General features: G+C 37.3%; 10 protein-coding genes and 1 long non-coding RNA gene across 18 annotated transcripts; 7 read left to right on the plus strand and 4 right to left on the minus strand.

Moving 5' to 3' along the window:
- Positions 1 to 19,330: 19,330 nt before the first annotated feature.
- LOC110997863 (palmitoyltransferase ZDHHC9) lies at positions 19,331 to 21,708 on the minus strand. The gene is made up of 4 exons (XM_022266218.2): positions 21,381 to 21,708; positions 19,930 to 20,862; positions 19,680 to 19,858; positions 19,331 to 19,614 (listed from the first exon to the last, which is right to left on the minus strand). Exons 2-4 carry the CDS (start codon positions 20,799 to 20,801, stop codon positions 19,385 to 19,387), a joined length of 1,281 nt encoding a protein of 426 aa, XP_022121910.2. The 5' UTR covers positions 20,802 to 20,862; positions 21,381 to 21,708; the 3' UTR covers positions 19,331 to 19,384.
- Positions 21,709 to 21,899: 191 nt separating this feature from the next.
- LOC110997864 (solute carrier family 35 member E1 homolog) lies at positions 21,900 to 23,619 on the plus strand. The gene is made up of 2 exons (XM_022266219.2): positions 21,900 to 22,514; positions 22,894 to 23,619. The coding sequence occupies exons 1-2, from the start codon at positions 22,208 to 22,210 to the stop codon at positions 23,511 to 23,513; spliced, it is 927 nt and encodes a 308-aa protein (XP_022121911.1). The 5' UTR covers positions 21,900 to 22,207; the 3' UTR covers positions 23,514 to 23,619.
- Positions 23,620 to 24,482: 863 nt separating this feature from the next.
- Positions 24,483 to 29,438, minus strand: LOC110997862 (endoplasmin homolog). The gene is made up of 4 exons (XM_022266217.2): positions 29,245 to 29,438; positions 29,031 to 29,129; positions 26,621 to 27,036; positions 24,483 to 26,351 (listed from the first exon to the last, which is right to left on the minus strand). The coding sequence occupies exons 1-4, from the start codon at positions 29,300 to 29,302 to the stop codon at positions 24,561 to 24,563; spliced, it is 2,364 nt and encodes a 787-aa protein (XP_022121909.1). The 5' UTR covers positions 29,303 to 29,438; the 3' UTR covers positions 24,483 to 24,560.
- Positions 29,439 to 34,532: 5,094 nt separating this feature from the next.
- On the plus strand, positions 34,533 to 36,065 carry LOC123689998. Its single transcript, XR_006750838.1, has 2 exons — positions 34,533 to 35,474; positions 35,837 to 36,065. It is a non-coding gene; the product is annotated as an uncharacterized LOC123689998 (long non-coding RNA).
- A 244-nt stretch (positions 36,066 to 36,309) lies between these two features.
- On the minus strand, positions 36,310 to 38,277 carry LOC110997887 (SET domain-containing protein 4). The gene has a single exon (XM_022266251.2). The coding sequence runs from the start codon at positions 37,762 to 37,764 to the stop codon at positions 36,388 to 36,390; it is 1,377 nt and encodes a 458-aa protein (XP_022121943.2). The 5' UTR covers positions 37,765 to 38,277; the 3' UTR covers positions 36,310 to 36,387.
- Positions 38,278 to 38,563: 286 nt separating this feature from the next.
- Positions 38,564 to 42,252, plus strand: LOC110997867 (iron-sulfur clusters transporter ABCB7, mitochondrial). 4 transcript variants are annotated; one of them, XM_022266221.2, is made up of 5 exons: positions 38,564 to 38,750; positions 38,826 to 38,931; positions 39,456 to 39,586; positions 40,322 to 41,141; positions 41,233 to 42,252. In XM_022266221.2, exons 1-5 carry the CDS (start codon positions 38,586 to 38,588, stop codon positions 42,171 to 42,173), a joined length of 2,163 nt encoding a protein of 720 aa, XP_022121913.2. In that variant the 5' UTR covers positions 38,564 to 38,585; the 3' UTR covers positions 42,174 to 42,252. The 4 variants fall into 4 exon arrangements, with proteins under 4 accessions (XP_022121913.2, XP_022121914.2, XP_022121915.2 ...); XM_022266222.2 differs by having other exon boundaries at positions 39,486 to 39,586; XM_022266223.2 differs by having other exon boundaries at positions 39,510 to 39,586.
- Positions 42,253 to 44,408: 2,156 nt separating this feature from the next.
- Positions 44,409 to 47,171, plus strand: LOC110997886. The gene is made up of 7 exons (XM_022266250.2): positions 44,409 to 44,790; positions 44,952 to 45,132; positions 45,215 to 45,279; positions 45,348 to 45,539; positions 45,614 to 45,833; positions 45,911 to 46,039; positions 46,174 to 47,171. The coding sequence occupies exons 1-7, from the start codon at positions 44,744 to 44,746 to the stop codon at positions 46,921 to 46,923; spliced, it is 1,584 nt and encodes a 527-aa protein (XP_022121942.2). The 5' UTR covers positions 44,409 to 44,743; the 3' UTR covers positions 46,924 to 47,171.
- Positions 47,172 to 48,508: 1,337 nt separating this feature from the next.
- On the plus strand, positions 48,509 to 69,979 carry LOC110997881 (neuropeptide FF receptor 1). 5 transcript variants are annotated; one of them, XM_022266235.2, is made up of 9 exons: positions 48,509 to 48,591; positions 49,334 to 49,744; positions 61,587 to 61,729; positions 62,517 to 62,743; positions 66,273 to 66,378; positions 67,367 to 67,464; positions 68,821 to 68,989; positions 69,291 to 69,412; positions 69,516 to 69,979. In XM_022266235.2, the coding sequence occupies exons 2-9, from the start codon at positions 49,491 to 49,493 to the stop codon at positions 69,708 to 69,710; spliced, it is 1,314 nt and encodes a 437-aa protein (XP_022121927.2). In that variant the 5' UTR covers positions 48,509 to 48,591; positions 49,334 to 49,490; the 3' UTR covers positions 69,711 to 69,979. The 5 variants fall into 5 exon arrangements, with proteins under 5 accessions (XP_022121927.2, XP_022121929.2, XP_022121928.2 ...); XM_022266237.2 differs by having other exon boundaries at positions 48,516 to 48,591; positions 49,403 to 49,744; XM_022266236.2 differs by having other exon boundaries at positions 48,516 to 48,584.
- A 2,088-nt stretch (positions 69,980 to 72,067) lies between these two features.
- On the plus strand, positions 72,068 to 92,188 carry LOC110997879 (neuropeptide FF receptor 1). Its single transcript, XM_022266234.2, has 9 exons — positions 72,068 to 72,533; positions 79,862 to 80,004; positions 80,177 to 80,403; positions 80,521 to 80,623; positions 81,012 to 81,109; positions 83,475 to 83,643; positions 84,184 to 84,299; positions 91,376 to 91,456; positions 91,836 to 92,188. Exons 1-9 carry the CDS (start codon positions 72,328 to 72,330, stop codon positions 92,034 to 92,036), a joined length of 1,344 nt encoding a protein of 447 aa, XP_022121926.1. The 5' UTR covers positions 72,068 to 72,327; the 3' UTR covers positions 92,037 to 92,188.
- A 21-nt stretch (positions 92,189 to 92,209) lies between these two features.
- Positions 92,210 to 98,302, minus strand: LOC110997894 (pickpocket protein 11-like). Its single transcript, XM_045632467.1, has 9 exons — positions 98,271 to 98,302; positions 95,219 to 95,300; positions 94,952 to 95,139; positions 94,709 to 94,794; positions 94,507 to 94,563; positions 93,847 to 93,967; positions 93,640 to 93,746; positions 92,845 to 92,930; positions 92,210 to 92,221 (listed from the first exon to the last, which is right to left on the minus strand). Exons 1-9 carry the CDS (start codon positions 98,300 to 98,302, stop codon positions 92,210 to 92,212), a joined length of 771 nt encoding a protein of 256 aa, XP_045488423.1.
- Positions 98,303 to 101,519: 3,217 nt separating this feature from the next.
- LOC123690024 lies at positions 101,520 to 106,558 on the plus strand. The gene is made up of 6 exons (XM_045632468.1): positions 101,520 to 101,581; positions 101,657 to 101,777; positions 102,114 to 102,252; positions 104,855 to 104,960; positions 105,567 to 105,682; positions 106,365 to 106,558. The coding sequence occupies exons 1-6, from the start codon at positions 101,520 to 101,522 to the stop codon at positions 106,556 to 106,558; spliced, it is 738 nt and encodes a 245-aa protein (XP_045488424.1).
- Positions 106,559 to 144,179: the final 37,621 nt, after the last annotated feature.

Genomic DNA, 144,179 nt, shown 5'->3' on the forward strand with positions numbered 1-144,179 from the left:
CCACAAAAAACCAAGGCAATGGTCCTGACGCGAAGATTGAAGTTCGATACCCCAATAATAAGGATGAACGGACAAGACATAGCCATAGAGAAAGAAATAAAACTGCTGGGACTGACAATAGACGGAGGGCTCACGTTCAACAAGCATGTGCATAATGTCACCAGAAAAGCGGCAGAAATATATAAAAAAGTATCTAGAATGGCGAAGCTGGAATGGGGAATGACGGGAGACATGGTACTCCAGGTGTACCAAGCCGTCATTGAGCCGACGGTAACATACGCGTCGGCAGCCTGGGCACCGACAGTAAAGAAAATGTGCACAAAGAAAAAACTGGAGACGGTGCAACGGGCCTTCGGACAGAAGATCGCAAAAACATACAGGACGGCATCGCTAAATTCCGCGACGCTACTGGCGGGGATACTGCCCCTCGACCTCAGGGTGGAAGAAGCCGCCGCGATGTTTGAGGCCAGAAGGGGGTCATCCCCGTTTATACGCGAAGGAGACCGGATTGAGCGTGCCGTACCTGCGATAGAACAACCCCATCCTGCGGAAAGACCAGATATAAGCTTCGCCATCACAACTGACCCTGGCCAAATACAAAACGAAAACATAGCGGCCATATACACAGACGGGAGCAAGACAGAGAAGGGAGTCGGAGCGGCTTGGACGAAATGGGAGGGAGGTAGAGAACGAAAATGGAAGAAGATAAAGATGGCCCCTTACTGCACCGTGTATCAAGCAGAGCTAGCGGCTCTCGTCGGTGCAGTTAGGGAGGCGACGGCAGCGGGTACTGACGTGAATATCTGCAGCGACTCGAGGTCCTCGCTCGAGGCCATCGCGGGCGGACGCTCTCGGAACCCCCGAGTAGTCGAGATCCGCAGCCACCTGGTGGAGAGCCGAAAAAAGGGCCAAAACATAAGACTCCACTGGGTGAAAGCGCACGTCGGCACGGAGGGGAACGAGAGGGCGGACGAACTCGCGAGGGCCGCTGCGGAGACCTCTAAGGTCAAAGCAGTCCACGTAGAGTACCCGCTATCGTTCATAAGGAAAGAAGTAAGACGGAAAACGATAGAAGAATGGGACAAACGATATAGAGAAGGGACTACGGGCGGAATAACAAAGATTTTTCTGAAAAATGTTGCGAGCGCTCATAAACAACTGAAAGAAGCGAGATTTGGCCCTGAAATGGCACAGATACTCACAGGCCACGGGCCTTTTGCCGAGTACCTGTGCCGTTTCAAATTAAAAGAGACAGCTGAATGCGAGTGTGACAGCGGGGTGCAACAAACCATCCCGCATCTACTTATAGAGTGCCCCATTTTTGCCTCCTCCAGATGCGACCTGGAACAGATGACAGGCATGGTGGTCAGTCTTGAAGGACTGCCCGACATGCTAGCCTGTTACAGATCGCACCTGGAGGAATTTTGCATAAAAATAATAAAGAGAACCGCCAGATTTAATGGAAGTAAGGGAGGGGCGGGGACCGCGAGGCGGCCGGCGCCCACTTGCTAATGGGTATCATAAGGATACTCACGGATAAGTGAAAGCTGCCCGCCTCGCGGGCCACGTCTCAGGATAGATATGGAAAGAAAATTAGATAAGTTGGAATATTGTAAAGTAATATTTTAAGAAAGTTGAAATTGAAATTATTTGTACAAAACCTAATAAAAATTAAAGCTGTGTTTTCAATTATTTAGAGGATGAATGTGAGAAAGGACGGATGGGTAGCTTAGACAACGCCCCCGGCGATAAAGTAGCCGGGGAAGGTAGGCCTATTAGGTGATTAATAAAAAAAAAAAAAAAAAAAACCTAACCTAACCTAACCTAACCTAACCTAACCTAACCTAACCTAACCTAACCTAACCTAACCTAACCTAACCTAACCTAACCTAACCTAACCTAACCTAACCTAACCTAACCTAACCTAACCTAACCTAACCTAACCTAACCTAACCTAACCTAACCTAACCTAACCTAACCTAACCTAACCTAACCTAACCCAGTCGCAGTCGAACCGCCGCCCTGATCGGTCAGAAAGCGTGCCGCTCCGCCTTTGAAAAATCGTAAAAATAGGTTTTTCGAAGTGAATTAAACAGTGAAATACGTCATCTTACGCGTCTCGCGACGGTGAATTCAGTGATATATAACACTTGTTTTAAAAATTTCAAAACAGTGCCAAAAAGTGTAAAAAACATTAAAAACAATAAAATTTCTACACAAAAGTGCGTGCGGCAAGAAATTTTAAGCGACGACCTACCGTTATTTTTATACGGTCAGAAAGAGGATGTCAAGCCGCTTCTTTTGACATATCACTCAGATTTTTGCGTTTTAAAAATCTAGAGAAATCTTGAAAAGAAGAAAATACCACGTGGCACGTGGTCACAGAAAGAAGCAAAAATTGAAGAAACAAAAACCACCATCGGAAGCGCCGCAAAAATCTGCATAAGGCGGAGGCTTTGGTCTTCCACTTTCTCAAGGGGAAAATTTTTTATTGACGTTTAACCACACTTTGCAAAGGTTATACACCTTTGAGGAAGAATATCTCAAGATCAAGATCGAGGACCCCAGCCGTTCTGCACATCATCAGAAGCGCCGCGCGGAGCTCTATTTAAAGGTACCAATCTCAGATTTTTCCCTCAAAAACTGAGGCCCCTGGAAAATTTTTTCTCTGGACCACGTGGCACGTGGTCGGAGATCCCGCCAATATTTTGCACCGCGGATAAGCTCATCGGATAGATCTCGACGAGCCTGTCATTTTGATATATTCGTATAAAAAATTTGATCAATATTGGCGGCTCCAGAGGCCCGGGAATAAAAAGGGGGAAAAGTGCGGGATAACTCGGGAACGGTGCATTTTAGCGCGTTTTTAAGGTCAGATCCAGTATACATAGTATACTGGGTTTTGACCGCCGGTTCGAACTCTACCGGAAACTATATTCACAAAATTTTTAAAATAATTTTCAAAATTTAATTAATAAAATATTTAATAAATTACAGTAGTATCAAATTTAGATAAAACGGTGCACGCTAGGTTAAAAATAATATCATTCTCGGCCTAATTAGGGTAAAAAAGGGTTATAGGGACGTATCGCGTGCACTGTACCTTGGACCCCCCCCCCTCGCCCTACTACCTCACCCCCTGGGGTTGAAAAATTGCAACCTCACGGAACATACACGTGTGACGGCTCTTTCGACTCCCCGCAAAAAGCAAAGTCGACTGAGTACGTTTACAGCGCACTCAATCACACGTACACACAGTTATCACACACAAACACACTAAGACACAATTCACACATAAACACACAAGTGTGACGGCTCGTTCAACTCCTCGTGACTCGGGGAGAAGATTGCCGCTGTCCATTTCTACATTCGAGTAAACACACACACACACCGGCATACACACATACAATTACACGTTCAGGAACTCAAGTGTAGCACCTTATTCGACTCCGCTGATTGCAGCGGATCCACCGAACAGGTGCACACGTGCTACGGCTCCCAAACACACACACACACACATACACACACATACAAACAAGGCAAGGTCAGGCGGTCCTTTCGCGCGTTTTTATTAGAACAAGTGATACACCGCTCCCGAAGGTACCAGGACTGTGATATTAGGTTAAGTGACAGGGGTTCTCCCTTTGGAAACCCCTCCTAGATATAAGTGTTTTGACACGGCTACCACCCTTTTGGGGGTAGACCTTAGATTAAGTTTAGGATATAAAAATTGACGGCTGCCACCCTTTTGGGACAGCCACTAGAATAAGTTTTAAAAAATTATAATAATTAATTTGACAATAATCTATAAAAAATTAATAATTAAGAATATTCCATTGTTTGTAAATTATTTATTGACCTGTCTACTACCCTATTGGGAGTAGGCCTTAGGTTAAGTACAGATATAAGACAATTATTGTAAATAAAAATATTATTATAATTGACACGGCTACTACCCTATTGGGAGTAGCCTTAGATTAAGTATAGTTTAAGATAATTATTGTTTAAAAGAATATTACTAAAATTGACACGTCTACTACCCTATTGGGAGTAGACCTTAGGCTAAATTATTTAATTTCACGTGACAATCCTAATAGGCGAAATGTTGGGCATTCGCACTCCACCCAAATGCAAACAAACGGCACCTGCTATCAGGCGCAGTATAGATAAGTGGGAGGCGGCCTCCAGCCGGGCCCCTGAGGCAGCAAAAGAAGATCCTCTGGCTGGGGCGGGAGGAGCAGGTAAGTCTCCTGCTCCCGCTCAAGCCAGGGAAAGAGAAGCAAAAAATTGCTACCTCAAGGCAATGGCCCACTTGGCGGAGTCCCGCAATATCAAAACAGAAATAAAGATAGGGGTACAGTCAGCTGTGAAGCGGCTGTACCAACTCATAAAGGAAGCCGAAGTGGAGCTGGCGGGAGGCCCAACAAAAACTTCAACAAAAACTTCAACAAAAATGACAGAAGGAAAAGACAAAGAAACTGAAATATACAACAGATTAGAAACGCAAATTGAAAGACTGGAGGCAGAAAATAGTAAGTTGGAGAAATTTAGGAAAGACATAGAGGATTTGGCAAAAAAGAAAGATGAAGGTATCCTGACTGAGATTAGAAAAGAGTTCGAGGAGAAAGAAATGAAAGAAAAAGAAAGGCAAAACATATGGGAAATGCAAATGAAGTCATACGCAGAAGCGACAAAAGAAAATCTCAGTCAGGGAAAAAACAGCACAGAGGGCCCGGGTCACAAACCTCCACTGCACTCTGTCGTGGTGGCGCCGAAAAACGCGACCGACACGGCAGAGGAAACGGTGCAGAACATCCGGCACTTGCTCAACGCGAAGGAGGAAGGTTGGCAAGTGCAAAAAATAAGAAAAGCGAGAGATGGAAAGGTAGTGGTGGGTTGCAGGACAGAGGAAGAGAGAAGAAAACTTAAAGAAAAACTGAGTAGAGAGATGGAGGTAAAAGACACATCAAACAAAAACCCTCTCGTGAAAATAACAAATTTACTGACCTGCAACACCACCGAGGATATTGCCCGGGCCCTAAAGAACCAGAACAAACACGTGACTGCGCACCTGGAGGAACGAGAACTAAACATAGTGGAAAAGTACAGAAGGAAGGCAAAAAACCCTCTGGAGAGCCACGTGGTCCTGCAGGTCACGCCTAAACTCTGGCAAGCTCTGACATCGGCTGGCAGAATACACGTGGACCTGCAGAGGGTTTGGGTAGAGGACCAATCCCCTCTGGTCCAATGTACTATGTGCCTGGGGTATGGGCATACCCGCAGACTCTGTAAAAAAGAGACAGAGGTGTGCAGTCACTGTGGAGGAGCCCACATGAGGGCCGATTGCCAAATCCTCGGGGAAGGGAAGCCTCCCAGCTGCGTTAACTGCAAAGATATCAAGGGAAGAGACGCAGAGCACGGAGCCTTCAGCCAGAGCTGCCCAACCCGACAGGGGTGGGACAAAGCGGCGAGGCTGAGCTACGCGTATTGTTAAAAAGCCGAGGGCGCAAACAATATCAGAGACGACAAAGCGACCCGCAAAACAAAAAACGCAGACTGGGAGGAATCCACGCGTACAGAAAAGGGCAGTGCATGGAACTTCAAAGAACCGGTGCAGCTGCTGACACAGAAATTCCTCCCGCCTAAAAATCTTGAGTTCGATGATGACATCAACCAAATATTAAGGAGAGCGGAAGAGGAAAAGACTTGCAGCTCACGGGGTAAAAGCCCTGATGAAGTGCCAATAACAAGGGCGGAGCTCATCAGTGCCGCTGGAAGATCCAAACCGAGGAAGGTCCCGGGTGCCGAAGGACTCGCTGTGAATACCTGCTGCGTAGCTATTACGGCGAACCCGGAGGTTGCCCTGGCCATCTATACACACCTAATTAGAGAATGCCTCATCTTTGACTCCTCCAGGTGCGACCTGGAGCGGATTACAGGCGTGGCAATCAATCTTGGGGGACTGCCCGACACGCTGACTTGCAACGGATCGCAGCTGGAGGACTGTAGTTCAAAAATTACAGAAAGGAAATTAATGAAAGAAAGGCCGGGGCGGGGACCGCGAGGCGGCCGGCGCCCACTTGCTAATGGGTATTATGATGATACTTACGGAGAAGTAAAGGCCGCCCGCCTCGCGGGCCACGTCTCAGGATAGAAATGAGAAGAAAATTAGATAAGTTGAAATATTGTAAAGAAATAAAGTTGTAATTGAATCTTGATCTGTGCAAAACCTAATAAAAATTACTACTGTGTTGTAAATTATTAAGAGGACGGATGCGAGAAAGGAAGGAAGTTTAGCTTAGCCAACGGCCCCGGCGATAAATTAGCCGGGGGAGGTAGGCCTATTAGGTGCTTTAAAAAAAAAAAAAAAAAAAAAAAAAAAAAAAAAAAAAAAAAAAAAAAAAAAAACCTTTTTTTTTTTTTTTTTATAATGGAGGTTGAAATGCACAGATGCAGGCCCGCGCGCGTATGCAGTCGCTAACGCGGGGACTGTGGGGATGGTTAACTCTTATCCCTCTGCTAGTCAGAGGGGAGAAACCCGACCCACTAAAAACTCCTCCAGAACCCTCCATATCGCCTGCAGTGCCAGCCTCATCCATTCTGAATGAATGACGTCTGGCACCACATTAAATTCCCCGGGGGTCGCACTAGGCATTCAACCCAGGGAATTTAGGCAAATATGTCTGCATACGGGCTCAGCGACGACGCAGCGGGACGCTGTTGGGCAGACGGCTTCCGCGTCTAGCCCCCGCGCCCCCGCCCCGCCGCCGCCGAGCACAACCCCTCCGGCCATCGCCACGCACCTCCCGCTGACGCTCGGCAGCCTCCTTCTGCAGCAGAACGCGCTCGCAGAAGAAAGCCACCGCACGCCATGCCTCTTGGCTACCTAGCATCGCTGCAACAACGCTCGGTAGCGAGAGGTCCGTCCCGATGACCGACACCAGGTCGTGGCGTTGCCTCGACCAGGTGGCGCATTCAGCCAGGGTGTGCTCCGCCGTGTCCTCTGGGGCGCCACAGTGGTGGCAGATAGGATAGATTTCCCGCCCTGCCACCCTGTGCAGAAACCGTCCAAAGCATCCATGCCCGGACAGAATCTGCGCCATCCGAAAGGACACAGCTCCACTGGGGCGATTCACCCATTCCCGTAAGCATGGGCGAATCGCCTCCACCGTGCGTACTCCCGCCCTCGGCGTGGCCAGATCATGGGCCCACCTATCAAAGATGACCTCCCTGGCCTGCCTCCTCGCCGGTCCGACCAGTTCGGCCCATCGGCCATCCGCCCTCGTCTCGCACTTGAGGCGATACAGGGACCCTAGGGCCACCGCCTCTAACTCCCAGGGAGGAGTCGCCGCCAACAGGCATGCCGCCTCGAACGAGACAGTCCGGTAGCAACGAGCCACCCGAACCGCCATCACTCGCTGCGGCCTCCTGAGAAGGGTGCGGTTCCTCGACCCCAACCGATCATCCCATATTGGGGCCCCATACAAGGCCATACTGCGTATAATTCCGCAGTAGAGCCTGCGCACACTCTGCTTTGGGCCCCCAATGTTCGGCAGGAGTTTTGCAAGCGCCCCCGCTGCCCCTACCAGCTTCCCCCCAAGAGCCTCAAAGTGGGCCTCAAAGTTCCAGCGCCCATCCAAGATGAGACCGAGATACTTCATCTTGGCCGCCACCGGTACCCTCACTCCTTCCACCATCAGGACCGCCCCAGGAGGTGGACCATTCCTAGGGCCATGGAACAATAGGGCGTCCGTCTTATCGAGAGACACCCTAAGGCCCAGGGCCCTTATCCGTCTCACAACAAGGGAGGTGCCGACCGTTGCGAGTCGAGCCACCTCTCCAAAACTGGCCCCACTGGCCACCACGAGGGTGTCGTCTGCATAGCAGAAGACGCGCAATCCCGGAAGAAGCGCGCCCCGCAACACCCAATCGTAGGCCATGTCCCACAAAAGCGGCCCAAGTACTGAGCCCTGAGGAACTCCACACCGCACAGGGTGGTAGGAGACCGTGCCCTCCATATTGGAGTACACGATCCGTCTTTCCATAAAATAGTCCCCCACTATTTGGCGCAGATACAGAGGGACCTCGAGAAAAGCAAGGGCCTCTCTGACCACACCAAAGGGGAGACTATTGAAAGCATTTGCAATATCTAACGATACTGCCAATGCTCTCCCTCCCCCGTCTACCACTCCAGCGGTGTGAGACCTCAGGTCCCGAAGTGCGTCGAGCGTCGACCTTCCCGCTCGGAAGCCGTACTGTGCCTCGTTTAGATCCGGCCCCTCAACAGAGAGGTGCCGGCACAAGCGAGAGGCCACTACCCACTCCAGCGCCTTGCCCGCTTCATCTAGGAGGACAATAGGGCGGTAAGCCGCCGAACTGTCCACCGGGCGCCCCTCCTTGCGCACGAGACACAGTCGTCCCGTCTTCCATGCCACCGGAAACCGTCCACCACGCAGACACGCAGTGTACAGCTCCCGGACGGAGACCTCCATATGAGGGAGGACCACTGCCAGTACACGTGCATGTACACCATCCGGGCCAGGAGCTTTCTTGCGGGCTTTGAGACGGGCTAGAATGGTCTCCATCTCTATATCAGAGACTTCCGGAGCCATCTCACCCTCCCCGTCAGCCACTTCTACCATAGACGCCGTCATACTTGGAGGGACAGTGTCGGGAGGCAAAGGAAACAGGTCCGCCACCACCCGCTCCAGGAAAGTCGGCTCCAGACTCTCCACGAGAGGCATACCCGCACCCTTCAGTCTCTTACGAGCCGATCGATAGGGACGCCCCCATGGATCATCATCAAGCCCCCGAAGCACCTCCTGATGGGCCCTTTCCTTCGCCTCACAAATAGCCTGTCGGAGAGCCCTCTTGCGATCATTATAGATCAAGCGAAGACCCTCCGTAACATCGGGACTATCTCCCCTCCTCCGGCGACTCCTGTAGCAGGCCCTTCTCGCCTCGCTACATTCGCCCCGAAGATTTCCAATATGCGACGTCCACCAGTAGACAGCTCTTCTCCCCTTCGGCGGTCTCCATTTGGGCATCGCCGCATTCGACACCCTTCGGAGACTTTGACTCAGTCTACCGACCCCTTCGTCTACATCCCCAGTACCAGCAGGCGCACACCACCCCTCCACAATGGCCACCTCCTCCGCAACCTGACGGTCAAGTCGCCGAATCGCCCAACGGGGGAAGCTGTTCTGGGAAGTCTGCCCCCGCACTGCCCACCTCATCGAGGTAGAGACCCACATCCGGATATATCGATGATCCGATAGGGTCTCCACTTCGTCCAGCACGCTCCACGCCGTCGTCGCACGGGCCGCTGCCGCAGAAGCTAGGGTCACGTCCACCCTTGAACTGCCCTGCGGACGGACACAGGTGGGCTCGGTTCCCTCATTTAGGAAAACGAGGCCCAGCTCCGCCGCCCACTCCTCCAAAACCGGACCCCTCCGACACGACACCCTATCACCCCAAGTGGAAGACCGCGCATTAAGGTCTCCCATGAGGATAAGGGGGCGCGGAAGAGCCCTCTGCACGGCCAGCCCCATGGCGTCCAGGAAGTCCTCGAAGTGGCTCAGACGCTCATTGGGCGAAAAATACGCTCCAACAAGCGTCCAGTCCCCCCAATCAGCCAGGACAAAACCGGAACCCCTCTCTCTTAGAGAGAGAGGAGGTCCATGAGGCCTTTTTAAAAAGAATGTTGAATTACTTGACCACTTGTAATTACCACTCTCGGCCTAGAACGTATTGCTACGTTCTAAACCTACACAGTCTCCTTTCCACTTTGTGCAGATCTGGTCCGATGGTTTCTAGATGTCTATTTATTCTTTTAGCCATGATCCGCTCTAAGATTTTGCCACCCTCATCCAACAATACGATTGGGCGGTAAGCAGAAGGGGATGTTTCGATTTTTCCGGGCTTCTTTAGCAGCACTAATTTCCCAGTCTTCCAGGCGGAGGGAAACTCTCCCTTCTGCATGATTTGCGTCAACAAACTGCAGAACCTCCACGCCAATTCTTCGTCCTTAAGGGCGAGAGCCCACACCTTGCCATGAATGCCATCAGGGCCTGGAGCTGTGTTTTTAGCGGCGACCTTTGCCAATGCTGCTTCTAATTCTTCAGGCGTCACGCGTATTGACTCTTCGCTTGGAATCGAGTACGGATGCGCTGGGGTAGGTGTACGCCCATTCCCACGTGGAAACAGGGTGGATACCACCGAGTCAAGAAGCGAAGGTTGCATGGTGGACGTCAGTGGCGGCGCCCGGGGTCGCAATTTGCTCATTACAAGTCGAAAGGGGCGACCCCAGGGATCTTGTTGCAACGTGTTAAGAAACTCATTCCAAGCATTTTCTTTGGACCTTGCTATTGCTACCCTTAGATCCGTTTTTGCAGCTTGATAGTCTACGTATAGCCGTTCCTCTTCATCTTGACTGCGACGTGCTAGCGGTCGGCGCCTGTACCGCGTAAACATCCTCCGCGATCTCACACAGATTGATCGAAGACCAGCTAGTTCGTCAGACCACCAGTAAACTTTATCCCTCGGCCTCAAAATTCGTACGCGTCTCATTGACGCCTCTGATAGGTCTGCTAACGCTTTTGCATGCCACCGAACTTCACTTTCTATATCAGCATTAGTGCGGCTGGAACACCAGGACTTAACTATTGTCGCCTCTTCGAACACGACTCTATCCAACGACCTCAGCGACCATTTAGGGCCGATTTCAGACGGAATGAGACTCTGCTCAGCCGATCTAGCAGACGACAATGGAGGGATACGGAATTGGATGTATCTATGGTCCGACAGTGTTTCTACCTTTGTCATAACCTCCCAATCTTCAACGCGACGAGCAAGACAGGAACTCGCAAAAGTGATATCAACGATAGAGCCTCCCGCTCTGCGTACGCACGTGTGCTCGGAGCCTTTATTTAATACTGTCAAATTGTACATTGCGGCCCATCGTAACAAGGCCTGTCCTCGTCCACGGTCATCCAGCGTCCCCCACGCAGTCGACTTTGCGTTGAAGTCACCGGCGACAATTACCTCGTGGGGTCGGGCCCAATCTACCAGTGAGCCTATCTCGACTAAAAACCGCTCGAACTCGGCGAGTGTCTTGTTGGGTGAAAAGTAGGCGCTTATTACTACCAGATTCTCCGAGACTCGGACGGCGACACACCCGCGACCCTTTAGGTGCGGTCCCGCAAGTGCCATCTGGTCCCCGTCGAGTATAACGGCTGCGAGGCCTTCCGTATCCACAATCCAATTTGAAGCGGTCCTCAGCTCTGAGATATATGGTTCTGACACCATTGCAACATTAATGGACCACTGTGCCATGCTTTGTGTCAGAAGATCCTGGGCATTGGCACAGTGGTTGAGGTTACATTGGAGGAACCGTACCGTGCTAGGCATTTACGATTTTATCTGTAAGCATTGCTGCCCCGTCCGGTGGGGCGGACCCGGTCGGAACCATGTTGTGCCGCGGCGTCTCTCTTCTAGCAACTTTGGCGCTAGGGGCCGGACATTTAGCGCTCCCTAGCCGATGGTCTGCCTTTCGGCCCGCTTCCGTGCAAAGGACGCACACGGGTTTGCCCTCGCAAGTCGCGGCCCGGTGGCCTGGTTGTGCGCAGCGGTAGCAGAGATTGCTACGATCAGCGCCAAACGTGCACCGGCTGGCTACGTGCCCACTTTGAAGGCACCGGTAGCACCTAATTTCCTTGCGTTCCAGTAAGGTTACCCTTGCTGCGACCCAGCCTATGAGTAGTCGTCCCTCGGTGATTTTCTTGGCCGCAAGAATTGGACACCGAACCCAGGCTCCAAACAATCCAGTTCTGTCTGGCCGAACCTCACTCACTATTACTTGTTCGCGGTTGCAGCCCCCAATCTCCGCTATCGCCTTTTTGATATCGTCCGACGTTACAGAGTCATCGAGGCCGGCCACTCGTACCTCGGCACACTTCTCCGGCCTCGACACGCTCACCCCGCTAGCATAGATTTCTTTCAGTTTACTAGCAAGGGCATCGGCCTTGTCTCCACTGCGTGATCCGGGTAGCTCTAGTATCACCGCTCCCGTCGCCGCCCGCTTAAATTTGACGGCTTCTATGCCCAAATCACTTAGTTTAATTTTTTCCTTTGCCTCCCGTAATACAGAGGCGTAGGTCTGTTCTTTTTCGGTGATTGTAAGCACAACGGCCGTGGATCTCGGGGCTCTCAGCTTTGCTCGTGGCCGTTGAGTAGTCGTAGCCACGGGCTTTACGATGGCAGCGGTTGGGGTATTCTTGGCCTGTTTACGCTTACTTTGCACTGTTATCCACTCTTGCTCGCAGTTTGCCTCTGGGTTGCTCTGGGTTGGTGGGATCTGCGCACTTACTGCATCGGGTGCATTGTTAGCATCAGGTGCCCGCAGCTTCTTTCCTTTCCTAGATTTTCTCTTCTCCCCTATCGAGTGTTCTTCTATGCTCTTTGTCGTAGAGTCCTCAATTGGAATCGGATCCGCGGCTAATGGTGGCCGAATTTTCGGTTCCGCATTTAATCGAGGCTCCAGGTTTGCGAGTCTCGCGCTAAGACATTCGCCCATTTGCCTCATTAAACGACCTTCCAGCTCGGCTAAGAGTTGTGGTAGCTGCGAAGATGGTGAAGAAGTCCGTAATGGCTCTTTATGCACCGGTTTCCTGGAGCACTCTTGTATCAGGGTTCTCAACTCAGCCATTTCTTTTTGAAGTGCTTCCACCTGTCCACGAAGTCTCTCATTTTCGTTCCGGAGCGCCCTCGTTTCCTCGCTGACTGTACGGTCAGCTAGCTCTTCGGCGTCTCTACGGATCGAGGTTACCGCCTGTTTTAGCGCTGAGACAAAAGTGCCCTTCAGGTTACTCGAGTGTCGGGCGACTTTTTCCACTGCAGCGAGACTGGCCTCAATCCTCACCTTTGGATCAGCGTGACGTTCGGTTTGCGCTGTGCTTCCAGTTTTTGTTGGGGGACTGGGGGTCGCCTCTAGTAGTTCTGCTTCAACCCTCTTCTCCCGTTCTACTCGTTGGAGTTTACTTAATGCAGCCCGCGACTTTCTCGTCGAGTGAGGGGTTCCAGCGTCGCTAGAGCTGCATTCTTCCTTCCTTCTTTTCCGACGAAAAAATCACGCCGGTCGCCCTTGTACATGTGGTGAGTTGATGGAGGTAAACGATACGTCAGCGCTGAGCATCTCACAGCTCGTCTCCAGGCTGGCCTCCATCACTTGTCGTCCGACATTTTTTCCTATGGCAGTAATGGCCTCAACTTCACGGTCTCCTGTGCTGTTATTTGGACTCAATATGGGTAGTGGAGTTCGCACCAGCATAACTCTACAATCTTTGAGTGGGACGGGCGTACTCCGGTTAGACATCTCGCCTCCGTCCCTTGTATTCTCCTTCACATCACCACATCCTACCACTCTTCTCTCCTCATCCTTCTCTTCCTCATGAGTTTTGCCCCCCCCCAGAGTACGGTGGGGCTGAGCCATGGCATCGCCATGGGTGGGATTTAACCCACCTGGGGTAGTTAAACGTGTATTCGAACTCATGCTTGCTTTTATTTGACCAGGGGCCGCTCCCCTGTGGCCCTCTTTAAGACCCATGTACCGCAGCCGAGTGCCCGAGCTGTAGCGAGTCCTCGCCGTCACTCCGGAGGGAACCGGGGACGCGTTTTTTTTTTTTTTTTTGTTTTTTGGCGCTAGGCATTGACCTGCCCGTCAACGACCTCAATTCCTCATAGAGGGGATTAGGTGTCCGACGCCACGCTCATCAGCGCCGAACGTTAGGGGATTTTTGTATCAAGGTTTCCTTCCTCTTGTTGCCCAATAAGGCCTCTCCTTCAATTGAACACAGAACAATCACAAGCTGAAGAGTATTCGAGCGTTCGCCGCTATACGCTGACTATATCGCCAAAAGGTATATCCAATAATTGCCGGTTCCGCTGGCTATCCATCGTTCCACTGCACTTTGGCCCAAGAAGACAACAACAACACCAGATTTAATATTGGTTCTCCCGAGATTATTGTTTGCACCCCGCAAGTTCGCGTGGCATGTAGCTACACCGCATCTAGCACGTTTCTTAGAAAAGAAAGAGTCGAGAGCAGATGAGGCCCAGAGTCAAGTACGCAGTAGCGCTATGAAGCAGACCCCCTCCCTGGCCGCCTCCGGCACACTCCAAAGAACACCAATCGGGAACGTCGAATAAGTAAAAGTCCCTCAGTTTCACCTTTGAGATCAAATGATCTCTCCAGCTTGCTAAGGGCTCACGGAAATCTTTTCCGCTGGGCGCTGATGCCCTCTCCAGAGACTAGCCTTCGAAGTGAAGGCCAGCCTATACCTCCTTATTTGCTTCCCCTTTACGACGGCATTGCTGCAATCGTTCCAGGTACTAAGCCCCCCCGGCACGACAAGCCTAGGAGCCGCGGGTAAATTCGTCCGCGGAGGGGGGGAACCTAACCTAACCTAACCTAACCTAACCTAACCGTCGAAGACGTAATAGACAATCATCGACGTCTTACGTCGTTGTTGCAATGTAACAATATCGCGTTTGTACAAAATTTATTTTTTTATCTGGCGCCATCTATTATCATGACCCCAAAACATTTTCAATATATCAAATGTAACAATATCGCGTTTGTACAACATTTATTTTTCATCTGGCGCCATCTATTATCATGACACTAAAACATTTAAAATATAACAAATTTTGTTATATTATACCATATAAAAAAAAAAAAAAAATATATATATATATATATATCGACTACCCCACTTGTTTTTTGTACCGCTGGTATCGGCTAACAAGGTCAGTCAAAGATTTTTACCCCGAAAATTAAGGGAGAAAATAAAGAATAATTAAAAAGGGGCGTGATCACTGCTGCTGCTCAGAGCTTTCCCCCACACGTGCTATACCATACAACATCAACGCATCATGGGAAGAAGTTCTGCATAAAGATATTACCCGACCGAAGAAATTACTTGTGATAGCTTCATACCCAATGTGTTTGATCCGTCTGCCAAAGATACTTACAGAAATCAACCTAGCACATTTTCTTTGCAAGTGCCTTCTAGTTTCGAGAATTGTCACTGCCAACTTCTATGCCATCTCCTACTTATATTCATTCGATTTGCGAAAGCTCATTCTGCCCTAATCATGCAGACTTATTATCTGTGATTTCTTCTTCGTCTTTTAGCACCACGAATTCACCTTCTGCTTCGCGCGTAAGCGATCCCACCGTGAATCCTAAAACGACTAGAAAACGTAAGGGGTGCCCAAAAGAATGGACAGACCTTAAACGCAAATGCCTTAAGAACTTAGGTAAGAAATATGTCACGATAAAAGGAAAAGCCGTAGACAAAAAAACGATGTGGCCGTCAGGTATACCGTTACAAATGTCCTAATAAAATATCTCAACAACAGCGGTTGGAATGTTTCACAAAAATTTGGCAACTGGGATATCAAGCAGTGGAATTTCATCATCAAATATTCCGATAAAATGAAGAAGAAAAGATGCCTGAGTCAAGACACTCCTAATAATAGAAAGCATACTTTTAAATGCTGATCACAGGTTCTAGCGAATCTTACTGCGAGAAATCGAAGTATGCCAAACATTGCTTATTAATACTCTTGCCGAGATATGAATTGAAAACTCGTATCTTAAAAAATGCATAGAAGAAGTACGATGGAAGTGCTATTTTAGAAGAGGAAAGACGGAGTCGCCACGATAATCATAAGATTATTATAGATGACGCAATGAAACAAAGTGTTTGTGACCATGGTCGCATTTGCATTGTAGGCATTTGCCCGAATATGGTCACATGCAATCGATTCAGCAACTTTTTTAACTGAGCAACTGGGACAAATGTCCCAGTTGAATCGCATCGTATCGAATACGCAAGAATAGCCAAAAGCTCTACCTACAAGGAGACAAGTATCGCCAAAATGTTCAAATTGTATCTTGAATGGTTCGACCCCGAGAAATACATCTCTAAGGCTACAAAGAAACGCCAATATCGTGACATTGTCAACTTAAACTTCAATCTAGCTTTTCATATTCCCAAAAGGGATTAGTGCGACGAATGTTACAATTTTCGATTGAAAATTAATCCAACAGACCAAGAAAAAGAAACTTTTCAACAGCACCAGACTAATAAGAAGATCGAAAGGAACTTAAAAGGCTAAGATAAGAAAGACATGGTTGCTGCTAAGTTTGATTTTTAAAATTTATTGCAGCGTCCTCATGGCTATATTAACATATTTTACTATAAGAGAAAGTTTTTCACTTAACTTCACAGTTTTTGGCATGGGTAAAAGGAAGGCCGTTTGCTATATTTGGGATGAATCTGTGGCAAAACGTGGCTCAAATAAGGTCAGGAGTTGTCTCTTAGATTTTATTCAGGCTAATGTTGACCGTGGGGTCAAAGAATATCGCTATTGGTCAGACAATTGTGCTGGCCAAAATCGTAACCGCTTTGTATTTTCAATGTACGTTTACGCAGCAGAAAAGTTCAATAAATGCATAATACACTGCTTCTTACTGAAAGGACACACTCAAAATGAAGGGGACAGTGTCTATGATACGAAATGCCATTTAAGTTTTTAACATTTTAACATTTGCGCCAAAAAAATAGTCTTAGCTATATTTATTTATTTATTTTTATTTATTGTAAAATTTTATTGTTATTAAGTATGTTTGTTTGAACATAATATTGTTGATTATATAACTAATGCGAAGTTTAAATTTCTCAATACGCGTCTCCTGTAATTTTCCTTTTCTATGTACCTATCTGTAGTTTTAGACTATGTTCAAAGTGATGCCTTCTAATAGTTTACATATCTATTTTAAGATTTTATAACTAATAAACTATTTTTAATAATATTCTTAATTTTTATAAATTACATGGGATCATATGGCGAACATTATGTTTAAAAATGGCGTTTACATAGGACTCATAAGGGATGGGTAATTCCAACAAAAAAATACCCGTGTTAATATAGAACGTCACTTAATTCATACATCTCCGTAAAAAAACGTACAATGTTCACTACGGGCACCCGCTCTTCCGCCATAAAACGTCCTATCTTAATATATATATTTCTTGTGTGCGTGTGTATGTGACTGAACTCCTCCTAAACGACTGGACCGATTAAGACGAAATTTTTTGTGTGTGTTCATGGGGATCTGGGAATGGTTTAGATTCACAATTTTGTCCGCTGGACAATGTTTTTTTAATTAATTTTCAATTTATTAGTTGTTGTTGATTTTGGAATGTTTTACATTGGATCCGACAGACGGCGCTACCATCGCAGTGTCAAATTTTAAATAATATTCGAATTTTAATTTTAGTCTGTCCCGAAATTTCAAAAAAGTTTTGTTATCATTGTGTTATATCGTGTGTGACCATGTGCTGGATCGTTAGATATTGTCATAACATTTGAATAATAATTTTCATCAAAATGACTTATTAAAAATTGAAATTTTGAAATTAAAGACGTGTAGACAGGACAACGTCTGTCGGATCCGCTAGTGTTTATATAAAACTCACTATCTCGTGAAATAAGAGGATAAGAAATATACACTACATGGCATTTAACTAGGCTGGGGTGTTGTCATATCATACCAAAGAATCAAAATCTCAAGTCTCACTGTTTAAGAATTACACAAGTCAACAACTTCTCTTGCCTCTACTGAAAACTATCAATCCTGCAGATGGGACTCTGTTCTACGGATAGGTCGATTTATGTATATTGATGTATGTATAATAATAACTTTCGCTTAAAATTAAATTAAATGTTTCGACAACGTATGTTATTCATAAATGGAAATGAATATACGAAAGTTTCGGCTTTGTATCCTTAAAGGAATTTTAAGTATAACTTTATATATGATGCTTTTCTTTCTTTTCCTTTGATTACTCATATTCGACTCATATCATTGCATAACCGAATAAGTTTGTTGTAAGTATATTACTTTTACGAAGTCCTGAATCTGTGAGCCTGCTATAGTACGGAACGATAACGTTGCGCAATCTTCCCCTTTTACGAAAGATATAATTCTGACCATTCTTCTTGACCATTCTATTCTTAACTCCTCTTTTTTTTCTTCCAAATTTCTGCTTTTTCACGAAACCTTGTTGATTATATTATTTCTTGCCTTTATTGATAGGCAAAACATTTAATTTGGGTGCATCTTCTCTGATCCATGCAAATATTTGCTATAACCGTTTCCAGTTACAATGCTCTCGTTTCTTACAGCTATGTCGGATCCTTGTGTTACTAGCAAATAAGGTCCCGTATAGAATTGAATCGGTGCTTCTAACAAAGACTTAGACAATACTAAGCTGCGATTTAAGTTTTTATTCTTTTGATAAGACACAAGCGCAGACAAACTTTCTTTATCTTCTGCTTCTTGCTTGTTTTGTAAGCATTTCTTGCTGTTGACCCACGTTATGGCGATGTGATTTATTTTACAACCAAGTTCCTTTTGCTGTTCTATGCATTGCAATGACGGCTTGCTAAAAGTTTCAATAGATAATTTATTATCAATGTTCTTCTTCGTACACACATTGGAATTAAACGTATTAGTAATGTGAATTGAAGTACAATGGCTGTGTATCTTCACCTGTACTTTGTTGCAGGGTCACTCCGACTCCGGAGATGATGCTATCATGCTCCATTCTGTCTGAAATTAAAGATTTTGCTACGCTTTCTGCTAATTCGGCAATTCGTCCGCCTTGATAAATATCTGCACATATACTGTGATTATCCATAGGTAATTTACTATCAGTTTGCTTCTATACACATTGGAATAAGAAGTATTTTTACTATGAATTGAAGAACCGGGCAGTGTAACTTGACCTGTAATTTGATGCAGGGTCTCGTCTACTCCGGAAATTATGCTAAGACGCTCCATTCTGTCTGAAATGAGATTTCGCTACGCTTTCTGCTAATTTGGCTACTCCGCCTTGATAAATATCTGCACATATACTGTGCTCGTTCCCATTTTCTGCTAAACCTTTTTCCACCTTTGCCGAAGACGAAGAATTTTTCTTATCCGATTTATATTGAAATGATCGCTCTCTTTGCGTAGAATAATAATTGACATTAAATAGTGCATGGTGCAATATATGTTATGTTTTTAGCCGCCGCTGACACATTGTCATTTAAGACGTTGTTTTGTAAATGAACAGCCCCGACTTGACAAAGAGAACAATATGTGTGTATACCGCATCTCTAGCGAGTACAAAATAAACAGATAGGTCGCGACGGACGCTCTCGCAATGATTGAGTCCTATCATATTTTATTAAATTCCAAAATGAAACGCCGGGAGATAGTAAAGAGTTTATTGGGGTGCGGAATATGTACAGAGGGCGGCGACGGCGGTCACGGGGCAAGCGCGAGATGCGGCGGCGGAGGGTCGGGGTCGTCCAGGTCCAGGGCGGCGTCGATCATCGTGGTGTGCAGCAGCAGCCGCAGGCGGGACGCGCTCAGCCCCGCCTCGGCCGCCTCGCTCCCCGCGCCCGTGTCCCCCGCTTCCAGCGAGCGGTTGGTGTAGGCGTGTCTCGCCTCCTCGCCCAGCGCGAACAGGTTCGTGTAGCTGCCTGACGAGGAACCTGAAATGAGCGCTCATCAAACGCTGCACATGCGATTTGACTCCGTATCCGAACGATCGACGCACCTTTCGCTTCCGGCGGCGTCGCCTGGAGCGCGCGGGCCGCGTCTCGGGGTCTCGGCGGCGCAGAGATCGGAGCGGGGAGCGGCGCGACGGGCGAGGCGGCGAACGCGGCGGGCGGCGGACGCGACGCCGCCGCGAAACTCGGCGGCAGGTCGTGGCCATCGGGCGGGACTACGCCGCGTCTGAAAGGATAACGACGAGGATGAAGTCCGTCCGTGTCCCGCGATTCGCCGAATAGAGGAACTCGACCCACCGGTCTATGAGGCTCGGCGCGAGAGGGCCGCACAGCACGTGCCAGCAATTGGCGCAGGCATTGGCCCGCGAATACGGGTTCGGGTTCTGGACGCCGCGACGCGACGAGAACGAGCCCTTGATGTCCTCGTTGGTGGTCCGGTCCGCGGAGGCGAGGTACGTGTGGAACCCGGCCAGCCCGAGCACCGACCACACGGAGAGGAAGCAGACGATGGCCGCGAGCGCCGACGCCGGACTCTGGCGCAGCGCTGCTGTCGCGCCACCCTCGCCTCGCGCAAGCAGCGCCAGATGCGCCACCGCGCACGCAAACACCCACACGCACAGGAACGACAGCGACACGACGAACAGGTAGAAGTAGCGGTAGTTGCGGCGGCCGACGCAGTTGCCTACCCACGGGCAGTGGTGGTCGAAACGCTCGACGCAGTTGTCGCACAGCGAGCAGTGCGACGCACGCGGCGGTCGAAACATCTTGCACGTGAAGCAGTACTTGAGCTTGACTGGGCGACCCCGCACGAGGACCTCGCGAGCCCGCGGAGGCGGCCTACCTCCCGCCTCAACCTCGGCGGCGCCAGCCGCTTCGGCCTCGTAGGGCGGCGCCCGCGGGATTATGCCCGGGTCGGACAAGGCCGTGCGCAGCAGCGCGGCCAGTGTGGTCGCGGCCAGAGCGGCTCCGGCGGCCGGCACAGCGGCGGAGACGCGGACTGCGAGGAACGGGCAATCGAACGCAAAGTGCAACGCACAGGTGCCGCAGATGAGAGCCAGCGTGAGTAAGAAAACGCCGGGATGGGGCGCGGTCATAAGCCTGCCGTCGCACCAGAATCGGTTGCGCCCCGCGAACACCTCCCACTTGCGCGTCACGCGCCGGCTAGCCATCCCCACATCACCGCTGCCTGAATTGCGGCTCTTGCAGAATATTGCTCGAGCCGACCCCACTCTGTGATAATAACAAAACACATTAAACATTAAGCTTACGGATTAGCTACATTTATCTTACTTAGTTAGTTCTCACTCGATAAAATGTTCAGACTTGAGTTTGTCTATAATTTATGTGGTAACTTTACTAATTTCAACTGTAGTTCAAAATGTACTACTATGTGTTTGCATTTTGTGTTCCTTATATTGTAAGTGTATGCTTACATGTATGCTGTATTTTAACCAACTTCTACGACCTGTGGTACAGGGTAAAATAGTAGTAATATTAGAAGTCAAACTATTATTAATATCAATCTAAAAATTAATCTCTATAATTCTCTAACTGTAATAGTTAAAATATACAAAGACATTTTTAAGTAGCTGATCATTGTTCAAAATAATTTCAATTCATAAAGTTTGTCCTACAATAGATATTTAATTTGTTTTCCACATCTTCAGGAGATTTAAGTTAACAATAGCAGACAGAAGATTGCACATGACATACATAAATTTATATAATGTTTATTGAATACTACTTACAATTTTATAGCTCGGCAGCTGATATCTTTGACGATTTCGGATTTGAAACAAGATAATATTATATTGTTATCTTCACTTTTAAAGTACTAATCACACATTGGGACACGAATTTACTAAATTGTATCAAATTATTTTAAAACACTGCTAGCTTTTATTTTATACTTGTGCTAAATTATTGACATGAGAATAAAAATCTTGCTAACTTTTAGTAAAGTTTCGAAGTATTCATTAAGATTTTACCACGAATGAAATGAGCAGAAAGTAAAAATTTGTATGAGTTGTGTTGCCACTTGCCATTTAACTTGGCAATTAACAAGCACAGTTCACAGAGCAGGAAGAGGACATAACAAATATGTACAGAATAGGTAAACCACATACCCTCAATATTTAATTTATTTAATATAATTACTTTGTATGATGGCAAACGTTTGGGAACGCATCGAAATTTGAATTTTACCACACCAGTTAAAACCTGATTTAGTGACTTGTGTAGGTCTACAAGTCTACTAGCAATTTGATATTTGACAGATGACATTAAGTAAATACGTAAGTCGTAAGTACGTATTAATATTTTACCTTTTAGTTCATAGATTCATATTCACTACGTCTTAGAAGTTTGTTCTATGTACTTTTTTATTTAAGTGCGTCTGATGTGTATGTTTATAAGTTAACGTTAATGGAGGAAATTACGGAATCTGGTTGTTAACCAATAAACATCGAAACAACCTACAGCATCCAATATTTTTTGAGTAGCTTAAAAGATACAAAAAAATGAGTGGTAGACCTTAAACAGTTGTAGCGATATGTAAAGTGTATTAAAAGTCGTAATGAGGGCGCGCCGTGAGACGCTGGTGATAGGGGCGCTGTGCGCGGCGTGGTACGCTCTGAGCTCAGCCAGTAATGTAGTTGGCAAGCTCGTGCTCACCGAGTTTCCGTTCCCGCTAACGGTGGCTTTGGTGCAGCTGGCGGCGACTGCGGCGTGTAGCGTACCCGCGCTAGCACTTTGCGGCGCCCCACCGCTGCCGTCTGCCTGCCGACTGCGCGCGCTTGTACCTCTAGCGCTTGCCAAGTTTCTAACTACAGTCTTCTCACAAGTATCCATATGGAAAGTGCCAGTCTCCTATGCTCACACTGGTAAGCTAAAGTATATTTAAACTTTATTACAAGACATGAAGATTTACCGATTATAAGCGTGAAACATTGTTATGAATGTTATCAAAGGCAGAGGCTCCTTCAAAGTAATTACTTTTCTACAATAATGCAAAATGTGTTTTTCCAATTTAATTTCTAATATAAGACTTGTTGAAGAACCTCCATTAGGTTTTAGGGAGGAAGAGCAGCACTATCCTAATTCCTAACTTTACATATTCACCAGTGGAGACAATCTTGTAATTTTTTTGTTATATTAAATTGTACTTGTAATTTTATTTTAAGTATTAAAGCCACTGCTATATCTCAGAAATCGTGGATTTCCTATTTCCTAAGGTGTGTTTATTTATTGAATTTGACACAGTGAAAGCGACAACGCCACTCTGGACGGCGGCACTGGCGTGGGTCATATTCGGGGAGCGGCAGTCGCGGAGCGTTCAGACGGCGCTGGTGGTGATTGCCGCCGGCGTGGCGCTGGCTTCCGCCACGGAGTTGCACTTCCAGACCGCCGGCCTCGCAGCTGCCCTAGCCGCCGCCGCGCTGCTTAGTCTACAGCATCTGCTGACAAAGCGCGTCATGCAAGGATCGCGAGCGCACCCGCTCCGCCTTTTGCAGGCACTTAGCGCACTCGCTATGTTGGCGCTGGCGCCAATGTGGGCCCTGAGCGAGGGTGGCGAAGTGGCTTCGTGGCGCCGAACAGGCGCAACCTCGAGCGCGCGCGCGGGAGCGCTCCTGGCGGCGGATGGCGTGTTGGCGTGGCTGCAGGCCGTTGCGGCCTTCAGCGTTCTCGCGCGCGTCACACCATTAGCCTACGCCGTGGCGTCGGCCGCGAAACGCGCCGTGGTCGTTCTGGCGTCGCTGGCGGTGCTCCGCAACCCGGCGCCTCCGCTGAACGTGGCGGGCATGACTCTGGCCGTGCTGGGCGTCCTGCTCTACAACCGCGCCAAGTTGAGCCGATCGCCCGCGCCGCTGCTGCCCGTCTAGATCATTTCTCGGTACCGTCAATGAACTGACATTCTCCACTACCTTAGTGATAATAAAATAAATATATATTTTTACGTTCATAGTAAATATATGTTATGTTTTTGAATTGTGATTCTCATTTTAGCAATCATATTTATTACTCTTAAGCTATGGACGAGTCTTAACGCGGGGTAATCAAGTGATTTTACAAATATAAATTGAGTTTGTTTGTACAAGTCGAGAACTATAACACCCTTAACGTGATAGTTCCTCGACTTGAACGTCATATATATATATATATTATTCTATCTATAATATAGTTAAATAGAAGCTACAAAGAGAGCAACATCGCAGCAACAGGAATCAAGAACAAACAGGAAATCCATGCAATATACACAGACTTTATTGAGGTACCTCAACCTCATCTTCCACGACTTATTACTGCAGATGATGATTGGCCATGGTTCATTGTTTAGGTGGCGCGTATTGTAACTTGTATTTAAAGAGGGCACAAGTTATCTATTTCTAAACATAGTTCTAATGCCAAAACCTATGCCGATGGGTGTATTACAAGGTCGCACTTGGGTCTAATTCTTTTATCGTATTTGTCACTGATCAAGCAAGTGTTGACTTGAATAGTTGTAATAACTTTAAATGAAGGTACATAATTGGAAATGGAATTAAAGCCTAAAAATGTCAAGACGATAAAAGCATCAGAGATTGGGTGTCTTTCTAGATATTTGACCAAGTTTTAAAGCAGGTTAAAGGTTTCGAGTTTTTTCTTTAGAATAATAGGGAGTCCTCGATCCTGTCCCTTCATTGTCGTTTCGCACGTTCTACAGACGCGTCGTCAATATCGATTATAGCTTTCGACATCGGCGCATAAATTAATTGTATCAATTAATAAGCTCGTCCCTTAGGCCGTAGACGAGTCTGGCTACTGTTCAGTGATTGTAGTTTCAAGGCGAGGGAAGTGAGTGAGTCTACAAGTTAAAAAAGGTAGGAATAATTTATTTACATTCGACGTTCGCTCTCCTCACACACAAAAATCGATCATAAAAATGCAGTCTACAGCTCGTCGTGCTCGTCTTCGGACCCAGCGTCGGGCCGCTCGTCGTCGGCCGAGGGCTCCTCGGGCTCGTCGAGCTCGGGCTGCGCGTCCGGCGGCAGGCCCAGCGCGCGCTGCAGCATGGCGTCGACGGAGTCTGCGAACTCGATGGCCTGCCCCTCCTGCAGCATGTAGCCGGAGCGAAGGGCGGCCGTTCGCAGGAGCGTGCGCGCCGTGTCGAGCGCGAGCGCGTCGTCGGGATCGTCGACGACGCGGCGCAGGAGCTCCAGCACCACGGGGTGGCGCGGGTTAATCTCGAGCGTCTTCTTCTGCGACAGCTGGTGCTTGCGCTGCGCGTCGTCGGCCTTCTGGTGCGCGTTGGACATAGCCAGGCGCTCCATGTTGCCGGTCCAGCCGAAGGCGGTCGCCACGAGGGCCACCGGCGAGCGCGCCAGTCGTCGGGATACGGCGGCGCGAGTTATCTGCGCGCCGAGCTTCTCCCCGAGCCACTTGGTGAGGGGTTCGAAGCGCGCCCGCGCGGCCTCCAGCGCCTCTCTCTCGGCCTCGCCGTCGTCCAGGTCGAACACCTCCTTGGCGATGTTCTGGAACTTGTGGCCGTCGAACTCGGGCAGCGAGGACAGGCAGTACTCGTCGACGGGCTCCGTGAGGTACAGCACCTCGAAGCCGCGGCGCACGAGACGCTCCGCGAAGGGCGAGCGCTCCACCTCGGCGCGGCCGGTGCCGGCGATGTAGTAGATGTGCTTCTGGGAGGGCTTCATTCGCGCCACGTAGTCGGCCAGGAAGGTCATGTCGTCGCCGCGCGAGGAGTGGAAGCGCAGCAGCTTGGCGAGGCGCGAGCGGTTGGAGGGGTCCTCGATGACGCCGAGCTTGACGTTGGTCGAGTACTCCTTCCAGAAGTGCTCGTACTCGTCGTCCGGGATCTTCTTGAGCATGTCGAGCACCTTGCGCACGAGCTTCTTCTTGATGATCTTGACGAGCTTGTGCTGCTGCAGCGTCTCGCGCGACACGTTAAGCGGCAGGTCGTCCGAGTCGACGATGCCCTGCACGAATGCGAGGTAGTTGGGCATCAGCTCGTTGAACTCGTCGGTGATGAAGACGCGGCGCACGTAGAGCTTGATGTGATCGGTCTTGGTGCCGTAGCGGTTGAAGCTGTCGGCCGGCTGCACGCGCGGCACGAACAGCAGCGCGCGGAAGGTGACTTCGCCCTCGGCCACGAAGTGCGCGCGCGCCAGCGGCGCCGCCGTGTCCTTGGTGAGCGTCTTGTAGAACTGCGTGTACTCGTCGTCCCGCACCTCGGCCGGCTTGCGCGTCCAGATGGGCTTGTTGTCGTTCATGAGCTCCCAGTCCCAAACGGTGCGCTCGGCGCGCTTCGGCTCGCGCTCGGGCTCCGCGTCGGCCGCGTCCTCGACGCGCGCGTCCGCGTCGGCGTCGTCGTCGGAGGGGGAGGGTTCGTCTTCGGCCGGTTGCTCGTATGTCTCGGTGCGCGAGGCCCAGAGGTAGATGGGGAAGTTGATGAACTGCGAGTACTTCTTGACGAGCGCGCGGATGGTGTCGGGCTGAAGGTAGTCGGCGGCCTCCTCCTTGAGGTGCAACGTGATGTGCGTGCCGCGCTTGAGCGTGTTCCCGCGGGGATCCTCCGCCACGCTGAAAGACGAGGCGTCGGACTCCCACACGTGCTGTGCGTCGTCATTGTGCTTCGAGACCACGGTGACGCGGTCGGCGACGAGGAAGGCCGAGTAGAAGCCCACGCCGAACTGTCCGATCATGTCGTTCGTCTCCTGGTTGCCGCTCTGTGAATCGTTACTACGTTTTATTTTGGGAGAATTTATGTGAAATTTACTACTGCATTTAGAATTAATATCATATAGCATGCATGCCAGAAATCGGTTTTACGTGCGGCTATAGATGTTTCACATCAAAAAATTTAAAAGTGGACCACTCTTAACTCACCCCCTAAAGGAGGAATGAAAAATTGGCATGATTCAAAATTTAGCCATTAGAAAGAGTGGTGGAGAGTTTCTTGCCCACTCACCTCATCCTCTCAGTCACACTCACTCACCTTCTCAGTATCCTGCATCTTGGACAGAAAGTCGGCGGTGCCCGACTTGGCGATAGTCCCGAGGTTGTTGACGAGGTCGTTCTTGGTCATGCCCAGGCCCGTGTCGATGATGTGCAGCATACGCCGCTCCGGGTCCGCCTTGATGCGTATGCTGAGGTCCGACGTGGCGTCGAGTACGTCGCGATTGGTCAGCGACAGCAACCGAATCTTGTCCAACGCATCGGACCCGTTCGATATGAGCTCTCGCAGGAAGATCTCCTTGTTGCGGTAGAGCGAGTTGATGATGAGCTTCATCATGCGGTTCACCTCCGTCTGAAACGTGAATTTTTGGGCTCGCTCGCGCACTTCGCGCTGCTGCGCCACGCTCAGCCCATCGGGACTAATCGCTTCCTCTTCGCGGGTCACGGCCTCTGCGTCTGCAAAAAAATTTCATGCAATGTAATGTAACCTAGAAAACGGAAGCCGGTCGCCATAGCGACTACCGACAACGTATCGATCGAAAACTAAGGTAGCCGGAAGAATGGAGCGGTGCGAAATAACGGAACCTGCGGAGGCTTCGCCTCCACCGAAGGGCCCCACCCGAGCCTTCCAGCTGCGATTCGCGGCGGCCCGTGAGCCTGGCAGGTCGCAGCTCACCGCGCTACGCCCGCTTAGAATGCGTCGGTGAACTGTTGGAGTCTTATGTTAATTCCAATACTACAAATGTGTAAATGAAATGTCTCAATTCAACAGCGCCACTAGTAACGGGCAAGGTGGGCGCTAGGCAAGTTGAGACACCGCGGGCCTTCCAGGACCATGCTTCGCAGAGGTTACATCGAATGTCGGGCAAGCCTCATTTGCTGCCTCTCACCTCACAGCAGTAGGTTTAAATAGGCTACCTTGTTGTCAATTTGTTTTTTTGTTAAATTTATTTACGCGGTCATTGACACACATATTGATAATTATAATGTACGGCTAAAGATCATTTTCAGATACGGTTTATGGAGCGAAACGGGTGGCCGTTGGCGTGAATCACCATGGTTGCACCATCACATTGTAGATTCATGGTGGCTCAAAACTCAACTGAGAGTGATAGTCAGAGATGACAGTTTTAAAAGATAATAAGTGTAAAATCATGTTTTTACTGTATTCCGAGAACTATTTATATATTATGTATTCATAGATTATACCATAAGATCAAATACATGCCATTTTTGCCTGCACTGTTGTCTTCCTCTTTTTCGTGGATGTGGGCATCAGTTTAAATAGTTATTAAGTGTTGCTCCACAATTCTGTACCTCTCTAACTGTCCATTTCTACTATCTTTATTTATTTCCATTGTGACATCTGCTACCTTAGTTATTTTCCTTAATGATGTACTCCTTAATTTATACCTTCTTTTCCATATTCATTAACTGTTCCATAGATCTTTGACACACCTGTATTTTTGTATACTGCACATTTAGTTAGTACACAAATATTGAAAATGTTCCTGTTAAAGACCATGCTAGTTTTATTGTTTTTATGAAATCTCTAGGTGCCCAAAAACTAGCTTTAGCTTTTTTTTGTTTCAATTTCTTTTACTGTTGCATCTGTCATAGATATTGTCTGACCAAGGTCCAAGTATTCAGTTACATAATATTATACTCTATAATATGGTTGTTTAATGGAACTTATTTCTTTTGGCTTTCTTTCTAAGATCAGCAATCCTACCTTCCGTATCAAATTCTGTGGCCATTCTTTCAAATTCATTGAGTGTTGAGCCAAATAAAATTAGGTTGCCAACCTTATGTAGGTAAATTTTTTATTTACTATTAGTTCATATTTATCCCAAAGTAGCTTTATATCTAACTATAATCCCTCCTTATTTATCAATAATCTAGTTATACCATTTTTATATACATGCCTGATAATTTTTACATTTTTATTATTTATTGTTATATGGTCAGAAAGAAAAAAAGCCTTATCAAATCAACAAAGCATAAGTAGATTGGGAGATTATATTCCTTGCTTTTTACTGGGATTTTCCCTATCTGTATAACAATAAAATAGATGTGTCTAATCTCAGTAATACTAAAGTTTTGTAATGTAATATTCTTTTAATAAACACTAATAATATTACTAATACAAGAAAATATAGAAATAATGATAGGAGCTGATAATACAAACTGGATTAAAAGAAGTTGATAAAAAATTACAACTCTGTATGTAACATGTTAAAAAAACCATTACATAATTTTATTGAATGCAAAAATATAATAGAATTAGATTTGATAGAGTTTTGCCTCAGACATTTTTCATTTACCCTGAAACTAACTATATAATTTTTTTTATGAACTTTACAAAACTATTGATGTGGGCTTGACAAAAGCCACTTGACTGTCTTACTAGAAAACACAAGTAAATTTAGAATGGTTCATATATCACTCACCAGTTCTTGAGGCTTCCCGGGATGCACCAAGGTCAGCATCTACAGTCATCTCCTCCACAGTGCCTACTCCCAATCCAGCTTCTTGCCCAGCTGACCATCCTGCCAATATATTTTATAAATAACCCCTATATTTTATACCAATTAATTTATTAAAAACGTTACAACTACTATTAAAGTTAAATACGTACTTTTATATTTTATCTTTAAACCTTACCTGTTAGAAATAACACGCCAACAACAAGTAGAATTAAATGTTTCATTTCAAATAGCATCTAATAAATACTTTTGCAGATATGATACACAAATTTTAAACTAAAACCGGCATCTCGAACATAACTTGAAACCTTAAATAATTGCCGTCTACCGTTTGAATGAGTAATGACGCCGAAGCACAAACCTTCTTTTTCTACATCAAAACGTGTCAAACTTTTGGCCAGTGTTTTTAATCACTCAATAACCGTATCAGCCAATCATATATCATCTGGCAATATCAGTCGACCTAACGCTCTCTAAAAACCAATAGTATCACTACACGACATATATTTTAACAAATGGAAAGAAGCGATAAACAAATGTCTCTATGTGATTGGCAGTGGAAGTGTTACCAGATCGCCTTTCATGAAATGCAGACAAAATAACGTTAATTATCATAGGTGTATGAAAATTTAGTGTTTTACAAATTGTTAAATAGTATACTTAATTGTGTTAAAAATGCTCAAAGACATTCCCATAATTTATCTTTTCAGTTATGTATTTATTAATGTAGGAGGTAAAATTATAAATGTGTGTATGGGATGTTCTATCTTGTTATAAATCACAACCCATTTTTATCTGTGTTAAATTGGTGTATTTCTTCACAAACAACAGTGATTAAAATTATATTCTTATACAAACGCCCAAGGGAAAAAATCTATGCTCACTCGTCTTAAAAGTCTGTTCTGAGTGACGTCTGTTTTCTTCTTTTCTTAGTATTGTATTTATGTTGCCACATACATCAAAATCGTATAGAAAATACTACACCATATTATAGTATGTACATTTTTAGTGATAGAGTCATTGTGATCCTAATCCTTGGGATTGATTTGCTCCAGTTCAAACAATTTTTTTTAAAAACTTGGCGATTGAAAAGAGCGGCGGAAAGTTTCTTGCCAGTTCTTCTTACTCGCTCTACGCCCTTGACTTGCGAACTATGGTAATAATACTATAGGTAAACATGTACACTTATGAACGTCAAGAAAAACAAATTAAATTAACTGTAAAATTTACATTTACAAACAGTTTGCAAGTCAAGGGCGTAGAGCGGGTAAGAAGAACTGGCAAGAAACTTTCCGCCACTCTTTTCAATCGCCAAGTTTTTAATACAAATTGTTTGAACTGGAGCAAATCAATCCCAAGGATTAGGATCATTTAAGTATTCGTCACATTTATAAAAGGCTTTATTAATTAATTTACTTTTAACAAGGGCTTTGAATTGCTTAGTGACAGTTCTCTAATTTCGCTTGGGAGTTTGTTGTAAAAACGAATACAATTTCCATGTAAGGAGTGGTTTATCTTCTGGAGCGACCACTCAAATTAGTTCTATTACGCGTATTATAGCTACTGGTGAAAGTCACCATTTGTTTTAAAATCGTTTAAGTTTTTTTTGTACATACAACAAGGCTTCAAGAATATATTGACCGGATAATGTCATAATATTTAGTTCCTTAAATCTATTCTGTACCGACTCCCTCGGGGAAACACAACAAATACCCCGAACAGCCCGCTTCTGCAACACAAATATGGATTGAACCTCTGCAGCAGCACCCCAGAGTAGAATACCGTACGACATAACGCTGTGAAAGTAGCTATGGTACACAATTTTAAACGTATTCTTTTCAGTAAGCTGTCAGATTTTCTTTACTGCATATGCTGCAGAGCTCAGCCTATTCGAAAGAGTCTCTATGCACACATATGCCCAACTGCAGTTTACTATCTATTGTTTTGCTTAGGAAAATAGTTTTGTCAACAAAGTTTAGTTCACTGTCCTTAACTTTCAGGTTACCAATATCTCGCTTTACGTTATTAGTTGTAAATCTAAAACATTTTACCCTGGGTGACACCTGGGCTCCTCAGATGTATGCGCAACAGGGATAACCTTCACAAAAAAACTAAAAAGAATCCAACTGACGCAATATTATCAGTGACGTATAAAAGATATAGAAATTTCTGTAATTCGTTAGTAAAAAAAGTTAGGCGTGCGTATGAAAAGGATGAAATTACTAGACATAGTACAAACAGCAGGAAACTTTGGGAGACCATTAATAATATTACACAATATAAGAAAACTTTATCATCTTCTATAGAACTTTTAAAAAACTGTAACCCACAAGAAAAAGTTAACAGTGTAAATTCATTCTTTGTAAATGTAGGGAAAAACATTGTTACCGGTCTAGGGATTGAAAATAGCTTTTCCTATAACACTTCTCCCGCCCCGTAAATAAATTCTCTTGTCCTCATGCCCACTGACAATGCAGAAGTTAAGAGTTTGGTGTTGGGTCTGAGAGACAAATGTGCTGTTGGTAATGATTTGATACCTGGTCGACTTCTCAAACAACACATCGAAGTTTTGGTACCACCCATCACTTACATATGCAACCTCTCCATGGAAACAGGAGTGTTTCCAGACATTTACAAGAAATCCCGCATAACGCCTATCTGCAAGGGTGGTGACAAAAGCTAAAAGGTGGGTTATTCAGAACACACAGATACACAAACACAGACACACACATACACAAACACACACACATACACATATACCATGTGGTTTCCTTATAATTAATATAATTGTCTATTCTTTACGTATAATAATCATTTTGTCGATTCGAAGTGGTGGAGGCCTGATGACCTGTAACACACGTGCACAACCTTTAACAGGCATCAGTCTCACTTAAGCAATAGCAGTTGCTCCAAAAAAGAATGACAATTATTGTATATGTCTTTGTGAGAAAAATAAATATATTATTATTATTATTAAAAGCCTTGTAGACAACTACAGGCCTATCTCCTTACTCCCATCATGTCCAAAATCTTGGAACGTCTGATTAACAGGAGATTGGTTCATTTTCTCGACAAATATAATATAATCTCTGACTCCCAATATGGTATTCGTTCGGGTAGGTCCACTGATGACGCAGTACATAGCTTGACTGATTTTGTAGTTAGGAATATGGATAGGAGGGAAAAAGTTATCGGTATCTTCATGGACTTGAGCAAAGCGTTTGACACCGTTTCTGTTGAAGTCGTACTGCACAGAATGGAGAGAATGGGCATTAGGGGCATAACTCACAAACTTTTCGCGAGTTACCTCTCTGGACGTACGCAAATTGTGAGGGTGGGGGATTGGTCTAGTACAGAGCTACCAGTGACCTTCGGTGAGCCGCAGGGCAGCGTCCTGGACCCACACTTCGAAATTACGAAGCGTAAAATCCCTTCTAATCTTGAACTTGCGTCACATGCTGGATCATGTTTAACCAAAGTGCAATGCGGATGTCCAAAACTTACCTCCACAAGTACCTTAAAATACTTAGGTGTCATGCTAGATAGCAACCTGAATTTTCAAGCTCATATTGATCTATTGACCGGTAGAATTAGAAAATTGATTTATATATTCAAAATTTTGAGGCACATTGCTAATCACACATTAATAAAAACCGTCTACTTATCACTATGTCAATCCATTCTGGGCTATTGTATATCTTCATGGGGTGGCTCGGCAAAAACACAACTTCTGAAGGTAGAAAGAGCTCAAAGAGCTATTCTCAAGGTAAGCGCCTTCCTTCCGTTCATGTATCCCACGGCAGAGACTTACAAACATTGGAAGGTTCTCACTGTTCGTCAAATCTTCATTCTTGCCACAATACTACGCAAACACTCACTTCTCAAATACGACCCACACCTCAATGATAATAAAGCGTAGAAAAAATGCACTGTGCCATACAAAACCCTTTCGCACAAGCTTTGCTCAAAAATTCTTCTGTTTTTTGGGTGATTACTTATATAACAAGGTCAACACCTCTCTCTCCATATATCCCCTAACAAAAAATGAGTGCAAGAAGACGGTTACACTGTGGCTATTGGACTTTAACTATGAGGTTACCGAGAATGCTTATCAAAACTAAATAGTTGAGCATAAAGTTTGACACAAATTTTATGTAAATTTTAGTTAATAATTATTTAGAGTATAATTGTGCAATATTATTACGTCAATTATTCCGAACATACACAAACACACACATACACAAACACACACATACACAAACACACACATACACCAACACACACACATACACATACACCATGTGGTTTCCTTATAATATATATATTCCTTATGTTTATACTATTGTAGAAAAACGTATTTATTTCTTATTTTGTTAACATATATACTGTAACCATAATTGTCTATTCTTTACTTATAATCATTTTGTCGATCCGAAGTGGTGGAGGCCTGATGACCTGTAACACAGGTGCACAACCTTTAACAGGCATCAGTCTCACATAAACAATAACAATTACTCCAAAGAAGAATGACAATTATTGTATATGTTTTTGTGAGAAATAAAATAAATATATTATTATATTATTATTATTATTTTGTTTCATTCTCATTAAGCAGTTCGCTTTGCTTATTACATCAATAACGGAATTTAAAATGACTGTTGACATACCCCATATATCTTAACTTTTTTTTAGATTAATAAGCTGAAAGGTTTTAACGATATCATTACAAGTTATAAGCTTAAAATGAAATTTAATATTACATTTAGGTACACAGTTTTCTAGTAATGACATCGCAGCAGCAGGTGAAGATTCCAGGGACTTGGTCGTACTGAGTGGTACATTTGTAAAAAACTCTTCAAAAATAGAAGCCACCTCTGAGTCCGATTTTATTAATTTCCCTTTTACTTTTAATGTATAATTCGTCACTTATTACTTTCCAGGTAGCTTTTACTTTATACATGCTTTTTTTTATTTTTGAACTTAAATATTGTGATTTTGCAATTTTGCAATCTTTTTTGAAATTATTAGAAAACAACCTAACATATTCCCTAAATTCCTCACCGGTGTTATATTCCTTTTCATCATACAATTCATATAATTTAAACCTTTTTCTATTTAACTTCTCATTTGCCCAGTCACAAAATCTTGTTTTCTCAGAGACCAATAAATTCTTTCGAGTGAATACTTTCTTGAATTCATCAATGATCCAAAAAAAGTACTGTATAAATTATTAGCGCATGAGTTGTTACTATATAATATGTATATAATATATACTAGCCGGTCCCGCCCACTTCGCTGGTCGAATTTTCAAAGGAAATAAAGTAAATTTTATTCATATTTTTTTTATTCATTTTTTTTTGCTTTTTATTTTTTTTCTGAAATTTTTATTTTCGGTTTATCATAAAATTAATTAGGTTATATAAAAACAAATGAAATTAATTAAATAAAAAAAAAACAATTCCCTGTTGGAAATAGAATTTCGTAAAATCCTATTTGAGATGATTTCTGCATGACAAATAAAAGATTACTACCAAATTTAAAGTCTATAGAGGTTACAGTTTGGAAATAGAAATTTCACATTTTAACACCCACTACCGCAATCTTTTTCGGCGGTGGGTTGTTGTAAAATCCGCTCTTAAATCATTTCTGCATCACATATAGACGACTCTAGCTAAATTTGGAGTCTGTAGGAGCTACGCCTTAAAAAATAAAAATTTTCATTGTTAAACCACCCCCGCAACCTACTGTGGGGTGAGCTACCGTAAAATTCGTTCATAGACTATTTCTACATCTCTTACAGAAGATTCCTACCAAATTTGGAATTTATAGGAGCTATAGTTTAAAAACGGGAATTGTTTATTGTTAACGCCCCCGCAATCCCCTTGGGGGGATGAATTTCTTAAAATCCGTTTTTAGTTGACCTTTACATAACGAAAGTAATATTCCTACCAAGTTTCACATTTCTAAGACCTATAGTTCCCGAGATTTCGTGATGAGTAACTATAAAAATTGGAATTCTTAGCTGAATGTAAAAGAACATTATCCGTTTAGTAAACTCCGTTGCCATGGAAACAAAAGAATCAAGCGAAAACGCTTGCAATTAACGGGATAAATGTTCATAAAAGTAAAACAGCAATAAAAAAATGAAGAAACGTTAGAATTCGAAAATAAATAATAAACCATATACCATCTAGGAAAAATTTCGCATCGAATAGTGGTAGTTTCATGTCGATACGATCAGTGGTTTAGGCGTGAAAGAGCCTCAAACGAAGACCATTTTCATTATATATATATAGATTACACCCTTCACAAGTTCACAAACAAAATGGCGGAGCTGTCAAATTTAGTTCCAGGATTCCCGTCGGCAATGAGTGGCGGCGCGGACTATACAATATACATCCAAGTCAGGTAAAGAGGAAAAAAACAAACAGTTATAACTTATAAGATTTATACGTTATCGGTTTTAACAAAATTCGAAATTTGAATGTAAATTGTGAAATCTGAAGTATAATGTTAATACACTAATACAGTACATTATTGTCTTATTTTGTGAAGTTTTTTAAATTACGTCAAATTCGTTTTTAACTTGACTAGTCCTATTATTTATACAATCATGGACAATTCAATATTTCCGTCGACAAAAACATCAACGCGGAATATACAGTATCGTAAAAGTAATTGGAAAATACACGAATTTGAAATATGGAGTGGACAGAGAATATGTAAAGTGTCTTCTCTCTGTATGAAAGGTTCATTGCTATTATGGATAGGTGAGCAGCAGTTGCAGCTGGCAAATGTAGCTCTAGGTATGCCAGGTACTGGCGAAGTTGGAGAAGGTTCTGCTGCCACTGCATTGCTTGGGGAGGATGAAGCTGGTGCTGCAAGCTTAGCGCGCCGGTTGTCTACTCGGCTTCACATACCAGTTTATATCTGTATGGGACAAACCTTTGACCGCTTTACAAGTCCACTTGTTGAAAAGGGTATTGCAATGGAAATAAAGCAACATCCTAATTATTTTACATAATGTTTCATGATAATTGTTGCTGACTTTATAAATTACTATGTAAATGAAGTCTTTTATTTTAATTGTGCTCTGTTATAGATGATTACAATGAATAATTTTTAATAAATACCTATAAAATTGTTGTTTCTGTATCAGTTGTTTGTAACCTTTTTATTTGAAAATAAACTTACTTGACTGTGATTTACTGCTTTAACTGATCATAGGATTAAAACATTTATATTTACAATATGTTGTTCTTTTATTCACATTTATATAATGGTTTTAAACTACTTCTTATTTTTACAAAGTACACACAGACTATTTGCAAAATTTCTTTAAAATCTTAATATGTTGACACATAAGTACAATACAGTTACACAGGGCTACACATTTATCAAATTTTTGTAATTGACTAACATTATATTCAGTGTCTATTAGTTTTTTATAGAGAATAGGTTTAATCAGATCAAATAATTCCCTATCATAGGAGCAGATAGCTGCAGAGTACAGTAACTGGCTTACATCAACATCCTTCCTGTAAAAATATTTAATAACAACCAGCAATCCATACAAATTAAAGCTCATTCCTTTAATGTCAATATATAGGTCCTTGTCAAGTCCATGCCTCAAAATAAACTTGTATTGCTCTTGAGAAACTTTCTTGTTAATAGAATTAAGAAATGTAACTATTTGTTCATATGCAATAGAAATATAATCCAAGTTGTTGGATGCAATGTAAAAACCATATTCAGTAATCAGTTTTAAGTTGTGGCTATCTCCATAACAAATAAAAACCTGAGAGTATGCCTCAAAAGTAGTTTTAGTATAAATTGAGAAGTTAACCTTTGAGAACAGATTCTCTTTTAAATGTACTACAGGTAAATTGTTTAACTCCTTGTTGACAATAAGTTTAGTTTCATTTTTAGCGTAAGCACTATGATTAATCATGTCTAAAAATGGACATAAAGATATCTTTGTATTGTCATTAATTATACTTAATATTGTATGTTGCATATGGGTCAAGTTCAAAAGGTTAGTCAAATCCATGAAGACACATCTTGTATTAACAGTAAAGTATGCCCATTCAAAATCAGATTTATTAAAGGTGCTTTTAAACAGATGCACAGTTTTATATTCATTTTTTATAATTGCTATATTCAATAAATCATTAAGAAGATTAAAAGCAGAATTAATAATATGTTGTTGTTTTTCTATCACACACAATATATTAGGGTCTAGAAACTTCTTTACTTCATTTGTTAAGAAATATGGCACTGTATAAACTTTTGGTAAACTCTGCATGTATAAGTACCATTTTGAACTATTTCCTTGTACTTTTAGAAACAGCAAATAGAATGCCAATAAACATTGGAATGAAATAGCTTGTTTGTATCTCAGCTGCGATAGGATATTGCTGTCTAAAAATATTGCACAAAATTCTTCATCCATAAGCAGAGTAGTTACATTAATAGTTAAATTTAATGGTAGGCTAAGAAGTTCATCTCCTGCTTTGATCCTTTTTTTTGTTAGTACACCACGGTTGCAATCAGAAAAAATTGTAAGGACTAACTTTTTGTTTCTTTGAATTCCACTTTTGGATAGCCAAGAGTTTAACATAATCAAATCAGAACTATAATTGCAAGTCTCAAAACAATTTGTTCTTCTGAGTTTTCTTCGGCGACGCGTCCTTCCCATTATAACAATACAATATATTGCAGTTTTATACGTCCGGTACCTACTTTAATTGCTTTAGTTTTGTCAGATATCGACTTCTTGCCTGTTTAAATTTGATGTTTTTTTAATATAGTATTTTTATACGACGCACATTGCAGTCATTAAATTGTACAATGGGAGTACTTCAATATTCATTATTTAATAAGAATATTAATAATATCTGTTAATGAAATATTAATTATTTAATTTAAAGTTAAAATATAAATTTGATACTTTTTTTATGGCCCGGGCGACGGGCCGTCGAAGTCGAAATCGCAAACTAAATTTGACATTACGTTGATAATAAATATGAAAATGACAGTTTGTGTCGCCAAATTTCAATAATAATCAAGTGAACTACGACCAAAATAACAAGCAAATACTGCTTTTTATAATATCAGGTCGATTTCACCATAGCTCAAGAACGTCTGGACCGATTTTAAATGTTTGAGGTTTGTACTTAAAAATAAAAGAAAACAGTTTTGTGCAGTGGCTCACTCTACTAACTACTTCTTAATTATTTACTATATATAAATGTCAGTTGTCGGCGAACGTGGAATATAGACGTTTAACACAGCGTACAGACCACATACTGTTAGTGTAATATCTAATATGTCACTCGAAGAGTTTCAATAAATGCTGCCTGTTGATCTACTAACTATAACAATTTAACAGTATCATATTAGTGTTATGCTGATAATAAAATGGTAGAAATTAAGGTGAAAATAAATGAATGTGTCATCTGAGTACGTCTAATTACTTGTAATATGTAATCTGTGCCCATACTCCATAATATAGCTTTTATGCAGCCAAACATGGCTGCTGTGTTTCTGTCAAATAGACGATTTGATAAAATATTTAGATATAATGATAAAATAAAAAATGTCTTTTATCATAAATCAGTAATATTAAATAAGCCACATTTTACTATTGTATGTAAAAAATGTGCTACTACAAGTAGTTTCAGGGTACGATAGACAGCTACTTTAAACTTATAGATATTTACTTTTCTAATCAATGTTTAATCGTATTATGTTTTCTAGCTTTATTCGTCATCTCCTCCCAGTAGTTCTAATGGTCAAGACACCGCTAAGAATGTACTTGCAGCAGTGTTGGCTAATAAGCCTAAAACAGGAAAAATTCCAGTCGGTAAGGCATATGTAAACATTATTTGTATTACATAAATTCTAATGAGATTGATATATCATACATATTTCATCGAGAAATTCATACATAATTATATTATAATTTGAAAACTTCTATGTGTTTAATATAAATTTTAATAACATTGAGACTGCATATTAACTAGTCCTAATCTTTCCTATTCTGCATGGTAGTTGTAACTTTGCTTGCCAACATTTTATATTAAAGAAAATGAAGTATGTGGAATTAACAAGCAAAATTCGTTTATATAGGTATATAGCAATGTTTAAAAAAAAATTGAATACTTTACAATAGAATATTGTTGGCAACCCTTGTTGTAGCAGTCATGCTCATACTGTTTGTTTACAGATTTATTTTCTAATCATCCTATACTAATGTTAGTTCCTTACTGTAATTTCGCCTGGTTGAACAGTCTTCCTATCCTGCAGTGGTCCTATTATGTTTGTCCATCTCCTCTGTATAAATTCATCCATTCCTCTTTGAGTCCTGATTTTGTCTCCCGCTCCTAGGTATCCAAAAGAGAGACTGCTTTCATCCAGGTGCATCTGTTTTGGCCCGTGAAGATATCAACCTTGGAGATGCCAAGCCGGTTTCCGGGATGGATATGGTGCGGGGGATGATGGAGTATGTGTGGCCTAAGGTGTGGTATAATATATTTAAAATATTTTGATACTTTGACTTAAAGAACACTATTTTTATAGGAAAATTTTTGCAAGACAAGGGCAATAGTACTCTACATGGTCATGAAATTTGCAGCATTTAGGACAAATATTTTTATAGTAAACAACATTAATTCGTAGATAGGCATTAAATGTTAATATAAATAATAAAGCTAGAGCAAAAATAACTCCGTCATACATTATCTTAAATACCTACTACTTACACTTATTCACACATACATGCAATTGTTCTTGTGAACTGTTGGTGTATCGCACACCTTATGCTGTTAATATTTAGAACAACCATGTGCGTCATGTCAGCAGTTGGTCAATATTCAAATGAAATTTGGACAGTGATGTCAGTTTCTAATCCGCGACGCGTACCTCTAGCTCTTGGTCGCTTTGTTCGTATGGCACCCAAATGTCTAGATTTTTTATCATTCCTATTTGACGCTAGTGCTACAATATTGTTTTGAAACAAATTCCTCAGCTCTGCCGTAGTGTGAAAATCAAAATTTACCACAATTTCACAAAAACAATAAAATAACTATCCATAATCAATCCATAGATAATGAAATCTCCAATGACGTACATAAAGATCTATCATAATATAACTAATATTTTCTATCTTATGATAATAGAAACGGAATATAATTTTATTGAGGCGAGGAGGTAGTTGTATTCTAAAGTAGCTCACGGTCAGCAAAAACATTCAGGATGACGCCGCAATAAGAAACCGAGTCGTGCTGTCGTTGTCGCTGTTGTTCGGCGCGAAGCTGACGAACGTGGCCGTGCCGTTCCTGTTCAAGTACGCCGTGGACGAGGTGAACGCGGCGGCGGGCGAAGCGGCGCTCCTGGGACTGGACAGCGCGCCGCAGGCCGTCGGCACGGCCGCCTTCAGTCTGCTGCTGGGCTACGGGCTGGCTCGCGCCACGGCCGCCGGCTTCAACGAGCTGCGCAACGCCGTGTTCGCGCGCGTAGCGCAGCACTCCATCCGGCGCCTGGCCTGCAACGTGTTCGCGCACCTGCACAGCCTGGACCTGGCCTTCCACCTGGGCCGACAGACGGGTGCGCTCTCCAAGACCATCGACCGCGGCTCGCGCGCCATTAACTTTGTGCTGTCTGCCATGGTTTTCAACGTCGTGCCGACGGCTTTCGAGCTGGCGCTCGTGTGCTCCATCCTGGGGCTGAAAGGTGGGCTGGCATTCGCCGGCGTGGCGGGCGGCTGCGTGGCCGTGTACGCCGCCTTCACGCTGGCCGTGACGCAGTGGCGCACCCAATTCCGCGTGCTCATGAACCGGGCCGAGAACGAGGCCGGCAACAAGGCCGTAGACTCGCTCATCAACTACGAGACCGTGAAGTACTTCGGCAACGAGCGCCACGAGCTCGACAAGTACGACGCGAGTCTGCGCAAATACGAGCACGCGTCGCTCAAGACCGCCTCCAGCCTGGCGCTGCTCAACTTCGGCCAGCACGCCATTTTCAGCGCCGGCCTGTCCGTCATCATGTTGTGCGCCGCCAACGAGATTGTCCGAGGTTAGCGGCTACGCTCGCCACCGCCCGGCCCTGTTCGGCTCGACCGAGCCCGGAATCGAGTCTCCGCAACTGATTCGTTCTCTGTTCGCAGGCAACATGACCGTGGGTGACCTGGTGATGGTGAACGGGCTGGTGTTCCAGTTGTCCATCCCGCTGGGCTTCCTCGGATCCGTGTACCGCGAGGTGCGCCAGGCGCTCGTGGACATGCAGACCATGTTCACGCTGATGGCGGTACGGCCGCGCGTGGCCGAGGTGGACCGGGCGCCGCAACTGGCACTGGCGCCGGAAGCGCCCGCCATCGAGTTCCGCAACGTTAGCTTCAAGTACGAGCTGGGCAAGCCCGTGCTCACCGACCTCTCGCTGACGGTGCCCCCCGGCAAGAAGCTAGGCGTCGTCGGCGGCTCCGGCAGCGGCAAGTCGACCCTCGTGCGGCTCCTGTTCCGCTTCGTGGAACCGCAGGGCGGCAGCGTGCTCGTGGGCGGGCGGGACGTACGCGACGTGTCCCTGCGGTCCCTGCGCCGCGCCATCGCCGTGGTGCCGCAGGACTGCGTGCTGTTCCACGATACCATCTTCCACAACTTGCACTACGGCGACTTGGAGGCGCCGCGCGAAGCCGTCGAGCGCGCCGCCCGCCTGGCGGAGCTGCACGACGCCGTGCTGGGCTGGCCTAAGGGCTACGAGACGCAGGTCGGAGAGCGTGGCCTGAAGCTGTCCGGCGGCGAGAAGCAGCGCGTGGCCATCGCGCGCGCCATCCTCAAAAACGCGCCCATTATCGTGTTCGACGAGGCCACGTCCAGCCTGGACTCGCTAACGGAGCACGCGATCTTGGCTGCGCTGCGGGCGGCCACGGCCGGACGCACCTCCGTGTGCATCGCGCACAGACTCAGCACGGTGGCCGACGCCGACGAGATCGTGGTGCTGGAGCGCGGCTGCATCGCCGCCAGGGGCACGCACCGCGAGCTGCTGGCGCAGGAGGGTTCGTTGTACGCGCGCCTCTGGGAGCGCCAGAGGCAGGATGCGCCTAGGCCCTAGCACCAGCCGCCGCCGCCCCGGCCACAGTAGTCCATAAAGTCATTGTACAGTGTCTCGTTAAGTATATTGTTGTGTTACTGTCGCGTGGTTTTATTTATATTCCTCCAATCATTTTTTATAAATCTTATTTATTTTATAAGCCTCACATCTAATGATTAAGTCGGCTTACCTAACTTTAGATGTTACTTTTACACTTGAGACAACAGTAGTAGTTGTAGTATTAGCATTTTAGTTGTAGGTACAACCAAAACAATCTGCATTCCGCAATGCATGAAATCAAAGCATTCGTGCTGATTTGGTGACTACCTTATTGACCTGTGATATAAACGTTAGTTTTTTTATCAATAATAACAGCCGAGTCACGAATTTCCTAAAGCTTAAATGGCGCGCCGTCAAGCTGATACACAGAAAGAGGTGTTTTTTTTCCTTGTGTTAAATATGAAAGCACTTGTTTATATTGAAGGTCATTCCGTTTAAAAAGCACCAATTTTGTATACCATTAAGGCCAGCCGTGTACGGCTCCAGGCAGTTATGACCGACTGCTTGAAGCCGCGACCGCGCGGTCAACTAGGTATAGCCATTCATTCGCTGCCGTACACACGACCGCTCGAGCAGTCGCGACCGCTTCAAGCCGTCAACTACATGATGAAATTCCATCGTGCTGTCGATCAGTGTATGCCAACATACACTGACCGCTCGAGCCGTCTGCGGCTCTAGAGCAGTCGACAGCTCTACGACCTACCGCTCCTTTTATTTTTAATGAATAAAAATTTAAATAATTATTATTTATTTTTCGAACCTCAATGATACTGCTAGTCTTTCTTCTGCTTGGATACTTCTCCTCAAGATTGTGTTTTCACGTTTAATTTTAGACCTGAGTATATTATTCATTTCATCAAACGAAAACACTGACAACCTAAAATAGTTGAAAAGTTTTCTTTATCACTTCTAAGTTCCATAAACAAATGATGGAATTGTCCATGTCGTTCACTTAATTCCAAAATTGGTCGTTTCCGCTTGAGCAGAAGCAGCAAAAGCAGTGTTTCCTCGTCATAATCCATGACTAGACTGCGGTAGAAATTCAACAACCGACTGCTCAAGCAGTCAACGCCGACCGCTCGAGCGGTCCATGTACGTCGGTCGGCCGTTAACTGCTCGAGCAGTTAGTGTACGCCCGCTCTAAGGTCACTTTGAACTTGTCGCTAGAAACGAATCCCGTCACACTCGCGCGAACGCCTGGCGGTTAATGTGAACACGAGCTCGCAACGTTTCTCGCGCCCGCGCGTACCTACGTGAACGAGCACTAAACATTTGGTAGAGCTAACTTTTGTAATGGGACTTGGGAGGACAGGGGCAGTTACTGACATTCACATAATATCACAGTTATGTATTTTAATTTTAAAATCTTTGGGTGGCTGAGTTAGATTAGAAATTCTGAAATATTTGTCACTTAAATACATTCTTCTGAGACTTAAGTTGGGTATCGATGACGCGCTCCTGGCGCGCGCGCCACGAATGACCGCACCGAGAGTGCGTTCCGTGAAACGCGTTCCAAATATTTGAAGTACATAATATATTAAATACCAGAGCCAGTGATTTGGCTTTGAGATATTCTCAATTTTTCATCTGAAAGGGTATATTAAAACGATTCGCCGCTATCTCAGTCGGCGGCAAACAGTTTGTCAACTGGGGACGTAGCCTAAGTCGTGTCGCTTCTGAAATACCTGGAAAGGCAGGTGTTTCCATAGAGTAGATAGACGGATAGAAGTGTCTCGAAAAGCGATCTGTCGTGCATTGATTCGATCGGTCCGTCTGGTTAGCAAACAACCACGTGATCCCTTCAGTGTTACCAACTATGATCAGTTTACAAGACAAGACAATCGCGCAGAGCAATCAGGGTGGAGCTGTTCGTTGTCCACGGTATTCGAAACATTCGCCTCTTTGAGATTTGAGTTAACCACATGTTATGTCGAAAAGTTCTTCCGAACACTCTGCAATTGGGTGTAATATCTAGGATAAGGAAAACAAAAATTTACTTATAAAATAACGAAGCTAGCTCCTACAATTATTTGTTTACAACATTAACGACGATATTAGATTAATTGCATAGTTATATTTATAACCAGGGAACAAGAGATTAGTGTTTGAAGGGAAGGCAAACATTCCTACTATCTAGTGGAATCACTAATATATTGTAAGAGCCAATTTAAAATAAAATTCTGCACACTCGGGCTTTCTTAGTTTTATAAGCTCGGCGATTACTTCAGCATTTATAAGCATACCGAATTATAGAATGAATTAGTGTGCGGCTAATGTAGAGTTACACTATCCTATCCTATTATGGAAGGCATCCCCGGCTGACCCGGAAAACGTACCTACCTATTATACGTGCATAATAAACTTCGCTCTCGGACTGAGAGCAAAGAGTTTATGATTACTATCATTATTACGTTGCTAGGTGTCCGTAACGATAGAAACGAACACACAACATTTGTAGAAATATATAAATGTGACGTGATATTTTATAATATCATAATTAAATCAAGAATGGATTATTATTAAGGCAAAGCATGTCCGTTGCCAGTTTATTGCCAGAAGATAAACGAAAAGATCAAAGGTAAGTCTTTATTATATCGATGAACGCTCGTAGGAAGAACATTTGGCACTTTGTAGTCTGTTTTCCGGTATGGGTTTATGACAAATAATATAAAAGTTATATTACATTAAGAATAACGGGTAAACGTTGTAGTTTGAATAACCTACAAAGTCTTTACCTAGAATCTCCTTGGAGAGCGTGTACAGCAGCAATTCGCGGCTGAACTTGCTGCAAAAGCGGAAGCGCATGAATCCGGCTCAGCCGCAGCATCGACCGCACGGCGAACAGCGTGTGCTGTCTGCTAAGATGCACCGACTCAAGGCGCTACAGAATCAGCTCGCCGACGCGCACTTTCACTTGCAGGTAGTTACTTACATTTACCGTCGCACCCTTCGCTTCCCGCTCCTTACCGCCACTTTATTGACGAACCTTATTCTTCTATCAGGAGCTGAGCAATGAAAATAAAATCCTGCGGTCTTTGCAAAAGAAGCAGGAAGTCGCCCTGCAGCGGTACGTAAACCTAAAATAAGCCCGGTTAATTTGAATTTTTTAAATCGATCAAGGTTTCGCTTACTCAGGTACGACAGTTCGAGTGCGGAGCTTCCGCAAGTTCTGAGCGCGCACAGCGAGGAGATGCGCGTGCAGCAGGCCAAGTACCAGCAAGCTCGCCGTCGCCTTCGCGACCTCGAGGGCCAGCTGCGAGACCGCGACCTGCGTTTGCAGGCTCTGCAGGACCAACACAACCACCTGCTGAACCTCACGCGCGATAAGTACGCTTCTGGCCTCGTGTTTCGCTTAATCCGTTTCGTTTTCATTTCACTCAACGGAGCAGCGTCTCTGCTAGGAATCTACCGGAACGTGAGAAGCTGCAAGCGCAGGTGAGTGAGCTGCGAGAGACGGCGCGGCAGCAGCAGGAGACGATCGCCGGGCTGCAAAGACGGCTGGCGCTCGAGGCTAAGAACTTCAGACATCGGTTGCAGGCCGAAATCGAAAAGCACCGCGACACACGAAACGACCTAGATCTGGCTATCAGCAACGCCGACAAGCTCTCGACCATTATTGAGGTGAGACGGCCTCCGCCGTCGGAAGACGTTTGACAGAGCGGGGGGCGTGCTATGTACTATGTTGTGTTTCATTACAGATAAAAGAGAAGATGATCAGCACGGCCGCCGGTCGCGGCGGAGGTAGAAGCTCACCTCCGAAGATCGCTTCCGTGGCGCAGCTCGCCAGACCTCTGAGTAAAAATAGGAAACATGGTGACGACCGTTCCGTAAGTCATCTTTTACATTTAAGTACTATAATTATTTCTTTTCGTCTACACGGGTGTCATCTGTCTAACATCAGTAGCACACCGGTGTAGACAGAATTCAAATGGCGCTTATTTCAATTTCGTATGAATTATAGGGCGAACGTTATGTTCCGTCGAGACAGGGTGGAGATTTCCGTGCACCGAGCGGTTTGTCCGACGAAGACCAGGTGAGTCGTCCCCGAGATCTTCCTGCCGCGAACGTTGATCTCGCCAAGGCTGTGCAGGAGGGCATGGCGAGTGTGGGCATCCGCGAACAACGCATCGCCGGCACGGAGAACTCGCAAAGTAAAATGGAAGCGATGAAAACGGATTTAATGAATAGAATAAGAAATAACGAGGAGCCCAGGTCGCGAAAGACGAGTGCACTCCGACGACAGGCGACGGAGGAGAGCGTGAGCGAATACGTGGTTGAGGAGGCGGGCCGGGCACGGAGGAGCTCGGGCGTATCCTTTTACGAAGCCGGTCGTGGCGAATCGGAGACCGACACGGAGCGCGGGACCGGAGACGGGACGCAGATGGGCAGACGCGCGGAAAGATACTGCAAAGATATACTCGAGGATATCGAAAAGAGCTCGCGCGTAATCGACGTGCACGTGCGGCAGCTTTCGGCGGCGACGGGAGCGGGCGAGAGGCTAGCCTCGCAGCTGCGAGCCGTCGACCGTGTCAATGAGCTGGTGAACGCTCGCGGGGACCTTCCCGCCGGGGCGATCTCGCAGCTTCAGGACGAGTTCGAGGCCCTGTCGCAACACGCACTGCCTCCGCGTCTCCGTCCCGCTGCCGATCTCCTCGGAGACCGAGCGCTCTCCAACCGGGATCTACTGGACGACTTACTCGGGAAGAAGTGAAGTCCCGCGTCCGATTTCGCTCTATAGAGATAAACTATAGTTTACGTTAACTTTGTAAAGATTTCTATTCTATTATTTTAAAGATAATTTATTTTTTGACTCTTGTTAAAATTGACGGGTAAAAAGAATTTCCTGTATGTGTGAAGATTTTGTGACGTTTGTGTACCTCTTTCTTATTTAATTGTACTTGAAATTTTATACCGATTGTGTGAATAAACGTCAGTTATTTCAATTGATTAAAATAGTCTTCCCACCAAAAGTATTTTCATTTTATAACAGTATAACCAAAATAATTTTTACTCAACATAATCCGAGTTCAAATATCCAGCTTCCTGAAGTTCCGAATCCGAGTTCATATATCCAACTCTACAAACTACGCTTTAGTCAAAATAAGCTTTGCGAGAGAGGATTGGTTATTTGCTATTTTGGCTCCTCTCGGCAGAGATTAGGTTTGTGCCCTTTGATCCTCTTGACAAATGATGACCAGGTCACAATCTACAACAACAAGTGACAAGTTTGTGCTGGCAGTGGTAATCAGTTACAGATCGTGAAGCTCGCTGTGTTCCAGCAAACATCATTCTTTTTTTATAATCCTTTTTTAGCTTTGAAGCTTTAGGCTGCATTAACAGCAATTATCTATTTATTTGAATTGACTTTTTTATTCTGTCCATGCGATATGAAGTGGCGTTTATAAAACGGCGAAAACAGCTATAATAAAACAAAACAACTCATGGCCAGTATTTAGATACCGTGCGTGTTTGTTGGGAGTCAACATAATTTACGCAGATTGTTTGAGATGAGATTGCAGTATCACAGTATTGGACGTTTTAATATTATGAAAGCCCTAATGTACCATAACTGTTGTTTTATAATATAAGGTATGGTATTAACTGGTTTATTCTATATTGTGGTCGCTTATCTGAAGCTGCCAGCTTTTAGTATTCCGACCATCCAACTATTAAGTTACTAACTGATGATTTTTTTGGATAAAATTTAAATACGAAATTGTCAGCCTGTACGAGCCTTACTGTACATTTTGCTTACTCAGGTTTTCTCAGTTTTATAAGCATGATGATTCTCTATATTTTATATACGTCCCAAGGTTCGTACATTTTGCTCATTTAGGTACAAACGTGATGATTTACCCTATATGTGCGTGCCCTGGCACTTGGATCACTAATAAGCATGACGATTTCCTAAATCGTCGGAGTCACGCCCCGAAAGTAAAGCCGGCAGTCACTCTCTTCATCTGCAATTAACTAAGCCATGGGAGTTACACCCCGAGAGCATAGCCAGACGTAGGCACTCTCTTCGACTGTTTAATTGTATGGCAATTATCATTCAATTATTTCGCTCATATTTTATTGTTATACGTAAGTGGTGAATATAAAGTAAGATAAAAATATTTTATTATGTCATGCACCCAATGACCCAGGAACCGTACACAGCCCATATACTTTTTAATTAGTTACTTACATCGTTATGTTTTCGTAAAACCGGCCCTGGGAATATGAGTCAGGCCACAAGGCACAATCCACACTGACATAGGCACGGCAGCGAGCAGACGGCAGTCTTTTAGTTATCGCGAGAGCGTAGCGCAGAGTGGTCGAGTGGTGCGCGTTATATTCCATTGCTCTCCACACTACGATTTAATCTTTCCGGTATAAAGTAATAACCATTCATACATTTACCATTTTTAGATATAATAAAACTTAACTAATTTTGTATCTTTATAGTTAGTCGATGAAAATTTGTTAAATAAAAATATTTAGAGACAACTTGAAAAATAAGTCTACAATATAATATAAGCCTTTAAAGGGAAATGAATTTTTTAGACGTTGCTACATTATTATTTTTACGAATTCAGCTTAAAAAAATCTAAGAATTCCTATCCCGGCCTTCTAGTAAAGCTAATGTGATAAATAATAAATATTCCGCAAAAAAAATCGGTTTAATTTGTTGATACACCAAAATGGTTTAAAGTGATAAAATATTCATAAAACAAAAGAATTTGTGTAATTATCAGGCATTTGGTATGTAATATATTTTTATTCGTCTGCTCCCAGTTTAACAATACTTTTATGAGCGTGTATTTATACATTTGTATGCCTCTATAATAGACACATTTATATTAAACTATTATTTACATACATACAACGTTTAAGCCAATATTTAAGATGGAAAATAAAAATATTTAAATTCATGCTTTGCTATTAAAACGTTAAGTAATAAAAAATTACTGTCTAACAGCAATGTTTTAATTTTATTTTAAAAGTATTAAGCAAGTATGGGATGGATGAGATTAGCCATTAAAACCTCTTCCGTAGAAGATAAAATCCTATACTTTCACATGGTAGCTTATTCCAAGAGGTTTTATTTATACCTTGCATATTTATACGTATAATTTCAGTTTCTCAAGTTTCTCGATTATGTAATTGCTATCTTTCTCAACGCTATATTATGAGATATCTTAATTTAGACGTACATCTTCTTCAATTTCTGCATATTGTGGATTCAATGAACGAAGTGAACAAAAACTTATCTAGTGAAGCAATCGAGCTCATGTGATGGAGCAGGGACAACGTCTGAACTCTTCTGATGTTGTGGCGACAGGACCGACAGGAGGGATGCATGAAGTGACACAGGTTTCGGGTATCGCCGGAGAGATAGGGATCGACGGGATGGACGCGGGGTCAGAGCTGGACGTGTTCCATCGGCCGGACGTGCTCGTCATCACACTATACGTAGTGGTGCTCGTCGCTTCACTCGGCGCCAACACACTCCTAATCTTTATCGTCATCAAGTTCCAATACATGCGGAGGTCAGTCACTCCATATTTCAATAGATAGTATAGTGCAACGTTAGAAGAAACAAAATACAAATACGTATAGTATTTAAACAGACTTTGCACTGGAAGGACCTATTCAGTTTGCAGACTCAATCACAGGCTGACGTAACTAAACTTGCTCTTAATAAGCTTTATTAAGCTTTTCTGCGGACGGCAGTGTTCTCGACATATTTGGCGGAACATGCATCTTGTCATCAAGTCTCTTTATTTTAAAATATTTAGGTCTATCGTGGTATTATTAAAGGTGAACACAAAGCAAAACTACGTAACGGGACCATCTACCCAACCACCAACCAAAACAACTTTGTTGGTAAATTATTAGGTAAGTATAGAGATGGTTAGTAAAAGAGTGGCATATATTTTGTAATTACCTAGTGGGACAACATTATATCTTAAATTTAAGGTGATAGTGCTCTCGGTGTATTATGTTTGCATTTGTTAATTTAGAGTTTCTTAAAAATATTTATCGTTATTTTACTATTGTTGATATAAATCAAATCATTGTTTTGGGTTTTGTTATAAACGGTTTTGGGGATAAAACATTTACTCCAAAACTTGACTTTTCAAACACTGCTCTGGTGCTGGTCAAAGTTCTCAAAGAACATGAAATGAATTACAAACGGGACATCGCTTTTTCATGAAGAAACGGTAACGGTACTAGTCAAATTCAAATTCAAAAATCATTTATTCATGTAGGTAACATAATGTACACTTATGAACGTCAAAAACGAAATAATTAAAAGCTTCTAATTTTGCATTTACTGCCAGTTCTCAAATTAAGGGCGTAGAACCGAAAAGAAGAACTAGCAATAAAGTCTCCGCCACTTTTTCGCCAAGTTTTTTCTTTTACACAACGTTTGTAAGGAGCTGCAACCATTGCACCATGTTCCAAAGAATAATATAATAAATTAAAAACAAAGATTTGTCCTCTATTAGCAGTAGGCATGGTGAAATAGGAGCACGCACTTACATTCTCGTGGGTTCATCCAATGGTGGTGGTATATGGTGCAAATGTCAATCAAATCATTGTTTGCATTTAGATGCGTCTTAAATACATACATTTTCGTTACGAGCTAATATGAAATTAATCTTATGGTAAATCAAGAGCCACGATGCAATACGTGGGTGAAATCTGAAGCTAATATGGCTTGTACGGTGTTGAAACGTGACCACTGTGTATAAAATGCATATAGAGAGAAAATCGAGCAGATTGACAACGATCCGACGAGCCCTTCGCTGAAGAAGAACCGTGAGAAAACCTAGGGAATCTCTCTCAATAGTCTCTTTTGTTTTGATTGGTATAGTTTCCACGATAGTGAGGAAAACATTAAGAATGAGCAACGGTAACAAATTATGCAGTTGTATCTAAGAGAGTTCCTTGTCATTTTTCGCAGCCTGTACCTAAATCTTTGGTAACAACAATCATTGAAACAAATAAAGCATGGTGTCAGTAAGGCTAAGATGATACACGTGGTCAGCTTTCAATGTTTTTCATATATTTTAATAGATGAGTTTTACGATGCATTTTACCGAGCTAATGGAATTGCCCAATAAAACAGACGATGCTATTTGTAGCGAAAATCTTTTTTTGTTTATATTTCGAGGCAGTGAAATTAATTCGTACCGTTACTTATTAAACCAATTAAACTGAAGGATGGCTAATGATTACTTTACCTTTTCAAGCGGCTTCAATCAACCTTCTTATTATATTAATTTGGTTTGTCACGCGTTAAATATTATGTTGTCACATACTAGTTGCGGATAGCGTTTTAAAGTTTCGTACTTGATTTTATATAGATTTAAACGACGATTATTAGCTATAGAAATATTCCAATATTAATAGAGGAAACTAACTATATACAGAAACATAGAGATGGATGTTAATCAAACCAGGTCGATACCGCACATATGCCTTTTTAGAATCATATGTATATCGGGAAAATATAATTTCATTTGATTTCTACTCTCCATCTATCTTAAATAATATTGTATAGTTTAGAAACGTCTGACACGTACACATGTACCGGATTCACGTCGCTCTTTGTAGTTCTACCTCAAAGGAACCTCTTGAAGAAATTAGACCACCACAATTTTTCGATTCAAGCGTTTTCATAAACGTTTTTACAAACGGATATTTAAATTGTATTATAATTTCGGTATGCTTCCGTACGTTTACTTATTTACTATTGATGTACGAATATACATTTATATTACTGATCAATTATGCTAAATATAAAATTGGCTTTCAAAAACATGCCGGGCTCATCTTGATTTGGTTCGTGATATGCTGAGATATCTGTCTGTCGTCAGGTGATTTGTCAATTGAGCAAATAATACAGGTATCGACTTTTCCACTTGACTGGGCTTAATGAACATCCTACGTATGAGTTGTTGTCGTGTCTCCGGGTATTTGTGGGTAGATATTGCCTATGATCAGTTTGACATATACAAATATACGCTGTACCTTTTGTTTTAATTTACAATTGAACAATAATACCTTACCACTATTCCATATATGAAGGAGTGACATCGTATATGAGTTGCAAAAATATGTATTTTAATAACAAACAACATTTTGTGTTTGTCAATTGATAATCACATTTATCTTATTATTTTATAATCAATCCAAAATTAACTTACAAAAAATATTCATATTCAAATTGAAATCACTAATACATACTTAGACAAACAGACCTAGCGTCATTTCAAAATGAAATGAAACATAAGTTAACACACAATAGATACTTAATTATGTGAAGAAACTAATCTAAGAAACATCTAATTTAAAAAATGTGATTATTTCTTTACTTATATATGGTTCTGGGTAGGTACCATTTTTTAATAAAAAGAGCGGCAGCATAAACACACCGAATGCGTGATGTGCGGTGTTGTTGCAACGCAACCCCCTGACACGATGCAGCCGCCCGCGCCGGCCATCTCTAGGGCTTCCAATGGATTTAGAACTTTCTATTTTATCAATCACTTTAAAGATTACTCACTTTAAATTTATTTAAATATATTACGTTGGTATTATTTTAATAAGTGAACGTGAGTATTTTAAATTGGTGTGGTACAACCAAATGGTTGTAGCCCCACAAAATGTATCCGGTGCAGTAAAATAATACCGATGTGGGACCGGCCCACTTTGGCTCTACCAAAGTAGTTCTCGGCACCGTCTTTGTTTACCGCTACGAGAGCCAAAAGCATCTCAGAACGACTTCAACCAATAAATCGCCGAGTATGTTTATTTTTGTTTGCTATTTATTGTAAAGATGCTACGATACAAATGCATTATTATTCATCTGATCAGATGAATATTCAATAATCCTTGAATAGTACTGTTACCAGATTACAAATAATACTTATTACTGTTTATGGATTGAATAAAAATAATATATATATACATTCTAGTAGATGATTTATGAATTAAACTTATTTGTAAAAATGATTATACAAATTAATTTGATTCATAAACGTTAGAAACAAAATTTCCAATTGCGAATCATTTTTAACTTCATCCTTGCGCACGAAGACAGAATTTACTTTTTACCTATTCGAATGTTGGCAAGAAAATCATTATAGAGAGAACAGGAGCCTGGGGCAATGAATTGACGTTAAGGGGCTTACAAAGGACTCAGGCGGAATAGATATGACGGTAAGACCTGGCCGATAGCTTGTTGAGGCCAAGCTCTGAATTTGTTCAGACGGTTTTTTAATCGATTCCTATTTATCGAACGTCGTTGATATCAATTCAAACATAACAATAATTATCGTTCAGTATAATTATAATTATTTATCTTATTCTAAGCAAACTGCAGATGGAGGCACTCGTTGATCGAATCCAATGCTTCTTGTCAGCAAAAAACTAATTACACGCTAAAAACGTAATTCCTTTTGGCGAATCATTTCATCATCAGTGCTGGACATGACTGAAAACGGATTTCCAGATAATTGTTTTCTTAGCTTACACTAACACTGCTTGAAAAACCAATATGTATACATAATATCACATTTTAAAATAAATAAATTGCTAAAAGCGCTCTATATTCTATTAAAATCGACAAAACACTCATATTATTATGTATAAATAAAAATAAAACGGTTTGTCGCTGGAAAACCGAGTCAGGCGGTCTTCGATTCGCTTAAAAATAAAGTGGAATTAACTTGCTAATTTTTATTTAAATTAAACATAAAATCATAACATTTACAACAAGCCATGTTTACTTATAAGTAAATAAACAGGAAACATATGTAAAAGTATGTAACCGTAGGATAACATTAAATTCTCATGTCGTTTTGGAAAGTTACAAATGAAATTATGCTGAGTCCGATTGGCCTGCCTCCGCGGTTTAATTGTGTAAAATAATAATGTAATGTTTAAATTATAATTTATTTATAGTAAGCTGCTTTATAGCATGTTAGTAAACGAAAATTTACGTAACCACTTCTAAATTAAGATAATCTGAAGACAGGAATGATATTGATTGTTGGGAGAAGTTCTCGCGTCGATAAAAATATAAGTTGGTGTGTAAAGTATTCTATATTATCTAATAACAGCGAAATCGATTTATAAATTGTTTCAGTGAACAAGTTTTAGCCAACGAGACGCGACGCGCGTGTAACACCGCTCAGGTGATAAACATTAATAGAGTAACAACTAATTAAAATGTCGTAAATTTTTTTGCATTAGCTAACGAATGTCACAATCACATTCACAAGATGGCCTCAATGTTTCGTGATTAGTCCTTCTAGTTCATTACTATGGGTTATTGCCGAACTTTTTAAATTAAATTTATTTCAATATAAAAAGATATTAAGAAATAATACTGATCAACTCAAAAAAATTAAAACTAAATGTTGATACAAATATAACCTTACGTAGTTGTAAATATAGTATAAAGAATTAATTTTACTTGTAGCTGAAGGTACTGGTTATTTGTAAATTCGTTCGTCAGTGAAGCAAAGTTAATTTGTTGGTAGTTTGAAGCTTTGCTTCTAGAAAAGCCTCGTTTTTATTTGCTCGAGTGCAGAAGTTCACGGACAAAGTTGGTTTCAATGAACATCATTAACTTAAGATTCTTTAAGGGCTTGTTATAGAGATGAGAAATCTTACCTACTTACTACTTTGATTAAAACTTTGCTTTCATTCAGTGTATAGTCTATTAGAGTATAATAGTACCTAGTCATAAGATTGTGTGAATAAATAAGGATAACGTAATATTATGAAGGTATCGTGACCTCCAAGATTTTTTAACAATTCAATTAGAATCAGCATATATTGAGGGAATTCCTTACTTTAATTTGTAGATAAAAAACAATTGTTTAATCAAGTAGAAGCTATAGTCGAACGTTGGTGTTGTGAATACTCATTGAGCGACTGTGACGTCTGATGAACGAGAGAGTATTAAACGCAAATAATAGTCCATAATATAACAGATCCAAAAATATGGCGCTGTAACACATTACTTTTTATATCGCCGTTAATTTTTATGTCAGAATAAAGCGACTAACTCGCTATTATTTTATTAATGCACCATCTGTGAAGAATGTGCCCAATAATATCTAAGAATAATCGAATAATCTAAGCATAGCAGATATGGATAAGTATGTCGACCATTTGCTTTACATTTAAGTAAACCTAATTTTTTTGGAATTTAGGTTACATATTATAATAATATTTTATTGAAAAGAGAAAAATTAAAGTACATTTGCGAAGCTCTTCAAATTTACACTAAAAATCTGCAAGTTTAATAATAATAATAGAAAATTATTTTAGATACTTTTACACTTACTTATATTTATTTGAAGTTAATCACGTCTTAGTGATTAGAATGATATCTAAGTCGTACATAAGTATGTTCTGTTTTAATTGCAATGTTTTTGTTCGCAATCCACGGACATTTTGATAAAACAATCTTTATTTTTAATCATTTTTACTGTGTGTGAAGGTATGAAATGCATATATTTAAATATAATATAACTAGCGTTGATGACCAAAAAATTTCAGGTTTAAATGCGCGTTACTTTTATATTTATATTTCTTTTTTTTAGGTGTCTGTGCCGTTTTTTAGCGAAGGCCCATAAATCCCGCCATTTGCCCTCATTTGTCCAACTTTATTACAACCAGTTGTTTTCCACTTTTTCTTGGGTATCAGTTTCGTGCTTTCTGAATACACTTTTCTGTCCACACATGTGCCCCGTCTATTTATATTTTAGTTTATTTAATTTTTATACTTGCCGATTCGAGTGTTTTATAACAATAAAACCAAGAAGGACTGTCATTGTTGTACCTGATAAAAGCACCGACGACACCCGCTTCGGCCCTATTCAATATATCGGATGATACAGTACGATGATACTTACAAATTAGGTATAATTTAGATATTAATGTATCACTGATTTAAGTAAGAGTTATCTATATCTTTATTGAATATATTTTGTTAAAAGACACTTCACGCTGGTAAAAAAAAGCAGAAGTACGCCAGAAGACTTCTTTAGACAGGTGCGTCTTTTTAGTAATTTCAGTGTCTAAAATTTATTCCAAGTAAGTAGAATTAATTCGTCTATTTATTTTCATTGATACAGATTTCACACATAAATTCATTTCAAAGCAATTCACAAGTAAATAACTGGCACAATCACAATATAGTACCATAAAATAGGAAATTAAATAACTCCTGAGTGTCTAGGTATGACAAAGTTATGCGGCAGTAAGTTATTCAGTATTGTTTTGTTTGAAATTTGAAGTTCATCAGTACGAACAGTTACACACGAACTCAAAGTTATCTCTAATGTTATCAAATTATATGTTTGCGAATCGGTACCACTTAATGAATGAACGATGAAACATAGATTCAATGTTAATAATATATGTTTTCTTACCAGATGAATCTCCAGAAGTATATAGATCAAATGTTATACGCGTAATTATGTAGTTTAACGTAAAAATTATCCATATTTTTATTTCAGATCTCAATGCTTATAAGCGCATTGATAGAATGATTGTTCTTAAAACATTTGTTTAGATGTAAGATGTATGGCTCGGGTTCAAAATGTTTTAATTTAAAAATTTAATCATTATTATTTTCCTGTCAAAAATGTTTTTACACTGTTGTTACTAAACAATATCAATTGTTTTCCAACTGACTCAAGTCGAGTTTAAGATCAGTAAGCAAGTAAGCATTCAATCAATATTTAATCGTTTACTGGAAACATTATGGTAATTATATTCGAGTTTCCAAAAAGTGTGTAAAAGGATTAGGAATCGGAACAAGATATTCGAGAGAATAAAACTCATATCTTTTATAACGACGTCAGTAGTTCTTACAATTACTGGACCTATAGGCCAGAGAGGAGAGGAAAAAATAACTTGCTTCATCGACGACCGAAAACTTCTCAGAGACTAGAGCGATCTGAAAATCGAATCTGTCGAATTTTCTTTATAGCGTATAATCGATTGATTGATGATGACGCAGCGCGTAATGAAAAAGTTAACACATGCTGTGACGCCGACCTCTGGCGGCTGACGATTATTACAAATTTAATTTTCAAATAATTTGGTCGGTTTGTAAAAGGGTCGATAAAATAGAGCACATAATAGTTTGTGTTTGACGGTAGATATGGCTGACAAGCTGGCTTATATATATTAATATTATTGGGTAAGCAAATACATATTTTAAAAAAGCGGTTTAGTAGATGACACATTACTAAGAAAATATAATAAAGTGTGAACTATGTGGTCGATTAAAGAAATACACCTAATTCGATGAAATTTTCATAATTTAACACAGTTTCACTTTAAATAAGTTGCGATACGAGCAGGTGTCAATGGTTTTGTCAGACGGCAAGCCTTTATCTATATGATCTAAGATCCGGCTGCAGTACCTATTACTTCGCTCATCGGTTATTTGCTAAATACCAATTTTTTATGTATATTTATAATAAGGAAAATGTATACCTATACTGCCTATCAAAATTTAGCGGCTAGTATTTTAAATTATTTTGAATTGATTACTGGGATTTTTTTTTCGTTTACTTGTTATTTAAATAAAATATCTTCCACATGAATTCTACAAAATCTTCTAAAAATCACGGGTCTCGTTGATCCAATGGCCGCACTTCAGCCAGGTGTAAACAGGTATGATTTCGATACATTTATAAATTCATAACGTACATTTATTATTTATATATCAAATTGAAGCTATTTTTTTCTATTAATTATTGTATATGGGTGCCTATATAAATCTAGCCGCAAATAAGGGTTACCTGCAGTTGAAGATGATAAATATTAGAGTGAAAGAGAAAAAAAATGTGAGCGCCACCCGAGCGAGATTATCAGCTTAGACTACTTAAGAAGGATTATCAGTCAAAATTCTATGAATTGGAATCTGGTTCATAGAATGAGTTGGTTGTTCTGGTTCAAATTTTTTTTTCATTTTTTAAATTTACACTAACTTGTTGTCTTAGCTTTCGCATGAGAAGTAGTTTTGTAAAAGATGAATATTATGAAAAGAAAAGCATATAGGTAAATACAAAATGTCGCGGTATTAAGAATACTATAAAATACGTCGTCGGTCGACTGAAGGAATCATTTAATTACTAACATGGCGTTAGACTTAACCTAATGCTTGTAAATGCAATGCAAAATGCAATGAATACAGCAGTAGTTTCGCTCCGGACTTTCCGATATTGTTCATCGACAAAAAGTTAAATATCGAACATTAATAAGTATTAGACACAGATACAAACATAACATTTATTGTTAACAAAACACATACACAGGAACACACAAAGTAACAATAATCAAAAAAGTATAAAAGAATTGAGAGAGTTAAAAAAAATTTCTTTTAAAGAACAAGGTACGTTTGAAGCGTGTAATGCGTGTGTGCTGTGGTTGTTATTTTCCCTGACTCAACATTTTGCTGAGGAGAAGACTGTTCCACAGCGCTATTCATTCTGCTAGAGATCACAGCAGCTAGTTTGCGCCTTAGTAGCCAAAAAATTAGTAGAAAATTAAAATAATGATATTAGTAAAAGTAAGCAGTGTAAATAATGATGTCTTGTGTTAAAGTGTACAGTAAATAAAATAAAATTAAAAATTATTAATTACATTTATGTCCCAAACACATAAAACCTCTGGAATTAATATTGTACAAGATACACGAGTGTGTTTTTGGAAAATTAATCTAATTTATTAAGTTATTAAATGAATTAAAGCAAACTTGGTAACTATAATCTTTTAAGTGTTCTAAGAACTTTCCGTAGCCTAACCTCACCTAATACTAACTTCGCAATATGGTATAATGGTTTTTTTTCTTCGATATAGTAATCTGATGATTTCGATCGATTAATGAAACCCGTATCTTAAGTATGGATGTGGTTGCCTTAAATACCCCGGAGGGCTCGTCATTTCTCAATATCAAATTAACTGCTTGTCCAAAGTTGATGCGGGTTTTAATTGGTTTTTCATTTAGTTACGGATTTGGTTAAATTCTCTTACAACGCTTTTCCAAATTAGTGTAACTCTAAAAAGTAATACCCCAATCACAATTGCATCATGTTACGTGATGCACGAATATATTCAACTGCTAGATGTTAAGTTGGAATTAATTATTGACAATGGTGAATATAACCAACAATATAAAGTAGTGGTTTGGATAATAAGAATCAAAGCAGCTCAGCTCAATAGCAACTCGGGAAAACTGCAGAGATTGTCTTGTAATTTTGGGTCAAAGTGATTACCAAATGTGGTCAATTGGTCATATTACAATGAAGCCTTAATTTTCCTTTTGTATGAGTTTTGATTTAAAATTGATACTTGAAAGAGTTTGATAATGATTTATCAAACTCATTCGACTGAAAGGAACGTAACATACTGCACTTTATTGTTCCGTTTTTAGTTCATACCTTATTATGACCTTGTATGAAATACCACTATTATCAAATAAGTACGTTTGTGTTTGGTAAATATAAAACCTTAATGTATACAGACTACCATATCTCTTTCTCTGGCCACTTATTTATATAAAAAAATCATTTTACAGAATTTGTTATTTGCCCGTCTCTGTAAATTGAGTAGCATCGCATTTTACAATATACTTAATATTTTATAATATACTTACTCACTAACTTAATCCGCATAAGCGGATATAAAGATGGCTTATTCACTGATTCATTATTTTGAATGTTTTCCATAACAAATATGAAACCTAGAGACAATGGATTAATGTAACGCAACGTTGGGTATATTTTATCACGCTTGTTTGCGGAGACTGATTGAAGGTGACGGATGACCTAAGACGAGGGATAGGATAGATAGGACATAATATGGCTGAAAATTCTACACCCTTGAACAACGACAACATAAACCTGTAAACACACAAATAGATCTTGGTGGAATGATGGATGGATTTGAAATGTGAACCTCACATAATTGATATCTTAATTTGAAACGAAAACAAGCATTTTGGAGGTCATGCACTAAAACTTAACACCACACAAAGTAATCCCATACAGAGTGGTGCCATGGAATGGACTAAGGAGGACTAAAATAATCAAGAAGTCCTCGCATTAGAATTTTGGTGTTTACTTAATAATAATAATTTGAATACTTAATTGCCTGCCTCGACAGGTCATAGGTATGTTAAGCCATTAACTAATTGATGGTCCAACGACCAACCCCTCTTAAGTATACATTATGTTACCTGTAAGAGTTTTTCTTTCTGTTTGTGTAATATTCGTTTCGTTTTTGTATTGATTGTATGTTTTTATCATAACTCTTTTGGTTTTAAGTAAAGGACTTTGTAATGTGGTTTAATCCTTCAGGCACCAAGCGTAAACCCCTTAGTGGGTTTATTTAGTCGAGCCATTTTGATATTTACGGTATTTGTGTTTATTTAATGATTAAACCAGTTATATATTTTAAATTGAATAGGTTACAACAGCGAATGTAACTGTGAGTGTGTTCACATTGAACTGAAGAAGACCGTTCCCTGCGTCTCGGCTGTATTTACTGGCCAATTAGTCAGTTTACTTTTGAGCTGCCATTTGTTTACCTCCTTAGGGCAAATATAAGTACATAATTAACTTTACATGTACTCATAAAGTCTGGTTTAATCGCATCTAAACAGCATGGAATGCAGTTGCGTAAACTTCACTTTCAATTACAACTATTTTGGAACTATACAATTATAAAAAAAAGAACGCAGCGCCTACTTAAAGAGCAACAACGCTTATGTAAGTAAGTCAGAAATTGTTGTATCTTGGGTAGAATATGAGAAATATATGAATTACTGTATTTATATAATTTTAAGAGAGCAGAGATTGAAAAGAAACGTTAATTATATCTATTGAGCGTGACGCTCTCAGAGCTAGTCCCCGGTCGACTTCGTTAATTTCCCAATTGATTGAGCGACAAACCTCTCTTGTTTTCCCTTCTTATTTTAAGGCTTTCTTACTTAATTGGGAGTCTCGTGAATCGACTGGGAGCGTATTACGTTGCGCCTTAATACTTGGTATATTGAATGAAGAATGAAGAAGTAAAGCGCGTTTATCAATTAACTTTCAGAAAAAGTTTCCAATTTCATTGATCTTAAATAGCATGCTCTGATAAAATCAATTTCACGCGAATTACATACTCAATTATATATATATATATTAGGGGAACGTAGTCTATGAGTACCACCAATACAAACTCGTTATTATTATTACGCCTAACTCGAAGAGAATCTGGAATCATATTCTTGAAAGTGGTTAATATATATATTATATATGTTTCAATAATACCACCGAGCTAATTCTTATTCATTTTTTTCAGCGTGACTAATATTTTCCTGGTGAACCTTTCGGTGGCGGATCTGTTGGTGACTCTTTTCTGTATGCCCGTGCAGATTTCCAAGTCTGTGACGCTGCTTTGGCCTTTTGGAGAGCTTATGTGCAAAACTGTAAACTTTCTGCAAGGTAATGTCTTATGCCACTCTGTGTGTGTGTGTAACTTTAGAAATACAAATTAGTGCTAGTTACTTACACGAATACAGGTTTGTGTTTGCCCACAGAGACCCACTTCTACTTTTGCGAGCAGGATTCTGGTTCATAAGTAAACTTAACCGTACTACATAATATTTTATTAAAAGCAGCCCTCTCGATTCATTTAAAACCTGCGAGAAACGAGGCCTAAAAACCTTTTTATTACAGGACACAGCTGTATTGTGTTAATGCCGGCAATTCATCGTACTTGGTAAAATATCTCCAACGTAATTTTAAAGTATAACTCTGTAGACGTTTTTATAATTTAAAACGCTAGAAAGCTAAAATTAACCCTCGAAATAATTATTTAAAAATGAATTGAAGCGTGAACGGAAAATTAAAGTTAAAAATTCTATGAAGTCACGGTTTACCAAGGGTAAGGCGGCTCGAGCCACTCGGACAAATTAAGTTTTATACATGTTTCAGTTATTTTTAACAATCTTTGATCGTTTATTACAACCAATTTCTAAGCGCAACGTATCATCCATAAAAACTGGTTTAGAACATCAATCCTAAAATACATACAAAGTTTATTTTACAATCGTAAAAGTAATAAGCAATGTTGATGATATCTTTTTACAATCGAAAAAATTATGTCTCATTGCTAATGTAGCGCTAACAATATTGAATTAGAATTAATTGAAAGTTTGTACCATCTTCACGGTTAACTCACTCGGGAAGATACATCTTATACTAACAATTCATTATGTTTGTTCATTAGGCGTGGCGGTTTCATCTTCGGTCTTCACGATAACAGCGATGTCCGTGGACCGATATTTGGCGGTGACGCAATCTGTTCGTGCGGCTTGGCTACCGTCACGGCGAGGCGCGTGCGCATTGCTGGTGGCCCTGTGGATGGTTTCGCTAGCCATATTTGCTCCATTGCTCGCCGTTGCTGCCGTCCAACGGGAGACCGTGCCAGTGTTGCTCACCACACGTAACGCATCGGTAATTCTACACACTAAATCTCCCGTTCCACTGAACAAATGAACCAGTCGTAGACCAACCAATTATCATTCTGATCCTGATGAAGGTAATATCTTGAAGGTACTAATCGAACTATTTGTAACTATTGCTATATAAATAGCCTTTAAAATCCCAACCATTTTTTTTAAAGTTCAAATCCTTGTAAACTTTTTAAATAAAAATATGTAACGCCTTTTTAAAATAATTGGAAATTGAATAAATATTCAATTCTAATGGATGAAAGATTTTTCTATTAAGTTAAGTTTCGATTGGAGAGACATCTTTGTTGGGTAATTAAATAAATCGTCGCTCGGCTCGGGGCAGGGTGCAAGACGTCTGTCGGCCATCCTTATTCGTGATACAACGTTTAACTTTCATTCTCCGTCTTCCAAAACTCTGCGACACATAATCCGGCTTCAGTTTATTTGAGCAATTGAGACAATAATTGTAAAGTACGAGCCAAAAAGCGTATAAATTGGAAAAACAAAGAGAAATTATTTCTTTTACGGATTTATATAAGGATATTTTCTTTGTGTTATCGTACAATAAAAGTTTTATTGAAGACTTTAGTTGACGATTACAATGAGTGACAGTAACATGTCAAATCAAATTTATTTATTTTCATACTTTAGTAGTATAAGAATTAATAAGTAAATATATGATAAAATCTCCATAATTTAGTAACAAAAAAATTAACTCAAGAGAAAGACAAATTCCTAAAATACCATTGGACTTCAAATAATGAAATGTGATTAATAAAAATTGAACAACTTAGTTTTCGTATATCTTTCAGTTTAGCACAGACATAAAATGCGTCCCGTGGGGCTGTGATTGTGTTTGCCGAGAGTAAGTTGATATCTCTACGAGCTCAGCTTTATCAGGAATTACTTTATCTTTACTGTTGCCAGCTTAAATTAAAAACGAAGAATGAACAACACGAATGAGGCGTTTAAGAATTCTTTAATAAAATAAAAACAAATTAAATTGACATAGCTTAAATTAAAGTAATCAAGTGGGAACTTTAAATTGGAAGCCTGGAGGATGTCAAAGGATTCTATTGTTACGATAAATTAATTAAACGTGTAATTTGATTAATGTTATATTCAAGTACTCATATTGGAATCTATTGGAATCAATATTATGTACAATTCAAAAATGTTCATTGACAAATACTGCCGAATGATGTCGTCGCTTGCTGACCTGGCGATTGAAGACCTTATTAAGGAACCTGAAAGTTTAAATATGTAGGGACCGAAGCTCGAGGAATAATTTAATTGGTTCAAACTTATTTATTGTCAAGTTGTTCGAATTAATTATCTCCATACTCAACGAATTGAAACCATGAAACGGAGTGCTTTTAACTTGAATCAATATTGAACCTTAATCATTGTGATGAGTTTACAACTTTGGTTGTATACACGAATTATTACATATTATTCACAGATCCACTACCTGCTTTTATATTTAACTTTAATAATTTGTAATAGGAAGTGATCCCTCTTCTATACCTATGTAATATAATGTTGAATAAGATCGTTTGTTCGAACCGAACCGCCCGATGCGGCGCCCCTGCTACCAAGCTATATGCTACCTCACTAAGCCTGGGTGCTAATTAAGTAGGAATACATGACGAACCTGTATTTATTTTTGGTTATAAACAATAGTACTATTTACTTATGAAAAATCTTTATAATGACAAAATTACTAACTAGTTTGTAAGACCCGATGCAGTATCGCTTAATAGGCAGATCCATCATATTTCGATTTGTACATTATGTATAACAGGATTTCTTGTTATTATAAAATAACGTTAAAAGGTAAAGTATCATAAACTTATTTTATGAACAAGAAGCGTTTGAAATAATAATAAAACTTCAATTTCACGATAAAAGCATTACTCGAGGGATAAATAACTAGACCCGAGCCGTCTCATTAAAGGAATCTCAAAGCGAAGTCTCCATAAAATATTTTACCAAAATAAACAATTGAAATTCAAGTACAGATTAATTTGTCTGCTCTTTCGAGTGAACTGCTTCGTGAATGACTGCAGAGAAATGATATTGGCACGTTTAGAACAAAGGCGTTTGGTAAATTGTTGTTGTTTCTTGTTAATTAGAGGAAAGTCGGTCCTCATGAGGTAATCCCTCAAGCGGCTCTCCGGGTGACCGCAGCCCGTGGACTGATCACGCCTTTAGGCCCGTGTGAGAAACGTGACGCGCCGAATAACTCATTATATTGCATTGACTCTTGTTATTTTCATGTGTGACATGGCTCAAGAGTAAGCTGTGTGACTTTATGTCAAGTGGCTGTAAAACACATTGATTCACAAAAATTCATGCAAATTCACACACATCATTTTTTCATCATTAATTCAAAATAAATCCGATAGATTATATACAATTGTTAATTAGTAAATAACGATATAATTGAACTCTAACGCTCAAACCCAATAACATATCTCAATCCATTTTTTCCATCTGAGATAGACATGTTAATCCAAATATTGATAAAAGTGTGATCAATAACCAACCGACGGAATGTACTTTTTAATTAAATAAGTAAATAAGTAATAGCCGCCTATCGATATAACTATCTATGGTAGGTATGATCAGTGTATGTGATTACCTTTGTATCAAAATAACAGTTCAATTGTGCCAATATCCTATATTAAGATTTTAACTTACACCAGTTTTTAAATAATTAAAAATCTATTTGATATATTTTAAACATATATATTTTAATTTTATTTGTAGGGTTTATTTCCTTATTTGGTTTATATTGATTATCAAATATGAGTGTAAAGAGCGGAGAGATTGCTTTCTTTTCATCGCTACAAATGAATTGTCTTCGTATGGTTTGGTTATTGAGATGCAGATAGGAGATCGATCGACTGTCACGGTCTGATCTCAGATTGAAAACAATCTGAGATTGTGGATTAGCTATTGGGTTCGGGCGTAAATTGATTCATCAGTTTAGTTTGAGGTCATAATCACTTTTATATAGTTCCTGGTGTAATTTGGGTTCACCTAATGTCCATCTTCGTTTTTTACATACCTCTTTGATATGTTTGTTTCATGCTTACTCGATTTGCATTTTTATTTTATATTTTTCATGTATTGAGGGTAGGGTAGCCGGTAATTTTTGATATCTCTTGGGTCACATTTTGATGATATTACTATAATAATATCATCTCCAATTCTAGCCATTGTCTGTAACTAGACTCAAGTCGATAACTATAATTTTAATTAATAGGTATGCCTGTCTATATAATTACAAGATGGCTTCTATCTTTGTAAATAAACGAATTATTATTATAATTAGATGATGACTTCGTTAGCCATTTTCAAAAGTTCATTTTATTGTGCATATGTTCTGTTCATTAAAGTCGTTACTTGTTTTAATTATTATACTATAGTAAAGTAAAATTCTATTATTTAACATAAATTATTATTATTATTTATATAAATAATATTATAAATAGTTTGATAAATATGATTTTAAATTTCCTCAGTATTGGGTTGAACGCAATGTGGAGTTCTGCACGGAGAAGTGGCCGGACTCCATTCGCAAGGAGCTTTACGGCACTTTCAGTTTCGTTCTCGTGTACGCTATTCCAGGTTAGTTCCTCATGATTATGCTTGCTGTAGTAAAAATTAAAAAATGCTTCTTCAAAAATATTCATATGAATCTAGGCAAAATTAGTTGAAAAAAGGCCCGCATTTACTTTTAGACCAGTGTTGCAAAGACAAATTCAATGAACGCTTTCTAGAATTTTCTTCTACTTAAGAACGATTGATTCATCATTTCAATCCAAGTTTTTTTATAGTTTATGTCACACACAAAAATTGTTTTCATTTTTCAGGAAACTTGTTTTGAGTCGTTTTCAGGGCTGCTGGTATACTCTGTGATGAAGGAACATTCTAGAGTGAACTACCTAGGTTTTGGGATAAGGAATTATATGCGAAAGAGAGGATCAGAACCTCCTCGAGGACATTCTAAACATTCCAAAGCACGTTCGTTCTTAAATCGAGCTACACTGTCCCATTCCTGACCGTAAAAATCTCGAAAGATGACCAGTCAATTGACAAAGAGAAATGAAAAGCGCGTCAAAGCCAATTCAAACAGAGCTGGCAGAAGTCATCAGACGGGCTGAGCTGTTAACTGAGTTCGGTTTTGAGGGCGATTTCATCGAAGAGATGAAAAGACCATCTAGTACTGTGAAAGTGTGAAGTGAGCGTAATTGTGGTGATTAGTGTCAGTGTTTCATATTTTTCTTAATGTGGTTTTTCTGTGCACAAATTGTATGTTTTAGTGCGATTGAAATCCTTTTTGATTAATTTCAAATAAATCCTTGAACATTTCTACGGCGTTTCTATCCGATCCCCTATCTCGTAATACTATCATAATTAATGCAGACGTCGTTTTACTTAAAAACTTAAACTGAAAAGTAGATTCATTGTTCTAGAAGCGTAAAATTCAACAAAAGCTGAATTAAATTTTGTAGAAAGTTTCAATTATATTAAGCAAAGTTTTTGTGTTAGCTTTTCATCTATTCAACGATTATTGTCTTTAACTTGTTTTGAATTATTACTAATTTCTGTGCAGGTTGTATAGTGGTGATATCGTACTCTCTGATGGGCAGGCGCCTCTGCTCAGTCCTTCCTCCGTTCGATCAGGGCGCCGGCAGTGCCAACAGTCAACAGGTATTCTTTCAAATACGTATTGTAAGTGACAAGGAGAGTGAAAAATGAAACAAGGTAATTGATTGTAGGAAATAGAAAATATACACACTAAAGTATATCGTAATTCAGAGTTTAGTATGCTGAAATATGTAATTTTAGCAAGAAAGGCGTAACTTCAATACATGATCATGAATATGTGATAGCTAGGTAAAGTAACACTAACATCGTGGTCCCGACGCAACCAAAGTACACCCGAGGCAATAAACATTAGCAACCTTTGTTAATGTATTAGCAACGTTTCAATAAATGTTCAATTTTATTTCGTTAAACATGCATATTTATTCCATAGAAACATAATTGTTTCTTTGCTGATCCCGATGTCTATTCTCAAACTAATACTGTGGGTTTTATGTGAAACGTATTAATTAATTATTCAGTAGAATTCGCTCGTGCCCTAGATGACATTTCGTAAATGCAAATTCAGTTTATTAAAAATCGCTGACGTAAAGAGAGGTTCGGACTTCGTGCATCAGTGAGCGCAAAAATCTCTTTGAATTTAATATGTGGTTTTAAACAAATCTAGATAAACTTATTCTATACTTCAACTATAACCATAAATAGTGGCACTTACAGGAAAAAAATATGCCATACAAGTCGTTCAAACAAACGATTGTGTTCAAACGGAAACAATCTTAAAATTTAAAATAACATTGTATACATTCGCCACCCCCTCAGGTTAACAACTTTGATTAACGCCCACGCGCTTGGGTCGCCGGTACCAGCGCTATGACCATCAATTTTTTTTGACCAAGTATTGTGTCACTATCTCCCGGCCTAAAATGCAAGTTTAATATGATAACTACTTAATTGCTTTAACGAGAATTGAAATAAAACCTCATCAGTGGTGGATGGACTGCAAAACTCTTGTTACTTTTATGTATTTACATGTGCGGAGACTCTCGTATAATGAACTGCATCAGTTAAAGTGAAAACAAAATGTACTTGGAAATAAATTCATTACGTACCTATTACAATACCAATAGATTCACTCTAAGTACTACTGCCGAAGAAAACTAAATAGCAGGAATCCCATACCTGCAAAATGTTTATTGCTGGTATTCACAATAACAATAACATGCAATATTTCGTTTAAAGCCAATAAATTACTTACAGCCAGATCACTCGGAATCTAAAATAGACGCGAACTCCAGGTTCACAAACAAGGGGCATTCGCATGAGATCGTTCAAAGAATCAAGTAAACGGACTATTTAATTATTAATGACGTTTCATTTGTAATATTATATTACTCTCGAGACACAATTATTTTTAGATATATTTCTCTCCTATCGTATCGTAAATAGTGTATTTGACGTTAGCGCATTCGTCTGGTGCGCGAGCGAAAGCGCGTCGCGTGGATTTTGCTGCTCCTGGCTGTGCTGTTCGCGATGTGTTGGCTGCCTTACAACATCCTGCAGCTCTTGCTAGACATCAACGCCGTGCAGCCGGATGCAGTTGCGCCACTCATGCCCTACACCTTACTAGCAGGTTACTTTACCAGATTAATTGTAAATTAAACAAGAAAGAATAAAGAGGTAAATTTGCAAAGTAGATCAGCATGTCTAATGATTTTCAGGGTCCAGCAATGAATTATGCTTACCATAAAAAAAGAATATATATATATATCTATGAATTAAGCTTATAATAATAGATTGAACCGTCTGATGCCGTTTTGCTTTATAATTTTGGTAGAGTAGAATTTATAAGAGAGTAAAAGCCACGAATCGCTCACCCATTAAGCGTTATGGCAGTCTCCATTAAACCTTATTTTTAAATAGCATAATTTCAGGTCACGCGAATTCTGCCATCAACCCAATCGTTTACTGCCTGATGACTCGAAATTTTCGACGGTCACTGCGCAAGCTGCTCTGCCACGACCCTGGTAACATACACTCTAGTACTCACTTCCATGTAAGTTTTGATACGTATGGGTTAATCTCAAGTTTTGCTGCAAGTTTCCTTATTGTCATCATCTGAGCTTTCACTCAATAATCCGTTGCTAACAAAATTTCAGATGCACGGTTTGCGTCAAAAGTCCAACACGTCTAGCATGCGTACGGCCACCACGGGTACATTTCGAAGCAGCACCGCAACGAACCGCCTTCCGGCGGCCGCTGCAGCACCTAACGCCCACTGCGCCAGGGTCAATTGGGCGGCCTCCGTGAAAGAACCGTCGGGGAAAGACCACAATAAGCCACATTACTTGTAAATGACACTTGAGATGAGACCACCACTTCCAATCACATAAAAGACAACTTAAAAAAACTGTCAAAACGCTTTAACATTTCAATTTCAATATAATATGTAGTTTATATTGAATATTAAAATAATACATTTACGAGAATATTTTCATATAATGTCACTTTAAGGATTTTAAGAAATATTTTTTGAATTCAGAGATTGATTATGTTATAACCGAGATTGTAAATATTCAGAAAAGTTCTCAATGTATGTGTCTTAAGATAATTGATTTCTTAATTTGCAATACTTAGTAAAATTAAATAAGTTAACTTGTTACGTTTTAATACCATTAAATTATTATTTTAATTTATTAACTAAAGTAAATATTTCTAGTCACTTTATGTATAGCTTTATTTGCCATCGAGATTTTATTTTATTTATATTAATAAATAATTAAGAAGAAGAAGCTTTTGTTATTATTACCAAAACATCCTTACACCAAGGATACTTTCAATAATCTTTTCGTTTACCTAGAAAAGATATAACTATTAACTATGTTTACAAATCAATTTCACCCATTGTTTATTATTATATTACCGTTGCGTGATTTTCAAAATAATACCAACTAAAAAGTAGGGGCTCGAAAAAGAAAAAATAATAAGATTATATTGGCGTAATTTGACTACATAACTCCTATGTCCCAGGCTGTTATAATATTGAGATAAGTAGAAATTTAAAATATCTTAGATTAGGCATTAAAACTGTACGGTTTCGGCGCCAACCGGTGATTAAATAATAAAGGTTTTTATTTTTACTCTATATTAACCTCTCGCGTACAACAATAGAATAACGCGAAATAATGAAATGTTAATTGCTATAAAACGAATGGATGCAATGTAACAGTTGAAGAGAGTACTTACGTGTGTCGATACTCTCGGGGCGTAACTCCTGTGATTTAGGAAATCACCACGCAGGCTTATGCCTGAGTGAGCAAAATGTACACCTTGGCTCGTACAAAAACTTCATTTATAGTAATAATTTAAATTAAAGAAGAACGTTTTTTTTTTAAATCAGAATTAAAATAATAAATAAAACTCGACATAATGTGAATATTCTCGTGTTATAGGAACTTATATCAGCGACCTCTTCTGAAAATATGTCAAAGTATGAATTATGGAGTTCTGATGTTTGATAAAATGGAGCGAGACTTTTCGCATCTTACAGATGCCGCGGTCTTAGTAAAAAGTTTACGACTTAAAGTTTACGGTATTATACCATCACATCGCAATGAAATAACTGCATATATATCTTACTTACTCACAGTTCTTTAGTTAGTTAAACAGAAGCTTATATCAAACAAGAAATGTGAAATAACGACACTAAAATATAAGAGTAGGTAGCTTTCACTACGATTTAAGAACAATTAAATTTATAAGTTCATACGAGTATAGGTTTTATTGACAATATTGACGCTACATCTAAATGAAGGAAGTCCAGTATTTTCCCCAGATGTTGTTTTCTCTAGCCGCTTTACGACAGATTTACGTTTATTGAGGTCGTTAGAGGCCTAGCTTTAATGGTTATACAGAATATAAATCCATGGAGCTATTAAACGAGTATGACACGTATAGTCGACGTCTTTTTCAGATCTCCGGGTTTCAATAACACAGAATCCCATGTTTATCGGCATTCGGCACCAGCATGGCGTAGTAAGTTCTACGCCACGCTACGTTCGTCTTCTACCGTAGAACCTACTTCTAAAGTTATACGCGGGGCGACGCGCCTTATATTTCATTCACACTAAACATGGGACTTTGTTCATCAAATACAAAATAATAACAATTTATATCTTTACAAGCTTTTAAGGTAATTTTGAGCGCGAAGTTTGTAGTGAGACAAAATTAAATTTATTCGAATAATAATTACACGTTTAAACCAATTAATAAATATTATTCAATTGATTGTTAGTCGTCTAAAGCACGTGAATCAACGCTCATAAACACAAGCAGTAATATTAAAATAGCGATGACATGACTTTTCAATTGTTTATGGCTTAATAACGTTGGTAATAAACTTGGTTATTAAACTATAGACATATAACACATACTTTGCGTCTATTCATAGGTTCTATATTACAATATTTTTATATAAATTTAACGTTATAAATGTTATCATCCCCTAAACTACGAATGGTTACTCGTAGGACCCTTAATGGCATTTGACAGCAGCCTTAAAATGAATCAAAGTTTGCATTCCAAAATACACGTGTAAATGTCACAAATAAAGCCTTTTCCTAAAAATATAAAGAAACAACATTTGAGCCACCTTTTTTGAATTAGTATTGCTGTTTCAGTTTAGTGGGTCTCTCTCTCTCGCGTGCGGGAGACCTTCATTCAGTCGCTTTCCGCTTCTCACCGTCCTACATTGTGTCAATACTGAAGCCGGGTGATTTACGCGAGAACTTTTTTTCGCCTTACAACAATTATTATGTTTTAGCCTAACGTAACGTCAATTTTAAATTAGAATGTCACCATACCGATCAGTATTGGGCCGATTCATGAAAAATATGTTACTGAAATTAAATAGTCTCGCCCAGTATACGCAGTGCAGTTTTAAGTTCCAACGCGTCACATTATGAATGAATAATGGAAGACAGTGACAGTATGAACAGTACGGAGTGGGTTGAGATTTTGAACTCAGGTCTGAACGGGGTACAGGCAGTGGCGGGGCTTGAGATCTTGTTTCAGCCAGACGTGGTGCTGGTCGCTCTTTACGTGCCCCTCATCCTGCTCTCTCTACTGGCTAACGTGCTGCTCATACTCGTTGCTATCAAGTGCAATTACACCAAAAGGTAAGAAAGAACTTTCGTAACTTGTATTATAATCTATATTAAAAATATCTTAATTCATATTTAGTATATGAATTAAGATATTTTTAGTTTGAGTTTGAGTATGCACTTTTGGCATCTCATAGGTAGTTCATAAAATAATATGTATATATATATATGTTTATTTTGGTGATCCCTTTACTAAAAAATAACAATTGTAAGATCTTGTGAGATCCAAATTAAAAAAAAAATGGTAATCTGTTGGAGCAAGGTCTGAGGAGTACAGTGGGTGTCCTAGACTTGAGCGATTGACCAGCCTTAGTTTTTTAAAAGCATCATGTTTTGCAATTGCTGCCGAAATCGTCTGGCCGGACTTAAGAGTGGTATTAAGAACGACCCCGGCACTAGTCCACAACGCTCACAACTGACTTTGTTGTGGTAAATTTTCGCTGCGACACGATTTGGTTGATTCAGCTGGGATACACTTATGTGGATCCCAGAATCGTAACTCGTAACTAGTAACGTAACGCGATTTATGTATAGAGTGACGCAAAGAAAAAAAGGGGCAAATGAAATGAATCATGAGTTTCGAAAAACAAATGCACAAGTAAATAGCTGTAAAAAGGAGATGAATGTACGATGAAGTACCAAAGAGAAGATATTTAAGGTCAAAGCAGCCAGTATGACAAAACGTCAATTTCATGTGTAAAACTTTAAAACGAAAATTGTTCAGAGTGATGTGCTGTCGTGTTGAGGCACACATGAACCTGGAATTTTTAGAAAATGTCTGCTAATTTGGTTCCAGAAATTGGATAATTTATTTATTTATTTGTATATGTTCCAAGCTTGATATTTTTAAAGTAACTATAAGTTTTATCCTTAACTGTATGTAAAAATAAAAATTAACCAAATTTAAAATACAACTATGAAAATGGCACAGATATTATACAAACACAATTTAAGGCTGTGAGTCAAATTCAAATTCAATTCAAAATCATTTATTCACGTAGGTTACATAATGTACACTTATGAACGAACGAAAAATATACATTAAAGGCTTCTTATTTTACTTTAACTGCCAGTTTTCAAAGCTAGGGCGTAGAACGGAAGAGAAGAACTGGCAATAAACTCTCCGCCATTCTTTTTAATCGCCAAGTTTTTTTCTTTTACACAACGTTTGACATCTTGAGTAATAAAGAATAATAAAATAAATTAAAAACAACGATTTGTCCTCTATCAGTAGGAGGCATGGTGAAATAGGAGCATGCTCGTACATACTCGTACAGTACAAGCTTTTTATCACTGTAAGTGAGGAAAACCCGAAGTAGTGCATTTAGGTAAAAAGTTAAAAAAAAAAAAAAAACTTATAAAATTATATAACAGATAATATTCTTACTTTGCTTACATTAGCGGATTATAATTGACTATTTAATTTCCATTAGACTTCGGCCAAACGTAAATATAATATAAACTAAAATAAAATACTCTTAAATAGGAATTTCAGAATATTTGGCATAATGAGAGAAACAATTCGACCTCTCTGAAGTAGGGTTTTACTCGAAAATTTTATAAAGTTAAAAATATTATTTGGATTTTAAGAAAGTGAAGAAACAGTTTTTTAAAAACCTATTCAAATGACAATATTAATTGCATCTGTTCATTCGGTTGTTTGCAAATTCGTGGATGATCGGAATGAGAGACATAAAACTGTTTGGAGCGTGGCTTGTAAACTATTTTTGTTAGACATTTCGTTAACTCGTTCATAAAAACGTAATTTGATTAATATTGATAGCCTAGCACTTAGCAGAAGATTGGCCACACTCATCTATTAGATCAATATGTAATCAATAGTTTGTTTGTCTGACGTAATCTCGCTACGTGATGGAACTTGAGCTTCGGCTTACGAGTTGGGAGGAAATCTGACAATAATCGTGGGAGTAAGTCAACTTTGAATAGCGATTTATAATTTATTTTCGGACAAAAATACATTGTAATTTCCGGTCTCGCTTTATGTTTTCGAAAGCTTAACAGTTTTTATTGCTTTTATACATTTTCAGTTTTAAATTAATGTTGGGTTGGATTTATAAATAAGTCGCCGAATTTGTCGATACTGATTATGTAGGTGTCTCGGGGGACCTTGATTGGACCTCCTCAAAGTAATTTTGACAGGCTTTGATTTTATATTTTTATATTTATTATTATAATATTTCAGAACATGTGAAACGAAATTTATTCAAAATTAATAAATATATATATTTACCTATATATCTTCATGTAAACTAGACCTTGATTAAGTTAGGTGCGCATATACGAGAACATCGATTCAGTCAACCTCAACTGTGTGTTCTGTTTCGGGGAAAAAATGTCTGTGCTTTGATATGTGTTAGAGGGGTTATATCCCGCAGCGCCGACGATGTCCAAATAACCTATTATATAGACAATATTCGGTCAGCTGAAGTATTAGGGGAAGACAAAAATTATGTAGAATTTGGCACTACTATCCACACCGATTTCTGCAAATCAGATGATTGTTTATTAAAACATGGGTCACACATAAAAACATGGGTTACATATATAAACATACATAAAAATGTCAATCACTCAGGTCCTGATAACCCCTTTGTGTCTGAAGATGGGACTCAGATACAAAGAATTCAGTTTATAAAATATTATTAATATGTATATTTATTTTGTTATAATTATTATTTGTTGAATAACTGTTTCCGGCGCATGGTCCTTCTACTCGCAACCCCCAATAGTGGCGTAATCCAAATTGATAACCAAAAACCATGTGAGCAATTCACACGTGGTAGAAGGAACCTTCAAAAATTGTGGTTTTAAGATAATGAGACGGGACAACATTTGTATCTCAATAGGGATTTTGTTATAAAATCGTATGCAATTGCCTTGGAAATTAAAAATTACTCGTTTTATGTAGCCTTGTGGTTGGTGCGCTAGTTTTGTCTTTGTTATATAACACATATAAAATATCTATATATTTTTCCGCACATACAAAATGTTATCATAAATGTATTGACTTGCAAAGGTCATAATATGTAATTATTTAAACTTCCTTCGGACTGACTCCCGTGGGGACGACGCGCAGATCGCTCTAATAGCCCGCTTTTGCACTACAAATAAAGAATTAATGTCAGCTGCATTACCCCACGAAATAACACCATATGACATGATAATAATAATACGAGCAAACGTAGGCATAATGCGTTACATATAGCCAAAAAATTCAGTACAGTGAATAATATATGTGAGATATTTTGGTGGTGATACAAAGAATAAATCAAAGAGTGGGCGAGACAAGCTCCATTCGCAACTAAAACAAATCCATCGACGACTGATAAATCAATATGAAACGTTTTTGATCTGTGTTGAAATAATACGTACCGAAATGTGTTTTTACGCGTCATAGCGCCGAGATCACGCTCGCTTCTTACAAATTTAACCGAACAATGTTTAATATTCACAAAACTTTGTAAATCAATCAAATCAAGGTTTTTTTAATTTGTGATCCGCTTTTATAATTCTGAAAAAAAAAAAATTTGAAGCAGCCATATATAAAAATAAAGTATAAAATCATCCGAATAACCATTCAGCATATTTTAATTCGTTTAATCTCACTAATGAATAGTAGTGGTAGCGAGAGGAAACTGATAAATTGAAATTGCACACAAGTGAGCTCAACCAATAAATGAAATAAATTACTATGAATATTATGTTGTGTACTTTTTTATTTTATGACAAATTATTTACCCTACAACGTATCTGAAAAAGGGGCGACTTAAAGGTAAGTACCTAATAAGTTTCTTTATTAATATTACATATTAGGTTACGAGTTCTATTTATAACTTCTAATGAAAAGTTTATGTTTACCATAAACCCACAACTGACAAGCAGTATTATTTATGAAATGTTTATGGGGGACAGACAAGACAATCCATAAAAATTTAATTAATATAAATTCACCAAGTAATGAGGTATTTCTAACACCATCAGGAGATAATATTGTTACAATTTTAAGAATATCCTAGCGGAACAAAAATATTAGCAGGGTCAACTAAAACAGATTCTCTCAGTGAAAGTCTCACAGGATGGATAGATATATTGTTAGAATAGTTACAAAATGTGGCTTTATAGAAGAAAGAATAAGATTGAAAAAATTTACTATTACAACAGAAAAGAAGTACCTAATATATATTTTGTCTAACACTCATAAAACTAAATAGAAATTCTTTTAAAATAATTTTAGTAGTATAATAACTATCACATTAGCTAAGTGCTTGGATATACATTTTCCATTATATAAAGAATAAGCAGTGTCCAGAAAAGAAGTTAACAATGCTTATTTATTTGTTGGCAAATGTAATTTCATATGTAATAGATTAAATCAAAACAATGATGATAAGAATCATTAAATAATTAAAATTTGTAAAATATAAAATATTTTTATTTTGTAAACTTTTTGAACAATTTGGTCCATTCATAAAATATACTTAAACTACTTATGCGTATTAAGTAATATTTAATTTAATTTTTAAGAATAAAAAAAATATACATCAATCAGCTCAAACATAAGTGTATGGTTGTTACAATCTTACACTTGCACTAAATACGCCCTTATTTTTTTATTCATGGTACTCAATTGTATACTGTATACGAAAGCACTAGTACTGTGTTCCAATAAAGCTTTAAACAATATATTGTATCTCATGCAGTTTTTATAATACAACTTATATTAGATACACTTATTTTAAGCTTTTATTTGTTTTCTGCTCTCTGATTTTTATTATTTTGTTGTTGTAACTGTTGTATAGTTAAACCGTTTTATATATAGGTACTAACGCAGATGTGTCCTAACAAATCACACGATTTACAATTCAAACAGTTAATTATTACAACCATCAGCGGTAGTCGTCAAGAACGATGAAGAGAGATGAGAGTCTCAATGCTTACTATCCAGTTAAAGACGAGTATATCATCGTAACGGATTCATTGTTGAGGAGGGATATACGCTGAGATCACAAATCTATTTTGACGACTATGATTTTTATATCAACAATGTTACTACCATTTTTTGTGTTACATTAAGTTGATTATTTAGTATAATATAAATATACTATCTATAAATAGTGTTATTTATATTATATTTATAATAAAAGTATTTATTTGACATTAAGCGACAATTTTTTAATGACTTTGAGGCGTGATTGTGTGTAAACAACACACAATCTTAAATCAAAATTTAAAACAATATAATGTTTTATCTTAAATTAAACTTACCTGCCCGTCATACTGTCTGCTTTTCTTGGATTAAATTACATTGCTTAGGATAAATTAAAATATAAAAATATTTTAATAAAATAACAATATAATCAATTTCACATTTTAAGATGTTTGATAACATTGAACTTTCTACACACTATAAAAGTCATTGGTACAATTAAAATGTAATAAAAAACGAATTCAAACCCACACACACAGCTATCGTAACATCATTCCTTTTTTATTTGTTAAAGCTGAATCCACTGTTAGAGTTTAAAAAGTGAGTTACAGAATAGCAACGCTGCGGTCACAAATACGATCTTAAAAGTCATAACTTAAGCTCAAATAATATTTTAAAATTAACGGTAATCAGTTAGACTTAAAGTAGAAATAGGTGGTACGCTGGAAAAACAAGAAGCTATTGTAAGCCGAATTAATATGAAAATACGAAGCAGAAACTTCAAGATTAAAAAGTCTTCTTCATTTACTAATTAATTTCATTGTACTCGGTTGTAATTTGACGAACCAACAAAGCTGTTAGATTCTCATTCTTTCTTTCGAAGAATTTCGCTGGAACAAGAGTTGAGGGCTGTCAGAACGAAGTTTTAAATATAATAATTTTATATAGGTTTCTGTTTTTAAATGTCATGTTTTCAAACTGTAGTCAGCACGAAATCCTATGACACAACACTTTATCTATTTAATAGAGTGATAAAAAATATTGTTCATTTTTTTAAAAGTAAGCACATAATGTTCAGATAAAGAAGATACACTCTTTCACTTTTTTTCAAAATATTAAAACTATTTGAACTGATGGAGGCTGTGTTGCGAGCCGTAAAAGGTCACTAATGCAAGTTAACTTTGCAAGAGTGAATATAAAACGAATGAGCTGCTCCAGATTTTAGTTTTATTTGAGAAAAACTATTCAAAGCAACAGTCACTCCACTTATACATCAAATAACTGAAGAGCGAGAGGTACTTCAATATTTCTTAGTTATGTATTTTAGCTTGTTTGGCTAAAATTGGATTAAATTGAATTTATGTCTAGTCTAGGTACAATGTAAAAAGTTACGGGTGCTTATTCCGACCGATTCTGGTACAGCAAAGGACCACAGGCATCACTGAACATTCGATGAGCCTTCTACCGTTAGCCTTGTGCATAAAATAAATTCTAAAGCCAATACTTAACAGGTAAAAGTTTCCACGTGAGACGGATATAAATTGCAAGTTGATCCATCGCTGGGATTTGTCAGACTCTTAAATCCATTCGAAATCTGTCTTTTTGCGAAACGATTTTCCGGACGTCAGCCTTTTCGAGACATTTCAGCAATGAAATGGTTTAGGCAGTGTTTAATCAAAACTGAAAAACCTGTTTATAGAAACATGAATATCGTAATTAATGTAAAAGAACTGACGGTTTTGTTATTGCTAGACATCCCCATTCCAGCATTAAGTAGTATGATAGGGCATGAGGCAAATAGGTTTTATTTGCAATAAAAGCAAAGGTTAGCTTAGCTAGCAAAGGTTTTTAAAATAAAGAAATCATAACTAATGGAACAAACTTAATTAATTTTAAATAATTAAATATTTAAGATTCATACTCACTATATCATAAAATATAAACATTGCATAACAGCCACTTGTTATATATATATACATATATCTAGGTAATTAATTTATCTAAGTACTTCGATAAATAAAGCATTTACAGCCAAATTACTGAAGACTAAGATTAGCTTTCCTTTCATTAAACTGGAAGATTAATATTAACATTATTTTCTCGAACCCAGTAATGCTTATATCATTGGTTGATCCACTTTTGATATATCCAGTTATTTAAAATTGTACGCTCTCTTTTTATTGTTGCAGTCGTGAAGTATAAAAGATTGCATGTATACAAGCGAGAGCTTAATTTCAACTTTTAACAATAGCAACAGACGGATTAAATATGAATATAATACTAAGTTAGTTGTTGCTAGTAAAGTACAATTTAAAAACTATGCATGTCATTTGAACCAATCATATTTTCTCTGCCACTCGTATACATTTTAATCGTTCTTTAATATTAATTGCAGCGTCACGAATATCTTTCTGGTGAATCTCTCGGCAGCTGATCTTCTGGTGACGGTTGTGTGTATGCCTATCCAGTTGAGTAAGGCTATCACCCTCGTGTGGTACTACGGACAGACAGTCTGCAAAATATTTAACTATATACAGGGTAAGTAGGAGGATTAACCTTTCCTGTAAGGCACTCTGAAGCCGCACCTTTCTCTAAGATTATTTAAAGATTTAATCGGTTTTCTCTGTTATTAAGATGATATATTTATAATATTAGTCAAGTATTGGTTGAAAATATTAATACGAATATTCTATGATATTTCCATTACCAGGTGTGGCAGTGGCGGCTAGCGTGTTCACTTTGACCGCAATGTCCGTAGACCGGTGGGTGTCAATCGCGCCAGAGCCGAGGCTCCGCCCTCCAGAACGACCACAAGCTTTGCTGCTCTTGGGGCTGTTGTGGACCCTGGCAGCACTCATCTTTATACCTCTCGCTTTAGTTGCTTTCGTGCGAACGGAGTCAGTTCCAATACTATCACACACACGAACGAACATTTCGGTATGTCCATCTGCGTACAAAATAAGAAATCTTCAAAGCAAAATCCTACATTTGATATCCTTATCCTTGTGCCGTATGTGATGATAACATAATATATATCAATTAGTCGTGTTTTAGATAGAAACCAAAGAGGTTCAGTTCTGCACTGAGGAGTGGCCCAGCGCCGGATCTCGGCAACAGTTCGGGGCTTTTAGCTTTACTCTGGTTTACGCCATACCAGGTGAGGACTACCTAAATATTCATTTTGCACTGTTAGACTTCTATTCAATTCAATTCCGGTTTAACTTCGCAAGTTTAAATACCAGTGTTCGCCCGTTCGAGTTGTTGCGTAGTACAGTCGGTTGCCATCAACAGTATTACACTAGTACCAGTTAAAGCCTATTATCGCGTGTCGAGCAAACCGACAAGTTAAATTGCTTTTCTTGGAGTTCGTACCGCAGCGGCCGGTGCCGGGCGAATGTTACTTGCAATAACATGAATAATTAATAGCGATTATCTCTTGTGAAATAATACTTACGCATAAATGCGGGTTTCGACTTGTACCCTTATAAGCACACGTTGAGCACTTGACATGTTGCTTAGTTGGTGATTAATTGTTTTGAAAACAGGCTGCATAACAATTATGTCCTACGCATGTATGGGGCGGACTTTGTGCGCGGTGCGGCCGCCCTTCGATATCGACGAGGGCAATATCGGTATGCAACAGGTAATATAACAATTCACTACTAACTAATAGTATTGGAATAGTATCAAATGTGGAAGTCGGAGTTGCTTAAATCAAAATAGAGCGACCGATTAATTAAAGGCCGAAAAAAAATTATAGTTAATAGATGTCTCAATCGTCTCACGTTGAGGAAGCTTTTCCAATCGTGGCATTATTGTGGTCAAAGCGATAATCGCCTAAGCAGAGTGTAAAGTTTAGCTATAGGCGAACGAACGAATCGAACAATCTCAATGTAGTCAAGTTAAACAAGAAGCCACATTTATGATTTCATGATAAATTCAATTCAAAATGAAGTAAGTGAAGCTATTTTTGGGAATTAATCAAAATTTTCGTTTCATACCCCCACCCCATTTACTCAAATGGCTAAACGATTTATTCTGATTACGCATTCTATTCACGGCTTCGCGAAATTGAACAATATCACAGTGAAAAGACAGGACCTTGTGCCTAAATTTTAATAAAAATGTATTTATTAAAGTATTCCTACAGCTAGCAGCTACTCATTAAAAAATATTCAAATAATTATTTTATTCACAAAAGCCAAAACCGAGTTTCGTAAATAGTTGGTCTTAGAACGAGTAACTTGAAATTGGGTTTGCCTAGCAAAAGCGGCAACAAGTCAGGGCAGTCAATTAAACCATTGCAAATAGCATGTAAAAATATTAGGTCGTAATGTTTACGGTACTTTGGTATTGAATCTAGCTACTAAACTGTAATTTTTCTACTTTTTCGAACATTAATCTACGACGTCTACTTACTACTACGATGGGAAGTTTGGCTATAGTAATAACACCAGGTTAAAAGGGATCCATTTGCGATTTCTTTTCTTATTTACTCAACATTTAGAAGCAAATAAATGATATAAAGAAAGTAATGTATTTTCATCTTTGTTATGATTTGTTATTTCATTTAATCCCTGTGGCATGAAGTTAGTCACGGAGTAGGCTAAGGATTAGAAATGATTTTGAAATAAAAACCCACTTGAGAACTCTATTAATTGATTTATTATTGAATAATTGCAGAATTAACTTCTAGTAACTTAGATATACAAACTGTCATATATAGAATATATGTACCAATCAACCAATACTCACAAATAATATTCAAAAGGTATTTTAAAAGGTTGTCTTTACAAAATTTCAAATCGCTAAGGCAAAGTCAAATTGCCAGATTTGGCGAGATATCGGCCCACCTCCTTGCAGGAATTTGAGCCTTCTGGTGAGTCGCCAAATCTATCCAAGGGAATTTTTGTCAACCCTCCATTCCACTACTTCAGTGTATATGACTCGTTGGCCCTTACCGCAAAGCCGACGTTTTGGACTATCTCTTCGCGTTTAACTCGACTTTGGGTGACTGGGGAGATTACCATCGACCATTTCGCTTCGATCACGGAAATCACATTCCGGCAACGTGTTGTCCGCAAAGGGCGGGCCGGATGAAACCCCCCTAAAGCTTTATACTTGTGATCCTGAGTTGTTTTCGGTCCTAACGTGCCATTTCCGGTACCTGTACTCACTCAGCACCTGTTCCGAGGTGCTGGAAAACCGCTTCGATACATACTATCCTAAAAAAAGGCGATCGCTCTGATCCGTCCAACTATCGCTTAATAACTTCAGCCTCTTTGTTCTTCAGTTTCTCTCGAGGTCTTCTGGTCTTCTTGAGCTTTCCAGTCGATCGGAGCCTAATAGCCGTTATCGACGTAGCATGTTCCGACCTTAAAGCCGTGCACGCTTTACTCCTATAAGACTGTATCCTATGCCTTACCCTGTATTTCTTCTGCATTTCAATGATATGTTGCAACTTAGGAACATTCATAGATATGCAGACGACAGCACTGAGGATACTCTTTACACTGGCCGGCCAGTTATTTCTCGGGCAATTGCTACAACAACAACATTTGTCTTTTCGAAGACACTCTTCTTAAAGCCCCAGTCAACATCGGAATACTTGGCGTTGATAAATCGAACTTCGTCAGTTTCGCGGTCTATTCCTAAACATCATGTAAGCCTCCTGCCTGTACGTACTATATAAAAAACAAAAATTCATTATTCTATAACAAAAATATATTATAAAACACTAAACGTGCTAAATGCGCAATGCAGCTATTTGAACTTAATAATAATTACAAATTATTCCATTTTCACGCATGACACAAATTGAGTACAAAACATAAATTGCAGTCTGCTTTTTAAAAGTCCATCTAAAATTTGCAAAAATAATGCAACGACGAGTTTTTGAATTAAAGCCCATTTTGCGTAGAATTTGCACGTGAGGTATGCATGTTGCTATGCTCCTACGTCATAAAAGCAGAGTTGCATTAGAATGGAATAAGGTTATTTATGTTCAGGGGCTAAGGCTGGTTCGTGAGCGGAAGCGAGTGGCGTGGATCCTGTTGTTGTTGGCTGTTTTGTTCGCCATGTGCTGGCTGCCTTACAACATACTGCAGTTGCTATTGGACGTCAACATGCTTTCCACCGCCGACCTCAGCCTTTATCTGCCCTATGCGCTTTTTATAGGTATGTTGACCAGGGTTTTTAATTACGAAGATACATTCAATTGCAGAAAAATTGTAAAAAAATAATAATTCATAAATTGCGGAAAATTCTAACTTTCAGAACAAGAAGGATAAGGATAGAATTTAAGATACAGAGCTTTTGTATGCATTGATTTTGTTTACATCAGCTACCCTCGTCACGCGCGCCTGGACCGGTAATGCCTTATAACGAGGCGGATATTTAACCATTGTTGAGTATTGTCTGTCTTATTCGGTCTAAACGCGTAATGTATTTCAAATAATGCCTAGTTTATTTAGTATAAATAAAAGTGACTTCCACGAAGAAAATTATTTTTTATTAATTCGCTATTTATATTATATAATAATAGCGAATGTACACACATCTTGATTTATAATTTGTCCGATATTTAAAAAACATTTAAGGTCTTAGGTCGTAGAATACCGCACTATAACAATCACGGTCACGACTAAGAGCCGATAAGAATGGCTCGTAAGTAACAATTAGCTTATCAGTGGCTCTAGACATGTTTCATTGCGGCAGGTCACGCGAATTCTGCCATAAACCCCATCGTCTACTGTCTGATGACTCGCAATTTCCAGCGCTCTCTGCGCAAGCTTCTATGCTCGCGAGGAATCTGCCAACGAACCAAATTTACGGTGAGCTGAAATATGTTTGTTAGGTGAATGTTATTGTTGAAAAAAATTTTTTTATTTATATGATATAATTTGTAAACACGTCGTTAATTAACGATAGCTCCTATTTTTGCCCGGAATAAACCAAATTAAACTTATGCATTATGCAATTATGATAATTTAAAATTTAAATCGAACTCTGGTGACTTGTTTGTTATTTGGATCAGTTCACCAAATACAAGTGTAATGAATTTAAGAATACTTGTTATTATTTTACAAAATTATTATTTAAATCACGTTTATTTTTAAATAATATTTATATTCAATTTACAAGCTACTTTATTTTGATGATTGTACTTGATTCACGATGTAACGAATTTATGATGATATGTTATTACTTTACAATTTTATTATGTTTATAATTAATATTTATAATTTACAGTATAGATTATTTGATGATTGTATTTGTTTAATATGTTTTACTCGATGTAAGTTAGTTGATTGACTCGATACCGACAGTGACAAACATAATGAAGGGTAGTCTTGATACGATCTAAAATAAGTGAGGTTATTCGGACCGATCCGCTTGACGAAGACGGACGTTAAATTGTAAGCTGTGTGGTTGTTTAAGGATAAGAAGTGTTGGAAATATACTTAGTTATTGTTGTAACAAAGCAGGCGTTTATTATTATACACCGAGAATCGAATAGAGAGAATTTATCTCAATTCAGAAGTGGCATAAGACCCAATCTAAGTCTAGAAAACAATAACACCACAAATAATGACTCGCAAAGCCACAACTAAAGATATTGAAATGAGACTGAAACAGGCTTTGTTGGAGCAGAAGAAATTGCAGGATCTCAATAATAGATTGCTGCAAGAACGCGAGGACAGTGAACGGGAATTCAGAATATTGTTAGGAAAAACAGTGAACTTAAATGTGAACTATCTGAAATACATATGAAATATTCAGATATTGTGGATCAGTGTGTGCATTTACAGGATTGACTCTTATAAACAGTGCTATGATACTCAGGAACAGGCTTTGAATTGCACCAGTGACTTGGAATTAACTTTGTCAGAGGCACATAAAACTGTCCAAATACTTGAAAATAAGGTTGCCATAGAAGCTAATGCCTCTCAGAGCTTGTTCAGTAAGTTAAAAAGCTGTGATCCAGGTATTGTAAATGAACTATGTAACAATATTGATCTGTGGGTGCAATAAGTCATACCCAATCGGTTCCCTATTTACAAGTAGGAAAAGAATTAAAAAAAATTATGTCCGGCTTAGTAAATTTATTAAAAAAAAAAACCAACAAATTAATTAAAAGGAAAAATTATTTGAAACATCACTTATTACTAAGACAACAACATACATTATTAAAACAGAAATGGAAAACTTGTAAAGAAAATGTAATTGAAAGTCAATGTTCATATGTGAGCATAAGTAAACAATTAAATATTAAAATTAATCAACTGGAGCAATGTATAAATAATAATGTCATAATCATCATGTCATGTTAAAAAAAAATAGATTACCAAGTATCTGCAAGGCATGACATCATTGATTTATGTAATTATAGTACTGAGAGGTATGCATCTCTCACCAGTAAGCATTGTACTTGTGCTGTTGAGCAAGGTAATAAGTTAATTTATAATGACCAAGTTCCTTCACAGCTGAATAGAGATAATTCATCACCAAAGTCCCACGTGCCAGAGTTTTATCCTACAAGCAGTTCAAACACTCAAAGAAATAATAATACCTACATATTTTCAGATAGGTTAGGCCTTAGGGCATGGGCTGGGACAGTTACTGGGGTATGAGTTACCTCAAAATGTCATTATTTGTTTACCTGGAATGTCTTACCAAGGGATTGTAGATAAAATATTAAATTATCATTGTGTAGGTAGCAGCTCTTAATTAATATTATTGTGTGTTGACAGTATGGGGAATAAAAAAACCCACATTACTCAAACAATCACTAACTTTTGGAGTTTGGCAGAAAAAAAAAATGTAAAATAACACTGTGTTCTTTCTATATGCAAGATTATAAATTTAATCGACAGATTTATAATTTAAATCAATTTATGCACCATCTGACATGTCTTCATAGTGACATATTTTTTTATATTTTGATTGAAACAAGTTTCTTATTAAACTACTAAATACTAAATTTACACTGATCAAAGATATACATTGTATCTTTCTTATAAAATAAAAAAGAACAAATTGCTAAGCTGTTATAGCATATAATTTTAAAGAAACTGTCAAATTGATAAAGAAATATGATTGTGATTATAATAAAAAGGTATCCGTGACACATAGTAAAACTGCCACGAAAAATGTACTTTTTACAAATTTAAACTAGGACCTAAGACAAAAGCCAAGCCAGTTTTATTAAGAATTGTTTATCAAAATGTACAAGGTTTGGCTGGCAATTAATTAGAATTAGAACTGTTTACAAAAAGTCGCGAAATTGAAGTTATTTACATCACAGAACATTAGCTAAGAAGTTATGAAACTGTTGTCATTGACAACTTCCAATTGTGTATGTATATTATATGTATACTATTCGTGGAGGTTCATTAATATTAGTAAATAGTAGTGTCAAATACAAAGATCGTAAGGATATTGTAAGTCTATCAATTGAATGTGTTATTGAATTATCTTGTGTAGAACTGGAGAATTATGTTATAGTATGCGTGTACAGGCCCCCTTCCGGGGATTACTACAAATTTGAGTCAGTAATGGAAGATGTATATTTACGGAGACCTTAACCTAAACATACTTGAAAGTACTTCAGTAAGCACTAGATTTATTTCAATTTTTAAATGTTTGAATTTTGTAAACCAATTCTCTGAACCAACTAGAATCACCTCCCATTCAGCGACTTGTTTAGATAACATATTTTTGAGTGACAAATGTGTTTCTAAATCAGTAATAACAAACCTTACTTCTGACCATTGTGGTCTGATAGTTGGCTTCTCTGATAAAATATTAGATTAAGGCAAGCACGTTAAATATCAACCCTTCACAAAAAGTCGCATTGAAAGTTTTAGGCATAACGTTAATTCCAAGGTTTGTGCTGTGTTGTTAGATTACTCAATTCTAAATAATTCGGAGAGTCAATGCGAAAGATTTTTTTTAAATGTTATTCAAAATGAGTTTGATTTAGTTTACCCATTAGACTGCAAAGTGCAACAAAAATATCAAGTTTGATGACTGGGCCACGAGTGGTATTTATAAGAGTAGGAATAGGCTATATGAATTATATGCATTCAAAAAAAATATAATCACAACGCAGTGTTTATAAAATATGTCAGAAATTATTCCAAAACTTTTAGAAAAGTCTGTAAATATAAAAAGGCCTTGCATATACGTAAGAAAATTAAGAATTCAAGTAATAAAATTAAAACTACTTGGAATATCATAATTTATAGAGAAACTGGAAAACCTTAAATCCCTTAATAATTCATTATTTTTAAAGGTAGATGATAAGAAGCTCAGAGATTGTGGATATTTTTGAAGATTTTTTTTTTTTTTTTTTTTTTCTTCACAAACACCTATAATTACGTTACACAGTTAATGACTATCTAGAAGATATTGATTGAAGAGATTGGAAATAGTTCTAATTATATTGTTATAATTTGTTTTGTAATCTTGGAAGTGTTGTGAACATGTATGTAATGGTGAATGTGGTAAATCACAGAACAGATTTGTATTTAATTTTTTTCACTTATGTAACTTAAATGACGTTGTAGTTTATGACATTTTCCTTTGAATTATTGTATGTAGATAGAGGGAGGGTAAAACTTGCTGAGTTTCTTGCCCGTTCTCCTTAGAACAAGGCCTCCTCTTAGTTTGGCGAACGAATGGCATAGTTTTGCTCTTTCGCGAATTTTGTAAACGTTTTTGATATTCATAAGCATACCCTAAGTCGTATCTAAATTGAATAAATAAATTTTGATTTGAGTTAGAGGCTATGTGTGCCTACAATAGCAAGCCATATGTGCTTATTAGTTAGAGGTTATGTGTACCTACAATAGGAAGCCAAGTGTGCTTCAGCTACTAGGGGCTATGTATGCCTATCGAGCCATGTGTGCTTAGTCGTGAGAAGTTATGTGTACCTACAATAGGAAGCCAAGTGTGCTTCAGCTACGAGGGGCTATGTATGCCTATCGAGCCATGTGTGCTCAGTTGTTAGAGGTTATGTGTGCCTACAATAGGAAGCCAAGTGTGCTTCAGCTACTAGAGGCTATGTATGCCTATCGAGCCATGTGTGCTCAGTTGTTAGAGGTTATGTGTGCCTACAATAGGAAGCCAAGTGTGCTTCAGCTACTAGAGGCTATGTATGCCTATCGAGCCATGTGTGCTTTAGATACTCGAGGCTATGTATGTCTCTGTGAGCGTGTAGTATGTTGGAGTAGAGGTCATGTGTACCTAGAAGAAGAAAAACGTGCTGAAATAAGAAGTTAAGTATGCCTATAGAATACTTCGTGCCCCTTAGGGCGCTTCAACGTTAAAGGATCATTATTGTATTTTGTTTTCAGTCAAGGATTAATTTCAAATAAATGAAGTTTATTTCTTTAAATACTTAATTTTGAAATGTTTTAAAAATATCCATATAGTTTCAGTACGTTTAGACAATGAATTGATATACTAACATGATAAAATGATATTTTATTCTTGAGGTATGAATACTGATGAAGCGATGACTCCCGAAGGCTCGCCTACTCGTAATGACGAACTTCAGAGAAAGCGTTCACGATCGTCCTCCAAAGCAGCAACTAAGTCTACAATAGGAAGCCAAGTGTGCTTCAGCTACTAGGGGCTATGTATGCCTATCGAGCCATGTGTGCTCAGTTGTTAGAGGTTATGTGTGCCTACAATAGGAAGCCAAGTGTGCTTCAGCTACTAGAGGCTATGTATGCCTATCGAGCCATGTGTGCTTTAGATACTCGAGGCTATGTATGTCTCTGTGAGCGTGTAGTATGTTGGAGTAGAGGTCATGTGTACCTAGAAGAAGAAAAACGTGCTGAAATAAGAAGTTAAGTATGCCTATAGAATACTTCGTGCCCCTTAGGGCGCTTCAACGTTAAAGGATCATTATTGTATTTTGTTTTCAGTCAAGGATTAATTTCAAATAAATGAAGTTTATTTCTTTAAATACTTAATTTTGAAATGTTTTAAAAATATCCATATAGTTTCAGTACGTTTAGACAATGAATTGATATACTAACATGATAAAATGATATTTTATTCTTGAGGTATGAATACTGATGAAGCGATGACTCCCGAAGGCTCGCCTACTCGTAATGACGAACTTCAGAGAAAGCGTTCACGATCGTCCTCCAAAGCAGCAACTAAGTCTACAATAGGAAGCCAAGTGTGCTTCAGCTACTAGGGGCTATGTATGCCTATCGAGCCATGTGTGCTCAGTTGTTAGAGGTTATGTGTGCCTACAATAGGAAGCCAAGTGTGCTTCAGCTACTAGAGGCTATGTATGCCTATCGAGCCATGTGTGCTTTAGATACTCGAGGCTATGTATGTCTCTGTGAGCGTGTAGTATGTTGGAGTAGAGGTCATGTGTACCTAGAAGAAGAAAAACGTGCTGAAATAAGAAGTTAAGTATGCCTATAGAATACTTCGTGCCCCTTAGGGCGCTTCAACGTTAAAGGATCATTATTGTATTTTGTTTTCAGTCAAGGATTAATTTCAAATAAATGAAGTTTATTTCTTTAAATACTTAATTTTGAAATGTTTTAAAAATATCCATATAGTTTCAGTACGTTTAGACAATGAATTGATATACTAACATGATAAAATGATATTTTATTCTTGAGGTATGAATACTGATGAAGCGATGACTCCCGAAGGCTCGCCTACTCGTAATGACGAACTTCAGAGAAAGCGTTCACGATCGTCCACCAAAGCAGCAACTAAGTCTAAGAGACACAAAAAGTGATCAAAGAAGAAACGCAAGCAGTCTTCCAGCTTCTCCCCCCAACGTCCAAAATAAGAAAATAATAGCCGAATGTAATGAATAATTGATAAAAACCAAATGTATAAATACGTTACAATTAGGTCACATGAAACTAAAATATTTTGTTAGTGTACTTATTTGAATTTATAAAAGCTTACCATGATTATATGAATGTAATGAATAATTGATAAAAACCAAATGTATAGATACGTTACAATTAGGTCACATGAAACTAAAATATTTTGTTAGTGTACTTATTTGAATTTATAAAAGCTTACCATGATTATATGAATTTAATGAATAATTGATAAAAACCAAATGTATAGATAGGTTACAATTAGGTCACATGAAACTAAAATATTTTGTTAGTGTACTTATTTGAATTTATAAAACCTTACCATGATTATATACCGTGCGTCAGGAGATCGCACGTAGTCGGACGGCCGAATGTAATGAATTTAAGAATACTTGTTATTATTTTACAAAATTATTATTTAAATCACGTTTATTTTTAAATAATATTTATATTCAATTTACAAGCTACTTTATTTTGATGATTGTACTTGATTCACGATGTAACGAATTTATGATGATATGTTATTACTTTACAATTTTATTATGTTTATAATTAATATTTATAATTTACAGTATAGATTATTTGATGATTGTATTTGTTTAATATGTTTTACTCGATGTAAGTTAGTTGATTGACTCGATACCGACAGTGACAAACATAATGAAGGGTAGTCTTGATACGATCTAAAATAAGTGAGGTTATTCGGACCGATCCGCTTGACGAAGACGGACGTTAAATTGTAAGCTGTGTGGTTGTTTAAGGATAAGAAGTGTTGGAAATATACTTAGTTATTGTTGTAACAAAGCAGGCGTTTATTATTATACACCGAGAATCGAATAGAGAGAATTTATCTCACAAGTATACATTATATTACATTTTCAATATTTATATTTATTTTTGTTTATTTATACAAAATTGATAAAGGAAATGGCAGTCAAACATTCGAATTTTGCCGTAGAGAAGAGAAACCTTTAAAGTTAAACATATCATACGGTAACATAAGATACGGTACAGAACTAAGCTTATCGAATATATTGCAGTGGCGGTGCACGCAAAAGCCGGATGGGTCATCCAGCGATTACGAACTTTACCACGAACCTCATAAAAGGTGCTATCTACAGGTAACGGTAATACTTAAACCTATATTCATAACTTTTACACATTTAAAGAAAAACACACACGTAACGTCGGTTAAATTTAAAATTATGTTTAATAATCATAACTTAAAAAAAAAAGTGTTTTTCCTATATTCATATTCAGAAATATCTGAGAATCCAATTATTATTTTGAAAATACAATAATCATCAACTAACAAATGTGAGGAACAAATGAAAAGTGTAAACGAAACGTAATTTTTTGAACCATGTTAAAACACATTTTTTTTTTTGCTTACACAATTATCGAAGCATAATTGCCACGCCCAGAAGGTTTGCGGTACAACATGATAATCAATTTGTCTTAAGATTAAAGCTTATTTTAACACAAATCGGTCGCTTGCAGATGAACTCTTTGCGTCATGGCTGCGGAGCTGGTGTCGGGGCAGGAGGAGGAGGAGTCGTGGTATCCAGGGCGGGGGACGTGGGGTGCAGGCGCGCTCAGACGCAGCTTAGTCACGTGACGCGATCGTCGCGGCGCCTGGCTCCCGCGCATACCGTCTCGGTGGAGATGCTGCAGCGACATGGGCCTGTAGACCTCAAATGAAGCCGACGATTCTTAAAGAACTTTGGGTTGCTATGCTAGCGGTTTTTAAGTAAGATACGATTTCAATTCCATTATAAAATACTATGATTGTCGTAATCAATAAATATTCTGGATTTCACTTTCGTTGAACTGACTTGTGGTAAACTAAAAAATTATAAAAATGAATTTGATTCTCAGGGTGATACCTATAGAGATTTACAATACCTATATTTATAGGCAAACACAACTGATGTTTAATTTTGGTAAATTCGCATTTAGTATTTACGAAAACTGTACAAACATTGTAAATAAACATGTAAATTTTATATCTATGAATAAATTATTACGTTTAAAGTAGTATTTTAAGTTTAATTTAAATAAGATACTGACTATCTCTCACTTCATTAAATTTCTCACTAAATGCCCATTTTGTCATACGAGTAAGCCAAAGTTCAGCCAAGCAAGTGTTTTCGATAGATTCTTATCGGCCGGTACTTATGAATACAAATGTATCTTCAAATAAAAAAAAAATCCTACAATTCTTGCCGATCTTGTATGTGTAACTGAATAAAACTCCTTTAATGGATATAAAAATGAAATTATTGTATCTGTTTTGTTAAAATTAATTTGCGTAAATTAATTTTAATTTACCCTAATGCACCTTGCATTAGGGTAACCAACAGACATCTTTATATAATTATCTAATGATATAAGGCTAAAAATATTTCCATTAAAGCCTTACTGGCAAAGCTTGTGAGTTTTATTGCACACGTTTATTTAAAACTTTGCTGTTCGATAAAAACGAAACAGATTTTCGTGAATAATATACTATAGTATTCAGCGTTAAGAAGATGACTTCGAATAGAGTATGAAGCGACGCTCCAAAGCTCAGTGAGAAGATGCCCCCATATGTAGCTGAAATAGATTATATTCATTATACAATTTAATGGAATCTATTATGATTTTTTAAATTCTTTTACATATGCCACTACATCCTCAGATGGCTATAGTCTTTCATGCTTGTACCAAGCAGCCACTGTCCACTGTGAGATGTGTATTTTAATTTAAAAGTGTCAAGAGTAACGAATAATCTGTGTATTAGCAATATGCACTATATGGCTAAATATGAGAGGGTGAGAAATTACTTGCTTGATTATGATATTAAATTCACAACTAACAAACCAAACCATCGTAGATTTCCAAAAACGAACACATTGTAATCAGGCGAGATGGCATCATGCCCATGGCTGCAGATGGCGGTAGTGTGGAGACAAATCCCCAAAATGACGTTAAATTCAAACAAAACTCATCTCGTTACCATTTACACACACCATTATCTCTACGCCTGTGTAAATCATAAAGCGTAAATGTTTTATAGAGTGGAATGTAATTCAATGTTCCAGTGAAAAGGGTGTTGCGTGGCATGGAATTTAATAAAGAGCTGTGGTTTAACACCAGCGTAGACTCCCAAAATAGAAGTGACGATGTGTTGTAAAGTTCCACGATTTTGTAGCTGCAGGTAGTTATAGTATTATGTTAATTGTGCACCATGATTACAGTGAAAGTACAAACTCATACAATAATTGTTTACGTAAGACACTATAGCATAATTACTTTGACTCACCAATCAGGGAAGTGAAATCCATGAGTAACATCTGCTTATAGCAGTTGCAGGTGGGTCTGTCGAAGTACACCTGCAGTGCTGTTAACTCACTGGTGTTTCTATTATTCCTAAAGTTAGGTACAAATTGACATAGCATTGTTATGCAGAATAAACAGGGATGGGACACAGCCATATGATTGTATTATTGATTCAAGTACACAAACTCACATAACGTCGTCGGGGTACAAGTCTGCAACGAGAGGCATAATGTCGTTGGTGACGCGATATTGCTTGTCTCGGCACTCCAGGTAGCAGAGCGGGTCACATCTTTCCCCAGACAACTTCTTTGCTGAAATTAAACAATTATTATATTTATTTATACATCTATAAGTCTGGGTTGCCTGGAAGAAATCGTTTGTTAGCTATAAGGTCGTGCGTTGCCTAATAACTTAATATGTAACCTGCGTTTTTTTATATATATGATTTTGTATAGTATGGCAACGAATTGTAAAACGATAAATAAGTCTGTGAATAGTGGCTATTTACCCATATTATGACTAATCTTGGCGATAAACGAAAACAGAATTGCCTTATATTTGATCGACACATATAATGAAAATAGGTTCCCATCTTTATCCATTATGGTTCTGTTGATAAAATATCTTACCGTTACATATAGATAGGTGCGTAGTTTCGCAATGGTTGAACGTTTCACGTCTTTAATAAAAAAATTGTGGAATGGTTCGTGTATTTATTTTATATATTCGATATATTTATTTTTCTCGTATAACGAATACCGTGACATTCGCAAAGCTTTTAAAATCATTTCATGATGCACCTAAACGCACGTTACTCTCAGTGTAATTGTTAAATCTAAATGAATAATACCTCTGAAGTTGCTCAAGCACCCTAAGTCTTTGAACTCGCAGATTCGAGTCGTTGTCTCTGTAAACATTTCAGTATTTTTAACACGCGTATTGTTTTTTTTTACTTTTGGAGTACTTATTTAAATATTAAGGAATTAATTTATTGAATGCTCGGACGTTTGTAAGATTTGATGAAATACATATCATACTACAACAGTACCAACCTTGCGGGTACTTATATGGCACACAGCCACAATACTTCAAATAGCTCCTCATTTTACATTCTGTTGTGCAAGTCTCCGCAGAATACCTATGTAAAAGTAAAAAGTATTCAATTATTATTATTTTTGGGTATATTTTCGCCTATTTTTGCTCCGACGACGACGTCCAAAAAGGAAGAGGTTCTGTTCGTCTATGATTTTGTTTAAACCATCAAATTCATCAACTTCAATACAAATCACGTTTACCTGTCTGTATGTTTGAGCTCGATTTCGTCGTGGAAAGCGCAGCCACGATACGTGTTGGGAATTCTGCGAAGTGAGTCGTCGGCATCGAACACATGAGGCTGCACCTTGATGTCTAAGGATATCTCCGTGTTCACCCGTTTGTAAATCACTGAATACTCTGGATAGTCGTTTGGGTCATTAATCAGGACCTAAAAAGCACCAGATAAATTTTGTATGAGTATGTTTAGTAAAAAAATAGTGATCGAAAAGACTTTTTAAAATCATTACCTTCGCACCATATGATGGAGTGAGCGCCCAGGGTGGGTAATCACTCGGCTCTACGTTGAAAACTACGAGCAGACCTGAACCTCTGTATAAAAATTAGACTTTAAAGAATATAATACTCAAGATCATCAATGACACGGTAAAATATGTCACACCTGCCTGACTCCGCGGTGACTATGATCTCAGAATGTTTGTGGTCCGATTCCGTATCCTCATAATGTTCATGATCCGTATCAGGAAGGACGCTTTAATTAAATTAACGTGATTAACGTTTAACACGTAGCGTACGAATTGAATTTTATTTATGTGCATTAAATAATAATAAATACAGGATTGCAATCACAGGTGGATTGAGAGGACTCTCTGTTTTAGTATGCCTAGCAAATCACAAAGGCTTCTTTGTTATTTATTTGAAGGTGAATAAGTTGAAGAATGCAAATGATAAATTATTAATATTTATTATCAGTGTTAACATGCTGTAGTTTACACGTCAAAAATTAAGGGACTTTAGGTTTTACCATCTGGTATCAGTATAGACATTTATTTATAAGGTACCATGTTATAGGTATTTAGACAAATATAATTACTAATTAGCTACGTAAATTTAATAGTATAAATTATTAATATTGTACATAATTATTCAGAATGTGTAACAATATGGTGAACACAATAGTGACTAAAACACACTTCTACCAGTACACTGCAGGAGAGAAGAAAAATAATCCAATCTAGGTTTTTCAAGTAGTCATTTTGTTAATTTCATAAAATTTATGTTAAATTTCAGAAAAATGTGAATTGTCGAATGAGAAAACTATGATGTTTTCATATGGAAATGAAAACATCATAGTGGCTATTATTTGTTTTTTAGTTCACGGAAAAAGTTTTTAAGGAATGCTTTAAAATTTGGGTAAGCTTTAGTGCCGTGAAATAAATAAACTACACCTTCACATAGTAATAAAGGCCGCCAGTAACAAATAAAATAACTGTACTTCTCAATACTGTCATCGTTTAGAGCGACGTAGTTGAATGTGCAGCAGTGGCCTTCAAAAGTTTTCACCAAACGGAACATGTCCGTGCAAATCGTTGGCTTTCTGTTAAAACTGCAGTACAGTAGCAAGTCTTCACACGTCTGGTGCACCTGAGTATTATTTGAGGCATATAATTATATTATTAGGAAATGTAATATATCATGAGAAGCAGAAAAACTATATGATTTCTGTATTCATAGAATTAGTAAAACTAAAACGTTGGAGCTTACAAAAATAATTAATTAATGGTGTATTAATTTTACCTCTTCCATTATTGTTTCTATATTAAAGTAATGTTTTTTAAGAACTCGCAGAACTTGATCAAAGTCGGATGTGTGGACGTTGGAGTTACGAAAATCGACTAGGTCGGGGAGGCTTTGCAGGAACAGCTCTATATCCGAACCGGATACGTTTGATGATTTTCTATAAAGCAAAATAATCATTTTGTATAATATGTACTGTTTTCAACATACCACAACGACATATTTCCATGAGTCTAAATGTTATCAGGGACATTATAAGTTTTCCTTTTCTATAAACATTCTATTCCGTATACTTCTGTATTTTTATTTGATTTGTTTTGTTGTTTGTTTGTTTCATAGTTTTGAATATTTACTTAACGAATTAAATACGTATTTTTTACGACTAATAAAAGCAGCGCGAATGCCCCGAGTGGCGTCAAGGTGCCATCTTGACTTTGGACAATGCCGCGTACTAACTAATCACAATGTAACAGACCCAACTCGGTCAAACCTCTCATCACCAAAATAATCCACTGAATTCTCAATTCATATTATCTTGCGTTCCCTGAATGATTTCAAACTATAAAACAAACAAATAACAAAACAAATCAAATCAAAGTACAAAAGTAAAAAATATCAAAACAAATCGATACAAAATATACTGTGATTCTTCTAGAAATGTAGTGGAAGGAAGCTCAATGATAAATAATAAAAATCAACGACTCGATCACAAAATGTCCTGATAATCCGAGCATTTGCTAACATAATATATACCTATGTGTCGCAGATTCGAAGCATTTCGTCCGACATTTCGATTTTATTTACGCATGATCTGCGCTGCACCGATGAGAGAGTAACTCAACGACCGATTCAACGCACAACTGAAAAGCTTACTATGACAAATTGTCTCTCCAGGAGAGCCGGCGGAAATGAAAACTTGAATATTAACGTTGTGCATTTTTGATATTTTGGAATGGTTAGGGAATAATTTTGCACGAATTGCTTTAATTATTAGTACAATCATTTATGTGGTAGAATACAATGTTTATTTATTGTGCTATCGTACACAAACATGTTAATTTATTTTTACGCGCCAGCTGTCTACTCTCCATCCGTCTCACGGATTTTCGATCAGGTCACGTGTCCTGACGCGAGTTTAAAATTTTTTACTAATTCCAAAAAACGTGTACAACGCCGCTAAAGAAGTTTTCACTTCAAAAGTTATAGAGTAAATTTATTTATTTATTATTTAAATGTCAGGACTACGAGACTTCTATTCAATTATTAGTTCTATTATTACATTGCACCTACCTATATTCTGCATTCTATTGAAAGGAAGTAATACGTCACTTTAGTGTACTTTAAGGTCAGGGTCTTTCAAACGATATATTTGTTATATAGATTATTTCTATCAAAACTTGAGTTAAATGGTATCATAATAAATGGAAATACAAATTTATATTAAAGCCAAACAAAAGAGACCTTTTCAAGGTACGCGCTTGCGTATTTCATTAACAATTTGACTATGTAAGCATTTCGGAAATATATATTAAGCAACACACTTACAAAATATTTTGTATATTTTGAGACCTTTTGTTCGACACCAAATTGTAATTACAAATGCTGACCGCCGGAAAGGGTACTTGATTTATTTTGCAGTTAGGATTTATCTGCAACCAATTTACAAATGGAATATAATTAAATTAATTAATCAAGTTTTCGTTTATGAATTATGTTTTAGTGTAAGATTAGTATTGTAAACTTAAAATGTAACTCTAGTCTCACTCGTGTGATGATGCGTTGATATTGATATCCATTTCTGACCACAACCATCAAGATGACAGTAACGATCAAATTAACAAACATAATTACTCTCCACAGCGTGTGTGATCTTTCCTTACTGGATATCTTTTTGTGGCCATGTATAGTAAGATTTTCTAATATTGGTGGAGACTTTCCTTTTTTCATCTTAAAATAATTTCCTACAAGTCAAATGTTAATTAACAAACTTCAATAAACATGTGAACAAGATAAATTAAAAAATTAGTAAAACACTATTCGTATTGACTCAAAAAACACTAATGTTAGTTTATAAAGTTAAGGTTGATAGTAAAAAGTTTAATTTTTTGTCCGAAAAACTGGGGTGTTGTTACATTCATTCATACATTCATATGATTTTTTCTGAATTATTTCTATTTTATATAAGCATCGGGATGTGACGACCCTATTGCTCACTGGTAAAATTACCTGGGAGAGGTTATTTCAGCTGCGCAATCAGTCAACCTTCTTCTTAGCAGGAGTGCCACACTGTTGCTTTCGAACTTTAGCCAAATAGGCAGGCACGTACGGGGAAGTACTATTGTCTTACAAGAAATTGGTGTGAAGTGATGAAGTGCAATAGGATTCCTTAATTTTACTCATGTTTCCTGCGATACGTGAGACATTCATAAGTCAAACTGGCCTGATAGAATCCCCCAAATCTGCAGCATCATCATCCATGGGCTCCCCGAGAAATTATGCAATTGGATTTCTAGCTTTACGCTGATCGACAATGACGGAGCATGCTCCGATCTCAAACCTGCGAACCCTGATGTCCCACACGGGTGTGCCTATACCCAACACTGTTTCTTCTGCATATCAATGATATGTTTCAACTTAGTAATGCATGTGCATCTCGTTTTTTTGTTTTATAATAAAGTACAACCAACTCCTCGATTGCCACAGCCTGATTTTGGTCGTTCTTCAACGACATAATATATTTATTGGACATGGGAAGAACATATTAATATATAAAACAAAGTCAGATCGAATGTTGTTCAATGACAAAAAACCTATACAAAATGCCCATGGATTTCGTAACTATTAAACATTTAATGTTGATCCCGTCGGTACGACAATGTTTTCTCTATATTTAAAAAAAATTAAGTATTTAAAAAAGGTTTTGAATCGACATATATTGGTTGTCTAGACATATGAGAAAGTTGTTGAGACGTTGAGAAATTTATTGCAGTTCGGTGATAGTAGTGGACTTAATATTTCTTATGTATTCGTAAAATCATATTACGTTAAGCGAATCCCGTTACCACGCTATTCATTGACTGTTAAGCGATTCGAACATAGAAAATATAGGATAATATAAAATCAAATATTAAAGAATGTGACTGGTTATAAATAATCAGCTTATACAGGAAACTTTATAAATGAATAAAAAGTTTTCTATAACTTTTTATAATTATGTTTTGAGTGAACTAAAAGCTAAGTTTAAAAAAATATGAAGTAGCCCCTTTCTAATGTGTCATTTATTAATAATTAACGGAATATTGTCTTAATTTGATTTTAATTAGCATAGCGTACGGGTTAATTTAGAAACAATTACTTGCTCACTGGGATCAATTAAGTGTATATCAACTTCACCCGAGGAGATATACCAATTCCCATTAATATGCAAAGCGGGAAGTGTGTGACACGGGAATGTATAATTCTTATCGCCAAAATTGTATTTTCGACGTAACATAATATTCAGATCATGGGCTACAGAAGCTTTTTTCGACTAGTAAGCGGCAAGTCCGCTTCATTCTGTAGTCATTGCACTCTTCATGGGTTCTACTACTTGTCGGGCAGCTCACCTCGTCTCGTAAGAGCTCTATGGTCTATCATCATCTTAGCAGGTGTCATCCTTTGCGTCATTCTCAGCAACTTAATATGGCAAAAGTTTGATAAAAATCCTACATTTACTGTTGTAAGTTATCTAACTATAATTATCACTTATATGGTTTAGAAAAAGCGGTTATTAATTAATCAAAATCGCATGTTTATCGCTATGAATGAATATAATATTATATCTTAATTCTTATATACTACACTACTATACATTTATTATACACTTTCAAAATTTCTATTTGATTCTTAATAAGCCCCTCTCAGAACTGAATAAAGTTTCTCGTAAATGTTTACACAAGTTTTCATTGTGCTTAATAACTTCCTCTACAAGAAAAAAATTCTTTTAGAATTGGAGATTTTGAAGTTTTGAATTTTGATGTAGTTTTTCTCATACCTTTCAGCGATAATTAGTGTAATTTTAAGTGACTTGATGATTTTTTTTCATTTTAGGTGGAATCGGCGCATTTTCCAACAGAGAACCTACAGTTTCCTGCTGTGGCCGTCTGCGACCAGCAAGTGTATGGCCCCGCGACAACCAATATAACAAATATTCTGTAATCTATCATTTTCTAAACAAACTCTCATTTCACTACAACCAGTAAAGCAAGTAATAATTGTCAGTTGAAAGCTAAGTTTAAATATAAACGGGCCTAACATAATACATAAACATAATACATAAAACATGTACAATGAAGTAGGCCTAGAAAAATATTTACATCTATATAAATAATTTTAATTTCACGCCAATGTTGTTTCTTCGAATCATCTTTGCAGGACATTGCGAGGGTTTAACGCCAGCCAGCTAAAGAAATTCTACAAGAGCTTCGCTCAGATAAAGAGTAAACACTTTACGTCGTATTCGGAAGTGGCACGAATGCACAGTGTTTTAGAAGACTTACACTTTAGCTACTACGATCTTCTGTACGAGGTAACAGTTTTTACTTACTTGTAACTTTACATATTGTATTAAATGCAATCGTATCTCAATCTATGAGGCTTTTTGAGGCTAATGAATCTAATATAAATGAACTGATACATATACGTACAACCTTGAAATGTTTTCAGACTGCCTGTTCGGTTACAGGATGGGTATTCTTTTATGACTTTTTTAGGTTATTTTGCTACTTTATATGGTTTTTTGTTTTGTAATCCTTTGGTAATATCTATCTCTGTAAACTTTTCACTTGTCCACACCTATTATTGAGGCCACACGTTGGTATATAAATTGTACAACTTGTTTCTTTCTTTTCTGTGTTTTGTTATGCCTGGCCTGTGGCGACTATAAATAAATAGATGATATTGCAGCTCAGGAAACCCTGCTCGGATTTGGTGAAGGAGTGCACATGGCGCGGAAGAACGTTCGATTGCTCGCTTATGTTTCGGGAAGTGTTCACCATATACGGGTACTGCTGTCAGTTCGACGTTAATTATTTCACGTAAGGTTTCATACAGAATATGCTTTTATTCTTGACCCTTTCCGTATACTGTTTGAAATTATTATATGCTTTCAGCGAGTTTTCAGGCAACGACACAAACTTGGCGGCAGGCGTCCTCAAGTTAGAGGCGCTAGACATCATTGTGAACAGTATGAAGGTTTATCCCAATGGAACTGTTCGCGATGGATATGTCATGGTGAAAATTAATGACTTATTTTTTAAGTTGTTTGTAGATTATTCTTCGTAGATTTAAAAAATAATGCTGCGTCCTTTAAACAGAAACTATATATTTCCAAAAAAAATCATTTTTTTAAAGAGAAATAAAAATATAGATACAAAATAAAAATTTGGACAGGCTCCAGAAATGGTAGGCAAAGGCAAATGTTCATCTGGGTATTGTGTATTGTATTTTTTTCTCAGTTACACTAATTGGACTTCCAGAAGGTTTATTGGAAATTTTATTGGAAGGATTGCAGATTTTTGTTTGTGACTGTTTTAACTGAGACTGTTAACGTCGGATTTATATTTTCAGCTGTACATATTCGACCAACAGAATCAGTTGTCACTCGTCGACAGTCCCATTTCCCTGGTCCCAGCTACTTATTTTGACGTCAGCATCGACGTATGGGTCATCGAAGCCGAGGATGAAATTAAAAACCTACAACTGGGAAGTAGGAAGTGTTTCTTAAAGTCTGTAAGTGGTTTATTTTCTGCGTAGAGTTATACAAATCCTTTGCCGTTCTATCATTTTATTTTGAAATTTAAAAGAAAGGAGTCTGTGGCTGCTATTAATATAATAGCAAACACAGACTGCCTACATAGAAACGATGGTTGAGAACTAAGACACCTAAAGCTAGCGATATCCTTGCGGAGTTTATAAATAAGTAATAAAAATAAAAATGTGTTTTTCATCATTCATTTTTTGAAAATAAGCATATACGAATGAATTCCATTTCCTTTCAAAAACAAAGTTTTGTAATTGAAAATCAATTTAGGATAACACCACATACCATAACTGCGTCAGCAATCTTTTGATGAAGCAAGTTGTCGCCGCATGTCTCTGTCTGCCCTTTAATTACGTCGGTAAGTATTATTACCAGCTAGGGGATATCAGATACACAAAGCTGTAGATCTCTTCAAAGGTATATTGTAATGTAATCAATAAGGAATTTTATTGCATTAAAACACTGTCACTAACCATTTCAATTACGAAGGTTTTACACTTACATAGAAGTCTTTCACTTTTATTCACTTTCCGCACCTTAATCACTTTAATATTAATACTTCGGAATCACAAACGAAACTGAACTGAATGGGTGCATTTCGGCAATATCCTTGGGAATAATAGTGAACGAAATTTGAGAACTCTCGAAACGGGTGTGGTACTACGTGCTACGTAGTAAAATGTTCCTTGCCCCACACATAAAAAATTCACTAGCGGAGTGAAAACAGTACAGATACGCCGAAAACCAAATTCCTGAAAGTATACCATTTTACTTCACTTGCACTGAAATGCCTTGAAAAAATCTTTAAGCCTCCAGAAAATGAGGTTAGTTTTATGTGAATCTAGTCTAGTCTTCTGATATGTTTTAAATGTTAATGGTAAACGCATGCTTACACGCTTTTTGTATATCTCTATTTTTTTATTTTTTCCAATTTACCTAAATAAATACAAACAGCAACGACATTAATACATTAAGAAAGATTTTTATAATATTAGGAATATCGTTATGTAATAAAAACATCGTTGAAAGCTAAAATAATCCGACCCGACCTTCTTTTAAGTGGTCGTCGAGTTTCATGTTTTCGAAAGAAAGGAAATCGCGGTATTATTCGATTTACCCTCTATTTCTTACTTACTGCTGTCTGATAACGAAAAAGGTATGAAAAAAAACTAACAGAGAAAAACAAATATTAAATGAATCGCGAACCATTCTAGCAATAAAAGGGATCGGTTTGCATCAAATTTAAGATGTCTTGGATTTAGTTGTTGTTTAAGTTTCAAATGAAGTCACATATGATCCAACTATCGTTTAAACTTTCGAATCAATAGCTCACGTGTTACGTGATCATTATAATTATTGCTTCTGCTTGATTAAGAAAGGCCATGTCGCTAAGAAGACTGGATACATTTTCAGATGATGATAAAGGAGCGTTGTATTCGGCCTGCAAATGGCCGAAACTCGGCTGCGTGTATCAAGCACTGGGTGAGTGCATCTTTACAAAGCTTCGTTTTTTCCAGTGTTTGAGTTTTCCGGGAATTTCAAAGAAATCTAAAAACGCTTGGCGAACATTGAAGCAACAATCAATCTAATTTATTGTTATACGAGTATATATCTAATAGATATGACAGGTTAAAAATAATATTGCGAAGAGAGATATATCTTCTATTAAGGTAAGGTTCAAGCCTTCTTTTGTGAACACTATCAATATACTATGTAAGGAGGTTTCCGTTTTTTCTCGTTAGTGTTTATATGAGACTTGCTTAAATTTCTAGGCACATACGGTTAATGTGTGCGGTTTTATCCCTTTCACATAGACGTTGCACTCTTGTGGAAGCCCCTTGACCTTTCAGTATCTCTTTTCTTTGTTTAATGAACACGTCTCTAGTAAATAGTCAAACTACGTACTTCTTCTCTTTCATGTTCAATATGCTGTATGAACGCGGATGAAGTGCGTAGCCCACAGTTCCGTCTATCTCACTGCTGTCGCAGGTCGTAATGGGATTCACCGACTATTAAAGTCCATGTAAACCGGCACAATTGATTAAGTATAAAACTTTATCAGCTAAAATTCTGAATAAAACAGTGATGTAAGGCAAACTGAATGATCATCCATTTCAATACGTACTTTAATTAATACGCAATCTCCAGTTATAAAGGGTTCCTGAACTTTAGAGATACGAAGTTAACCGTGAATTAAGTAAATAGTGAAGTTTGTTAAACTCACAAGCCTTGAGCGAACAAAATATTTCACTAACCATTTGTCTAGTTATCAAAATAGGAAGAATATTAGAGTAACTGTGAGAAATGTTATATGAAATTAAGGATATATTATATGTATATATATATTATATGTATTATAATATTTCCATTTACCTACTTATTGAAGTAACTATAGTATACACATACATACATAGGCTCTATATGTCAACGTAATAAAAATTATTATAGATACTAAGATGTTTCGTACACGTATTGTATATATAAGTATTATGAATACACCAGGTTTTGCCTTCCAATTTAGGTGCATTTCGATAAAGTTGTCTTCTAGATGATGCACAACGCCACATGCGCACCATCATATCACAGAGGGAGTGCTACCAGACATGTGACTATGTGCAGTATGAGACTAAAACAGACTATACGAAGCCAATGACGCAGCGTGGGTAAATATTTAAAAAATCATATAAAAATATTAAACATTTCATATAAACAGTTCAAAAAGTAATTGGAAATCAGTAAAAATTCTTACATTTTGCATAATCTTAAAATATCAACATAATTATATTTGTTATTTTGGAGAAAATAATTCGCAAATAAAATGATATAAATCACTAGTCACACTAAATAAAAGGGAATTTTATTTATTCCGCCCATTTTGTGTAAATGGCATTCAATGAAGACAAATGATACTAAGTGATATCTTCTTATCGAAACCCAAGAAATTGATACAAATGCTTAACGATGTTTCCGCGGTGGTATGATGACGCAACCGATTGGGCAGGAAATGTTCTGAAATATCGATGGCTCTATCTAAGCATTGTCTATGCTTACGCGGAATTCTTTTACGGTCTTGTTTGAATTACATTTTACAATCTTTTCTTTGGTGGCTTTTTTATACTAAGTTAGATGTGAATGAATTATTTACCCTTCCAATGGTGCATGCACCGTCAATTTCATTGATGAATTCTAGTTGGCCTTGCACAATCGTATCTAGACGAGTAATGACGAAAAGACGTTTTCATGTTGATTTTATGTTTTAGAATAAAATCACGTAAAAAGGAGAACAGTGGTTTCAGTCGCGTAACTGTTCATTTTGCTCACAGCATCTGCATTAAATACATCAGAAAGGTCCGTTACACTTGGGATCAGATGTTGGGTAAGATTGTTGACATGCTTATTTTTAGAATACAGTAATTTTTAGTTAACTTCGCCATAATAATTTCAATTCAAATGAAGTGAAGTTATTTCATATTATACGAATGTATATTGGAAATTCGGACTTATATTTTCCGAAAACTCTTTTAGAATCTTCAGTATAAAGTTGTAGAATATGCATTGTAATTAATTCGACTAGCTCCCTCTTTATTTTTTTTTTAAATCTTTGATCGAAAAACCTACTCTACTTTTGTGTAAAAATATATTTATGAATGTGAACAATCAATAAGATTTTATGAAGACCTTGAAAACTCTACACATGGACACCTAAGTGACAATGCATATTTTGACGGTACAAAGTGTTGTCTTTAAATGGAAAGAAGAAAAAGCTATATTATAAAAAGAAAATTTATTTCAGAATAGTGTTAGTTTTGTGTTATTACATTAAAACATTTCACAACATTAACAGTCTTTTGCTTCAGCAGAAAGTTCGTAAAAGGTATTTAGAATATGATAATGTATAGATGTCCATGACTCTTAACGACAGTCTGTGTACACATGCAAGGAATCCCAATTCGTAAACAAAAGAACAGATTTGTTAGTAAAGATGATGACGACAGTCGAGTTTGTTGAAAAAAAAATGTGTTAATGAGAAAATATTTAAAAAATCCTATTTTTTACAGCGAATTTAGGAGGTATCTTCGGACTGTGTTTGGGCGGTTCTATTATTAGCATTATTGAGCTACTTTGGTTTATATTCGATTTACTTGCGACACTTTTTCATTATTTATGTACAAAAGAAGAAAGTAGAGTTGTGAAAAAAGCTTGGAAGAAGAATAAAAATAGCATTGTACCTAAATATCCGTTTATTAACTAAATACGGTTTATAAGTATGGTGAGTACTGATCTAACAATAACTTGATGTGTTATTGTAATTTACTTAAACGGTAGATTGTAGTCTAATAAAGTTTAATTTGTATGATTGACTTTGTTTCAATATTTATTTATTTATTTATTTACAGTAAATTTTCCTATCTTAACAGTTACAACTAATGCGATAGAATTCCATTATATTACCCACACCAACTACCTACATACAAACATTAAAAAATTAAACTTAAATTCCTAAATCTTATAACTAACAATATAGCAAGCAACTCTTGTGAACTCAGCCAGCGTACAAACAAATAGGTCCACCTCAATGGAAATTTTGTTAATGATCTGTATTGCTCGCGCGAGTGGCGCTTTGCTAACCAAGTTGGAATGTGCGCGCGGTACATCCAAAAGCTTAGACGTAAGCCTCAGTATATGTAGTAGGTATATGTTGCTTGTGGCTGACCTGTAAAAGAGAAAAAAGTTAAGCCATTCACATCACCTAACATATCGTATAAATGCGTTGATTAGGAGCAATGGATCTATTTACAAATATTATTATACGTATTAGGCCACTCCATCGATACTGACATACACATTAGCGGGCTTAGTGGGCGAAACGTGGGTAAATTACCAGCACAACGGACACGAATATAATCGTACAATATTTAATCTGAATTGATTCCTTTTAAAGATACAAATGACATTTAGCAGCGGCTCCAAGGCACCTATCTCACTTTAATCGCAACCTATTAGACCCAACTCGGTCCAGCCTCTTAACACCACAATGCTCCACTGAATACTTAATCAGAACTGTCCTGCGTTCCCTGACCCACTCGACGAACTTGCTCGTACTCTTATTCGTTAACTAATGATTTCGAATTATGAAACAATTAAATGAAAACAAAAGAAGTCAAATCAAATTATGATTCTTAAAAGGATTAGAATCTCAATGAAAAACGGAAATTAAACAAACATTAAAAATCAAGGGTCAACTGACTCGATCATGACAGTTCCTGATTCTTGTCATATAGATATATACACACACACATACATACAAGTCTTTTTACCCGCTTTTTTTGGATATCATGCACGTTTCATTTTAGGCATTACAATGACTTCAAATTAATATTAATGTTTCGAATCAGACCTGCGAGTAATCTCACTGCAAGTTTACCTTCCGTTAAAAATAAACCCTAAATCGCCATTGCGAATTAATTCCCTTTAAACGTTTGCGTCCGTTAACGCTTCAACGCCAAAGCCATCTACAATATGGAAATAAAATAATAAAAATACTGAGGAATTACCGATATTTTAATTATAAAAATTAAAATAAATTGTTTACCAATTCAAGTTTAATCAGAGAAAATAACAAAAAAATTAAAGGTGCCTTTTGTCATTTGTGTCAAATTGAAAAAAAAATGTCTCTCAATTGAAGTTTTGATGTTTTAAATTATTTAATGTGAAGGTTTATTTACCAAGTGCCATCTAACTAATAACATTATTTGAACTGAAGTTTCCTTACTTTATTTCTATCACAATAAAAAAGTAATATCTCCCTTCCCCGTAGTAATGTACAGCTTGCTAGTCAGTGGACTGTGAAATGTGTGTTTAAAATTTATATGTATTGAATGTCAGGAGTAACTATATATGTATGTTTGAGCAAGCTGCACTAGATGATTAAATATATGAGAGGGAACCTAACAAACCTACGGATCCTTTAGCGCTACAGACCTACCCTAACACATAAATAGTGAATATATAAATAAGTACGGGATGTCTGTGATAAGTGGTGGGATTATCTCAAAGATACCGGGCAGGCACACCACGATAATTAAGGGCTTAAAGGGGTCTTTGCCACTTTGAGAGGAAGCGAGAAATTAATAAGACAGAGCAATATTCAAATCTGATTTATTATTAAACAACATTATCTTAAATACTAATTACACCTATTCACACATACACAATATTATTCTAGTGAGCTCGTGAACACTCGTGAGCTGTGTCAGCAGATTTTTTTTTAAAGAACAGGAGGCAAACGGGCAGGATGCTCACCTGATGTTAAGTGATACCGCCGCCCATGGACACCTCAATGCCAGAGGGTCCGCGAGTGCGTTACTGGCCTGTTAAGAATCGGTACGCTCTTTTCTTTAAGGGGTCCTCATTCTCGAATTCGAGTCGAATTGGTTCGGAAATACTTCAGTGGGCAGCTGGTTCCACAAAGTGGTGGTGCGCGGCAAAAACTACCTTGAAAAACGCGCAGTTGTGTAAAGACGGAGGTCGAGGTGATACGGGTGGAATTTCGTATTCTGCTTCAAGATGATGAATATAATTTAATTTTTTTTGCTCTTCAGCTGCCAAGATTTGGAACACACGTGATCCATGTCAGCAGATAATGTTCAGATGATGAAATCTGAACAGTATTGTTTTGCCATATTCTGATCAATGTGTTCATTGCTGCTGTCTGCCATCTGTGCTTCCCTAAGGATGTCCTCGTAACATCATCCCTTTTTTATAATATGCTATATAACCCTTCACGAAATTTTATTACAACAGAAAATATTGTTACAAGACCATCTTTTTACTACAAATGTAGCGAGCACTTGACAAGAGCGCCATCTGTCGTACGATGAGAAAAGTTACATGAGTCCTACAAATATTTCGTGATATCGTGAATCGGAATAGTGTCTTTTAAAGTTTGTTTGTGTGAAGACAGGTGTCGTTTTAATACAACTTATTGATGGAGTGTTAATACTTTGATAGAATATAACAATCGGCGCATTAAAATTCATACTAAAGTTGTAAAAATGTTTAGTTATAAATTTGCTTCTTTGTTTAAACGAGTACTACATTCGCTTACACGTGAAAATAGTAAAATTATAGTAATATAAAAATTTGTTGAAATTTCTTCCATATATTTTGTGAAAGAGCTACAAAAATTTGCTTACGTTTTTCTATTTACCTGTTTTGTTTTCTAATTAGGGCGAAATAAGCCTATTATCTGATCAGCGAATCAGTCTTTTAAACTATTTTTACTACGGTAAATCAAATATTTATATGTATTGTTGTATGGTCGATCATGTCGATGCGCTTTAATGAAGTTATTTTTAAAGACGTTAACTCTTTATATAATATTATAAAGCGGCAGTGCTAAAGTTTTTCTAAATGTTGAATATCTTTCTATCATTTCTCTACCTACACAAAGTGGTTTTTATCAAAAAGAATATGATCGATGTAACAGCTAACCGATTGATAAACCGTTGCAGAAGCATGTACGTTCCACGTTAGCCTACAGTTCCTGGATCCTTTGCTAAAGTAATATTTAAAACAATTGTTGTTTCCAACGATCTATTTATCTGCTGGATTATAGCCACTTATATATACTTAAAACTCAATGACGCTTACGGTTGCTGCACCTGACCATTTATATCTTCTTCGATGTTTATATTTCGACACACACACTCATCACGCGAACGAGGTCTGAATAATTAAATCAGCCGGTTTTAAGACAAATCGCCAGCGTTCTCAACCAATTGCTATATTGCTTGCGTGACTTGACTTTAGAGCAACGCTTTCGACTTTTTTACTTGGATTGGATTCTATTTTATCTTGTGTCCAGAAATAAAACACAAAATATGGAATATGTTACTTTGCGAATTTACGCTGATATCAATGGTTATATTCCTGTGGCATTCCAACCACATAACGTAGAGGTTTGGGTCTAAACAACCGTAATTAATTACTCACACTATAAAAACTTTGGGTGGTCGAGTTTTGGTGCTCCGGGTTGAAAGATGCAGGTTTAGCCACTAGACTGGTCTTACGCCACTTTAGCTGACATTATGTATGTCTGTTAAGTCTTGTGGTTTATACGATTTGCCAAAGTCGTTGACATTTTTTACAGCGTATCTGCTGTCCTGATTTTGTCATAATTCAGATAGTGTTCATTGTTCACGTTCTTCACTTTATCCTGTCGTTAGACGACCATATTCATATCGTTAATTCTATAAGATTTTCTACCTTCCTATCTCCATTTTCCTCCACATCCTTGACATTCCTGTGCCATTATCTTCCGCCTCCATGTCTCTTATATATTTCTCTCTCATTCCGTCGTATGTGTTAATAAAGTGTTTTAGGGTGTCCGGTGAATCAGAAACATGTAAAGTAAATTGCTTCAAAATTCAAAAAGTCTTTTGAGCCAAAGCGTTCGTAGCATGCTTATTGCTTACACGTAGCGGATGCATTTCCTCGTAGAACTTTAGACTGTCGCAGAAAAAAGTGCCGTTAACATAATATAAGTTGTCCTCCCAAAACTACGACCATAAAATATAGATGTTTAAATATAAGTACATTGATAATTTACAATTCTGAACATTTACGCCTACATTAGTGCTAGTATATAAGCTACTTAGTGCAAGAGAGGCTTTTGCAAATGAATTTACTGTAATATCTATGAAACAATGCATTCAGCAGAGTGCAGGGTGTAAAATAATTGTTAATTAAGTTAACCCGAGCATTATCTGCATCTACAATCTATCTGCTCGCTTGCTGCCAACTAACTAGCTGTATCCTGACTAACTCACTAACTAAACTTACGCAGGTGAAGAAAATAAACGTTATTAATTAGGTCTGTTAAACAAAAACACTTATACTTATACTATATTTGTAAATTACTCAATTATAAAAGTGAAAAACTTACAAAACGTAACAATATTAACAATATAATATTTTTACAAAAGTGAAAACACTTGAAACGCTTGAAATAAGGCGAGACGAGAACTGATAAAATATAAAGTTAGAAATAATATATTGTTTTGATTCGTATCAACTCCATTAAATATTGTAAACAAGGAACGTATGCAAGTGATGGGTGCATATCGGCGTATATCTGCGCAAATAAAGATTTGAATCGTAAAATCGTATCGCGATCAGCATCGTACGAGGTAGTGGTGTGGCAGTGCGTATTTTGTGTGCTATGTAGCTTTTACGATCACCATAAATCCAAGAAGTACCTCAAGAGTTTATTTATTCTCATAAAAGGCACTTCTGTCTTTCAGTTGAATAATTTGTTTATTTGGTTCACTTTTTTTAGGTAACCCATTGTCTTTTTTTATGTTACAGGAGGCAGACGAGCACACTTTATATAAGCATTTTATGATTACTGTTATTATTTATTTAAAAAAATTTATTCAAAAGTAATTTAATATTGCATTTAGCGCAGGTGCTATTATAAAACCGCCGAAGTATAAAATAGTTGTGTAACGTCCAATCTTGACCCGACAACGCAAGTGTGAATAATTTCGAAAGCAAGAGCTTCTCGTCGTTCTCTGAGCTCACCTGCTAATTAGCCTTCTACGTGAAAGCTTACATAAATAATATTTTAAGTGCTATGAATTAAAGTTTTCAGCTGTTATACAGTATTTAAGTAAAATATTTAATTTGATTGCCTTTCTCTATCTGATACCTAACCTTTTGGGTTAGCTTTCGCAGCAAGAAAGCAAAGCATTGAAAGTTATATGACACAAACGAAAACATAAAAATTCATAACTTCCTTATATCGCACATATTACAGATACAATATAATTAAAACAAAATGAATAATTGCGGAAGAAAGCTATGGATAAATAAGCAATTTGCACAACATTTGAAATATTAAGTGAGGGCTGCAGAGTTAAGGGAATTTAAGGAGGTGTAAAGTCGGCAAAGTTTTTATTGTCACGGCTCAAAAACTTTGTCCTGTCGTGTCATGTCGCTTTTTCGCCTTGTTTTGTATTTTGCAAATGTTTTCCATTGTAACCTTTTGTTTTAGCGCAATAGACAATGTTATAATTGCATGTTTCATTTCGTTATTGACACAACAATGCATTTGCGATACCTTCCATTTATATGGAACTGGATAGTTCAATACAATCATAATCACGTGTTCAAAGGAAAGATGGTCTCTTTAAGACACTGGCAGTAATAGATTTTAATCCACTCACCTTGAACTAGTTATAGATATTAGGAGGCGAAAAGGCTGAGTATCAGTAGAACATCGAGATCGCAATCAGCGCGGCGTTTTTTGTTGTACATTCTCGTCCTCCTGTTCTTTCGATGATCTAACGTTGGTCTCATGCGTTCACCTCGGTAGCTATCGCAACCCATCAAACCATGCCTGGAACGAATAAATTTCGATGTTTATAAAATTACAAAATAAATAAAAAAATTACAAAGTAAGACTCCTTTTGCAGCATAAGAGATCTCATACTAATTAGTGAATTTCGACAGCCGTGAAAAGTTGTCGTGCTGCTTATTTGCAATTTAGCTAAAACGCAAAGTTGCAGCGTCACAGAAGGGGATTTATTCGGGTCGGTGAGCACGATATACGACTAGTACGCTTACTATACAGCACGACATCATGCTTCAAGTGTATTTTAGTTCCTACACACACAATAAACGGGACAAATCAGGTTAATTTTAAATAATACACAGTCTTTTAAATGCACTACCCTTATTGTTGAACATTATTTTTAATGAATTATTATGGATGAAAGTATTTTCGTCACGCTTTAAAGAGATCACAACTTTCAGTCACTTATTTCGGTTCATGAGCTGCTTACTGCGGCTTCGTCCTTCGGGAACAGGCCTTTACAATTAACACTGCATATTTGTTTGCTTTAAATCACGTTTGTGTCTCGTATGTACATTCTAGTAAAATTTAACTAGCTGAACTGGCAAACGTCGTTTTACCATGTATATCATTTATATTAGTTATTGTGCCTCACTCGACATAGATAGGTATAGTGTGTCTGACTGACTTTTTTGTAGATATTTATAAGATCTACAATTACTTAGAACATTTTATGGTTCTATCTTTAATAGTTTAGGCAGGGTACGCAAAATAAGTAACTTTTTGGTTGATTTTTTACACCTTGTGTCCGAAAAACGTAGTATAATGTAGCTTTCGAATGGTGAAAGAATTTTTAAAATCGGTCCAGTAGTTTATGAGCCTAGTCATTACAATCAAACAAACGAAGTTTTCCTCTTTATAATATTAGTGTAGATTAAATGATGTACTTAATGGTGCTATTGTAAAGGCCGATGTTTGTTTATGGTTCTTAAAATACATAACAATATTTGGGTATTGGGCGCTGCCATACTCTTCGCCCAATATTACCTTCGTAGACCATTCTCTAACGATTACTACGAACTAGTGTTATGGTTTACGCCTTAGATTTTTTAGTATCGTGACCTGAAAAGGCGGATATTGACGTGCCGCTATTCCCTGTGTCTCGCTTCAAGGAGCAGCAGAATAGAGACATTTTTCGGTTTCGCAGAAAGTTAAAAACTCGTTACAGGCACCAGAAAGTTATGGAAGCCGGCATTGTGTTTGACGCGGATTTATCGCGCCTCTGCGACCTCCGTCTCTTGTCTTCGTTTCTAATTAGTATTTAATTCATTTATAGTCAACGTTGATATGAATGGTAAAATATTAATAACCAAACCACGAGAGGAGTATGGAGTCTTATTTATTTTATAATCATGAATGCTATAAGCCTGACATTCTTCTTATTTTTAGGGCTTCAAGAAATCCTGGTTGCCTCACGATGTGGTGTCACAACCAATGGTGGACGCCGACCCCACGATACTCCTCTGCGCAATCCTTCGCACAACTACTAACTATATTTTCAATATTTAAGATAATTCTTAACTGAAGTCTGTTTGTTACTACTTTAATTTGCTTTCTTATTTCCATTTCCATAAAAATCTTTCGGATTAAAGTTACAACTTTGTCCTGTACACGACTTGTACACCGCAGGAAACTGTATACAAGTTTAAAACACCTCTAACTTTAAAAACCTACACAAATGAAAAAACTTTACGCGCCACAAACCGGCTGTAATGTGGACGTGTAGTATCTAAGTACTTATTTATCAGGCTCACTGTCTCACGAATGTCACTGGGCTTATAATTAATCCACAGAGTCGAAAAAATTCTCAAGGACGCAGTTAATTCCAGAATAAAACCGGTACAACATATACACCTTCATATAAAAGTAATAAGACAATTCTGAACGCTTGTTTACGTTAAAATCGTCCGTCTCTATTCTCGCTCTGAATTCCGAAGGAGCCAAAGATATCGTTATTTAGATACGGTACAAGATTTTCAGAGTGTTTTTTTTCAGAATAGGTCTGCAGTAACTTCCCTATATATTTTATGGAACGCGCTCTTTTTGCAATAGCTGCCAGAAGGTGCGGAACCCTTCATATTTACGATTAAGCCGTGATCAGAAAAATAAAATACGTCTATTTTTTCTCGATGGGCGGCTGATATGCGATACTTTTGTGATACGCTTCCACGAGAAGTATTAGATCCGGTTCACCTTTTTCTTTTACGATATATATATATATATATTTTGGGAGCTTTTGCGCGGCAATTTCACATTTCACGAATACTTTGACAAACACCGAATTGAAATCGTATAAATAATACGAACGGAAAAATGATATGACTTTTGGCAAAAAGTTCTGTTTCGTCAAATTAAGTTGCAGTTACAAATTAAGAAGCGAGAAGCGAGCGCAGGTAAGGGATAATGTAAACATGGTAACGAAGTGCAGCCTCACATCTGCTTTTAATGGACGCGCTATTATTATCAACTGTAAAGTAACATTTAATTTTAAGGTCTTAGAGTTTCTTTAATGCTCCAAAAAATATGATTATAATATATTACTAAACGCGGCTTAACTTTTGTAATCTCTGACGTTTTAAACGTAATGATAATTATGATACTCCTATTGGATTGGTTTACTACATTATTACCATTTTGCTCTTGACGGTATTAGTTTAAATTGAAATTAGGCTGAACTATCACAGGCTCATTTGCCCCCTGCAAATGAGCCTGTGGGACACCCAAAAAGGGCGGTTATCGCAGTCCATAAAAACCCCTTTTTTAGTGGGTGCGTTGCCGGCCTTTAAGCGAGGAGTACGCTCACGCTCTCAATGTGAATATTTGGAGGTCGTATCTCTAAAGAAAATGCCTTGTGAAACGGACTGTGGAAGAAATTCAGCCATCAAGGTGAGCTTACCACTAACCACTAATGAAATATGCTAGTCGCCTTAGTAATCTTTGAATGTGTGTATATATATATTTCTATGCAAAAATAGTTACCGATAAAAGTAATAGTAAGTGAGGATAATTTAAATTACCGTATCTCATAATTATAGTTCCATGCAGTCTCGAGTCTGTGTGCTGATTACTGCTCTGACGAAAAGCCAACTGCGCTGTACGTAGCTGAAAAATATCTCCCATTATGAAGCTAAATTAAACTAGCTTTATAGTACATAGTTTATTGTTAAATACATAATTTGGATTCATAGGATTATGATAAACTGTGTTTAACTTTTACAATTTGACTTAGAAGTTGTTATTGTTGATAAGGAGAGAAATGTACGATGAAACTCATCAATGGCCAATGAATAATGTGTTAATAAATCTACGGTAGGGCCACGGCACGGGTATGCATCTAATTCTTGATAATTTTTAATTTTATTTATAAGCTGTAAATGATCTGCCTTCTGGGCTTTGAACTTTAAGATCTCAGGTATGCCGGCTTACTCGAGATGCTTTATTTTATCGAGCGAGTATTAAATTACGTATAATGTAATGTAATGTAATTAATGTAATTAATGTAATCATTTATTGATGGTGTGCGTGATTGCAAGCTGTGATTCGAATCTGCGATCTGTAAGTTGAAAGTCGTGCGCCTTGCCAACGGGCCACGGCTCATAAAAGAGTATAAATTGTTATATTTTATTGCGTTCTATTACAATGTCTCAGTCAGCGAAGTGAGTTATCATTATTCAAAGTATGTATTTGTTCTAAATGTGATAAACATAACTTATGTTATATTTTAAAGTTACCTTTCCACCGACCTAGGCCGATGCTATGTGATTGTTATAAATTTATTCATTAATATTTAAAATTACGACTTCAATGAATTAAATTAAAGCAAATTTAAAAAAAAAATCTAATGGTAGTAATCAAAATGCAACTTCAGAGTTTAGTTATAGTAACTGGAAAGTGGATTTAGAATTGAATAGTTGGGAAAACGCACAGCAGTAGAGCTTAATTGAGAAAATATTGCCAACAGATTAAAAATGACGCGCAGAGGTGAGTTGACAATTGACATGCTAGCTATCGGTAGAGTGAGGTCCTACCTCACCAGGTGGAATGAGACAGTCGCCTTTTATCCCGTCTGAGGCTCCGCCGCATGAATATTTTACAGGGCCCCCCACGTACGATCACACAATTTACAATACACCCCGATAGTTTTATGTATTTCTGTATAGCGACAAAGAATCGTCTCGAATTCATAATGAATGCCTAAAATACGAGCGCCTGCTACATGTCCAAGCAAGGCTATATACATACGAAAGTAGCTATGCTTAACATCTCATTAACTATCATATTCTGATGACGGTCATAAATTAATCAACATTGCAAAACAATGGTCACAATGAGGAGCTTGATACCTGGAGAATATAACTCACCATTCGTAACTATTTTTTTTTCTTCTCAATCGGTGCGCTTGCAAATCACACTATATCTCTATTGTCCTTTAAAAAATTCTGCATCAAATATAATTATAATGAGGGATAAAGAATCAGCTTACGTAAAATAATAAAACAATAGAAATTGCTGTGGGTTTTTACCATTTTTGATGAGAGTGCTATCGTCTAAATAGTAAAATAAGTCTAGTGTACTACAATGACTAATGTTTAAAGCATTCTAAATTATACCTGCACGGCCTTATTTATTGAATAACATTATAATTTAATTGTTTTTTTAATTGCAAATTTGAAGAACAACAGCTTTTGTCAAGACGAAATAATTGGCCAAGGTACCAAACTCGTTTACGCGAGGCTCGCGGGAGGCCCCGAACGCTCATAAATCAGGAGAGTGCTCACAAAAACTAACTAAAACTTCGCCACGCGAAAATGATGAAACGTCGCTGAGTTTTATTCAGTTAGAGTTGAGATAACGACGTAATTGCTGAACGGCCGCCATTTTTAACTAAGAAATTGTCAAAGAAAAATGTGTTCGCCGCCGCGAGAGTTTTGAACTGGGGATTCATAAATTGTCCTGTTAAATGTTGTCTTTTCGGTTGACCTTCGAGAAAAGCTTAATTTCATTTCATTTACATAGAACACGAATAATTTTAATATACTAGTGAAATTTCTCATTAGGTAATTTATTATCTAAAGGATTACAAACACATAAATTCTAGAGTAATTTGATTTTGCAATGGTTAAAGATCGATTAAAATTTAGGTAAAAGATTATATTTAAATAAATTTATGACCGCATAATAAGTAGCGACCCATGAAAAAGTTGATCAAGCAAAACCTCTGATGTGAGCGACAAAATATAAAATTAGGTTCTTTAATATACGGCACGTACGACTTCAAGAGCAAAAAGCGAGCGGGGTTACTTGCGTGGCGAGAATTGTGCTGAAGCAGCCAAATAGGCCGCCGTAAGGGCTCACGTCAAGGTACTAAATTCGTTATTTTGATTTTAATACAGCCGTTGAGAAAAAACAAAAATTGGGTTTTAAGTCTCAATCAAGAATGAATTTACCTATGAAATATTTGCAACACGGGTGCATAATGTTGTAAGGTTATTGGGCGACAGGCGCCATCTGCGAGGCGACGCCAGCGCCGCATTTTACGATCGGCCCGTGGCGCGAATTGCAACCAACGGCTGCTATTTGTGAAAACACACGGGCATTTCACTAACTTTAAAGTTGGCAAAGTTTTTAACTTGTGACTCTTCAACGGAAGCTCCAATTTAAGGAAGATCGGCGGAGGAAAGTGTTGTTTGTTGTCTGGTAATCTATGATCATAGGAGTCTCGGGCTTTAACATATTCTAATCTTTTTTTTTTAAATTTATTTAACAAGAAAAAATCAAAATAGATTAATATTATTATTAATCTTTTTAATGAAAAGCTAGATTTAAGTTAAGATTAAATATGTAACTGCTACGGGTAGCAACTAAATTGACTGAAATAGTCGAGATCCTCTTGCATATACGAGTGTATATATATATATTTATTACTCATGTGTGTTTGATTCACGATTGTATTCAAGTTCCGTTCTCGATGGTTTTAAACAACCGCATGTTTTCTCTAAACTGGCCATAACCACGCACAATGTAGACGAGTACAAAACGTATAGTATCGTTTAGAGCCTTTTCCAATCGCGTCACGTCCGCCATATAGACAATCTTATAAAAATGCTATACACCCCTACGCTGATTCCGAACGAGTTTAAAATGGAATAGCTTTTGTATCTCCAATTGGTATTAAAGCCGACACAACTATTTTTATTTCACCAATCAATGCAATACGTATTACCTGAACCATAATTATAAAACGAGATGCTTTTCTGTCTAATTAGATGCGTCACAGAGCCGCAAGACACGTAGAGTGGTAGAGCGCAAGTAAACATGAGTTAATCAGATGACGCGGAGAGCAAAGCATGTGGCCAGAGCTAATTACGGTATTTACTGGGCTTCCCTTCTCTACGCCATTTTCTGTTGCACTCCGTTCTGAATCAGTGTCATATTATGGCTTGCTTTTGTGAAGTCGTTTGAAATCTCAATTGAATTTCGGTATTGGACTTTATGTGAATGGATTTTGCCTTATAATTTGTCAATATAGCAAAATGATATTCATTCCATATACATGTCTAGTCTAAATATAATTCAAAAATAGCAAATGAAACATACAGAAAAGGTTTAAACGTTAAAAATATAAAATATCATTCATATACGAGTATTTCGTGGGCGTTCTAACAATGAACTAATCTTAATATAGCCAGCAGAGACAAGGCGAGCTAATTTATTGAATACGAGTATAACTTTCTATCTAATGGAGATATATCTAATTCGGCGGAGAACATTGAAGTACATTGTTAACAATTCTAAGAATTGTAAGGTACTATCATCAAAGTTAAAATATTATTGATTAGCGATATTTATTTATTTAAAACTATTACCACTTAACATTTCGTGACATTACAATATAAAAATTGAACATAATATTGAATGAAAAGGAGAGCGATTGGCGGCCTTATCGTTTCCGAGCGATTTCTTCCAGGCAACCACTAAAAGGATATCTATTTATTTATTAATTTTCAAGTTGTGAATATAATATGTTTGTTTCATTTTAAATAATGTATTTTATTAAGTAAATACAAAAAATAATCATTGTACCTAACTCTACTTTGTGCCGAATATTTCTGATATTTTATGGCTGTTATTTTTGACAAAAACGTAAAGAATATTTTGTTATCATGGAAAGCAAAGAGATTCCTTAGATAATATAAAAGTGAGGGGTACATTCTTCCTCTACGCTTGATAGAATCAAATTTTTCCTTACTAGAAACAAATAAAAAGGAATTAAGTATTTTGACCTAGATTAGAAGTTTTATATACAGATTAGTATGTTATTTCGTATCGTTTAAACATGCAAGATGAGAGACTTTAAGAAGTAAATATTCATCTAAAATAATACATAAGCGACGTATATAAAGTGCGGCTAGTGCAATATTCCGCAGAAATAACCGCAGGCTGGTTGTCTCAAGGGTTCGGAACAAAGTATCGTTGCAGTTGTGTGCATAATTCACTTTATTGCAGCTCCCCGATCGTTCGCCGAGAACATGACGTCATAACTCCGCCTCCCAGAAGGCGCCGCGGTATCCCGTTAGTCTTCCTTAGCTTAAGCAAATAAGACATTTCACTTAATATTCATACTTTGATATTGTGTCTCTGTGGGATAACTCACTTCCCAAATGAAGTTAAACTATTTTCTACGTAGAACGCAAACCTCCGATATTATGATGGTTTGATACGTTTAAAATTGCGAAGATGCAAGCATTTCCGATATATTTACATATGAGAAAAGCTCCAGTCATTGGTTAGTTTACTGTGCTGTTGTGCTGCTGTAACTGATTTAAATGTATTATAGTCAACCCAATTCTCGAAATAAAACCACAATTTATCTGAATAAATTGTGGTTTTATTACACATTCCTTTAAATCAATCACCGGCCAAAATTATCTCATCGCTTTAAAGATAAAAAGCGTTGGAATTGTAGTAATTTATAGCAAGTCAGTATTCCGCAAAGATAACTTGTAGAGATATATTTAACGATGCTAGAGCGGGTCGGGCCATTTTATCGTCGCTCACCTCCAGACGGAAGTATTAAAAAGAATATTACGGCTATAATAGCATAGAATTCAGCGGCCCTCCGCGATACAAATAATAAAATAACATCTAACGGGGCGATAAGGGCGTCGCACCGTTAAACTTGAATAACGCCGAGAAATCTTCACTCAATTCACTTATCTGCATGTTTTACGGTGCTTATTGAATACAGGGCTTTTCTTTATGGCTTCTGGTCAGGTGAGTTATTTTCGTTAATAGGTGTTTTTGAAAGACTATCTTGTATCTTCTGTGGAATCTAAAACCGAATTAGAATAGAATAATAAATGAGGTTAAGTTTACTAGTCTGAAAGTTTCTGTGACAACTTTTCGCAGTAGAGGGCGTTTATTATTATTAATTTTAATTGTATCTGTCATAAAAAGGCAAACAGTCGTAAGAGAAACTGACTGAAAAGAGGTGATAAGAGTTGAAAACCGTATTCTCCCCCAGAAAGGGATAAGTCGTCGGTGATTAGAATCGCTCTCATCGTTGGTCAAGATGGTACTGGTGCTATGTTGAAGCGGATAAGGCTCTGCTGTTACCGCATCCCGCATAAGGCGATTGTTGGTGGCACCTTGGGGTTTTAGTGGGTATGCGCAAAGCATTTCCCCAAGTAAAAAAAAAAAAAAAAAAAGGTACTGGTGCTAGGCTCCCACCCATAGGCGAGTACAGTGCAAGCGGTGGCCCGGAGTGAGATACTGTCTTGTACTACGGTCATAAAATGTTTTTGTCTCAAATTCTCAATGTACATGCTCCGTATTTGTGTCTTAGCAACATGGTAAAACCGTACCAAAGTTGGTTAGTGATAAATCCACTCTGTAACCGCAGTTTGGACAATTAACAAAATATTGACACATCCGGTGAACTATCAGCGCTGAAGTTAGGGCTGTCAATATATATTATGTAAACAGATATAATGTAGTTTTGTATTGAATCGAGAATAAGCATCCGACTGGTGGTCAAATTTTGTATTGTATTGCCAGTTCTTCTCTTCCGTTCTACGCCCTTGATTGGAGAACTGGCAGTAATTATAAAATTAGAAGCATTTAATGTATATTTCTTTTTTTTGGTGTTCATTAGTGTACATTATATTACCTATATGAATAAATGATTTTTTGTTGTTTGTTTGTTATTGATTGTATTGTTAGTATATCATGATACACCCATCAGACAAATAAAACTTGCATCCCAGTAGTCGTATTTTTCTCCATGGAAAGTGAAAAATGGTTGGCAATTGTGTTAAATATTTTTGCCTCTTAAATTATAACAGTAGCGAGTACTACACCTTTCATATACGTAGAGGTCAGTAAAACATTTTCAAATAAAAAACACGTTTTAACTTCTGTATTACATTTTAGGGGCGGTACTGTCAGCCCTAGAGATAGCGGGGAGTGAACGTAGAGTGTAGCGAGTACGTAGGTCACGGTGCACAGTGCACAGAGCACAGTAAACACATCGTTTTTATTTCCGTCGGGAAATCAGCCGCGCCGTCTTCACTCGCACATGCCCCATTTCACAATTTTTATTTTTTATTTTTGTAAGTATTGAAAGTGTTAAAACATTTTGCAAAAATATTGATGACTTCTTTGTTTTTTTTTTCGTGAATGTGTTGCAGAACCTGTAAGCAAAACTGAATTGATTTGTATTTCAATTTATTGAATCTCAGTTCACACTATATTATAGTCGTTACGTAAGTTAAGGCACAATAATGAAAGAAAAATAAATAATTCGTAATGTTAAAAAGTCACGAGCCTAGAAGCACTTGTATGCTCAAGCGAATAGGTTAAACGTTGATAAAACTGCAGTGTAAGGGTTATGCAGATTAAAAATTAAATGTAAACATTTTAATAAATCCTCTTTTCAAATTAATTTTGCGAACAAGTTTCAAAGCGAACGTTTCACGAGAACGTCTGCGCGCGGCCATGCGTGAGTCGGCTGTGATACGCCACGCGAAAATATTTCTTAATAGCCACACAATAAGTGCGCTATTCGGTCGCCCCGTTTGCTTTGAGCCGCGGTGAGAGCTGCGCACTTGAAGTTGCTTAGGGTGCAAAGGAAAAACGAAAATGAAAGGTGGCTAATGCCTTGTCTGAACTGAAAAACGAACAATAGCTTCAAGGCCTAGGTTTGTCATTTAAACGGTTCATAGAACTTTCATTGATTGGTATACGACCTTACGAAATTTCAACACTCATTGATAGATGTTGCAAATGAAAAAGTATGATTTAGGAAATCTCGTAACTTACACCGCATCAAAAGGTGAAGTTATCTTGAGATGCCGCTGAGGAAATTTCAAGCCTGCATTTATGTCAGTTTATTTCTTAAGTGCTAGGCAATTATGGCATTTCTTTTTGCTGCTCTTTTGCGGTTGTAGCGATAGAATAGGTTTCTGTAGGAACATTCATATCAAAAGGAGCAATTTAAAAAGGTAAAAACATTATTTATACGAGCTCTCGTCACCCCAGTTCGAAATAAAATAAATGCAATTGAATTCTCATACATTTTATTAAATACTTTATTGTTATTCAAAAAATAAAATAAATTATAGAAATTTAACTGCAGAGTTTTATGGCAGCTTGGCAAGTGGTTGAATCTGTTGGTCTCCTTTGAATGCTGTAATTTGTAAACAGTGGTAGTGATTGATAAAAGTCAGCTAAACTGTCATTAATTATAATCTCTTCGAATAGCGGCATATATAAACAAAAACTACAAAAACTACTAATTTGGATTTTTTATATTTTTATATAGGGGTAAATGGGCAAGTTGCTCAACTGTTATTAAGTGATAGATATTAGATATATAGATACACACATTGCTAGAGGCCTTGCCAGTGCGTTGCAGCTTTTAAAAATTGGAACCTCTATTCTGGAAGAATTTTACGTAATTGCTGTAAAATGATAAAAATTAGAAGCAATCTTATAGTAAATTAGAAGTATAGGTGAAGTAATTTACTGTTTGATTCCAACAAACTATTTATTTTATCTTGTAGCGCATTTAAATTAGGCAAACAATGAAGCAAAAATACTTTCTTGGTATTCCTTATTGAATTCTTTATATACTGACTTCGCATTAGCTAACGAAGAACCAAAATGTAAAATGGAAATTTTAATCCTAGAAATCTCAGTCGGCACTTAATATCTTTGCTCTAAGGTCATCTATCAGAATAAATTTAAAACTTATTCGGTTTAAGATAATGTTCTCTTGTTCCAGCTGCCTCCATATCTATGCAACCGTTAAGATGGTTCATAAATTTGGCCATGGTCTCATGCGGCTATTCTTTATTTGAAGTGCTCGGGAAATGGGTTCTGGCGTCGCATACTGTCAAAAATATAAAATTGTAGCAATACGAATATTTTAATATCCTCCTATAAGGTATGTATAAAGTCTCTTGATATAGATACATAAATGCGTCAGTTACATTACTTTCAGTCTTCAAAGTAGCCGAAAGTATATAATCAGGTCCGTAGCAGCTAAGTTTTTAAAAATGTCACGAAGGTTGTGAAAAATAAAGTTTTGCTGGAACATAATATATACATGTGATAATATATGACAGGTTTGCTATGCAAAGACCCTTTTCTAGCCGGTTAAACAATATTTCCAATAGCACGGGCCGAGTAAACAAAGCAAAGATTGTCCTCCGACAATTCGTCAACGTCACATCTTTAGATAGAGCACCATTTTGTAATATCTCGCAGATTTATGACGTGCCCCACACACTTAACTGGATTATTTAACGCTCTCTAGCGCCAAGATCACTTTCGTACTGAGCGTCATTTATTTTCCTAAACGGTGATGAATTGTGTTCGCGATCGAATGAATGTAGTTCTATAAATAAGTCACTACTAGGCGAAATTAGAGAGATTAATAATAATTATGTCTCATACTTTATACATGCATATAGACACATACTTATATTAAGTATAAACGGATAGATTATGATACATCTCCGTCGTCCATTGTACACAAGCCACATTGCAATTCTGTACAAATGAAAAAGTTTTAAATTCGCTTTAAAGCAAATGAGCAAGCAAAATTGGAATATTTATAAACCGTAAACGTGACATAAACAAAAACCTGAACTGATGTTAAACAATGAATTGAATGTAAGCGACACATCGTCATTTCATCTCGAGACATTGATTGATAGCACTAAGTCTTCTACATCTCTCCTTCATTTATTATCTGTATTACGCTGTAACACCGCACTAAGTCTTTAGACGTTTTTACGTCTATTATACTCTGGGAATTCAATTCTTCCGGCAGCGAGACTAATGCATACTTAAGTTATAAAATACATTCTTTAGTCTTTAATGTCATTCCTACGAAGGAATTAAAAAAGGCAGCGGCAGGACAAGAGGATGGTAAATTGTCATTAAAGGCAACGAGCACCAATATGAGCACTTGGCCAAAGTAACAGAACCAAATGAACCGAGTTTGGGCTTTTTAAAAACGGTACAAAGTGCACATGAACGTGCCGAAGTGCTGAAGTAGGGCATACTCCAGCGCATTGTAGTATTTTGTCGGACGGAATAATAACGTAACTTGTGGCAGGGCTGATCCCAAAACACTAAATATTTCTAATATCAACACATTTAACGTTGCGTTTGGGTTTGAGTATATTAATATAAAAGCAAATATTTAAGGCTGAGAAAGCATATGATAAATGTATTATGTATTACATGGTTACTAAGATTTACCAATAAATATATTTCTTTACCTTGAGTAGTTATTATATATGCAGTATCACGTAAAACTGTAAGCATGATATTCCAAGAAAAAATTTCAAATATAAGAATTATGCCTAACTAGTGAACTATAGCTGGAGATATGTTCAGGCATTTTTACACCTTTTTTATTTCGATTCAAAGGTCAAGTCATTTCAGATAAAGCAATACTATCGGCATACTTTGTCAGCCCTGGCAGCGTATGTGGCCCGGCGTTCGCCCACCCAACATTTGGACTACTTTCAAAGTTTACGTTGTCGTTTCAATGAATGGACTTTTGTTCAAACACTTTTTGTTGAAGTAGCGCTGCATATCATAATGAAATGTATAAATTTATTATTAATTAATTAGTAACCACTTCAAAGTACGAGTGCCTTATGTTTTAATTTCAATTGTACTTCAAAATTATTCTGTTATTCATGGCATCATTATAAATATATTTAGATTTTTACAATGCAAACGTGTCAGCCTGTTTCAAAGGATAAACAAACTAATGTTCATTATCGTTATGGATGGGGGAACCCACTATTAATTTATCAAAAGTGCAACTCTTCGTCTTTCTGTGTTCCGGTCCACCTAGTACTTAGTACTTTGAAGATTAGTTTTTACGTTGCGATAGCTGACTTAGCACCCACGTCTCAGATGCAAATGTCCGCGTTGAGGGTCCTTTCGTTCCCCAGAAATTATAGAAAACTCATCTATGATTACTGATGAGCTCGTCTTCAGCTTTAAGACTTATTCAAATTAGACACTTAAAAAATTAACGTAGAATTTCGGTTTGAATACTTAAGAATTTGAGTCGACATTTTTATTCTTCCCTGAACTCGCAGTTATAATGTAAAAATATTTTCAAGCTGTAATTTAAAATAAATGACAATGTTGAACTCTTTCCTAGTGAGTAGTAAGATTGTTCACATTTATATTTCTTGCACATTTTAAATGATGAATATTATTTCCAAACAGGGGCTCCAAACATTGACCTCAATAATAGCTTTATGATAACATTAAGGCAAGAAATGAAATATTAAAATTCAGTCGGTAGAGTTGTGGGGCGGTCACGCGCCGGGGCCGGTTAAAATTCAACAGTTCTCGCCTTTTGGCTAATTTATTCAAGTAAATTTTGGGCGACGAGATGAGAAAATGTCCTGTTTAGTTTACAAGAGAGCTTCGTGTTAACTTGATGGCTACTCGCTTCTGTATTAACATAAATAAAACCGTTATATTTTTTGCATATTGTTTCACAGAACATGTAATGGACCGTTCATTCCAATATCAGCCAAACACGTTTCTTTACACAGTAAATATCTCAAGTAGTCAATATAAACTATTTTAAATTAATACACAATTTCTCTCTCTTAATATTAAAAAAACCTACTTTATGAATTTGTAAGTAACTGAATAATAATCCATTTTAATAATGATTGACCGTTCTACGTTTTAAAATAACCAACGAACATGATTAATTTTTAAATACATGACACGATAATTTATGTCAAAAGTTATTAATGTTTTGTTATTTATATGAAATTTACCACAAAGTAAATATGCAATTTAAGTGTTAAATTTACGTAATGACATCGTGAATGACTATTTTCATAAAAAGAATTCTATATACTCGATAATGTCGATGACAACGTAATAGTATTTTCTGTTTGTTTCGAAAATTTATTAGATTGAGTAAGATAATAATAATTTATTTAAAGACAAATTTACACGCAAATGTTTAGCAAAAATATGTGTACAATCAATTATTGTATCATATGCTTTCACAATCTCCGAGAAATACAATAATATTCTATGAATGAAATATTTGCAAAATTATATATTTAATATAGTTTCAAAAATAATTTATTTAGCAATAATAATAATTTAAAATAACAGTTCACAGTGATATTATTATTATTCATGAAAGAATAGAGCAGCAACAACATGTTTAAATACAGCATTTTTAATTAATTATGTCAAATAATTTAATTAATTGAAAGAGCGGCGAATTCAGCGGCCAGTTCTCGTTGCCCGCTCGGCCCCTCTCGTAGTTAATCGTATGATTGTCAACCCTGAATTGCGTTTGAATCCTGACTGAATCGTGAATATGATATCTTCGGCAGTGGGCTGATCGGCTTAAAAGAAAGCATTGTTAAGTGGATATCTCAAACCTTATCCGCTGTTTTGCTGTTAATATTGTTGGTACTAAACAAATTTACCAGCATCTCTACATTTTTATTTTAACTTGTAAATATATTTTAATTGTATTTTTTTTCTTTAAATGTATTTTTTATTTTATTTTGTAACATTTATGTTCATTGTCATACATTTTAAATAGAATAATTTAAAATATATACCGTAGTTTTAGTACTGTGTACATATTTGATATTTTAAACTTTAATAAATAAAAAAAATGAACCGCATGTGTTTGACGTTTGACTTACATCGTGTGACAAGTGTGTCAGGCACTGAAAAGGGATGTATTGGAAAAAATATTTTAGTTTTAGTTTTATTTCCTAGAAAATAGAAACAAGCGTACATTCTATAATAACACATTTTTTTTAAATTGTGAATGATTAATAATTATTTACAAGTGGCTATTTTAAGTAACGTGATTGTTTGTGTGATATGCTCTATTCTCTCATTTTGTACTTTTATTTTGTCTGTGCAATAATAGTATTTATGAAATAAGCAACGGACACTATGGTTTAATCTTACGGGGGTACACAACTTCTATGAAGGTGTACCAATAACATAGAACTAATTGAAAAATATCTAAATACAGTGTACAAAAGCATTACATTATACTATATCCACGACCAAACTGCAACAGGTTAAGTTTTCTCATTACGGAAACTTTCACCGCAATATATGTAGTATGTGTATAATACAATGTTATGCATTAGCTCAATACTTGTACTATTTTTATTTATCATCATTTGAATAATTGAATTATAGAGGTTCGATGGGTTATGATCGCATCTTCGTGTGGGATTTAGATACATTTAGTAACTCTAGCTAGTATAAATTGCCTTTTTACACAATTGGCCTACAAATATGAACCAGTATTATATTCTTTGAAAGATAATATTGAGTTACATAATAATATTAAAAGATCGTGGTGAACACCAAGATCTATTTCTGACAGAACAATCACATTAAGAGTAAACTTATGAAGTTGCTCTGACGTGACACGTGAAGTCACCTGTGTATACAAACTCCAATCTCTGTCTAGATTTATGTCAATTTATTTGATTGCTTTTTTGGCTGATGGTAGGTCCTAGGAGAGCTTCTGTTCCTAATAACTTATATTTGTACTTTGCTATTCATAAGCTACATCGAACTTGTACATATTTTCCAATAATTAATGTTCAGTGTTATTCTTTATTATTTTTTAGCGTAATATATGCGTAATTAACAATTGTACGAACCTTAACTGTAATAAAAAAGCAAAGTAGTTTGTATAAAGATTGGAGTTCTATCGAATGATTCGCTGTATTAGAGAATATCATTCTTATCGTACATTTATGCTAAAACGGTTTCAGAGCTAAGAGCGCAGTTAGCTGTGGCCCAAGTTTAACATAATACCTCAACTAGTTTAATTTTTAATATCTGAGGTGACTTCTCTTGACCTTATACTTAAATTCATGCACCTTCGTTGGTGAGTGTGGTATACAACCATTCGCCAACAAATAAAGAATAAAATACACATGATTACTGGTAAAACATACACCATATACATATTCTTCAAATTTGTTATAAAAACTGAAGAAGATTTATTATTATCAGAAAACTATAAAAAATATTTCATATTTCGCTCAAATAGATGACGAAGAAATAAAACTAGACTGAAAAAGGCGTCAAGACACCCACGATTTAATGAATGATAGACAGTGTTTCCTTAACATCAAAAGCAGTAATTTCTCCAATAATAATAAATCTGAAATCTCTTGTGCCGTGCACCGCCGTCAGTTTGCAGTAGCGAAGTAGCATGTCTGTATGAATATTATATCGCACGCGGTTCGGATCACTTCTTTGTACCGTCTTATCGTGTTCGCTGCCTCTTTACATTGAACTAATATTGTTTTCAAAGAAAAAACAAACTCGATTCAAGAATAAATATCACATTTTAGGAGTTTCGTCGCATGTATATAGCTAAATTTATTTTCATTAAGTCGTATAATAGACATTTCGACGTGATAAACATTGATTGATGACAAACAACAACATGATTAGATTCCACGCGTTCATTTTTCACCAAATTAATCTAATTAATTATCAATAGTTAATCATTTTCTGCTACAACTGTCTATATCTATTATAGAGTTAATTTTTTTTGTAAAAACGTTGTAAAATCTAATAAACTTTCTTACCGATCTACATATTCTCTTTAAAAAGATAGCCATTTCCGTGGAGCAAAATTATGCATCGCAACAAACGAACTGTGGAATGGATAGAAAGCGCAGGCTATGAAATTGGTAAACAAATTCCTTTTCTTGTAAAAATTGTGAAGACGCAATAAATGTAAATTAAAGCCGCTGACGGCACTCGCTTAAAGCATTATTTATAGCTGCTTTTGTAAAATATCATTGTTCATGGAAAACTAATTAAATTTTAAAATTATGAAAACTTTGATCACAAAATGTCTATTATAATTGTATTGTGTAAATACTTTGTTTTCGCAAAATTTATTAATAATTAATCTCAGAATTTATCAAACAATCTAGATAGAAGTGGGCTAAGGAGTGAGCTATATTCATTAGAGTATGTCAGAAGGTATACTACTAGGAATAGTCGCAGGAAACGAGAGGAACTAAAGTTTAAGCAGCTTATAGAGAGGCAAGCGGCAGCGAGGCAGTCAAGTCGTCGAATATTAATATCACGTGATTAAAATGTAAACACAGCGCGTCTGTATACATTAAGCGTTATTAGTGTCACAGAGTAAGCGTTGTAATTATGTTGTTAAGGCCCTCTAGCACGGGGCTTAGGCAAATTGGCATTCCGCTTTCTGTTATTTGGAAATTTTGAATTATTACAACCAGCTGCAGCCGCTAGTTATTTTTCATGTCGACTTCTGTAAAGGGTTTATTGATGGTTTTATTAGAAAATGTCATTTTGTAATTGGGTGGCTTCGATCTTGATTTGTAGCTATAATTATTTATTAAGAATTTACGATTTGTTATACTTAACGATTTAATTAAATTTTAAATCGTTACATATTTCTAATACATATCAAAATTATCAAATACTATCATTTATCAGCCTAACTGAAACATCAGAAGGAAATGAACACCGTTTGAATAATTTCCATCGTGCTGGTTTATATCTCTCTATTGTTGCTACATATTATTATAATCGCAATATGCACTAGTTATACAGTACAATGTTGGCGATGCCTTGCTGTTTCTTTTTATATTTATAAGATATATAATATCGACATACAGATAGACATACGACTGAGCCTTTTCTCTAACTACACCGAAATTATTCTTATTACTTTCTAATAATAGTTGTATAAATCTGAAATGTTTCTTTTTCTTATAATAGGGGGGCAAACGAGCCTGCGGGACGCCTAAAAAAGTCAGTCATCAAATCTGCAGAGAGAATCAAATCTCTCTTACATTTTTTACTATTATTATAAGTCTTTTTGGATTATTGATTTTGTAAGTGACAGACAAGTGTCACCTCATGCACCTGGGAGAGCTTTGTGTTCGTCACAGAGACGCGATCATTAGTTCGTGAGAAGCGGGATATTACGTCGCGGAAGACAGTCGCAGGATTACTGCACGTATCTGACTGTTTCTGCGGCCGGAAATTAATTATATCACTCGCATTGTGACACAATATTCCAGGTTAAAGCAATTTCATTAAAGATCATATTATGAAGTAAACAAATCGAATTCAAAACTTATCAATTGTTTTGTTTTTAAGTGTTTAAGAAAATATATGAATATTTAGTACCACCATAATAAATAATTAATAATACACCTTTTAAAAATTGGCAGGTTAGTTGGCTAGAATTGTATATTAAACGAACGAGCCAAATTAATAATTTGTTCAGTGACAATCTTACTTGTAATTATGTCAACATTTTCATCATTAATTTATAGTGACAAAATCAGTCCAGTTTAGTACAATTTAAATATCACAGCGTCAACTGTCAACAAGTTTACGACTAGAGATGTGGTCCAGCCATATTGAAATGGAACGGATAAAGAATTATAGAATAACAAATACCTGCTAGTACACTAAAAGACAAAGGTCCGACTATAATAGCGACCACAATGGGTGTCGGCAGGAAGCTCTAATCCTCGGCCTCATTCAATATTCACGGTGTCTTATGACGCGAATACATTACCTTATGATCCCTCACGATCCCACTCGAAAACATAATCGCGCTAATTCTCACGATATAATACAATTTCATTTAATTTTCATTAAAATCCACTACATTTAGGCATTCGTATGTCGACATTTTCTTACATTTTAATAGTGACTGTCTCTATAGGTGCCAAACATGGTCGCCCAAATTCTTCGATTTCTTGTGATAGTTTATAGTTACTTGTAGTGTTGCCCAATTGCAAGACCAAGACGAGACTTAGACCAGTCTTGGTATTGGTCTTGCGTCAATACACCTGGTCTTGATCTTGGTATTGGTATTGCGCTCTCAGTCTTGGTCTTGGTCTTGATCTTGCAGCAAGAGTCTCGCAAGTCTCGCAAGACTTGCAAATACCTATTAGCCTATTGCTATTTATTCGTCACTCATGTCAAATTGTAAACATTCACTCCGAAAGCAATAAGAATTTAGAGTACCTAGCTAGGTAAATGGGCGAGAATAATAAATAAGATAGACTCGAAGCGAAACTCAATTAGAAATGACTGAAATTGAAATAAAAACTCATATTTATAAGCACACAAGCCGAAGACCGACAAAGAAAAATGCGGCATTCTTTGATAGATAGAATAAATCTTTGAAAGATTAAAACACAGAAGTATCAGAATCAAAATCAAATAGGTTTTGTGCCTACGCAAAAAAAAGTGTAGATAATTATGCAAATAATATTGTTTATTATGTTCCTTTTTTATTGGAACTATACGTTGCCTGCTGTTTTTATGGAGGTTACTAGCTACTAGAGTAGATACGATAGAAGTTGATAAACCGACACTGCAAATCTCGATTTTTGGAAATGTGTGATTTTAAAACCAAATGCGTAAAGCAATATGACGTCGCTCATATTTGGAGTTTTTCCACGTTTCAAATTTGTTTAAATCACCCACCATCGAGACAGCGTGACAAATGCCTGTGATACACTTGTTGCAAACCGCGGCGTCTTTGTCGGTAAATTATCAAATATGTAAGGATATAATACACAGACCGACCAACAGTTTATTCGCAGAACGTCACATTTTCCCAATCAACCTTGAACCTTATTTCTCTAGTGTTAAAGTTGAAAATTTGATAACGCCCAAATCTCAGTTTGTCCTAACTGCAAGACGCAAGAGTATTGCAGGCTTAAGTATTGTCTTGCTCAAGTCTTGCAGGCTTCAGTCTTGGTATTGGTCTTGCTACGATAAGGCGGTCTTGGTATTGGTATTGGTCTTGCAAAAATGCAAGAACAAGACCAAGACTGCAAGACCAAGACCGATTTTGGGCAACACTAGTTACTTGAGGTCGTGTATATGCTAAAAAGACGGACGAGACAAGTACGCGTCACAGTATTTTTCGTTCTTTAAGTATACAATTTTAATACACAATGATACAATGTTAAATATGAAAAAACAAATCACATAAAAACTTCAATAATAATTATACGTATGAATTTAAATTAACTACCAGGGTCTAAAATTCTGTAATATTCAATAGCGATACCGACAGCGGTTCCAATCTTAATAACAAGATTTTGTTCCGCTCTGTTCGAAGGATCAGGGCTACGGATAATGGAGAATTACATCGACCTTGCATACAAAATAATGTGGCTATGGCTATTGGAAGTTAAAGAGTAAGGGAATACTTTTGAAATCAAAGGTGTAGAATGGACAGGAAGACCTGGCAATAAAGTGTGCGCACTCGGTGTTTTGCAAAATGCTTATAAGGTAATGTAATATGTACATGACAAATTTAAAGAATAAATTTACGAAATATGTCAATATCGCATACTTATTTAATAGCATAACACTCCCCTTTCTAAATAACTGTTATGTAGTAACAATTAACTATTTGTTACATTTGCAGTTAACTGTATATGTTTGGAACTCGTTTTAATTAGTAGTAACGAGTACCTACTCGTTATACTTAAGCTGTAAATTAACTTATTGGTTTCAAACAATCACAGTCCAGAAATATTGTTAGTATAGGAATAGTAACTTTAACTTTTATGTTATTACTTAAAGATCTAATATTAAGAAAGAAAGAGATTTAGGTGCTTAGAGTCCACATAAATTGTGTCACTTATGTTGCAAAATATAAAAAGAATTTGTACTTAGAGCGTGCTTAACCAAGTTAGAATCATCACTGTGAAATACGTAGTGATATTTTATACAACATTTTAATAAGTGCTTGAATATAACGAGATATAATAATGATGAAAGGGCTGAAATGTGAATTGACGAGGGGAAAAATTGAAATGAAGGTTCATTTGCCAGAGCATTCATTAAGACATGAAGTGGTGTGAATATTTCAATGAAGCAAGAAACTAGTTGTGAGTTTGTTTAATAAAAACTGAAAAGCCCCAAGAACATGAGTATTTCCTTAATACTAATTACATTATTCGTATTTTGTATTAAACATAGTAAAAACAGACGACGAACTTTGCATTTATGACGTCAATCCTACCATGTTAATTTATAGCAACAGTGCAGAATTTAAACTTACAAATTTCCATTGCTTTTTTCATTTTCCGTGTTTCTTTATTTTTGAAAAAAATAATAGTGTGATCTAAGTGTGTTTGAAACCTTACACCATTGAAAATAAATAGTAAAAGTTCTATTACTTCTTAAGCTACGTAAAAATAGAAAAACAATGTTTAGTGCATTAAGCTTTTAACACATGCCTAATTCAGAGCCACGTGCACTCTAGGAACAAATCCCTATTTCAGTGCTCAATTCAAATGCTGCTTTAAGTTCTATGATTTAAGGTTTGACTTAGTGTTTTGTCTCGTATGAAGATGGGATCATTTGGAAGTTTTTAAGTGTGAAAGCCAAAGTGTCGGTACAAACGCGAAGTTAGGTTGTCTCATCTATTATTGAGGGGTTTAGCGAAGGGGTTTCAGTAAAATATACTCAAATTCAGAGTTTCCCAACCAACATTTCTTCCATTTTAACTTATTCGATGCATAGAAATTTATAAATGTGAATATACATAACAGTGGCAACTTTTCATTTCATTTCATTTCGAACGATAGAACTTAAATACTCTCTTTTACGCCAGGATTCAGCTTAAATGTTTCCCATCTTTGTTGATTCGCTGAATTAAATTCGATTATTTCTTCTGTCCATTACTTTAATAGTGTAAATAAATGTAGATAACATCAAAATAATATTTGCAAAAGAATTAACTTGGTCCCGTTTCCTTTGTTTTCGCATTTCGCAAACTCATTTCGCATTCATAGTGCGCTCCGGTAATACACAAATATTCGCTAACTACACCAATTAGGGCGCGGACCAACAATTTGCGTCGCTCGTAATATTTCACATTTTAAAACACGCCGGGATCATATTAACATTCTTTTGGTTGCAAACATTTTGTCATTGCATAGTTTCATAACCTGTTCGTGCGGTAATCGGTAAAGCTTATTTATTCAAGCCTTTGACGAACCACACGGATTATCACACAGGTGTAACGATTAGGTCCGAGAATTTGAAGTTTAAGTCGGCTGCCGAGTATTTCATTTTCGTATTCATTTTTCCACATATTAAATCCACCGATATACAACCGAGTTGAAATCACAACCTAATGGTTCAATAAATTTAACACGAATCGGAGGACAGTATATGTGCTGAAATGGTAAATGCAAAATATGTAACAGTTTACTTGGTGAAAGGGACGTTTCATATTATTTTTCATTGTTAAAATTTAACTTAACAATGCCTGTCCCATATGGAATAGTAGACCCACCGTACTGGATAGGGAAAGGCCTGCATATAAAAAAAAATATTCCTTTAATTAAGATTAATAGCATCGACAGATCTTTGATTGTCCAAATGGCGCGGTAGTCATCATTAGTAGGAATCGATAGCTAAAGATCTGAAGATCTCTCTCTATATATATTTTTGCTAATTTGCAAATTTCAGAAGTAATTATAAAATTCTACTGGTTACAACTTCTTCATAACATATGAAGAGTGGCCGATTTTAAACATCTATTACGTTACCATAAATAGATATATAGATAGATAATCCATGATATAACTAATATCTAAAACGAGTTTATAATCCTCTCCGTTTGAATCCTCAGAATCGTTTCCTGTTTAATAAAATTCGATAAAAATCTTTACTGATATTCATTTAATGAGTAGGTACTTGCCTCATCGGAGAAATCGTGTAATATAAATGCGTTCAAAGCCTGAAGGCAGCTGATGCTCAATACGCTTATGCGGTGAATCGATCGTCTTTTGTACAGAAATCCTTAAAGAATTAATTTTGTCACGATGCACGAAAGCTCTACACCCTGCGACTGTTTAGGCATCTTTAATTAAACCGTAAAATTTTAGCAAGTCAATAAACACCGAAGATTTTACTGTTCTCATCTCGAAGCCAATTTAAAGATTCATAAAGCGACATAAAGATAAGACATAAAGCCTAGCGCAAAACGCACCGCCATAAACATAAAACGTAACAGCCGCGATGAATTTCTTATATATTCATATTTAGAGGAGTATTTGTCAGCGGTTGACAAACGCCCCAGGTGCGTTGGGAGCCTCCAATCAGAAAATGGAAATTATACTCGTATTTGGAACGTCTAATTTCTAACGCAGGAGTAGAAAACAAGTCGGAAAGTTTAATCGGTGCACACCACGCGTCGGTTGAATCCGTATCTCACAGGATGACAGGTGAAAGTAGTTTAATTGTTTATTTGTGTACTGCCACTGGAATTGACTGTTAAATATTCGGAAGGGAGAAAAGTCATTTTTAATTAATATGGAAAAACGTAGAATCAAATAAAATTAACGTAGTTTAACTGCTTTCCTCTTCATCACGAATTCACGTACTATTTTTTTAGTATTATCTTCTTTGATGCAATAGAATTGTTAAAATGCAGCAGATATAATTATATATTTTCACAAATACTTTGTCTCAGATAGAATATATTCGTATTTCTTTGATCAAAACTTAACGCTTAGTTGGTGTTTTTATTATAATATTAGTTGATTTAGATACAATTGTCTTTCACAAAAATATGTATACCGCTGCTCTGTTTATAATTGTTTGACTATATTTCCCTTCGTAAGAGGCTTCTAAAATGTGTTTTTATCGTATAGTGGTGTGGTAATTTATATTAAACTAGCTGTCACGCTTCACTGTGACATATTGTGATCATAATATGATTGAGAAATGAGAAACAAGACTAAGAATATATTTCATATACCTAACTTTAATTTTGCAATACTTGTGGATATACAATATTTCTGGTTTGCCGACTCGGAAACACGCAACATACAATTTTTTTTTGTAAATAAACAATATAATCAGAAAAGAATATTGTTTCTTATTTGACTGCGCCATTACTATTGAAGTTGTCAGCTAGTGTTTCCCTCGCTTCCGGCAGATGGCGCGGTCACTCGTACACAGCTATTCGTTAAAAAAACTGTTTTTTTGCGGTCGCCGATATGTGACTGAAGTAAAAAAAAGATAAAAAACAATCCTTGATGTCATATATCAATGTCAATATCATGCTAAAATTTAATCACGATCGGTGCAGAACTTTTTGAGATTTTTAAGCGTACACAAACGAACATAACATTTATTTATATATAGAAATGATAAAAATAGATTATTCAAAGTATTTCTTAGTATTGTTAAGGATTTATTATGAGATAGTCGTGTAATGCTTATACGATCTTATAAACTTTTTTACAAGATAAGGAGTGGAAATGAGTAAAAAGTAGAAATAAGAAAATCATACACGAAAGTTTATTACTAAAAGGAATTCTAATAATTGTAGAAAATACTAAATTAACTGTATTCGTCTTGATATTGGTGGAGTTAGAGAGAAAGCTAGTAAGTGTGACATTCAAATCCCTCTCGTGGCAAGTCCATGCAGGGGTCTGATCTCAGCGTGACTAAAGCTGACCTGTCAAAAGTTCTCGCTCAACTAGAACGGACCTAGTTCTGCACAATTTTAGACTCGATACTCGGTTCAATGAACAACGTATTTATAGTACGTCAGATAGTATTAGAATGAGATTTATCATAGTCATTTGACACGTTAGCCAGACATACTATACGATTAGTGATTTTTACGATGCCAACAGTTCGAAATGTATTTGAAAAATTACATATATTACATAAATGAATGAATTTCGTGAAATTAACTAAATTCAGACCTTTTCACTAAAGTCCTTCAGATGTTTTAAATAATTGTTTTCACATCAACGCCAGATCTAGACAAAACGATATCTTAAAACGTAGTCCTATTAAGCTACAGTCTGTGCAGTGTCCCTGTTGTATCAAGTCGGAACTTCAATTAAAGCTGCACCGTCGGAATTATTGTTTAAACTTGTAAAGAACAGCTACTGTCCGTGACAGCGCCACCTATTGTGAAGACTTGTAAACAACGCCTGCGCGATCTAAATTATAAGAGTGAGCGAGTGCTTAGCATTAACTTTTTTGGGCTAGATGTAAAACGGGTTATACACTTTTAATTTTGTTATAACATGACCTGATGGGAGTGGCATCTTAATTTATCGAACATCAAAGCGGTATAGTAATGCCTGTTTAGCATCTTATCTTTTAGAAAAGGAATTATTACTATATAAAATCTCCAGTTGATTTCCCGTAATATCTCTTCTCTTGAACCGACGAAACTCCTTTGCGCACTTCGCAGGATGAAAAACAACGATACTGGCTGCTTTTGTTGGCAGCTTCCTTTGTCTCTAACAAGATACTTATCTACTATTTACTCGTTTACCTGTTGTCATCCGTTTTAATGCCTGCTGTACCGGGCTAATAATAGTTTTTTTACAAATAACAACAAATAATGTAGTACTTTCGCCTTGATGCCTCGACTCGAAAAAGTTTATCTTGTGATTTTTTAAAATAATTGTTTGAGAGAGATTAAGTGTGCCTATTTACTTAATGTATAGGTAATAGAGGGCTTTCTTTTATTAAAAATCTCAAATTGAAAAAATAAATAATTATACCGGATACAAACTCTATGAATGGGCCTTTAAGAGAAAAGTTATTTTTATTTGATTTTCCAGAGAAGACAGAAGCTCAGTATCCCTTGTCCAGGGACAGAAAACTTAACTTGAGCTAGGAGATCTAGGCAGCCATCAGGGACATGACAAATTGGTTTATAGAATATGCTCATCGTCGATACTCACCTTATTTTATATTGTTCATAAAAAACAAAGATGACTATAATAACATTTATTATTCTCAGCACAAAATACTATTTTAATCTACTAACGAGGTAAATTCATATAACTTCAGATCGGCGTATCGGCTAAACGCGGTCTAAACAACGTAAATAGTTCGAGAGACGACCAATGAAGAGCCCTTTGTGAATAGCTCTCTAGTCAAGAGTCCTCTACCTCGATATGGAGAGGTAAGGAGTCTCGTAAGGTGCTGAATTAATTACATTATACTTTATTAAGTACAAAGATATTGTTTCTTGAAGCAGATACTAATTGTATATGTCAGACGAGAGTTTAATTCGATGGTTGCGCTTAATTTATTAACATTATAGAATTGTAATTTTTTTAAACAAATTATACGAAAACGTAAGTAAGGTATGAAGGGGTGAGAGAAGTTCGCCAGTCGCTAATTAACTGAGAGGGTTGATATGAGCCGTCATTTCGACGGAACAAGACTACGTTATAATGTTGCTAAACACTGGTTCATTTTTATTATTGAAAACATTTGTGTGATAGTAATTATTTTAAAAGTTTTTAAAGTTTTCAGTTGCAATCGCTGTGATAATTTAGTGAGTTGATACGTGATTTAAAAGTGCACGATATGTGCCAGATAAGTTGTTTATTTAAAAGAATAATGTTTAATGAAACATGAATAAATGACCTCAAGAATCATAAACAAATGTTTGTTCGTTGCTTAAAGAATTTCTGCTTTTTAGAAGCATGGCTGGTCGCCGGTTGGATTATTTTTTATGTACACAAATAATAAGAATAGACACGTAAGAAAGTATTCGAAAGCAAGTAGTGTGAGGCGATGTAAACGCTAATCACTATTTAATTATGCGGAAGTTTGCAGTCGAAAAGAGAAGAGTCAGCGCGATGGCGCCTCACGTGTTTTTGTTGTGAACCAGGAGAAAGAAAAATAATATAATATATCAACTCGTAAGGAATAATTCAAAATACCCGAGAACTTGTTGCTTTTCTATTATCGTTTCAGGAGTTATTTTTTAATTAACAAAATGCCTGAGCATGGAAAGCATGTAAAATTTTGTAGATTGCTTTTTGATAAATTGTTGCGTCAGTGGAAGGTTAAGATTCGTGTTTCCATTTCGAGATATTTTGATGATTATTTCAGATAACAATGAATTGTAGACTACATTTTGGACACCTATTTGACGATTAATTATTACTTGCATTCAAAAGAGTACTATTTTGAAAGCAATTAAACTATTGTTGTTAAAAAATTCAACTGCATATTTACATTAAAAATAGTGCAATTAAATATATGTCATTTAAGCAGATTATTAAGTTAATCATTTTTATCCGCTAACGATTTTCAAATGTGTTGCAGTCGCATAAAGCATAAACAATAATACAATACAAAAACAAACAAGTTCTCCGGTCTCCATAATAAAAACGAAACTGTACGTAGAATAAGCGAGTGAAAAGGGGGGAGCGGGAGGGGGCAGGGGCTCGACTAAATTTATTCGGAAGCTCTAAATCCTTGTTTATATGATAACGCAGTAATTCATGCTGAAACCACTTGGACTGGGTCGCATTCTTAACACAGTCAAGCACACAAGTGGACATCGACATTTCTCCATAGTTAAGGGAATTTCAACTCTCTGAAGGTCCACTGTAGTTGACGGGACACATTAGACATTTAAATAAGTGTTTAAAAAAGTAGTTTGCATCATAAACATACATAAATATAAAAGAAAACTTAATAGATATATATTTTGTATATTTAAATTACTATTACTTTATAATAATTTTAAATATATGTCTACAATATCTTAAATATTATTTTACTACAGAACTGTCCATTACATGCACGATGTATTGCGGATCTCAAAGTGGTGGAACACAAATGCGGGAGTTTTCACCTCGTAAATATAAGTAACGGCTGCGCGGAGTACACTTCTACTAATATTTCTCATAAAGCATTATTAGGCGTTTTAGCCACATCTGCGATGCCTTAGAAGATATTTATTGGAAAGGTTAATATGTAGTTATGTACAGGTAAATCAACTCATTACTAGTATTTTCCTAAACATATATGAATCCAGTATGTAGGTATATATCATTACTTATTATACTGCATATATATGATGAATGAATCTCTAATGTTTAGTTGACATATAATTTCTAACAATCTGTCAATCGACAATTAAATAAACGTCAGTTTTGATACATGACAGATAAGTAACAATATAAAATAAATATATTTATTTCTTTTCACATTTATAGAACATAAACTTGTGAAGCGCCCCAACAAATTTTGTCTGTCTTTACAGGAATTTGAACACATGATACACCAAAAACCTTTATCATGAATGACCATCTCTAGTTAATCCTAAAATCTAATTATTCTAAATGATATCGATGTAGCGAACAGATACATCAATAAATGTGCTTCAAATAAACAATAACGGTGTAATAGTGATGATAAAGCGATTGGTTAATTGGGTCATAATTCGTAAACGACAAATCTTGTGAAAGTAGATTTCGTTACATGAACTTCCAACTCGGAACTTGCTCGCGACCTGAACTGATGACAAATGAAAGTCAATCTATTTCATTTAATGTTGGGAGTTCGTGAATTCCTTCACTTTTCACCCCGACATCTGCTACTAATGTGCCCTCACTTTAATATGAGGCTTTTCCTCATTTTTCACTTTTTATGTTCTTTAATGAAGTTATTTTCTTATAAACTTTTCGGAAAATGTGAGTTTGGGCGGCGTTATCATTTTCAGAAGTGGAATTAAATTTCATGTATTGTTTATGATTTTGGCAATTTTAATTACCACAGTAAATATTTATATTATACGTTTGCTTTGTTCTTATTAGAGAGATAGAATGCGTCATGAGGATAGATACGATTTCATTTTTTCAATGTATTTGAAATGTTGTTTTTGTCGGTCACTCCTTTATATCCGTTAAGAGTTTTTTCTTATAAATATTGATAAGTTTAATCTTATATTATCATTATCATACCCAATTCCAATAAATTTATCTGCGTACATAGATATGAATTCTTATAAAAGGTAGATGAATCAAAGAATTTGAGATAAATCATTTATATTAGTATCGGTACCATATCGTGTAATCTTGTTCAGTAAGATGTACTTAAGGCCAGTATTATTAGTCCTGTTGAGCTGTGCCGTTATAAGTATTTGTAGGGCAGATAACTTAACAGTGGGTAACAACTTAAATGGTCAGCTGGCTCATGTAGAAAAGGTATCTTTGTCTGCTATTCCTTTTAAAGTGAGGACCAAAACTGTGTCATATAATGGCCAACAAGTAATCAGGGTGAGTTCAAAGATAATTTAACAAATGAAATACTATCATGGTTTGTGCTTGAATTAAAATATTTTTTTTAGATTTTTGCGTTTTAGTGAATTATTTGAAATATAAATTGTGTTAATTATTTTCAGGGAATATCGGCCATAGACCTTAATAAGTCAAAGACTAAAGTGAGCATCATGGCCGGAGGCATTAGCTTTACATACGTCACTCTGCGATTGAAGAGTGAAAGAGGAGATGGACTCGACTATCAGATACAGATATATGTGTAGTTCTGATCGATACAATTTTATATAACAGAAATATTAATAAATACCGTTTTCTTTCTGTTAATATATATTTTTTAATGTGATATACTCATGGTATGATTTTTCAGTCAAATCATAAAACACATAATCTATTATATTATTCATTGTCATATTAATGCGTCCTCTGTTTAAGTCATTTGATTTCAATAAATAACAACGCAACATAACAAAAAGTCAATCAGGATGTATTGTATAAAACAAACAGGTTACGGTTCAATATGAGCGGAGAATAAACATTGTTTCTATTTTGCATTAACTAGGACGTAGCGGAATATTAATGAAAGTTCCGAAGATTGAATGAAAATTCAAGCGCGGCGGCGATCGAGCGTCGCATATTGGTCAACGATCACTGATGCGTTCACCGTGCTATAGCCGAAGAGCGTAATCATTTTTCTTTTAAATTTTAATTCGCCGGCCAGTAGATCGCGGTAACCTAATAGCCTGTTTCGTGCATTAAATTCTTACGGAAACGGTTTCCTTCGCCGTAAGTATATTGAAATCAACTCGATGTAAGTCAAATCAGGTAAAGGGACCTCGAGACTTCATAATAACTTAAGACCCTCGCTAAACTAAGTTTATAAAGCAATTTAGATAGTGTTATTCGGTAAGTATTTCCACTTAATTTACATACGGTTCAAAGATGGAGCTGACTTCGCGGTCAGCTCCCGCGCTATTGTGTTGACTTGAGCGTTGAATATGCAGCTGTAGGCGTGGTCTAAACTCTTGTAAACCTTTGTTTGGCGCTATATTGGATCCCGGCTTAGCGTCCACACCGAATATTCAGTGCGTGCTGTTTAACCCAGTTGCCGCAAAATCATCGATCTAGCTCATACTTAGCGCAGTATTCGCGGCACAGTCCAAAAGATACGCCTTAAAAATTCACCGTTCATTCTAAATTCTATAAGAGCACGAAGGAGCGTTTTAAAATTGTCCAAGTACATTTAAGTCTTAAATCAGAGCGCTAGTATGTAGAGCGAGTCTTCCCGCCGGACTCGTAAATCTCAAGTCTCGTGCGTCGCGCGTGCCCGACAATCTCCCTCGGCGTTCGGCAACAGTAGGCCCTGACACATTGTCCCGCTCAGCGGACAACGACTTATTGACAATATATTACTACGTATTTGACATGTATTTAACCTATTTTTTTTGTTCCTATATAACAAGTAAGACATTAGAAGGAATCAGAAATAGAAAGAAATTAAATACCAGATAATTAATAGTGACACAAGTAGAGAATTGAAAACGGTAGCAACTTCACCTTATAAAGCTCAACCTCGGCTGCGAAACCAAAAGAGCTGTCGCAAAAAATATCATTTGAAACGCCAACAAAGAATACTCGTTTCACATTTGCGCTTGCCTCCGTTCAATTGTCCTTACATTTTACATTTCTGCATCATATTCTGTCGTCGTTGCAATGAAAAGTAAAAACATTGCAGATACAACCCACCGCGAGGGAAACCTAACTTTATTTTTTAGCAGATAGGGCTTAAA

Source organism: Pieris rapae, chromosome 19, assembly GCF_905147795.1.
Source record: "Pieris rapae chromosome 19, ilPieRapa1.1, whole genome shotgun sequence".
In the NCBI taxonomy this organism is placed as follows: Eukaryota; Metazoa; Arthropoda; class Insecta; order Lepidoptera; family Pieridae; genus Pieris; species Pieris rapae.

Excerpts from the sequence above, each read along its gene's own strand:
- LOC110997881 (XM_022266235.2), top strand. The coding sequence starts at position 49,491 with ATGGAGCAGGGACAACGTCTGAACTCTTCTGATGTTGTGGCGACAGGA. Across the intron at positions 49,745-61,586 it reads AAGTTCCAATACATGCGGAG|CGTGACTAATATTTTCCTGG; the intron begins GTCAGTCACTCC and ends CATTTTTTTCAG. Across the intron at positions 68,990-69,290 it reads GCCCTACACCTTACTAGCAG|GTCACGCGAATTCTGCCATC; the intron begins GTTACTTTACCA and ends GCATAATTTCAG.
- LOC110997867 (XM_022266221.2), top strand. The coding sequence starts at position 38,586 with ATGCAGCCAAACATGGCTGCTGTGTTTCTGTCAAATAGACGATTTGAT. Across the intron at positions 38,751-38,825 it reads CTACTACAAGTAGTTTCAGG|CTTTATTCGTCATCTCCTCC; the intron begins GTACGATAGACA and ends TATGTTTTCTAG. Across the intron at positions 39,587-40,321 it reads TGGAGTATGTGTGGCCTAAG|GATGACGCCGCAATAAGAAA; the intron begins GTGTGGTATAAT and ends AAAAACATTCAG.
- LOC110997862 (XM_022266217.2), bottom strand. The coding sequence starts at position 29,302 with ATGCTATTTGAAATGAAACATTTAATTCTACTTGTTGTTGGCGTGTTA. Across the intron at positions 29,130-29,244 it reads TGGCGTGTTATTTCTAACAG|GATGGTCAGCTGGGCAAGAA; the intron begins GTAAGGTTTAAA and ends ATATATTGGCAG. Across the intron at positions 27,037-29,030 it reads CCGGGAAGCCTCAAGAACTG|ACGCAGAGGCCGTGACCCGC; the intron begins GTGAGTGATATA and ends ATTTTTTTGCAG.
- LOC110997886 (XM_022266250.2), top strand. The coding sequence starts at position 44,744 with ATGTCCGTTGCCAGTTTATTGCCAGAAGATAAACGAAAAGATCAAAG. Across the intron at positions 45,834-45,910 it reads AGCTCTCGACCATTATTGAG|ATAAAAGAGAAGATGATCAG; the intron begins GTGAGACGGCCT and ends GTTTCATTACAG. Across the intron at positions 46,040-46,173 it reads AACATGGTGACGACCGTTCC|GGCGAACGTTATGTTCCGTC; the intron begins GTAAGTCATCTT and ends TATGAATTATAG.
- LOC110997887 (XM_022266251.2), bottom strand. The coding sequence starts at position 37,764 with ATGGGAAGGACGCGTCGCCGAAGAAAACTCAGAAGAACAAATTGTTTT.
- LOC110997879 (XM_022266234.2), top strand. The coding sequence starts at position 72,328 with ATGGAAGACAGTGACAGTATGAACAGTACGGAGTGGGTTGAGATTTTG. Across the intron at positions 80,005-80,176 it reads AATATTTAACTATATACAGG|GTGTGGCAGTGGCGGCTAGC; the intron begins GTAAGTAGGAGG and ends TTCCATTACCAG. Across the intron at positions 81,110-83,474 it reads GCAATATCGGTATGCAACAG|GGGCTAAGGCTGGTTCGTGA; the intron begins GTAATATAACAA and ends ATTTATGTTCAG.
- LOC110997864 (XM_022266219.2), top strand. The coding sequence starts at position 22,208 with ATGAGGGCGCGCCGTGAGACGCTGGTGATAGGGGCGCTGTGCGCGGCG. Across the intron at positions 22,515-22,893 it reads AGTCTCCTATGCTCACACTG|TGAAAGCGACAACGCCACTC; the intron begins GTAAGCTAAAGT and ends AATTTGACACAG.
- LOC110997894 (XM_045632467.1), bottom strand. The coding sequence starts at position 98,302 with ATGGATATCAATATCAACGCATCATCACACGA. Across the intron at positions 94,795-94,951 it reads GAGCTCAAACATACAGACAG|GTATTCTGCGGAGACTTGCA; the intron begins GTAAACGTGATT and ends ACTTTTACATAG. Across the intron at positions 94,564-94,708 it reads GCCATATAAGTACCCGCAAG|AGACAACGACTCGAATCTGC; the intron begins GTTGGTACTGTT and ends AAATGTTTACAG.
- LOC123690024 (XM_045632468.1), top strand. The coding sequence starts at position 101,520 with ATGTTTCGGGAAGTGTTCACCATATACGGGTACTGCTGTCAGTTCGAC. Across the intron at positions 101,582-101,656 it reads TTCGACGTTAATTATTTCAC|CGAGTTTTCAGGCAACGACA; the intron begins GTAAGGTTTCAT and ends ATATGCTTTCAG. Across the intron at positions 101,778-102,113 it reads TTCGCGATGGATATGTCATG|CTGTACATATTCGACCAACA; the intron begins GTGAAAATTAAT and ends TTATATTTTCAG.
- LOC110997863 (XM_022266218.2), bottom strand. The coding sequence starts at position 20,801 with ATGGCTAGCCGGCGCGTGACGCGCAAGTGGGAGGTGTTCGCGGGGCGC. Across the intron at positions 19,859-19,929 it reads GCGCCGAGCCTCATAGACCG|ACGCGGCGTAGTCCCGCCCG; the intron begins GTGGGTCGAGTT and ends TTATCCTTTCAG. Across the intron at positions 19,615-19,679 it reads GACGCCGCCGGAAGCGAAAG|GTTCCTCGTCAGGCAGCTAC; the intron begins GTGCGTCGATCG and ends CGCTCATTTCAG.